Source organism: Dermacentor albipictus, chromosome 7 (assembly GCF_038994185.2).
Source record: "Dermacentor albipictus isolate Rhodes 1998 colony chromosome 7, USDA_Dalb.pri_finalv2, whole genome shotgun sequence".
Lineage (NCBI taxonomy): Eukaryota > Metazoa > Arthropoda > Arachnida > Ixodida > Ixodidae > Dermacentor > Dermacentor albipictus.
Window position 1 is genome coordinate 98,193,582 of NC_091827.1, and position 123,215 is coordinate 98,316,796.

The following is a 123,215-nucleotide window of genomic DNA, read 5'->3' on the forward strand; positions in this document are numbered from 1 at the left end:
ATCTGACATTCGAAATCACTTTGTGTAGCAAGTATGTGACGCCCACCGGACATAATCTTGGTTCGCCCGCTAAGCTCGGCGACCTGCTAAAGCTCGGCAGGCAACATTGGTCACCGCACCACAATACACACCGACGAGCACGGCTGCTCGCCGGTCAGTCATCGTTCAGCACCACCACGCTGCGGAGCGTCCGTCTAACGGAGGGTGCCACAAGACCTCCCTTGTTCACGACCCGGGTTGGATCGTGACACTGGCGACAAAGATGGTGACGAGTACCGACGGAGCGTTCAACGCTGCTGCGAGCGCCGAAACACCACCCCCCGTTGCTGTCTCCATACCGCTGTACGGAAGGCTCGAGCCGTTCGAGGGAGATGGGTCCGCCTGGCAAATTTACGAGGAGCAAGTCCACGTGTTCTTCCGGGCAAACGACACACCCGAGGTCAAACAGCGGGACATTTTCCTAGCCAGCTGCGGGACCCGCGTCTTCAGCCTCTTGCTCGACCTTCTCAAGCCAGCCACGCCACACGTTAAGACGCTGGGTGAGGTGCTTGCCATACTGCGCTCGCATTTTAACCCAGCACCATCCACACTAATGGAGCGTTTCCGCTTCAACAACCGGAGCCGCCGGGAAGGAGAGACCCTCGGACAATTCGTTGCTGTGCTACGAGGGTTAGCGAGTGCATGCGCCTTCGGGCACCAACTGGACTCGCTGCTCCGGGACCGTTTCGTCTGCGGAATCGACAACCCCGCCATGCAGACGCAACCCCTGCAGCTTCCCGACCCGTCGCTGGACGACCCCGTGAAGGTAGCGCTGGCAGCGGAAGCTGCCGCCAAAGATGCCGGCGAGATTTCCCGTGCGACTGGCTCACCGTCGGCGGAAGCGGCAGTCAACAAGTTCGCACAAAGAGCAGTACCTGCGGTCGCTGTGGTGGTGCCCACTCCCCCTCACAGTGCCAGTTTTCTCGAGCACAATGCTTTACGTGCGGGAAAACTGGGCACCTGGCACGTGTATGCCGAAGGGGGAGGACGAACAGCAAACTGCAGCAGCAGCCTGATTCAAGCCCAGGTACCAGACAAGCCCACGGCCAGGGTAGCCGTCGCAAGCGTATGCGGCGGAGGCATGTGGCAGCAAGCTCAAGTTCTTCCGCGGCCAGGCTCCACGTCGTGGCTGAGGACCCGCCGATTTTCGAAATGTGACACACAGGCATTGTACCGTCATCTGTGCCACCATACATGTTGACCATCGAAATCTGCGGGCACCCCATTCCCATGGAGCCGGGCACAGGGGCCAGCGTGTCTGTAATGGCCGGGAAGCTTTTCAAGCGTATTTTCCCCGGCGTGTCCGTCGAGGCTTCGGGCGTGATGCTGCGCAGCTACTCCGGGCAACTCTCCCAGGTCCAAGGTAAGGTCGCAGGTCAGCATTCGCTTTGGCGAAAGGGAGGCAGCCCTTCCTCTTTACTTAACGAAGGAGTCGTTGCCGACGCTGCTGGGCCGAAACTGGATTCATGCACTGGGCGTTCGTCTGCCACAGTACTAGGAAGCCAGCCTGCATGTGGTGCAAGACCTCCTCAGCCTCCTGACTCAGTTCAAGTCCCTGTTCCAGCCAGGGGTGGGCACATTTGCCGGCACGACGGCTGGCATCTACATATCTGAGGGAGCCCGGCCACGCTTCTTCAAGCCTCACCCACTGCCGTTCGCCCTGAAGGACGGGGTCCCCCAGGAGCTGCAACGGTTGCAGCGAGAGGGCATCCTGGTGCCCGTAAAGACATCTGAATGGGCCGCTCCCACTGTGCCAGTCCTCAAGCGAGATGGCAGTGTCAGGATCTGCGGGAATTTCAAAGTTACCATCAACCCCGTCGCTACCGTCGAGAAGTATCCGCTGCCCCGGATTGAAGATCTCTGGTCAGCATTGTCCGGTGGACAGAAGTTTACCAAGCTCGACCTCAGAGGTGCTTACCAGCAGCTGGTGCTCCAGGATGCCTCCCGGAAGTATGCCACCACATCGACAACTTTGGGACTGTTTCAGTACACGCGCGTACCGTTTGGCGTGGCCTCGGCCCCAGCCATATTCCAGAGGGAGATGGACAACCTCTTGAGGGTCATGAGGCACGTGGCGGTGTATTTGTACGACATGCTGGTTACTGGCAGTGACGACGGGGACCACCTGCAGAACCTGCACAACGTCTTGGCACGACTACAGGACGCTGGCCTCAAGCTCAAGCTGGAAAGTTGCGTTTCCTTAGCTCCCAGCGTTGAATACTTGGGACATGTCATTTCCCAGGCAGGCCTAGCCCCGGCTCCCCGCAAAGTTGATGCGGTGCTCAAGGCACCTAAGCCCCAGAAGAAGAAGGAGCTTCAGAGCTACCTGTGCCTCATCAACTTCTACAGCAGATTTACATACTCCGGTGGATCGTGACACTTTGCGTCGCTTTGGGCACCACCGCATATGCCCTGTGTAACCAAGAGACTGCACCGAGAGGAAGCCTCACTTCTATATTGAATAAGGACAGGATCTGCAAACACACCGACCTGGTTATTTAAAACTGGGCGAATCAATTCTCCTAACTGTACAGCATGCAACGAGACAGGAGACATTGAGCATTTTTTGGGGTCCTGCCAGCAATTCCAAGATGGAAGAGACACTCTCCTGAAGAATCTGCAAGACAAGGACCTTCTGCATGCGCGCCTGCAACACCTTATATTTCCCGAGGGATCAGTTATAGCCCGCAAAGCAACTTCACGTCTCCTCATCGAATTCTTAAGAGAGACTGGTTTGATGGACATATGGTGAAACCCTTCAGCGGTATTGTGCGAGATGCTCGGGCGGAGCAATTGCCGGCCTTGTTCGCCAAGCTAAACCCGCCTGTTACTACAATCCACCAGCACCACCACAGCACCAGTACAATTCTAGCATTTCAAATCACAGTGCCAAACGAAACATTCATTGGCCTTAATCGTGAAGAATTGTCCTGGTCCCGGCTGGCATATTCAGATTAGCCGTAACAACAATAGCCACACCACTACCAGCAGCTGGTATAGGTGGTGACAGCCGCCTGAAGCCTCCACCTGCACCGTCAATGAAGCTTGTGTAGGGAACACTGCGATACCAATTCGTGACGCCGAAGAAAAAGAAATTTAAAGTGGAAGAATAGATGCACCATGCGTGTACTGGCTGCCCAACACAACGTTGAAAGTAAGTAGAAGCAAAGCGTTACCCTTATGAAACTTTAACAGAAATTGATAGTACAAAACAAACTAAAGCAAAGAATCCTGGAGGACTTTGCCTTTTAGCTAACGGACAAGCGCACCCATTCATTTCTGTAGTACTTTCATGGAAGAGGGCTGGCTGCGTCAACTTGTTTTACGCCTCTTGCTATTAGCTTTGGTACCTATCTTTTGCGGCAACTCCACCGAATAAATAAACTGCATCGGATAAAAAAGAAAACACGGAATTGAAATAAAAATGCCTTAAGTTTTACTTAAAGCCCAATCCACCATTTTTATACTCCTTGATGCGCCGACAACGGCGGCAGCGGGGGCGCTGCTGCATGGTACCTCATACTCACCTTATATTCGTATTGCACTCACAAAACATACTACAGACAGTGTCAATAAAGAGCCCGGAAATACTGCGGGTAAAAGAATACAACTATCGTTGTGTGTTGATAAACGAAGGCAATAGATATATGGATACTTTGTAAAAAACAATAATAGCAAAATGGAAGACAAACGTGGTCATACGAAACGCAGTTCCCTATGGGGATACAATAGGTACGAAGTCCTCCGTAACATGTCGAAAAGTGCAATGGTTCCAGCACTTCCACGCTGAAATGCGGTTCTTTGCTTGAAGTCAGGGGTAGAATCAGGACTCGATGGCAACCGAAGGTCCAGGGGACGCCTCGGATTCACCGCTCACGGGAAGACTACAGATGAAGCTGTACAGGGTGAGTTGGGCTGGACAAGTTGTGAAGCCCGGGAAGCCCCGAGAAAATATATTTCGGAAAAATACTGAAGAATATGAACAAAAGTAGATTAGTTTCGAGAGCCTTCAGATATTTGTACAGGAATAACATTCAAAAACAGTGGAGGAAAAGAAGTCGGAAGCTTACCAGTAAGTATGCGACCAGTGTAGTAAAGGTCACATCACAATCTGCTGCGTCAATCTCAGGGGACAATCAGGGGACAATCAATCAGGGGACAATCTGCTGCGTCACGGCCATGGAAAACAAGACCAACTGTGAGAAACTTACCTGAGAGGTAAAAACTAAATCAGGAAAGAAACAGTTTGTAATAAGTCCGACGGAAGCTCTTTCCTTTTCAAAACGACATCAGGCTACATTAGAATGCACAGCTATAAGGTGAAGTACACCCAGCAACAAGATGCATGTGGTTGCTGCGGTAAAGCTAGGGAAACGATTAAACAAGCACGTTCTGGGGTTTTAGGTGTCAAAGCCATGATTTGATCATGAAGCAGGCCGTAGTGAGCGCAAGGGGAGAGGAGGGAGCGGATCCGAAAATTTGGACCGCCTGAGGTTCGTTAACGTGCAGCTAAATCAAAGTACTCGGCTGTTTTCGCGTTTAGCCCCATCGATGGGGCCGCCGTGGCGGAGATTCGGTCCCGCGACCTCGTGCGCAGCAGCCCAACAGTACAGTCACTCAGCAAGCATGGCAGGTATAGGCAAACGATGGAACATGTTTTATTAGAATGTGAAGATGTTTGACCAGCGGTCCATTTAGATTCGTCTGGCCCCCTTGAAGCCTTCCTGTTCGGGGATAGAAGGGGAAAAGTGAACATTCCCGCACTAGAGATTAGTAAAATGCAATTGGTGGTTTGGTGGCAGAAATGCAAGGAGACCACAAACAACGGAAGAGTACAAAAACGAAGCTCCCAATAGTGGTTGAGAAGGTTTATTTCTGGGAATTCCTTCTGTGTATATTCATTAAAGATAGGTAAGACATTATACAAAATAAGCACAAGAGCTTGATGGCGAAACCCATCACCCCCTTTTAAAGGGGAGGCTCATAACACCCATCTATCCATCCATCCCAAAGAGCAAAGCTGCTATCAAGAGTAGCTGTTCGCATCTTCGGGCGAACAGCTGTTTTCGGGCATCTTCGGGCATCTTTGATCCCGTGAACTTCGGTGATGACGCTGTCACTGAGGGTGAGCATTTGTGGACTGGATGTCAAATCGAACGAAGCAGACCGTAAGTGGAAGCTCCCAACGACGATACCGACGATGCGGTGCGAAAAATGGTAGCGGCTCTAGCGGTTCTGTGCCTAGCTGCCACGCACACATTTCACTGCTGTTCATTAAGACAGCGGGCTGACACTGGTCCTCTCGCGGCACTTGATAATTCTGGTCATGTAGGCTGGTCGACCTAGTGGCCCACTTGCCATATGTCTGGCACCAAGCACCATGGCCTCGTCCAACATGTCGGTACATCAAGGCAGGGTGCCAGGTTTTGCCGAATAAATATGTAGGGAGGCGTCAATGACATCATCGAGATAGCAGGCCTTGGCCTGCAGCCTTTCTTGATTTTCCACAGCCACTGCTCAGAGCATTCACTTGGTGTTCCTAAAACTATTTTCCAGGCAGCACTTGTAACACAAGAACTATTATGAACATTTAAGGGAGATTAGGTTAGCCAGAAAGGGGGCTTTGTAGGATAGCTTCTATACGTGTAGCGCACGCAGAACAAGACTGATATAGATTGAACATGTAGTGCCTGAAAGACGAAGTGCTGCAGCTGTGGCTCGTAAAAGGCAGTGTCGCATGTCTCGTGCGCAAAAAACAACGAAGTAGCGGACGAGTTGCATCCTGAATCGGCCACGTGCTCATGTGACGTTGACCAGTTAACATAGGCGCGGTCGTGATAGAAATTGCTGGTATGTCATGGCTGGCGCCTTTGTAAGGAGGACACGATACCCGAAGTGCGCTGGCGCTGGAGGTGACGACAGTATAACGAAAGCGGGTAATCATCTATGGAGATCTGACACGAGGGAGGTTCCTCGCTGCGAACTGCAGCAGCGATCTCCATCTCTTCCCTACGCTATTGGTCCCCTCCTTCAGACGACTTGCCGTCGAGCTACGGCGACAGCTCTGACAAGTTAGACATTGCAGGCTGTGCATAATCGTCGCAAGACACAGATAATGAAGCTGCACTGCCACCACCATGCCGCAACGCGATTCCCGGTGCCGTCTCACCCCCTTGTCGCCATCTTGACTACCTCAAAAGTACCCGACGCAATGGTGTTGCGCTACTCATTATTTGAAGTGATGTCCTTTTGTTTTTGTTTTTTATTATTCGCGCACAGACCACCTGACCGCCTTCTAAAGGCACAAAACATGCCGCCAACGACACCCTGGATGCTCCCTAACCTCTCGCTAACCCAAAACCCCCCATGCCCTTTTTGTTTTCTTTCTTTCGTTCCCTCTTGGTGTTTCTTTTTCTTTCTGTTCTTCTCTCCCCGCCTTCCCACTCTTCCGCTCTTGTCCCCTCGTCTTAGGAGCCGTGCTTACAGATTTCAGGCGACAGCGCTCATTCTTTTTGAAGTTTCTCCCTTTAAAACCAGCCACCACCGACACCACCGCACGTCACGTCACTCTACTAATCCTTTAAAACTATCATGCCGAGGATGATGAAGCTGCCTTTGACGACTTCAGGTCCTCCTATCGAAACGCTGGTCGGCCTTTCTGAGGCACCGTATCCATGTTCATAACGTTTACACCACAGTGTGCTAATCCATATGACAGCCCCTTTTTTGATTCTGGATTTACATGTGCTTAGTTATTTGCTTAAGCTTTTCGCTCAAGTAAACGAAGGCATTTTTCAGTATGCAGCGTAAGCAGTCGCTCTTGTAGCGATCCTGTGTAGTTGCTTTGTACAAGCTCAGATTTGGTGAGTCGCGCCTCCAGTGTCCATGATGGCACACATCGGCGGGGTAACTCGAGATGTTTATTTTTTAATATGATTCGCACTATATGGGCATTGTCGGTTTCCACTAAGATTTCCAATACGTCGTAATATTGATCTAAGGAAAGCGCTGTATGATTTGTACGTTTTTTTGTTTTATAGTCCTAAATACGCCACAAAGCCCAAACTTGACATTTTTGCGTACGCAGCTTCAGCTCACAAAGAATAACACCATTGTCCCTAATGCCTGGGAGTACTACAGGATACTTCGCAGGCGTGGGAGCGTTCGTGAATAGCAAATATGAATTATTCATTACGCGTGTATGCCGCTGAACCAAATTCGCAAGGCCATACGAGCAGCATATTTCCAAAATTGCGCTTGTTAACGCACTCTGCTCGCATGAAATAGGCCCCTGGTGTACCCAATAGACCTCTGGAAAGTGAAAATCGCCACCTGTACCCGTATAGTTCGTTTGCACAGTCTGAGTGCAGTACTCAGCTGATGCAAAACGTTAGTTGGACTAAAACGAACAGACAGATGAAAATTGCCATTTTTCAAGCTTAATGAAAACCCATACTGCTTCGCTGTGGCCAGCGTATATTTCTATTACCCTAGAGTTAATCACGTGGTCGATTAGTATAAGGACGCCTGATCCACGACACTTTCGGCCCTACTGTAACAAACATAGTTTTCGGGGAAAATTTTCGTATCCCTAACAGTTTCAGCACGCCAAGATTCCTATTCAAGCGTTAAAGAAAGCCAAGTCATGTGAAGGATGGCAGCGAATTCATGTGTTTTATTCCAAATACTAATTCGGTTGGCAATCAAGACAGCAAGGAGAGATTTATTCGTCGAGTTCTGTCTTCACCGCACATTACGTGGCCAAGTTATTCTTCAAAAATATACTTGACACCGTTTGGGTACCGGGAATCGTATTTTACATGCGTTTTGTTATTTTATTTTTTATTTTTTACACAACAATCTCACAATGTCTTCTATTTCATTTGAACAGTTGCCGAACAATCTTGCGATATGCGCATTTCCGATCGCTTACTTTCATTCGCATTTGACAAAACAGCTTGTGTATCTTTGAATGAAGCAAAGTTAGCAATTAATGGTTGGGGTTGGTTTTCTGTTAACGTTCCCAGGCGGTGTGCCCTTTCAATCGCAATCTCTTCGTACTTCAGACTAGAGGAACATAGTTCTAACACTTTCTTTTCTACTACATCGTACGAATTTCATCCATCTTTATCTTCAGTGCTAGAAAAAGAAGACTGTTATTGCCCTGTCTCCTACGGTTCTCAATGCCATCCACTTTTTGTTCAAATGTAGCCATGTGTCCTGAGTTTGACAATTTTTCTTCCGCTGTAACACTCTGCTTTGGATTGTGCATATATTACCTCTTGCCGATTCTAGTTTTGTTATGCCTGCAGTTAGGCTGGCTATACCAGATTTGTTTTATTTTGTATGGAATAATGGCAGTCACTTTGTTCTTTATCTCCTGCTGAGCACTTTCAAGTTCTCGTAGGACTGTCTGATCAGGGCCTACGGTTTGCTCAATGTGAATACAGAACCAGAAATTGATTTATTTCAGTCGCCGCCTATGATGGGGAAAGGAGTACACCGTCCTTGTATAGCCTCAGTGGGGATGGCAAAAATTGCTTTGGGTTAATTACCTATGAGAACTTTCCGTCATTTTTTGAAGCTTTATTTTATTGTTAAAAGCGTTATCCTCGTCACTCCGATTTCAGTTCTGCATGGCTTAGATTGCTCTCAGTAACGTTCCCAAGTACCATCAAATGACGATCGCTTCGCCTTTTGGTAACTTTATTTTTTTATTGATGGAATGCTTGACATGCGAGTTCCACCATGCGCTTTGGGTTAACGAATTTATTTCAATTACATCCATATATTTCTTTAGTTCAGTGAGCTGTTGCTTGACAAGAGCCAGTTTTCATTTGTGCTGCAAAACGAGAAGGTGTACTAAAATTCCAAAGTAAAAGATGACAGAATATATGAAATGATATCAGCATCAAGCACCGCTGAAGTGATGGCGATGCTGGCCGTCTTCGCAAGGAAGGTGATCTTCACGTTGCCATGAGCCATTAGCACTTGTGCACTAGTCCCTCTGAAATCTTGTGAACGTGCCAGTGTCAACAGGACGCTGATCATTCCTCAACGATGTCCATTGCTCAAGAAATGAAATGGCTCTGCGCCGCCGCAAATCCCACTGTGTAGTAGTTATTGTGGCTCCATATAGGTGACTCTTTTAAAGGGACTCCAGAAGGCAATAGAAGCACCGCTGATGTCAGGGCTATGAGCGGCGCTGACAGTCTGCGGAGGAAAGGCGATCGGAATCTAGCGGCGGCCAGGAACTCATGTGTACTCGTCACTTGATAGCTGTTTAGACGAGTCAGTATTAGTGTGCCGCTGATGATTGCCGGAGAGTGTCGCTGCCCGAAAAAGTGAGCAGACTTCGTAAGCATCAAGTTCGCGGCCGCAAATCACCAAGAATTGCGCTGCTGCAGAACGTAGAGATAAAACTGCATGTCCGCCACTTGAAAGACATCTGTAAGTAGGACAAGTTATTCGGAAAGCACGCACGCCAAGGAAGTCTACGCAGGCGATGATGATGATGACCCAGATCCAAGGAAGTTGCACGGTGAGTACAATACAGTAATAACGAGAACAAATGCACGTAACAACCATTCTGCCACCATAACAATCCCATATTACAATTCTTCCAAACCTTTATTCAGCACACAAGTAACTCATAGAGCCCTCAACACAAACCAAATATTTCGAATAAGTCAAGGATGTCCGCACTGGTCGGTGTAAATAGGCCGTCGTTTACGACACATAATATTATATGCCATTTGGCACCTAGGGACTTGTGCTCGAACGTGGTCACCCCACACGTGCATTTCGCAATCAGTCAACGCTGAAAAAAAGAACAAAATGTCCTCCATGCAATTTGCTTGTTTATTGTAATCCAGAATTTGTTTTATTCTGGGGCTACAAGTATCCTTAGATGTGGTTTACACCTAATATTAGGGACTTCTCACACTTGATAATGACCTATGTGCTGCTATCTATTAACCCTAATAGTTCAATGGAAAGGTTATAAGCTAAAGTTATTACCTAGACAGGCAAATTATATTTAACTTCCTTTGAATGTCACTTTCTGGCTACTGGACAAGTGAGATTTTTTGAGATATTATTTCTCGGTCTGTGAGAAAATGACGTACTGCAATTACCTTTATTCAATGAAAAACAGTGGGAATCTATCATTAGGAAAACATTTGTTTGAGAAAATGAGTATTTCGTCTGCCTAATTACTTGAGGATAAATTTGTCAAAAAAGTTATAAACAGTGTTCAAATTTACCTAAGACTGACAACATAAAAACCTTCGGCGCCTACCTTTCCACTCCTCAGGCTGATTCAAACCGTAAGGTATGTGGAACGCTGTGGAAAACGCTCCAGTGAAGATCTCGGCGTACATTATCAACTCACGAATCTTGTGATATTAACCTCCTTGTTATTTGTAACGTTTATATTGGGGATATTATGACATTAAATTTCTTTTGAAGAAAATAGCCTGTTTATTGTCCTGCCATAGTGTAAGATCGACGTACCGTTGTTCTTTGAAGAAGAACAGTATGTATGGTGCAGTACATAAGAAATGAACTGAATTGGAGCGCTTAACTATACCACAGTCCACATTAGGTGGATATCGTCTGATTATGCCCGCTGGCTTAGTAAATTATTATTAACATTTTCTAAACAGTCCTAGTGCAGCGGTCTAGTCCTGCCACCAGCCGGGGCGCTAGTTGAATTGTAACTTAAGCGACACAGTGTTTTCACAAGTGTAGGCTATGGGGCAACTCCGGGAATCGGAGAATATTCATGTGGACTTTGCGCTGATTACATATAGCGAAGCCTGGGTAACTGCGTAGGTAATACGTGCAATGTGGTGCAAGCAACTTGGGTGTTCCTGCTTCCCGTATGACCGAAAGTCCAGCATGGACAAGTAAGGCATGCTCGCCGAGTAGCCACCCTCTGTGGTGCCCTGGAATAGGGCGTCGACCCTGCGCAGATGGGGAAGAAGACCGTGAAGATGGCCGACCACGTCTGCCACCGCTAATTTCTACCCAAATAGAGCAAATAAAGTTTTTCCTCCTATTCCTCCTCGACGCTTGTCTTAAACAACGGTGTGCGATCAGTCTGGGAGGCTTCGAAATGTAAGCATGTCTTGCATAGCGCTGTCATATTGGCACGCGCTAGTTACGCTAGCTGTCGAGGAAGAAGAAGTGTGCGTGGTAGCTGCTGCGAAAACGAACTGTAAACGGCCGTTCGCTTAGAACTGACTGACTGGCTTTTCCTCTCGTGACAAACTGGTGGACGTGCTGGGTACGCATCCATCGTATGCCTACGGGTCCTCAACCAGAAGCTACCGACGCCAGTACCTCGGGGACGGCAGAAATCTATCGAAGCAGCCGTCGCCTCCAAGGTCTTCCACCGCAATACAGCCCCCTGGCAAGCTCCGTGAGGAAGATGTCAACAACTACCGCAAGCCAAACCGAGGGGATCCCAAATGCTGCCGTGCCATGCATTCTCAACGCGCCTCGCACGCCTAACCCGTTCCATGGCGACGCCTTTGAGGACGTTGAAGACTGGTTGGACCATTTCAACCGGGTCGCCGCCTTTAACGACTGGGACGATCGCCGTAAGTTGAAGAACGTCTACTTTTCCCTTTTAGACGCGGCGAGAGTATGGTACGAAAACCACGAAGCCTCGTTTACCAGCTGGCAGGAGTTTTACCGACTGCTTTGCGAAGCCTTCAGCACTCCCGAAAGGAAAGAAAGAGCCGAACAGGCACTGTCTTCGAGGTTCCAAATGCCAAACGAAACCGTCGCCATGTTCGTCGAAGACATGACGCGATTGTTCCGTCGGGCCGATCCACTAATGCCAGAAGACAAGAAGGTGCGTCTGTTAATGCGAGGCGTAAAGGAACAGCTTTTCGCGGGCCTCGTGCGCAATCCTCCTACAACAGTCTCTCAGTTCATTTGTGAGGCAACAGTCATGGAACGTATGCTTCGGCAGCGGCTCTCGCAGTATGAACGCCAGACCACCATGACTGCTGCATGCTCTCTCGTACCTGCAACTGATGACAGGGAGTCCCTTACCGAGCTAATACGACAAATCGTTCGAGAAGAACTGCAGAAGTCCTTTGCATCAGCTCCGGCACCTCCCAGTGCCGCGGTTCTTACGGATGTCATTCGGGAAGGAATCGGCAAAGTGGTTCATCCCTCGCCACCAACACGACCCGAACCTCCCACGTTCTCGTACGCGGATGCTCTTCGGGCTTCCGCGCCGTCGACGGACCGTTTTTCGCAGCCGCCTGCTGGGATTTCTCGACGCTCCCCAAGTCCGATCCACCGCACGAATCCGCAAGCACCTTTTCATCCTGGTCCGCGCAAATCTACAGTACGGCGCGCCCCCAACAACAGTCCGTTGTGCTATCACTGCGGGGAGGCTGGTCACATGTATCGCCACTGCCAGTACCGACGGATTGGTCTGCGGGGATACCATCCGGACGCCCGTTGCCCGCGCTATGGCGAACGCCCGCACGACATCGAGCAATACCTAGAAAGTAACCGGCTTCCTCCTGCCCAACAGCGAATACACTCACGGTCGCCTTCACCTCGTCGGTACGCGTCACCAAACCGTGCTCGACCCGCCTTTGATTCCGCTGGAGTCAACGGTGGAAGCCCGCGCCGGGGAAACTCAAAACGGCGACCTCCGGGGGTGAGGCCGCTGTCATGCGAACCGTCAAATATCCTCCGCCGACGCCATCCCCTCGCGACGTACCGCTGACGCCTTCATTCGAAACTGCAAAAAGAACTTCTGCTGTTATTACTGCTTCAATCGACGGTTATCCGGTAACTGCACTTGTCGATACGGGAGCTGACTACACGGTTATGAGTGCCTCACTGGCCACTCGGCTACGCAAGGTGCTGACAGCGTGGGACGGCCCACATCTGATTACGGCCGGAGGACACCTCGTGTCACCCATTGGACGATGCAACACCAGACTTGCAATTTCTACTTCGACTTTCGTAGCGTCTTTCCTTGTGCTGCCCAAGTGTTCTCGACTAGTTATACTGGGCATGGATTTTCTCCAGGAGTATGGGGCGATCATTAACCTTCGTGACTTGTTCGTGACTTTTTCTAACTACGTTTCTTCGGATTCGATTGTGGAGGATGAACATCACCGCGCGGCTTTACGCGTGGTCGATGACTGCGTGACGTTACCGCCTCGAAGTAGCATCTTCGTCCTCGTTGAATGCCCCCAAGAACAACTAGGAATAGGCATTGCCGAAGGTAACCTCGCCATATTGCTGGATCACGAAGTCGGCGTCGCACGAGGTCTCGTAGAGCTCCAACATAGGCAAACCACGATTCTAGTTACCAACTTCAGTGGCGAATACAAGCACTTTGCGAGGCATACCACCATGGCCTACTTTGAAACGGTGGCCGATTCCAACGCCTGTGCTTCGGTAACGACAATCTCGATTCCGGAACCCAGCGATGTGGACTTGACCAGTCACATCAACGTCAGCACACAGCTAGACCAAAATGAGAAGCAGAGGCTCCTCACTCTGCTATCGTCATTTAGCGACTGTTTCGCCACCACGTCGAAGGTCAAACAGACTCCTTTAATCAAACACAGAATCATCACTGAACCGACCGTCCAACCTGTTCGCCAACACGCTTATCGCGTGTCGCAAAGAGAACAGGATGCTATTCGTCATCAAGTTAAAGAAATGCTCGACGATGATGTCATTCAACCATCGACAAGTCCGTGGTCTTCACCTGCTGTATTAGTTAAAAAGAAAGATGGTTCACTACGCTTCTGCGTCGATTACCGCCAACTGAACAAGGTCACGAAAAAAGACGTTTACCCACTTCCTCGAATTGACGACTCCTTGGATCGCCTGCGACATGCCCGTTACTTTTCTTCAATGGATCTGCATAGTGGGTACTGGCAAATTGAAGTTGACGAACGGGACCAGGAAAAAACGGCGTTTATAACACCCGACGGTCTCTATCAATTTAAGGTCCTCCCTTTTGGATTGTGTTCCGCTCCGGCCACATTTCAACGCATGATGGACACAGTTTTATCTGACCTCAAGTGGAACTCGTGTTTAGTCTACTTAGACGATGTAGTTGTTTTTTCCGCCACGTTTGAACAACACATCCAGCGGCTTGAGGCGGTTCTTCAAGCTATCTGCACCGCCGGCCTCTCCCTGAAGCCCGAAAAATGTCACTTTGGCTACGAGGAGCTCAAATTTCTAGGTCATATTGCCAGCAGCACCGGCGTGCGCCCTGACCATGACAAAGCCATGGCAGTCGCTCTGTTCCCGATACCGAAGACAAAACATGATGTCCGCCGATTTTTAGGGCTTTGCGCGTATTACCGCCGTTTTGTACCCAATTTTTGTGAAATTGCCGAACCTTTGCAACGACTCATAAAGAACGACGTCACATTTGTTTGGGGCCCGGCACAATCCGACGCCTTCCACGACCTTCAGGAACGTCTACAGACACCACCGATCCTTGGTCACTTTGACACCGAGGCTGACACAGAAGTGCATGCTGATGCTAGTAACGTTGGTCTCGGAGCGACAGACAGACAGACAAAGAACTTTATTACCGACTCGTACAGTTTCAAGCTGGTGTTGAGCGCGTTATTGCGTATGCCAGCCGAACCTTGTCTGCTGCTGAAAAAAACTACTCAGCAACTGAAAAAGAATGTCTGGCAGTCATATGGTCTCTCCAGAAGTTCCGCCCATACCTGTACGGACGCCCCTTCCGTGTCGTCAGCGACCACCACTCTCTCTGCTGGCTGGCGAATCTCAAAGATCCTTCAGGCCGTCTCGCAAGATGGAGCCTTCGGTTGCAGGAATTTGATGTGACCATCGTCTATAAGTCTGGCCAGAAACACACTGACGCCGACTGTCTCTCTCGCACCCCCGTCGAACCCGCAGCACTAGATACTGACGACGATTCGGGTTTTCTTTGTACTCTTCCGTCTTTAAACCTTGCTCAACAGCAACGCCAAGATTCCGAGCTCCAGCCCTTGATTGAATACCTTGAAGGAAGCCGCCCACAACCCCCACGGCAGTTCGCGCGTCACTTGTCATCTTTCTGCCTACGTGGCGACATCCTATACAAGCGGAACTTTCACCCTACGGCAACCGCTTTCCTGCTCGTTGTTCCCGCTACTCTCCGCGACGACGTTATACGTGCATGCCACGACGAACCAACGTCTGGACATCTTGGTTTCACGCGTACTCTCGCGAGGATCAAGCAGAAGTACTATTGGCAAAACCTCACAAAAACCGTGAAGCAGTACGTCAGAAGTTGTCGAGATTGCCAGCGTCGCAAAGTTCCACCTCTGAAACCAGCCGGTCTGCTTCAGCCTGTCCGACCTCCTTGCTCACCTTTTGAACAAGTCGGGATGGATTTACTCGGCCCATTTCCCAAGTCTTCGGCTGATAACGGCTGGATCGTCGTCGCCACCGATTACCTCACTCGATACTGCGAAAGACAAGCCGTTCAGCGAGCTACTGCTTCATATGTTGCTAACTTCTTCATCAAAAATATCGTCCTTCGACATGGTGCTCCCGCTGTCGTCATCACAGACGGTGGTACGGCCTTCACTGCCCAGTTGGTCCGAAATATCCTGCAGCTGAGCGGGACAACGCACCGTACGGCAACTGCGTATCACCCGCAGACTAACGGTTTAACTGAGCGTCTCAACAAAACGATTGTGGATATGCTTTCCATGTATGTTGCCACGGACCATAAAAATTGGGACGAACTGCTCCCGTATGTGACATTCGCGTACAACACTGCCCTACAAGAAACCACGGGGTTTCCTCCTTTTCGTCTGGTCTACGGACGCGACGTCACCACTATGCTCGACGTGATGCTCCTACCAACTTCGTCGCAACATACCGCACCAGATACAGACGCCTTTGTTCAGCGTGCCGAAGCAGCGCGGCACCTTGCGCGGCAACGAATTCTATCCCGACATCGTCAAGATGCTCGTCGGTACAACATATCTCATCGAGACGTCACATACAACCCGGGAGATCTTGTATGGGTTTGGACTCCTATACGTCAAAGAGGCCGGTCAGGAAAATTATTGCGCCGATACTTTGGACCCTACATAGTTTTGCGTCGTCTAAGTCCTGTCAACTACGAAGTTATTCCAGCCGACAGTTCACACCACTCCCGTAGACCACGTTCCTCTGACATTGTTCACGTTACCAGGATGAAGCCCTACCATTCGCGCTGACTCTCATCCACAAACTTTGTGATTCGGCCCCTGTCGTCTCGTCCGTTGTCTTTCTCATTTCTTTTATTTTTTTCCTTGTGGCATTTAACATCTCCCCAACTTTATTTATTTATTTATTTATTTGTTTTTTTTTTCTTTTTTTTGGAGGGAGGGGTAATGGCGCGCGCTAGTTACGCTAGCTGTCGAGGAAGAAGAAGTGTGCGTGGTAGCTGCTGCGAAAACGAACTGGAAACGGCCGTTCGCTTAGAACTGACTGACCGGCTTTTCCTCTCGTGACAATATATATAATACCACTGGGATTTATGATTCCACTGCGGGCTTTGTAATGCAGCAGCCCGAATACCGCCTCCAAAGCCGGTGAAGAAGAACCCGACACACGAACATGTGGCGCGTTAATAGAAAACGTTGAGTCGCTCAACGGGGCGGCCGTGGAATCGGCGTTTTCCGAAATCCCGCAGCGCCATGGATAGCTGGCCTAAATAAACTGGGCACACCGCGACTACCTCTTCAGGCTGCCTCCGACATACCGATAACCGGGGCTGCCATCTTGTGTACGCGTTCACAAACCCAACGTTCGGTTTCGCCTCACGTGATTGTCCTGCCCAATCTAGTCCAATCGCCTGAGGCGAAACCGAAAATCGTTTTTTTGAGTGCGTACAAGCTCTCGGCCAAGGATAACCGAGCCCAGCCATGTCACCATCCATGCAGCGAATCTACCAAGGTGAGAATGACGTGACCTCACGTGGTCCGGCAGACGTCTCGCGGTTGTAATGTGTTCGCGAATTCCACATCGACTTGCCGGACGTCTGCTCCATCCCGCTGGACAGTCATTTCCATATCAACAAGCTTCCAGCCTCCGGCTGCGTGCAAGGCCCGGGCTGCCGCCCCTCACCACCGACCCCATCTTCTGCAAGGACTTGGGGCAGCTGTCCTTATTCACTGCGCCACTTCGAACGATCAGTAACAACAGCTATTGCCATTAGAACCGTCGCGTCATTACGCGACTTGTCGACTCACATCGCCAGCGTCCACCTGTGTGCATGGTCAGGACGCGCCGGTCCCAGCGTCAAACCTCTACTCGGTGCGTGAGACTCCTCCCCATCATAAAGGCAGCGGCGTGACCACCCTCTGCAAGGAATTCACAGGGCCAACCGCAAGCGCTTTCAGCTATCCTATGGCCCGCCAATTTCCTTTCTTGGACGTTCCCGCAAGCAATCCACTTTCCGTTCAGGGGCACCTGACTCATCACATATTCAGAGGCTCTTCCACAGGATCCACAAGGCAGAAATTTCACCCATCGAAGCCACGGCGACGCCACAAGCACAACCTTTACGACGCCTTCATTAACCACCACAACCCTGATGCTATCGGCATTCGAGATTTCGTGGGAAGCAGCAGCAGGTGAGCCTTCCGGTCTCCAGTGCCCGCACCTTTCGCGGATGCCTGACCTACCGAAGTTTTTCAGAAGAAGCTGTGCCATCCTATTTCTCAAGCTCGAGATTCGCTTCTACGACAACAAAGTCAGTGACCAACACTTGCCCTGTCTCCATGCACGTCGCCAGCTGCCAGATGGTCTTCTTTCGGAGCTCCTACTTCTACCAGGCCCATGAATCTACGAGAACATCAACGACCTGAAATCTTGGCACGCGCCAAGAACCGCTCAATACGCCTGAATTCTGCTTACCGGGTTGCACCGCAATGGGCTAGGCGATGTCTGCAACGCAAGACGAGGTTCTCAACACACAAAAATGTTAGTGGTGTTCCTGCGGCACTGTCTGTACACAGGCGCACACTTGACGCGCGTACGTGTGCGCTATTTGGGCATCCACTGTAAAATCCCGCTACATCCTTATGTCGTGCAACATAATGCATCTAACCTGTGATAGAGGCGGCTGTCTCGTTCTCAGTCATAGTGACACTTTCTCAGACAACGTCGTCCCCTGCGACAATCTTAGCCACGACCACGAGAGAGCTATCTGTACGCTTCACCGCAGCATGACTTTACGTGGACTTCTTAATGAATGCTACGAATTGCAACTCATGTATATAGGCTTGGAGTCTCTTTTATTTCTATACGCGTGCCTTTTGCACATATTTCAAACGCCCTTCGCACTAGGAGGGATGCCCCGTAGCGGGGTAACTATCATATTGCGGGAACTCCGCCATTGGCGCCAGCAGTCGAAGTGGAGGACAAAAGTGACTGGTGAGCGCGAGCAGTGGTTCTGGGCTCGGCTGGGCGCTCTTCGGCGTGGCCTGCTAGTACTGGGGCCTGCTGGCGTGGACGTAGGTACCGCAACGTTCCCACAACCTACAGAGGCCGGGAAGAAGAAGTCGGCTCACATGCATGTAGCGCGAGAGTAACGCACGCTGACGTGTGGGACATTACTGCCTTCAGTATCGGCTGCTGCCGAGATAACGCGGTACCTTGGCTGGCCGGCCTAAGTGCTGGCCATAGCGGCTACGTCCTTACGCCACCTCCCAGTGCCAAATAATTTTCCTGGCATTGTTTCTTACCGGTAATATATGCACATTTCATATTTCTTACCATCCTTTGGCAGCAAAAATACGGCGCAATGCTCTTCCGCATCCCAAAAATACAGGGTGTAGTCTGTTCCGTATCTTCCTAAGGCAAAACAGAAAACATCACGGTGAAGTCAGGAATGCTATCATTCACATGTACCAGGGGTTCTATAACGAAAGACTATTGAAATATGTTTTATACTAATCTCTGAGACGTCAAACGTGTGTAACCGCCAACGCAAGTATCGGGCATTGGCCTGCAGGGTTGTCTGAACAAACAAATACTCAAATAATCATCAAATAATCAAATCAAATAATCTCCTCGTTCATAGGAGGTGACGTTTGTTTGCTTAAAAAAACGAAAAACATTGCCTACACTGAGCGGCTTGTCTTATCTATTTGGCTGACAAGAGGGCAGGAGCCCGCTCAAGTGGAGATGGATTCGATGGGACCAAGCCAGTGCCCTGAAAATCGGTAACCGGATGAAGAGTGTGGTGCCGGCGTCTGCGATTGGTCCGCTTTCTCTTAGGTAGAGTTGGCTCGTCGAAAATCGCGGCGCACGGTAATGGAAGCTTAAGAATGACGCTAAAACGGATCCTCAGCAAAGAAGAATTAGCAGAACGAGGTCGTAAACCTGCCGAAAGTACTCAAAAACTTTACATGGCCACGCAAAAACTTTTATTACATGCAAATAAACCCATGCTCTCCGGCAGTGGCGAAAAGCCAGTGCCGAAGCGACGGCGGAAGCCGTCTTTTATTACTTTCGAAACGGGGCAGCCTGCGCTCTTCACAAGAAAATTCAGTTTTGTTCGGCATATTACCATGGATCTTTAACCCGCACACGTCAGTTTGACGGGGTAAGTTCTTGCGGTTTTGCGACCTCGCGTGAGAGGCAGGTGAAGTGGGTGCAGCCCGAAAGCTTTTGACCAATAGCAAAACGCTAATAGCAAAAAGGCGTCGAATCAGAAATAACTATTTTTCTTTTGTTCGGTACCATGATCCATAATCAGAGTGTAGACGTCATATCAGATGGGCAAGCTATCGTTGTTTTGATGAGGTCGTGTGACCGACAAGGGAAGCGGGGATGATCCAAAAAAGGTTTTTGACCAATCGCGCAGGGTTGCTTGGAGAATTGGATTAGAAAACGCAGGAATAGCTTTACGTTATAGCGCCCTAGAACTACATATTCCTGCAGATCATGACAATGCACTGAGCTGCGCCTGCCAAACAGTGAGCTAGAAAAGATGGCGCAGATGTTCGAGAGCGCCCGTCCCAGTGATTAATAAATCAACATTTGCAGGTATCTCCAAATATCTTGCGTGGTATGGTAGCACAGTGTCATCCACACATATCCACTTCTACACAGTTTTGCCCTGTTTGCTGACTGAGGATATAACAAAAAACAAACATCTTTCACAATTTTTCAACCCTCCTTCTATACTCTTAACATAAACAGTGAACAACATTGCAGACAGTGTGTATCCTTGCTTCATTCCTCAGTGAATCTGACCAACATCATCACATTTCGTGCCTTCCCATACGCTGTCTACTCGGCTGTTATTATATCTCTCACTCAGCAGCTCCACGAAATCATCATCTATACGCTCGTGCTTAAGAATGCCATATAACACTCCCCGTCTAGGTTGTCGCAAGCTCCGTTTATATGTAGAAATGGTATATATAAAGGTTGCATGCTAAGCTATCGGAATTTGTGTGCACTTATGGCAAAAATACATTCCTCTAAGGGCCTTTCTGGTATGAACTCAATTTTTAGATCCCTCGGCATATCAAAATTTTTTATTTATTCTGAAAGTATCTGTAAGGACGCTTCAACGTTCCGTGTCAGCAGCGACACGCAATGTGTCGCGTACATATATATGCATATATGTTCGATATATTTGTCTATACCACGCGTGCAATATAGGTGACACTATTCCGCCAACAAAATTGCTCAGACCAGGTTTGATTTTCTTGACAAAGTTCTTCCTCAGAATTTAAACAAATAATTGCGCAAACAAAACCATGAAACACTTGCTGAACAGTGTTACCTTTCTTGTTAGGCTATGTGCTTTTAGGAAATTTGACCGCGATGTAATTACACCAGTGCCGCACTTCACAAGCAGAGCAGGGACCCCAGTGGGTAATCACTGCATGGCTCCGACGGCTGGTTATCACCTTTAAAATTGCCAGAGATTTTGCGCGCACTGGCGTATGGTTGTAGGGCATTCCCTTGGCTAAACAGGAAAACTCAAAGTGTCCCCAAAGTTCCCTTTCAAGGGTAGCTGCATTACAATGGGGGAACAGGAGCAGGAGCGCTGCGATGCGATAGCAGAACAGGAGCATTTTAGCAACGTCATCAGTTGTGGACGGAAAAGCGGTTTGAGAAAGAAGTCACTTAATCCATATCATTTTAGTTACGTTGCGTTCCCGTCGTTTTGTTTCAGTGTGTACTGGGTAATGGCGGCTGAGAAGCGAAGGCTGCGTGGCAATCACCACAGGAACTTAAACAACCTGGTCACGTGATACACATTTGCCCCCATCGCCTGCTCTCTGTGAGCATTGAACGTTTGAATGGGCCGACAGGCATATGCACCCTCTCTGCGCTACTGATATGCTCCTCTCTGCCCGTTGCCTCCGCTCGTGTTCCGTGTATGCCATGCGCTGTATGAATACCGTCCGAGAAGTTAAGGCGTAACGCTAAGCCATGCTGACGGTGGTGGTGGTGGTAATGTTGCAGTAGGTAGAAATAGCCTGTCATAGATAGCCAGAAATTGTTGCACCTTTGCCTCCTATGTGTTAAGATCAGTAGTGTGTTACCCCTTATTTCAACCCATAGAAGGCTGCGGCTATGATTATCAGTATTTCGCCAGTCTTAGGGTAACCGCCCATTTTGTTCCATCCACATTGAGTAGTGTGATTTTGTTACTTGCATAGCAATGCTTATAACACCGATGCAACTGTTGTTGGTGTGCTTAAGCTAACCTAATCCTTATCACATTTGCCTTTACAGATCAAGTCCATCTTGCCTTCACGCAATTCAACAGAGAACTCATTGGTTTAAATCGCTTGCTCTACGGCGATAGTTAGCGATCCCTCTGCTGTAGACTTAGTTGTTTGTTTACCTATTCTAGGATGTTATGTGTTCTGGCTGCCATCGTATTAAGGACATTTTCTTCTACCTCTGTTTTTCGTAAAGGAGTTCTACGTGTAATTCTGATCTCTCGGCCTTGTTGCTGGATGGGGTTGAATCTAGACTAAGCTTTCTTTCCTGCCCAAACTATCCTACTATCCTCTAGGGTACTGCAGCATATCCTCTCTATCAAAGATATTGCGGTGAAAGCCCTTCTTAGCCGTTTGCGAACTTTTAATCGGAATATCTAGTGCTCTTACACGGTTTTAGAATCTTTTTTTGTCTACCTTTGCTTCTTTTGCGAGCATGATGTACTCCCCATTGACTTCCAGACTTATTTTTCTTACGCACTTCTACCGCGCTCTTTTTAATCCTTATACTTGTTTTGTCAGGTAATTCTTCTTAATGTCAAAACAAGTTGATAGCTTCTGTGTAATCACTAGCTGCCTGCCTGCTCTCTTCTATTGTTTGCTTATCTTCTGTTTCTGCCAATCACGTGCTGTAAACTTTACACTCCGATAAATTTTTGCTGCGTTTGTCTCATCCCCCGCTGCGGTAATTGTACCGTCCGTATAGGTACACAGATTGACAGTAGAAAGCTCCTCTATTTTCCTTTAGTGTTTTTTGAGATCTCTGTTATTTCCTTTTTTCATATATTTAAGAATTCTGCTACAAATGAGAGAGAATGCTCTTGCGACAACCCTGCTACTATTGATAATTTATAGTAAACGTTTTACTTCTACGCTTGTCATCTCTATCTAGGCTATCTCTTTATTATTGAAGGTTTTAATTTGTGCGGGTTGTTTTTACTTCGTTTTAGTGCTAAAACAAAGTCGATAGATTCCATCATTGCCACATTATCTCCACATTAAACTTATGCGACCTGTCAACTACGATCATTTTCTGTTCAGCGAAGATATCCAGTATTAAACAGCCTTGAGATCCCTATATTTGTGTAAACCCTACATGTGCGCATTCATGTCTACAGCTAATATCACCTGGCAATATTTCCTTAACTCATTACTCAGCACAATCAATCCATTCTCTGTGTTTATCTCTGGTGTCACTACCTGGACGTGGGTAAGCTATTCCCAGCCACCCGTTTTATTCCGATAGCAGTTATATGGACACTCCAGGTGCCTTTCTTCCATGGGCCATGCCCTGACGTTCCGTATAAGGGACACGGGCGATAACACCGCCGCAGCGCGCCCTGCAGTGCATGTGAGAATGAATGTGTGTGAAGGAAGCTGATGATCGTGGCTCAATTTTGCCGCGCCTCTAAAGAGACGAAAGTGAGGATAAAGCCGCCGTCTTCTGCTGTGCGCGAGGCGCCCAACGTTGCGAAGCGCCGGGGGAAAGGCAGGGAGGAGGGCGGTGTTCTACTCTGGCTGCAACTGAGCATGTGACGGCTATTCGCCGTCACGCGCGTCCGTATCTTGAGAGCGATCTGCCTTGGGGCAGTCTAGGTGTGCCGGCGGCTACTACCTTTGTGCATACTGTGTTTTGTTGAAGCGATAGGCAGCACGAGGGTCACTCGTTCGCTGCTGCTGCCGCGTGTCCTGACACCAGCGTTTTGACAGCGAGTGTCCTTGGTTCTCGAGTGTGATGCGTTCGTGTTTGCTTGTGCGCGCGTGGCAGCATTCTTGTTATTTTGTTAGTACGTCCATGTTTACAAGTTTATATGGCCGATAAAAATACTATCCTTGATTTACTTTCCAGGTGCGGCAAATTCTTAAAGGATCATTACATGCCTCTTTTACCCTTTGGTAATTCCGGTCTCGCCTAATAACATGGGTATGACTCATCGTTTCCAGGACCAAGTTATTCTTTTACGCTCTTCCCATACCAAAATGGGGATAGCAGGTGGCTGCTCCAGTGTTCGTAGATGCGTTTGCGTAAAGGCGTCTAGTATTAGCTCCATTATTTAGCTGGCTTTCAATTTCAAGCCATTTATCCTGCATGCGACGAGAACAAAGAATGTTCTTGTAAGGAATCTTACGGTCTTACTTCATTAAAGCGAAGCATTGTTTGCCTATTCCGTCCACTGTAGGACTGCTGCTGCTGTTGTCTGTTACACCGCGTCGGGGTGTGGTTCGGAGCCTGTGTATACATGTCAGGAGTGCGGCAAAGAGTAGATTGCTGCGAGAAACTCGTTTGGACCTTTGCCCCGCGTCGAATGTGCACACTGCGCTCTGGAGCTCCAGGGCATCAGCACATTAGCCCCTAGACAGCTGTAATTATCCGTCAGCCGCGCAAAAGCATGGCAGAAATTGCAGCACTTAGCTTTCTGCTTACGTGCAAATTATTTACGATTTGCTTAAGTGCAAATGGAGAGAAGCTAAATAGAATGGCAGAGAGGACGCTGGAGAGTAGGCACAGAATCGATAGAACTGGTGGAGTCACAAAAGCCGCCACAGCCATGCCACGCTTCATAGCACTTCCCATACAAGGGGGTGGGGAAGGGGGTGATCATTGTAAGGTTACGTGAAAAGGCAACAAAATGCCGCTACTATAGACATCACAGCCTTTATGGGCAAACGGTATAAATTTGGGTTTAAGGTACGGTATGGTACGTTTCTGCGATTTCTAAATTTTAAACACCAGGCATATTTGTCAATTGGACAACTTACAAATTGCGTGTGGAAGCAGAGCTGCATTAAAGCGTACCGTAGGGTCTCGGCGACAGTACGGAGGCGGTCACGCGTCAAATCAATACTTATGTGATCGCCGCGCTAGCTTTGCGGCTATGCCATTGCTTGAGGCCACGGGTTGGGTCCCGACCACGCCAGCCGAATTTCCACGGGGTGAAATAAAAAACGCTCGTACACTTAGAATTAAAGGACACGTTAAAAAGCACCACTGTGTCAGTATTATTCTGGAGGCCACCATTACGGCGTGGTTCATAATCTGATGGTGGTTTTTCTTGTAAAGCCTAATAATTCAATAATGTTTTTTTTTTACTTCTGCCCAATTTAATTGAACTTTAATATTTCTTCCCCGGTGCGATCCGCCCGGCGAGGCAATGACAATGATCAACCCTGTGAGAGGCATGTATCATAGCGAACAACAACGTCTCAAGCAAACACATCCCCCTTTGTGTTCTGTGTACTACACAAACAGCAGTGGTGCACGCAAGGTTACTGTTAACTTGAACTAAGCACTTTCATGTTGGACTAAAAGCTGAAGAAATTAAACATGCGTGGTCAACATCACCCCTAACTATCGACAATTAACGCGAACAGCACTGAAAGCTTCGCTCATATCAATTCGCACAGTGCGTGGGGTCCGAATATTGTCTTGTTTGATTTGTAGACTTCTTGTGCTTTCAATTTGCTGTTTGCCTGCGTGGTGCAGTTTTGAAAACATATTATAGCTTCCTAATTGTCCGGGGCACACCTAAAAAAGCTGGTGACTGCGCAGCACACCTGTGTTCTACCGGTGTTGCTAAACTCTCGCTAAAATAGGTCATTCTATGTACAAAGCGCTGTCGTGGCCTGCGTGATGCATTTCCAGGTTAATGTCAGTGCCTCTAACAATCATGGCCTCAGCTAGCGCCAAAAATGTATCTGTTTCTGCCAGGCACAGCCCTTTCAATTTCACATCCTTTCCTTTCTACCCCTGTCGTCATGTGCATTGCGATTTGCCCTTCCTACACTTTGTAACCACTTTAGCTATTTCCTTTTCGATGTGCCCCCGGTCTCTGTAGTATGTCAATTACTCGTCGCATTTTATCCCTCAGGATTCGTTCCGTTTATGTATTCTAGAAGTGTTGCTTGTCGTTTGCTCTCATTGCCCTCCCATGTTTACTAAGAAACTCACGTTTCTATACTTGCTCGTGCTCACGTGCATTTTACGCGGCTTATCCTCGCCTCCGGAAGCTCTACCTGAAGCCGTGATTCCCTCCTCCAAATTCTAAGCTCATCTTTTGCGTTGCTCTCAACTTCTGCAGCCGAAGTTTCAGGGGTAGTCTCTTCACGACCATCATTGGCGTGTCAGCCACTGCTTAACGGCGTGCCGGTTTCGGCTTCCTAGTGTTGTCGCATGGGAACAAGGCATATTCGTGGTGTTCGCTTCTTGGCGTCCTCCATTGTTCAGAGCAATTGCGCCCCTTACCCTCATTCCTACTTTGGCTAGCTTATCTACGACCATCGTCTGTTTCTGCTCGCTCTAGAGTACTTGTTGTAGCTTCCCGACCAGCTTCAGTAGCTTATCTTCCTCATGCTCTACATGGTCTCGTCCTAGACATCCTACAGACGCCCATCCTACACACACACATCCTAAATGAAAATCAACCCTACCTGCGTCACCTACCGACTCAAGCCGCGTTTCCTTCGCCCACCGCTTGCTTTCCGCACAATGAAAGTTTGAGTTTCTCCTACCACCCATTATTTTGTACAACAACAACCGTATAAAAATAATCCTACTTCTCCAAAACAGAATTAAATTATACATATTTCTTTCTCAGGGTAACCTTGTGTAACCAGGCAGAAATAATTATCCGTCCAGAAAAAAAGGGACGAATGATTACAATACTCCCTAATGCGAAATTTAAGCGCAGGTCGACCCGTGCTTTCATTTCGCCATACGTGGAGGCAAACGACTTTAGTCCGAAATCATCGGAGGGACTGGCAGTAAGCCAGTACCGTCGGCGCCTCCGCCGATTGAAGGCAGCATGAGAACGCTGGAATGATGCGTGGCATCAAAGCCAGCTGCCGAAAAACAGGATGACGAATTCGTGAACACTGACAGAAGTGCGTTGGCACTGCTATGCCTAGGGAAGCTGATGAGCGAGCTGTGGTAAAAGACGATGGCGCGATGACGTTCGCGCGGTTGAGCCGATGGATGCCAACACTGAAAACCACAAAGGGGCACCTGAGACCTGCGCTTCAAGAAATGTGACACACCTTATCTCACGATTACTGTCGATGATAATGAGATTAGCACTCGAGCAAAGTACACAAACGCCGTATTTCTAACGCCACGTTTGTTTAACATAAAGAGTGGTCATTGTCACACATCCATTTGTTCGCTATATGCGGCATACTTCAATTTAGTCCGACTTTGCTATGGTAAACGATTACCAAGATCACCCATGAGCGTCGCAACCTGGTGACAACGGAGTTACAACGATGTAATGGTGCCCGCGGGGCAACAAAGGTGGTTATAATTATAATGAAATTCTAATTCTTAGATAATCACGATGATACAGCGACAGCAGCGGGAAGATAACGTGAGGATGATGGTATGACAACGGATACATAATAGAGTATGTATATCGACGGTGCATTGACGACGACGCCATGACGAGTGTCGGATTTTGTAATTAAAATGTCCACAATGGAAGGGCAGCGGCAACACGATGACCATTTGACGGCGAACGCATGACAACCCACTGACGGCGCGTCTGTCACAACTGTATGAGAATGAAGGGATGTGTAACAATGGCACGAGTACAACTGTATCACGAAGTCTGTCTGAAGACGTTGGTTTGATGACGACGGGATGGAACAGTGCGATGATGAGCATGCAGTGACTATGATGGCATAACAACAGTGGTATCAGAACGGATGTATGATAGTGTGTGTCTGAAGAAGATGAAATGATGACGATGTCATGGGAACAGCGACACCATCTTCATAAGCCTATTGATTTGTCGACTGCAGGGCGAAGGTCTATGCCGGCGTTCTCCAATTAGCAGTGGATAAGCTGTTCCTTAGCAATATGTAATTAGAACTTGCGCCTGCAAACTTATTACTTCCATCACACCACCTCATTTTCTACCACCCTCGACTGCCACTTTAGTTTCGTTGGTACCAATTCTCTAATGGTCCTCCGCTTATCTGTCCTACGCTACAAGTCGTCTTTTGAGCCCCATTTTTTCCCCTCTTGATGGCTACTAGAATATTAGCTATCCCCCTCTGTCCTATGATCCTCACCGCTCTCTTTCTGTCTCTTAACGTTAAACCTAACATGTTTGTTCTATGACTCGTTGCACACTCCTGAAGTTGTTCCCGAGAATTTATTGTTACAATCCAAGTTTCTAACGTTTATGTTAGCCTACGCAGAATGCAGCAATTGTGTGCTTTTTACCGACATTGGCAAGCTCCTAGTCAATATACCCTGAAGCCAATATACCCTGAATCCCAATATACCCTGAACATCATACATTCTCTCACTGGATTGGTAGACACCACACTTCATTATCAAGCAACCTCAACAGAGACAGCGCCACGGAAACGATCGAGTCTATGAGCGACGTAATACAAACACTTCAAGCCGCTTGCCCAAACACACACATTACCGTAACTGCTGCTCCCCGCCTACAAAAAAACAACACCCACAATCCACCAAACACACTCGTGAAGCAGAATGACGAGACCAATAAACTCAACTCGTTAGTGCTCAACTTAGAGTATTTCGACAAGAACGTTGACATAATGGACCACGCAGAAATATACGAGGCGCCGCACGAAACCTAGAATGGGAACGCATCTACCTAAACCACAGGGGAATACAGCTAGTACAGAAAAACACCCGTTGAATTTACCTCGGAGACAACTCCCACTGACTCTGCCGACTGTGCAACCCCGAACACAACTGTAACAGTCACCTCGGAAAATTTGAACACAGACAGCGGAATATGCCACAGCGGAAGCCCAAGGACACACACTACTCAACCAGCAATATCAACGCAAGTGCAAACAGACACGACTGTAAAAGACAATAGGAAATCCACTACCAAAGTGTTCTCACAGACACCCACGCGCCCGCCTGCGCATGCACAGACTCAAACAGAAACCGAGCTGTAATCAAGCGAGCCATGCGGGAAGAAACCTGGCAAACAGAACCTACCCCATGCAGATCTGCCTGCAAAAAAAAAAAATGGCTGTGGCTTAGCTAAGGTTAAGCCCAGGATGCGAAGCATACTAGCCTTTATTTTAGTTGTTGAACCACTGTTTAGCCTGGCGAACTGCTGTTGCTTGGCTATATTTGGTTCGGCCAGACGAAGAAACAACTCATGCGTTACTCTGCTTCGCCTTCAAGAGTGGAACGCGACAGCGTTCCCGTCGACCCGCCAAGCGGTGTAAGACAATGGGCTACGGCGTAGCGACTACGCCCCCCGCATTGGACGCGGTGAGCGTCGAGCAACGCAGCGTTCGGCGCGGCAACGAAATGTGCGCCCTAGCAAGCGACGCACGCCTGAGCCTTAGAAGCAGCTCGTTTCTAAGACAACACCGCATTCACTAGAGGCGCTTTTGTACCGCTTTTAAGCATCGTACTCGTGGCTCAGTGGTAGCGTCTCCATCTCACACTCCGGAGACCCTGGTTCGATTCCCACCCAGCCCATCTTGCAAGAGTTGAGTCCGGCTTGCAGCTGTTGTGACGTCAGTGCCCTAGCGGTAGGAGCGGTAGTTAGGCCGCAGTAGCATCTGTGCGACCGCAGGTGAGCGCACGAGCTGAGACTCGGCTATGTAGCTATGCGGCCGCAAGCGAGCGCACGAGTTGAGCCTCCGCTTTTGTAGCTGTTATGACGTCATATGGTAGCTATGCGGCCGCTCGTGGCGCAGCAAGGAAGAGCGTGGTTGTGCGGCTAGTATGCTTCGCATATAAGCAAATGAATGCAAACATCGCAAGTTATTAACTGTTCTGTGTGGCCGAGGCGCCGAAGAAAGTATTCTTGCGTCTGTGACTTTAGAATGTGTTCGTGAGAACGTTTAAAATTACGAAGGAAGATGAAAACGGGGGCGGTGGACTAAGGTCGCAATAACAAATGGGAAGGTGGCTTGAGTAGAAGCAGCATGGGGCAGTTGTATATGGTGAAAACAGTCCTACAGTATATATATGCGTAATAATGTAGAGGAGTATAATAAACGGAGTGGTATGGGAGAGGCACAGAAAATTTGAAAATGTAGTAACAGACGAGGTTACAGATTAAGGTTAGCTGGTGGCGTTATGTTTTTTGTGCCTTGGTTGATAATATGAGAATTTGAGGTTTAAATTGAGAATTTTACCGATTCTACGTTGCCACGCACCAACATATCTCCCGTCGGGTGTAGGCATTTGAAATTGTTTGTAGGCAGCCGAACGGAAATTTGTTTTTAGTGTAGAGAGCCGTGCTTTGTCGAATGCATTACCAGGTTCATTGAAGTGGCTGGCTAGTGTTTTAGGTAAAGTGTATTTTGTATCTCCTTGAAATAGGTATTATTCTCTACCTACATAATCAGCACACCATATTATCTTGATGACAAAGGAGGAGTGATAACTAAAGGTGCAGGTTCTCTACACGTATAATGTAGCCGTTTTTTAATGAGGTTGGTTAATGCTAGGTGGGACACCATCTATTGCGTTTCGCTAAGGAAGAACTGTAAGCGAGATCGGTGCAACCAGCAAAATGTCGTTTATTTTACAATTAGGACATCGTCTCCATGATCTGCTAATTGTCAACCATTGCCTATTCCGCTGATACCGAAGGAAACGTTCACACTACCACCTATATGTCAAAGCGGACAATTTGTGACTTTTTCGGCAGCATTTTTTTATCTTCCACTAATACACAGGTGCCAATAATTGTTCATAAAAATTCAAGAACTGGAAAATTTGTGCATACCCTATATCCTTCGTGAATATTGTTCGTATATTTATGCTATTTATGAGTGAATGTTTGAGAATAAAAAATGTGGCTTACCTCTATGCTTGCTGACTCGCATTACTGGCCCTGGCCGATGTCTTCGGCCTTCTAACAATTTTGCATAATATCTATAGCTGCGCCTGAAAGATACAGTCATATTACAGTAACGTGCGAAAATTGCCTTTGTCTACAACTGAACATTTCTTTGTAAGAGCAAATTGCATCCTTCGGTAAAATAATCGTCCAGAACCTTTGTTGCAGTAAATTTCAACAGTAATACCATTCGCGTTTAGTCAATGCAGCTTGAAGATATATTTTGTCAAGTACAGTTTATTTCAAACCTGTAGTGTTTACTTTGAGGTTTTATGTACTTCACGTATATGCGGTATACAATGCCTCCGCAATTATCGGACTTTTCTATAGAACTCGTCTGCCAGGACCCCCATGAGTATGGCTGCGTGACGACAGCATACGTGGACGCAGTGACAATAGAACGACATAGAAATGACGTCGATGGAACAAAAGACGTCCTATGGCGCCGCCAGCACAAATACGATTATATGACGCTTTAGAAATCACTACGTTGCTATAACTACGACCGGAGGACGGCAAAGACATCACGAAGCTAGAACGATGCTATGACCATGACAGCCGGACGACGATGTTATAACGGACGCACAAGAGAGATGGTTTGACCAGGACGCAATGACAACCATGGCATGAATTACAGAAACTTTAGGTAAATATGTTGATGAAGACGAAATGAAGTCGATGTAATGGCGAACGTGCTATAACAACTACGGAATAAAAACAATGGAACGACGATGCCGGATTGAGTGATGGCAATCTCTATGTAACCGTGGGAAGACAAAGGTGCCATGACAACCTGATGGCGAGGCTGTAAATACGATCATGTTAATAAATCCGATGCAGAACAGCGATTTCTGAAGAAGAGTCAAAGACGATAGCATGGCAGGGGTGGTTTAATCTCGTTTGAATGAGGGCAACATGATTACAATAGAATGTTGAAGAAATAATGACGCAGATGGTATGATGAATGCGGTATGCGGACTACAGTGGGATGACAGTGGATATGACGATAGCGTGAAGGCGTCAGCTTAACTACAGTCAGCTGACTAAGTTAGAATGACACGGATGAAATGACCACGATGGAATCTGAATGGGGATTTTGCAACACAGGAGCCTATACATGATGCGAACCTATGACAAACGTGCAATAATGACGATGCCATGACAACGATCGCAGATTGATTTGGCATGATGACAAGTGATCACGACAATGGCATGACGAGGACGAGATGACGAGAGTCTGATGGTGCAGCTGAAGGGATGCTAATACAGCGACAACGAAGGCACCACTACGACTGTGTAAGTATTGCATGATAACAGTATAACAACGATAGTGTGAAGTCGATGGAATGACAACCATCGTGTCACAAAGCTTGAATGACGACAGCGCTATGACCACAACAATGTCACCACCACGACCGCACACCTAATCGCACAATCTCCAAGACAACTTGGGTCACTAGGTACGCTTAGAAGGCATGGCGATCATGGCACGACAAGAACGACATGACGAAGCTGTAAAGACGGTGCTGGAAGAACCAGGCTAGCATCAGTACCGAGAGCACACACCTCGTGGCCCGAGCTGAAGGACAACTTGGACCGCTTTGTCAGCGATAACAGATAGATAGATAGATAGATAGATAGATAGATAGATAGATAGATAGATAGATAGATAGATAGATAGATAGATAGATAGATAGATAGATAGATAGATAGATAGATTAGATTGCCGAAGTACGCTATGAGTGCTAATCCCCTTAAAATACGTATTCATTTAGCATAGTGGGAACCCGGAACCGAAGCATTTGATTCTTTACGTTTCGCGGCAAATTTGGATATTTCAGTGGTTAGAGTTACGATTGTTTAAAGAATCCTCCTAACTTCATGTTGTGCCAAGTGAAAAAAAAAAAACTTCTATTTGGTCCCTAATCTACGAAGGCGGCTCCACCTGAAATTGCACAGTGGAGCCAAACTGAGAAAACAAAGTTCCTGAAAAAGTGTTTGTGTGTAATAAAAATTTAAATATTTTTTTGCATTTGCATCAAAGACAAACTATTTAGATAATTTGCCGTTATGGTGGCGAAAATTAGTGTTCCACAGCAAGTATAAAGAAAAGATGCGCCCCCATTTCTCCCTTTTACAGTGGATTACAGTGAAGCTAGTTCGGAGGCTGGACAAGTACCACGACCGCAACTGATGTTAAACGACGTTAGGGAAGCACCAGTGCCACAAGCGACGGATGTCACGCGCGCATGTACGTGTACGCAAGTACAGCATGCATGCTCATTCTGTTACGCCGTCCGCTAAGCGCAAGTGCCTTATAGAGCTAAATAATTGTGTAAAAGTAAATTGTGTCAGCAAATGCGTCAAATATGACTTGCGCACAAGCTGTAGGCATTATAGCTTCAGGCTGTAATACGCATATTCAAAACAATTCTGTTACGCGGACAATGAAAGACAAAGCCCTTTTCCACCACCCGTTTCCAGTCCAGCCTCATTCATCCTCACTCTTGGTTCACTTGGCCTGGCGCAAATGAATTGTTGAAAAAAACTGAATATGTCAAAGCAAAATGCGTGTAAAATTCCAAAAGTACGACTTCCACACAAGCCAGAGACAAGATAGTATCGGAGTGTATGTGGAATATAAGACAAAGCGTAATTATGCCATGCGGATTCTCAAACAAGATCGCCTTTCGAGCTGTCGGGGTGGTACTGTTGTTGGAAAGCGTTTACCATAAGGTCTGTTAGGGTCGCAGCATACAGTCCGACAGATGCAATGGGCACAGCGCCTACACATCCAGAAGAAATACATTGTGTACACGTGTTCGCCATGAGCGCACGCACGTGCACGTAAGTGTAGTATGCATCCTCAATCTCGTAGACCCTTGGCGCAAGAAAAGCTCAGCATCAAAGTAGAAAGGACAGCTCGTATGAAGAATGTATGCGGTTACGGGACTTTTTTGACCTGTCTTAGGTTTTCTTAGGTTTTCACATGGGATCTAACTTCGAGGAGGCGTGCCTTTGTCTGCATGTTACGCCCTTCAATTTTTGATAAAAGTATGGTGAGATGGCCTCCCACGTTGCATAGATAATATTGATTCCCTGCAGCCAATTTGTTCGATTTTACTTCAGGGTTAGTGTTGCCACAAACTGGAGCTAAGTGCATTGAAGATTCTCAAAAGAGACTCTCCTTGTCTCTAACTATCGAGGAAGACTGCAGGACAGTTGCTGTTGGTAGGGTGGAGTGCAAGATTCTTTTCTCCTCAGCTAGTCTAGCGCATTTCTTTCGTTTCCAATCATGAACGCCATTTGTTTCCCAGCTTTAAAATTCCATGCCAAGATGAGTCAAGAGTTCTTGCAACTCCTCATCGGCTGTCGTTGTCGTTGTTCTCTTACGGTGGTACAGAGCCTGAACTGTCGATAGCAGATGGTGGACTTTGACCTGGCTCCCTTTCGGTTATAGCCAACGGCACTGTCTGCTCGGAATGCCTACAGAATAGGCGTCATCATAGTTGCGTAGCTGGCAGGATTGTCGTTTTGTCCTTTGAGGCCTCTGATATGGCACTACGCATAATCCAATCGCCTTCGAAAATTGTAAACCTTTCGGAGGAAGTAACTGCTGAGTACGCGCAGGGACTGCATAGATGCTCTTGCACAATGCGACGCTTATCGCCTAAAGGACTTTTTAGGATTTTAGTGGCGCCGTAGGAGCGCTCGCCTGTAGCTTAAAGACGAGAAATTCAAGCCTCTTCTGCACCGCCCAGAACAGTCTTCAGACGTATAAATCATTCTTCTTTCTTCAGCTTTTGTTTTCATGCTAAGGTGTCTTCAATGCATCCCAAAAACCACGCCATTGGCGAAGTTGTTCGTCGAATGTCTGCAACTGGAGAGTCGGAAACTTGATTGATTTGTACGGCGCGCCATCAGCTAGTGCCAGTGCTGAACGTGCATCTATGGATGGGGCAATCGTAGAACACTGATTTTGATGACGTTTTCAAGCGTCCTTTAGCTTCACCACCATGTTTCGCGCAGCGTCTTGATAAGTCAATACAGCTTCAAATTCTGTCGGGAATCCCTCCTCAGCAATAGCGTCCTCTATCTAGGCGTTAAGTTTGTATAAGCCCTCCTTATTTGCGTGTAGTGGCTCAATCAAAGTTGAAATGTTTGGTCTGCCAGTGCCTCTTATCACGGCTTTCGCTTCATTGGTGAGGCGCTTTTTCATATGGCATCGCGTCATTCACTCTTCTTTGCTTTTGAGGACTTTGAGGCGGTCCATCTTGTGCTTAAATAGTATGTGACCTCACACATCTTCTCACACGAACGCTGATTCGGTGTCTCATCACGGTGAAGGGCAACGACGGATGCTGTAGTCAGTGCGTCCCGCCTGGCTTTCAATGCAGGTTTCCGCTGCCCTTACGCCGTGCTCTCTTCCCCTTCAAGGTTTCCGATTAGCCCTGCAGGCGTGTAGTGTCCGCGCGACTACTACCGGCGTTTTTCGGTCATGGCATCGGCCTATGTCGGTCATTTCGTCAGATTAAACACAACTGTATTTACATTATTTACGGTAATTATTTAGAATGCAGTCCATGGCAAACGCTGTCTGTTTTTTTTTACCTTGTTCTTTTCTCCTGGAGTCCGCACTCTCGTGTGCGCGCAGTTCGCTTTTTGCTCTCCTCGAGTTCCTCCAAGAAACGGAAATATCCAATGGTGTGTGTATCTGGTGTTTCTTTCTACCAGGGTTCTCCGCCTGCCTAGGTAACTGAGTGGTACGTGGCCGAATGGGTAGCGCGCCAGGCTGCTGTGCTGCGGTAACTGGCTTCGAAAACAGCCATCGGGCTAACTTGCGTCGCTGAGTACGTGGTAATGTGAGCGAAGGTGCCTCTCTTCAAGGACGCTTTTTCACGAACTGTGGTTCGCTGTAGAGGCGGGACTGGTAGGTACCACTGTTCGAAAAAAGTTTTTGACGCCGACGTCGAGTACTTGGTATGGGCCAATTGGACTGAACGGTGTTCAATAAACCTCTTTCAAGCGAACTTATGTCACCGGGTATGTGCCGGTATGGGTGCACCGCGCTTATATATACGTCTTTGGCGCCACGCATCATTGGCTACAAGGTACGTGCCACTGGCAATGTTCCGCCTTACAATGACAAAAGAGAGATCCCCTAACATTTTGTGACGCCCAGCGAAATCGAGCCTAGGTCTCACAAGGTTTTCTCAATGAGAGTAACCCGGCGGATTAGGAGGCTGTACCATGAATGCACAGGGTGAACGCCAATTTCAATGACCCGCCGTGGTTGCTCAGTGGCTATGGTGTTAGGCTGCTGAGCACGAGGTCGCGGGATCGAATCCCGGCCACGGCGGCCGCATTTCGATGGGGGCGAAATGCGAAAACACTCGTGTACTTAGATTTAGGTGCACGTTAAAGAACCCCAGGTGGTCAAAATTTCCGGAGTCCCCCACTACGGCGTGCCTCATAATCAGAAAGTGGTTTTGGCACGTAAAACCCCATATATTATATTATATATTAATTTCAATGAACGCCTTTCTTGCCAACACGTTAGCGAGCATTACCATGAATATACTGGGCATGCGCCGCTCATCAGGGAACCTCCCGCCAATTTGTGTCACGAAGGTTGTCGCATGTAGTTTCCGGCAAACGAGGAAACCAGTCAGCGCTCGCAGACACAGCAACCCGAGTTTTTTTTTTTTTCTCGTTTCGCGCGGGTTTCTGGGCAGTTGCACTACGCCGTGTGTGCAGAAAGAAGCGTGAGAAAAGAACTCGGTTGTCGCATGACGCGTTTCTCAGCGGTCTCCTGTGCTGGCGAGCCATGTATTTTCGACGGAACGCATAGGCTTCGCAGCGGTGGCGCTAGATGACACCAAGTTCTTGGGAAAACGCTAAAAAGGAAGCCCGCAGTAGTGAACACCTCAGCGATAACTCATTTTGACGGTGGTAATAGCTTGAGTCGCAATACAGATTCAATTATAAACGCTTCACCTCCGACAATCAGCGTGTCATTGGTTCAGCGAATTTTGTTGAAGTAATTGGCTGACGAGAGGCGGAGAGTGCACAAGACAGGAAAGGGTTTCGGTGGGATCGAGATATTTCAATTAAAATGCCTAAAAGAGAGAAGGAACTGGTGCCGCTGTCTGCGACTGCCCCCTTTCTCGTTGCTGAGCGGCGGTGGTTGGTTGAATATTGGTACGGCATGGAACGGGGAGTAAAAATGCCACCTGGAACCTGCCCTCAACGAGAAATGTTGGCTGAAGAAGATGGAATACCTTCTTCTCACCTAAAAGGCTCCACAACAATTGAGTGCTGCAAGATTTCTTTATTATATAACAATAACTATATTCTCGCACGTATCCCACTACCCAGTGCAAGAGCACAATGCGTTGGTGGCTAGTTGGTGCGGATCCTTGAATACTTTGTTTAGCGCAAAACGACACACATAGGAAAGACGACAGGACAAGGCGCCGACAAGCGCCTTGCGTCGTCAAGCGCCTTGACCTGTCGTATTTCTTATGTGTGTCGTTTTGCGCCAAACAAAGTATTCATGGAGTGCAAGAGCAACCGGCGCAGATATCTTTCATTCATTCTCGAACTAGCTGTCTCGGTGAGGTACGAAAAAAAAATTTTGAGGGCATAGTAATGCGTTTTCACTTAGTACGTTTCACTGTCGTCGTGAGCTTGCGCGGACCGGGGAGGTCGCCTGACATAAAAGAGAAGTGCGTAGCAGGCCTCAAGAGTTCTTTTTTGAATAACGTAGCACTGATTGCCTAAAGATGTAGAATGGGAAATAACCTTTTTTTGGCCTATTCGTGCGTCGTCAATGTGTGCACGTCTTGTCTGACACAAACTTTCCGTAGTGTTTGTGACATCGCGTGACATACGACTCAAGTGGATGCGGCCCGACAATTTTTGACTACTGGTGGATTGGTAATGGCAGAGATTGAAACAAAAAAGATTGGAATAACTGCGCTATGTCAACATATATCTGTGATATATAGTAGAAATATTAACCTATGCCGGGTGAACTGCAAAGCAAACATGCGAATTGTAAAAAAATCATTGAGTGCAAGGAAAACAGCTCCTATGGAGTATCATCAAAACGAAAAACAGCTATACAGTATCAATGAAATAAAACGCGAAAAACAAATAAAATTTAAAATACATTTCCATGCTTAGACGCATTAGATACAGTACTCTTAAGTACAGTACTCTTAGATACTGGACTCAGAATCCTTTCAGAAAGGAAGTTCAGCTCGGATAGCGGCTGCGGAAAAAAATGCCATTGGAGGGTCTCTACTGAGTACTGCGATAAACTAGCGAGGCGTACTACAGCATATTCCTAATGCATATGAAATACAGAGTACATCTGCTCATTGGGACCACCACGAATGAATCACATGGTTATTCAGCACTCGTTTAGCTTTTTTTTCAAACAAGTTGAGTAGTCCCCAGAAGCACTCACACTACCATGAAAAGAAAGCAATCCTGGATCATGGGCCAAATCTTTGTTTAGGAACAGCATCCACGTTACGGCTATCTCCGTAACGCTATAAATACACGCATTCATAATTTTCCACATGCACATTCCTATAATTATCTAACACCAGTGAAATTCAGAGTACATCTCTACATTAAGACACACTCTAGCTAATCACCTGACCTTATAACAGTCAATAAGTTTTTTATACAAATTCAACACTTGTTAGAGAGCTGCTAACACTACCAAACGAGGAAAAAGCTCCCTTAACATGCGCCATTTCTATACTCACCAAGTTTTGCCTATCTCGTAATTTCGCATATATACGTACTCATCATGCCCTATGCTTCGTACTTCAGCATATACGCATTTGTACTCGTGTCCCTTAATGATGACTTGAAATGAACGATAACGAGTCCATATTTTCTGACCATTTGTATTTACTACCTGAAAAATAACAAACACGCGTGTGTAATGTTTAGCCGCAACCACGGAAATGGTTTGCACAGTGCTCCTTGAAACCACAGTCTAGAACCGAACTGTTGTAAAACATATTTGAATTTGAATTTTCTTCAGACTGAATCCGATCCCGTACAGATTACATTAGAACATTACTTACCAGAAGAAGAACGTTAGCCAAAAAAATAACGGCTGCGGTATTTGAATGAAGCGGTCCTAGCATTAATCCATAACAGATAATCAATCGCGTTATATTGTCACGTGCTAGTGACGGCAAAGAATACAGTAGCAAAACTATGAATGAAGAAACACTCTTATTGGGCGAACCTGTGCCCCCCCCCCCCCCCCAAAAAAAAAAAACAGGCTACTCTCAAAGCGCAACGATAGCGGCGATCACAGTCGGCGATTGTCGAAATATGAAAAGCGGGTCAAGCGCATCTACTTTTATTCATCAGTAATCGAAGCTTCCACAGTAATCGCTCGTGCCTGCGTGTCTTCCAGAAAGTTCTACATCATTCGCGTCGTGCATGCATGAAAAATATTACACAAGGTTCGATGACGACATACAGATGAAAGAACCATCGATAACACTTGAGAAACTTCCGATACAGGAAGACACGTCCCGAGCTGTGCGACATTTATAGGCTGTGGAACATGATCATCTGCGAAAGATAATCAATTGCACTTGTCTATACCCCACTCTTAACAAGCATGATCCTGCTGCTGCAAACAAACGAAACTGATAAACAAAAACACCCACAGTAGAGAAAATATAACGAAGTTCATCAGCGTGCGCAAAATGGCCTAAGACGCACCACGTGGACCACTTCAGATCGTGCGCCGTGCCATTGCGATTGCGAAAGGCCGTCTGGCACGACCGGACAGTTCAATGCGACAATGCGTCGGATAAACTCATAGGGTCCTAAATAGTGTCACAATGGTTTCTCACTGCGTCTTAGTCGGCGTATCGGAGTCCAAACATAAACATGGTCGCCGGCCTAATACTGCACGTAACATCGTCGAAGATTAAATTTAATGTCCGTTGTCGGTCCTCTGCTGGTTCTCGATGCGCAGGCGGATAAGTTGACAGGCATCTTCGCCGGTGTGGAGATAAAGCGGCGACGTCATTTTCTTCGTCGGTGGTGTGCGGCAGCATAGCATCGAGAGTCGTCATCGTGTTCCTTCCGTAAAACAGCTTGACTGGCTTGATCTGTCATATATTGCACTGACATGTTGTAAGCGAAGGTTACCTACGGCAGGACCGCATTCCACGTCTTGTGTTCGATGCCTACGTCCATTGCTAGCATGTCGGCGAGTGTCTTGTTCAGACGCTCCGCAAGACCATTTGTCAGCGGGTGGTTGCGGGTAGTAGCGGGTGGTAGGCAGTTATCCTGTGGCTTATCTGGCGGTATTGCGGAATGGCTTGGGCGACCTCTGTTGTACACGCCGTTCTTGTGTCGGCGATGAGGACTTGTGTGGCAGCATGTCGCAGCAGGATGTTCTCAACAAAGAATTTAGCCACTTCTGCTGCGTTGCCTTTCAGCAGAGCTTTCGCTTCAGCGAAGCGGGTGAGGTAGTCTGTCGCCATGACAATAAATTTGTTTCGAGATGTCAACATCGGAAAGGGTCCCAACAAATCCATCTCGATCTGCTGAAAAGGTCGGCAAGGTGGCTCGATCGGGTGTAGTAATCCCGCTGGCCTCATTGTACTGTCTTCCGTCATTGGCAGTCACGGCAAGCCTTGACGTAACTGGCGCCGCCGGAGGTCAGGCACGGCCAGCAATACTTCTCGTGTATTCTTGCAGGTGTACGGGAAAACCCGATGTGCCGTCTGTATGATCGTCACGGAGGGCGTTCACGACTTCGTACCGCAGTGTCGCAGGCATAATGACGAGGTAGTTTGCACGGGATGCGGAAAGGTTATTCACCAGGACGTCATTTCGCAAGAAGGGCGAAGTCAATCCGCGCCTAAGTTTAATCGGCAGCAAGTCGGTCTTTCCTTCTAAGTACTCAGCAAGGCTTCTTAGTTCAGGGTCCGCTCGCTTGTGCTTGCAAGGTCGCCTGTCGCCTGCACGAGACAGCCAGTCGACATTGCAGTGTTTTCGTCCGGACTTGTAAATTACAGTGATGTCATATTCTTGCAGCCCGCGTCTTCACCATGCCAGGCGTCCTGAAGTGTCCTTTAAGGTCGCTAGCGAACACAAGGCATGACGGTCGCTTCCCACTTTGAACAGTCTGCCATATAGATAAGGGCGAAATGTCGCTATAGCTCATATGATGGCGAGGCATTCCTTTTCGGTTGTAGAATAATTGTCTTCCGCTTTCGACAGCGACCGGCTAGCGTAACCTATCACCCATTGAAGTCAATTTTCCTCTGGACTAGGAAAGAACCGAGGCGTAGGCGACTGGTATCAGTGTGGATTTCCGTATCGGCGTTTTCGTCGAAGTGCGCAAGTACCGGTGGCAACTGCATCCGTTGTTTGAGTTCTTGAAATGCGTTGGCCTGCTCCGTTTTCCACTTCAACTCGACATCACTATTAGTTCGATGTGTCCGCGGCGCAGCGATGCGTGCAAAGTCTTACACAAACCGCCTGTTCTTGGTGCAGAAGCCAAGTAATCTACGCTATGCGTTCTGGTCGAAGGGCTCCTAGAAGTTTGAGATGCTAGCAATCTTCTGTGGGTCGGGGCGTACTCCAGACTTGAAGAATACAGTAGCAAAAGTGTGAATGGCGAAACAGTATTTACTGGGCAAACCTATGCCCGTAAAAACGGGCTACCCTCAGAGCACAACGATAGCGGCGAATACAGTAGGCGATCGTCAAAATCTGATCAGTAGATCAAGCGCGTCGGCTTTTACATATCAGTCATGGAGGGTTCCAGAGTAATCGCTAGTGCTCGCGTGTATTCCAGAAAGTTTTCCACCGTTCACGTCGCGCATACATGAAATCTGACTACACAGTGTTCCGTGAGAAGAGACAGAGGATTAAATTATAGGGTTTTACGTGCCAAAACCACTTTCTGATCATGAGGCACACCGTAGTGGAGGACTCCGGAAATTTCGACCACCTGGGGTTCTCTAACGTGCACCTAAATCTAAGCACACGGGTGTTTTCGCATGTCGCCCCCATCGAAATGCGGCCGCCGTGGCCGGCATTCGATCCCGTGACCTCGTGCTCAGCAGCCCAACACCATAGCCACTGAGCAAAGACAGAGGATAGAGCCATCGCAAACATTCGAGAAAATTGCGATACACGCAGGCGCGCTCTGCGTTGTGTGATAACATTTGTTAGGTGGTGAAACATTGTCACTTCAAAAAGATAAACGAGTAGACGTGCCAATACCTTATCGGTCGCCGGACACAGTTCATTTTTTTAGACTCCCACGAGGTTTCACCGAAAATATAGAATGACACGGTATATATCGATTGCTCTGATTACTTCAGTGGGATTCCTGAAGTCTGAACTGAGCACTGGCGGAAAATCTATGGCAGAAACACTGTCCTGAAATCCAACGCAAGGGCAGGTGGCGTGGGTTTATCACAGGTGGCGTGGGTTTATCACACAACGCAGGCGCGCTCTGCGTTGTGTGATAACATTTGTTAGGTGGTGAAATCCAACGCAAGGGCAGGTGGCGTTGAACCGCACCATTTACCGATCTAGTTAAGTGATTTATAACATTAAATTGATAAAAAGAAAACATTATTTACGACTATGATAAGAAAAGTTTTAAAACGTGTACTAGAACACACATTACACACTCTAAAACACACGGCCCGGTTTACTTCGTCAAGATGCATAGCCTACCATATTTTCTGTTGTCAGTAAGCATATCGCTAAGCCATCTTTCACGCGACGACCGGCACGCCTATACTTGAAGTCGTTCGTCAAGCAATGTGTTTATGTTTATTAGAACAAGCGGAATACATGTAGAGAATTGATCGAAATTATTGCGTTAACAACACAACGCATACTTATGTAAAAAACCGAGGTATATTTACTACACCTTTATATCAGGCGACAGATCTAACATCCATGACGACAGGTGTGGTAACATTGGCGAGAGCCATGTCCATCTTTCCAATACTTAAGGGGACTTCATTTTAGGTTTTCACGTAGCAGGATATGTAATAAAATGAATCCTCCACATTACGTTTGCAGAGTGGAGTTTGTAAGACCACATGAGCTCGTCCATCTCAGAATGGTGTCTCACCAAGAGGCCGCCAACTGCTTGATCGCTGCCGTTAAGAAAATATCCAGTGTGGAAGGTAACCTAGACTTTTTGTGTTAAGGCCGCTTATAAAGAGCGAAGCCCGCCACTGTTCCCCGCAAATAATTTCTCGAACACCGCTGCTCGGTGTTGCGCGCTATGGGACCATTGCGATAACGCCTGTTCTTCACTTAGACGCGCTGCACCACCGCAGGGAGTCACTGTTACCTTCTGGCGCAAGTGGTTTCTGAGCCACTCTCCTCATTTATTTATACTTTTGTTATCGCTACAGGTTGGACAAGCATAAATTATCTCTCTACTCCACAGAACATGTTAACATTCAGCTGGAGGAAGCCGTTCCAGCTCAAGAGGTCAGCGGCAACGCGGCTTCCCGTGTTCTGTCGGTTGGACAGACTTCCAGAAAAATATCTTAACCTGCCACAGGCGCTGAACTTTTCCGCAAATGTAAGCACTTTACAGCGTGTAAAATTATCTTGGACGTAAACGCACCGTTTCTATTTTACAAAAGTGTAAGGCACAATGAAACGCCATAGCTAAAATGGAAAATTTCTCTGAATCGAAGCCTCAGCGACGCTTCGATTCAAGCGAGCTTTCGATTCAAGCGCGAAAAAGGAGGCCAGCTTCGAAACTGCGTATGACCTAGCAAGAAGCGCGGAACTGGTTGCAAAAGAATCCAAAAGCTTCCGCCCAACCTCTGACAACACTTTTCTCGACGAAGGCGTCCACGTCATTCAGAAGGGTCAACAAACAGAAAAGGCGAGGACATCGGTGAGTCTTGCAGCCGGTGTGCGGAGCAACACTATGCTGGAGACTGTCCATATCAAAAGGCAAGGTGTCATTATTGCAAAATGACCGGTCATCTGGCTCGGTCATGCAGGAAAAAAACGAGAAGCGGTTAATGCATTCAACGACAACGATGAGGAAGTGGAAGAGTTACAACTTTTTCACGTTCAGCAAAATGGACCGACGACTCGACCTTGCCGAGGGCAAGTGCACATTGCAGGTAGGCCGGCGGAGATGCAGATAAACACAGGAGCCGCTGTCTCGATTATTAGCAAGAGCGTCTTTTCGTCCCTGTCTTGTTTACAGCCACCAGTCAAAACAGGACTGCAACGTAGAACATGCGGAGGCGCATATACTTGAAATTTCAGGGCAAGCGGAAGTGCTTGTTGTCTACCGAGAACAACGCAAGACGTTGCCTGTCGCGGTTGTACCTGGAAGGAAGCCGTCATTACTTGAACGTGTTTGGACCTAAAGGAAGACACCAGACCAGTTTTCTACAAGGCTCGACCGGTTCCCTTTTCCCTGCGGACAGCAGTCGAAGAAGAAATTCGACAGCTCAAATGGAACGGAGTCCTGGTTCCCGTGGCACAAAGCGACTGGGCTATACCTGTGGTCGTCGTCCCTAAGGCAGACAAGAAGTTGAGGCTGTGTGGAGACTGTAAAATTACCCTAAATCCTTGCATAATGGCGGAGCCTTATCTATTACCCTTATTAGAAGACATCTTTGCAGTAATTGCGGAAGGCAAGGCCTCCACGGTCTTAGCCTGATCACTGCGTACCAAATACAAGTGCACCATGACTCAAACGCTGTTGACGTTTAACACGCACATCGACTTATTTCAGTGCCTCCGCATGCCATAAGGAATTTCCAGTGCTGGCGCACTGGAATGTGTGGGACGCGTTTAAGCCGTCCTTACTCGGTTCCGGGAGCACGGCGTTCGGCTCAAGCAAGAGAAATGTAAGTTTTTCAAAGACTCTGTCACCTGTCTGGGGCAGATTATTAGCGCAAGTGGAATTAAGCCATGCACGGAAACGATTGAAGCTGTTAGGAATGCGCCAGCTCCAAGGAATGAATCGGAACTAAGAGCGTACCTTGGCATGCTATCTTTTTACTCCAAGCTCATCCCCAACATGTCAACACAGTTGAAACACCTATGTCAATTACTGAAGGGAACTGGGCAGTGGCAGTGGCAGTTGCCCAAAGACGCGGAAGAGTGTTTCCAGAGGAGCAAGCGTTGGTTGACGAGTGACAGTGTCCTAACCTTCTACAATCCGGAGAAGTCAATAGACCTTGTAGCCGACGCGTATGCGTATAGAGTGGAGGCGGTGCTCTTCCACGAAATCGAAGGAAATGAAAAACCGATAGCGTAAGATTCGCGAACACTCAGTAAAGCAGAGACTGGGTACTCTCAAATGGAAAAAGAAGCGCTGGCCGTGGCGTTCGCTATCAAATGATTTCATAAATATATTGATGGACGTGAGTTCACTACATACTCTGATCACCTGCCATTAAATGGCTTACTCGGACACAAGCCCATTCCAGCGCTATCTGCTGCCCGAATGCAGCGCTGGATGCTGCTACTTGCAGCCTGCATTACAAGTGGGTATATAGGAAAGGGAAGGCTCTCGCTAATGCAGACGCATTATCACGGCTTCCGCTACAGAACGAAGCTGACGTCAGTGACTTCGTGCAGTTTTTCTCGGCAACAGACGAACTGCCGTTATGAGCTATAGATATTCGGAAAGCAAGAAGGACCCAGTCCCATCAAACGTCCACTTCTTCACAATAAATGAATGGCCAGCAAAAGTTGCCGATGAAAATTTAGCACCGTACTATACTAGACGCCATGAACTATCGTTGGATCGAGACTGCGTGACCAGGGGTAATCGCGTATTGTGCCACGTGCGCTTGTTACGCCGGTTTTAAAATTGCTGCACGAAGGACATCCAGGCGCGACTAGAATGAAAATGCTCACGAGGAGATATGTGTGGTGGCCCCAGCAAACTTCGGACATAGAAGACACTGTCCAGAGCTGTGCAGTCTCTCAACTCAGGCAAAACCCGCCGTCCCAGGTAGACTTCACTCCTTGGGCCCGTGCACGCAAACGATTCGAGAGTGCCCTTGTACTTCGCTTTTGCAAACTCATGCTGGTTATTGGTCCTGATAGATGCTTATTCCAAATGGGAAGAAGTTGTGTGCATGAAAACAAATACAGCGCAAGCAACTGTGCAAGAGCTGCGAAGAATATTTTCCAGTTTCGGTCTAACAGAAATGGTCACCGCAGACAATGAACCGCAGTTCACGTCTGCTCAGTTCTCTACATTCCTTGCCTCCAATGGCATACGCCACCTCACTTCTCTGCCTTAGCAACCTGCTTCGAATGGGGCGGCGGAAAGACTTGTGCAAACGGTCAAGAAAAGCATACTAAAGCAAATTGGAGAACATAAAAAGCATGGCATATCTATGCAGAATTGCGTCGATCAGTTTTTATTCTCGTACAGGAACACGCCTTGCGCATCGATAGGCATTACGCCAGCTCAGTTGTTTTTTACACGGGCCCCAAGAACACGCCTTAGCCTCCTGCACCCGGAGCAGCGTAACCGGTTGAAGACTGAATCGCGTCAGCGCACTTTTCTCCGCTCCAAGTCAACATGGCGCGAGTGCACGGCAGGTGACGAGGTGCGAGCCCCCGGATTACCAGCCAGCCAGAAGCTTGCACTCAGTCCTACAACTTCCAGGACGGCTCAATCAAGCAGACCCCTTGGCGGTCCGAGAAATGTCAGCTCTTCCAGACCGTCCACAGGGCGACGTTCAGACACTGCAAGACTAATCTTCACATGAGCCCCCAGCATCGGGGCGCCTTGAAGATCACCAGACGACATCCGGCCCCGAGAGCTCGGAGCAGGTTCCAGTGCAGTCTACTCCTGAAACCTTAAGGCGTAGTACACGAACACGCAACCGGATAGATGGGGATGCAATTAAAAAGAAAATTAAAGTTGGCAGAAGTGTCGTGGCAGTGTCTTTCTGATTATGAGGCACGCCGTTGTGTAGGACTCCGGAAATTTCGACCACGTGGGGTTCTTTAACGTGCACCTACATCTAAGCACACGGGTGTTTTCGCATTTCGCCCCCATCGAAATGCGGCCGCCATGGCCGGGTTTCGATCCCGCGACCTCGTGCTCAGCAGCCGAACACCATAGCCACTGAGCAACCACGGCGGGTCTCTGTTTAACTAAGCGGTCTCTTTTAGTGCTTTTTGATTTTCTCATAATTACGGATTTTCTATGTCCAGAAGAATAAATCAGGGCGCACTTGAAAAGACCTTTTCGATTACCATGTCCAAATGAGGTGCGAGCCCTAACACTACAGCTCGTCTGTTTCAGGCCGCTTTGAGGCATCTTTTGGTCAATAACCTGTTCAAGTTGTTTGACAAGTCTAACGGCGCCGAGCACATGACAGCGGTCTTGACAGCTCTTCCTGCTGCCATTTCGGCACCATCTACGGGTTTTGGTATGGGAAACACAGTCTCGCCTATTCTTACAGATGATTCTTCATCAGACGAACTTTCAGGAGTGGAGCAAAATAACGTAGTTTATTTTACTGGTTTGTTAGCAGCTAAAGTTTCGGGGTCCCATTCTTGTGTCGGAACATACCAGCAATGTCTTCTGAGGATAGAAGATGCGTCATTTGCTGAGGGCATCCAAGTGCTGCTTTATTTGAGCGTAAAAAGTTCAGCAAAATCAGACTTTAGATGCCTCTCAGTTGCTTCCCCTCCGTTCGCGTCTTTTGTGCAAAGCTGCGAAAATGTTTTCAGGAAGCCATCAGTAGCTTTTTCTCTATGGAGAAAGTAGGACATACGTTATGTACGCGCCTTAATCAGAAGGTTGAAAAGAAACTCGCCGTTTGTGAAGAGGATGTGTATATAATTTTGTTCTGTCTGTTCGCCGAGTGAGGTTGCTTTGGTTTGCACGAAAAAGAAATGTTGAATTTCATTGGGCACAAGCGAAGCGTCATGTGTGCTGTGTGCTGGCGTGTTCGCGAGCTTCTTTTCCTGCGATCCTGAAACAATGGCGGAATGTTGAGTGATACTTTCAAGGTGTTGAAAAGGTGTGGCCTTGTTTTGGAAACATGTAAAATTGACAATAGTGACAGTAAAAAGAGGACCATCCTGAGAGTAAACTGAAACCGTTGTAACCTACCTGCCGGTAAAGAATTGCACGAGGGTATATATTAGTTGCAGATGCAGAAGCATATGGTAGACTTTTATGTTTGAGTCGTGGACACTGGTGACCTTCTATTACGTTTGTAAAGGCGATTTTCGAGGCATTTTCTCTTGTTTTAAAGCAGGTGCTATTGAGACGTGCTTCGAGTTATGGGCAAGGCCAATTTATCGACTGACAACGCACGTTGTGCAGACGCACATTTCGAATTTATTGCCGAGTTGGTGCTGATTGCGTATACTGTATTAAAATCGTGTTGTGAACTTCAGTGAATAGAATTGAAATGTTGACCTAGTTTTGGGCATCTGAAAGCTTGCCCATACACAAGTCCAGAAAAGTTGCTGTGTTTCTAGAGAATCGTGACCCACTCGCTACTGAACTTCGCGAACTTTCAGAAGTGCACCCCTCACGCGAAAGTTAGACTTTGCACGAGTTAACCTTCAGTGACCTCAGGAACACTGCAATTTTTCTTTACTGTTAGCAGCCCTCCTTGTAGTTCTTTACACTTGTCGCCTAGCTTGGCGCAACATTCCGTCTGTCCCAAGAAAGTGCTGTGGCGGCAGAAAACCTTCAGCGGAGACTGATAGAATGACTGACGCATCATCAAGCGTTTCACCATTACGATTAAGTTCCCGTGACTGAGAGAATGAGCCGAGGGAATGAGGTTCCAGCCAAACACGACGTCGTTCAGCCTGCTTAATAATGAAAGTAATTACTCGTATATAAACAAATACTTGCATTGCGAATCAAATGCGTTCTGATCTTTTTTTTATATATTTATGGCTTCTGTTGTCGATATGGATGAGTTCACTGGTCACATTTCAAGTCACATCAAGTGATCCGCGAGGGCCGGCGAGCAAGATAGAGCATGTGACCACTTCGACCAAGAAAAGCGAGCCAGACGTGGATCCGGGCACATGGTATTGGCAGCTGCTGTGAAACATCACATATCCTTAGACAGCACAAACAGAAAATAAAGCCTCGCTAATTCCAGGTTATGCTCAAGTCCTCAGAATGCCCCAACGCGGTGGCTCATCGGTTAGTGCACTCGGGTACACTTATACGGGAAAGCCAAGTTCCATAACGGCGGCAGCTTCCGCGTTTCAATGGGGGCAAAATGCAAGAACGCCTGTGTGCTGCGCGATGCAAGTGCAAATTGAAGAGCGCCGGGCGATTGAAACTATTCGCAGCCCCTCAAGAGCGTCTTCATGCCCAGAGGGGTTTTGCGCTGTAACATTCCATAAACCAAACCAAAGCAGTCCTGAGAAGTTTGCCACAAAACATGTATTTAACTGGGATCGTGGAACTTAACCTAGGAACCGCTCAGTTGTACGCGGAATCTGCAGAACATGCCGCAGTGAGTGAAGTGCACTTTCCCGCAATGAGGTCGCGCGGTGCTCCGGCGCTACGAGCTTGCAGAGAGGTGCTCTTCACAGCAAAGCTAGCACGGCTCCCTGTCGCGCTTTAGCCGACGACACGAAGTCCCGCCTCCAAGCTCCTCTGCGCCTGCGCCGCATAGCTGCGATGCGCGGCCGCGCCATTTGCGCCGGCGCTCCGCGGAGCACGACCATGCTACGCCATGTTCGTACTAAGAGCGGAAGTCCGTGTGCACTTTAAGACGCCTGCGTACTGCCAAATGAGTAACAACGCTATTAATATGAGTGGTACACTGCTGCTTCCTTTAGGCGAGCTGCGGAGGCTACTGCGATGGCAAAATGAAAGTTCCAAGGATAAAAGCTCCTAGTACGATTAAGGCAAATTAACTGGCAGTGTGTCTAAACACCACTGTCTAGTTATTAGTATATATTAGTTTTGTCTTTAGAGATAGAAAGCTGACATCAACTTGAAGCTAACTCTCCAAGGGCTCCCGTCGGTTGTAATCGACGCGAGTCCTTGGCTATGGAGGCGTACTCAAAGTAACCTAGAGTTAATTTTCGCGCCAGTGCCAATAGAATGACGTCACTTTATCACAGGATATTGCGTCACATGCACTTTAATTTTTGTTCGGCTGGAAGTGTGCCTTCCACGTACAGATGACGCTAAGCCTCATGAGCTGCTGATGAACCACCATATTTTGAACGTATGGGCTCGCTTGTATGGAAGCTTCTCTACCAGGTATATTTACCTTGGACATTATGTGCAGCGCAACGAAATTGTTCATGACGAGATAGCGGAGTGTTGGTTTGCTATGTGTTGCTGGCAGGGTCGTTAATAGAGCGCCCGCGAAACGAAAGAGGCGTACAAGACACCAATGAAATCCCTCCGCAAACATGGCACATGCCCAGAATAGAGGGCGCGCCGCCTGTGAGGTGTTTGGCGCAAACAACGTCGAAGGCATCCATAAGGTCAAGGCACATAATCACGAAGGAGCGATAAGGCTGCGTAGTTTGCGCAGTACGTACATCAAGGGGTCTACATGACAGCACTGCAGACGCACCAGAAGAAAAAAATTATCAAATCTCGTTGGTTGCACTACGTCATCTCACTGACTACTTCAGGTTTAGTCACAGCTTTGGCCTCAGTGTTGATGAAAAAAAAAGTGCTCTTGAAGCCAGAAAAGCAAGGAGTTATTAAGGCAGACATGACCCCCTTACCGGTTGATTAAACATTATCATCGTGAAAACTGACACAAAAAGTGCTTGCTCTTCCGTAATCAAGTATAGACGTAAGAATTAAATGGCTATCCGCAAAGCAGATTGGTTGGAGCAGTTCCGATTATTATTCACAATCAGACCCCAACCATCCGCGGCGCGCGAAAACTGCCGGCCTGGTAGAAGATTATGGTTCCATCTCACGAAGGAGGCGGCGCAAAATCCGCGCCGTGGAGCTCACGGACAACTGGCGTTAAAAAGAGCACAGCAAACTCTGTCTCAGCGCCAAAAGGTAGCACTCAGATGTATGGCGCACTGTACTTGCCTATTGAACGTCTATCGGACGAGACCAATTAAACTTTAGCGTACGAGAAGCTACAGCTTGAGTGATATGTGAAAAAAAACAATTAGGGAAAAAATGGAAGGAATAGCTTTTGTAACTTGTATGGGCCTTAACTAGCGTATGCATTATGGGGCTGTACAAAGGGATGGAGGCCAAAGACCTCATCTTATTAGGTTTTGACTGGTTACCCGCATGATCTCGCTTTGAGCTCGCAACGATGTCGAAATGAGAACGATGTTCTCATTTCGTTCTCGCCCAGTTCTCGTCCTCGTTCTTCCATTGAGTGCCCGGATAGCGGCTCTCGATTTTGGCTCAAGGTCTCTTCAAGTTTGTCAGCAACGAGGGCTGAAAGTATTTCATGCTTAAAAACTGCCAGTTTTTAAGCACGCTTAAGCTTCGTCTTTAGAAGTGGAACGCAATAGCATTGAAAGATCCCCGACTGCTTCTCACACTTCGCGGCAACTGAAGGTTATGCAACCGTAATGTTTACCACCACCAAATGCTGGCGACGAACGCTATGCACAAAGTCGAGCAATCTAGCAGAGACGCGGCCCCTTGCGTGGGGAGATCACGATGGATCAGCCGTGCCAACAAAATATATATATATTTTCAGGTTTCCCTTATTTCTTTGCGCTTTGAATAGTTAAGTCTTAGGAGATTCCACATAAAAGGGATGGGCAGTCGGGGTTTCGCTTCATGACATATGTTCTTGAGCTGTCAATCCCAAATTTTGAGGAACAAGCTTGTCAAAAATGTACGACAAGGTATGAGGAATTTTAGGCATACAATAATGCGGCAATATAACCCGCATGCACGGCATGTCGTATAGCAAAGCGCAGTATATATATATTGTAACGTGGCAATGCCCACAATATACCTAAATATATACAGAAATTTTCGCTCACGGACAACGTCGTAGATACAGACACCAGATTTTTTTGCGTCACGGGGCCCTTAACGTAAAAGGTATGCAATAAACGTTATATTTCAAGGTCACACCAAATTTTATGCTGCTTACACGTCGAGAAAGTTCGTAATTGAACACAATTCTGCTAAATAAAAAACAAATATTATAACTGTGTTCGCCACTGCTCAAAATATATTCAACTGACCACAGTGCAAGATTACCATAATAAAACACACAAAAAATAAACCCAATGTAGTAGCGTCATTTCAAATAAATTTATTCATACAGTAATATTGTCACGCGAAGGACGAGGAAGTAAGAGGAGCAACTATTTACACGTTATATTTACACCAGTGGTTGCAGCACTGACCGGTTAGATTCACAGCGCGAGCGTAGTTTGTTCTTCCTCCTCCTTTCTTGATTGATGGCGCCCGCTCGCCTCGTTAAAACAATCAAATACCACACGCATGCAGCAAAATCCCCCGGCAATAGAAGCGACGTCCAGGAGCGTCTAATGGCATCACTCGGAGGGAGATATTGCTTCAGTCGTGTAGCGTGCACGATATCACTGGACTGGGATGCAGATGGGGCGTCAAGGGCGATGTCGTAGGCGACGGGAGTCACGGCACGAAGCACTCGGTATGGGCCTGTGTAACGAGGCAGCAGTTTTTCTGAAAGGCAGACCTCACGCAACGGAGACCATAGAAGTACCAAAGAACCAGGCGGGAAGTGCACGTCTCGGTGTCGCTGGTCGTACAAAATGCCTTTGACTCTCTTGGGATTTCAGAATGCGGTCACGGGTAATTTCCCTTATTGGGCTCAGCGTGTGATGTCGTCAAGTGCATATTCGCTGGTCGGTGCCGCGTGAACAGGGAGGTTTGTGTCGAGGGGCATTGCAGCTTCTCGGCGGAACAGAAGGCAAAATGCGGAATAACCAACTGTTTCATTGCGCAAGGAATTATGAGCAAATGTGACAAATACTAGAGCGAAGTCCCAGTCAGTGTGGTCTGAAAAGACATATTTCGCGAGCATGTATGTGAGAGTGCAATTCAGATGCTCCGCGAGTCCATTTGTTTGCGGATGATATGGCGTGGATAGCTTGTGCCTCGTGGCACAGGACTGCAGGATGTCCGCGATAACTTTTGACAGGAATGTCCGGCCACGGTCAGTGAAAAGTTGTCGCGGAGCGCCATGTAATAAAATCACGGCACGTAGAAGAAAATCGGCGACATCTATGGCGCAGCTTGTAGGCAGCGTTCGGGTGATGGCGTAGCGCGTGTCGTTTTCCGTGGCCACAGCGATCCATCTGTTCCCATAGCTAGAACGAGTAAAAGGGCCAAGTATGTCCAAACCAACCGTAAAGAATGGTTCCGCGCTAATGTCGAGTGGTTGACGGTACCTAGCAAGGAGCATCGATGGTATCTCGCGTCGCTTTGCATACCTCACGCGCAGCTACATATCTTAGAACGGAGCGAGCAAGCCCTGGCCAATAGAAGTATCGGCGGATCCGGTCGTAGGTACATGACACACCCAGGTCAACGGCATTGGGGAGGTCATAGAGCTCGTAGAGAACAGCCAAGCGAAGGTGTTTAGGGATCACAAGGTTTAATGCAGGGCCGTCGGGCTGAACGTTGTGGTGGTAAAGTACATCTTGAAGTGAGATTAACCGAACGGAACTGTCGGCAAGTGACGATTCCAAGTCGTCAGTGATCACACGGAAGGATAGGTCATGGCGCTGCTCGTCGGCAACTTGGAGCAGGGGAACAACAGAGATAACACAGGCGTTGGTTTCAGTATCAGACGTAGACGTCACGTCCTCGACTGGGTAGCGAGAGAGGCAATCTGCGTCCTGGTGTTGGCATCCCGACTTGTAAGTCACTGTGTAGGGATATTGTTGTAGTCGGAGGGCTCAACGACGAAGCCGGCCAGTAAGATCCTTGAGCGACGAAAGCCAACCGAGCGCATGATAGTCTGTGATTACTGAGAATAGCTTGCCATATAAATATGGGCGGAACTTTGAAACAGCCAGATGGGAGCAAGACATTCACGCTCGGTAATCGGTTGAACAACAATAAAGAAAAAATTCCGGCAGAACCCAATAACGATGAGTGTCGACTGTAATGCGTTAGCATTCAGGCAATATAAGTACAACAAGTATTGCTGAAGACAGGTTTATTTAGAATCTGTAGTGGTCTACTTGAGATGTCCGATGCTTAGGGCGTATGCGCATGTACGTTTTTCTGGCATCGGCCCAAGTTTCAGTCGCTTGGATTTTCCAAAATTGGCAATGAGATTGATGGCATGGCCAAGAATATATGAGGACTGCGCAGTGACAGTGATTTAATGACGACGAAACCTGGATAGAAACACGAAGGTGCTATGACGATGGCTTGATAGCAATGGCATTCGTATGACTATAAGATAAGGACAATTCTGTGATGATGACGGAGCGATGACAACAGCATGAAGGGAGTTGTGCGACGAAGTTAGAATTAGGCCCGAGGCTGCAAGAATACCATCAAATCACGTGGACGCCGGGTCACGCGGGTCTGGAGGGGAACGAAAGGGCGAACGCCCTAGCTCGAGCGCTAATCAACCGAGCGGGGCAAGACCAATCGTCTCAGCAATCCCCACCTTTTACCTTCATGCCCCTGCCATCCAATTATTGCGACCGACTGGAGATCCAGCGACTCAACCGCAGGATTTATCCCCCGTCTCACAAAAAGCTCAGCACTGAAGATGCCGTAGCTCTCCGACTTATACAGACCAACACATTTCCAAACCTACACTGATACAGTAAAATGTTCCCACATACATATCGCGGCATCTGCCCCTGGTGCGGCGACACACGCCCTACTCTCTTTCATATCTCGTGGGGGTGCGAGAGCAAACCTCAACACTTAAAGACGCCTAGCACGTCATTTGAGCGGTGTGAGTTACAGCTGACCGGCGATACCCAGGCGGGACTAGAAGCTCTCGTCCAGCAAGTACGTCGAGCAGCCACGGCCAGTGGAGTCCTGGAATGAGGACCCCACCCACTCGACCTCAAGAGCAACCACCTCGATGGTCCGAATAAATGTTTTTTCTCTCCCTCTCTCTCTACAACTATGGAAGGACCACAGTGGTGTTACGGCGACGGCATGACAAGTGTATCAGGACGACGGCATGAGAACGGCACATGCGGACGAGAACATAAAAACGGTGTGAGGACAAGGAACAATGGCGCCGGTATGACAACGATTACGTGACCAGGGCTGTATGACGAGGATTCACCACGACGGCATGACGATAATGGCGAAACGGCAATTCGATGATCAAGCTCGGATGACGGCGATAGAACTACCATGACGCTATGACAACAAATGTGTGTTGGTTGTGCGACGACAATGACGCAACGGGAACGGCACGACGACAACCGGACGACGAGAGTGGGGTTACGGTGACGGAGCGCATACGACGTTATCAAGACGATGGTGTGAAAAGCTTAGCAAAATCACGACTGTATCACGCCCATGGCGTGACAGCGATGGTACGATGAAAGTCAGATAACGGAGCTTGATTGACAATGATGCAACGACGCAGACATCATCCACCACGAGCACATACCTTTTGACCCGAGCTATTCGACAACTTGGTTGACTGTGTCGTCGCGAAAGATGTGACAACTATTGCCTCACGAGACTCGGATAGCGAAGCGGCAAATGCGACAAGACCACGATGGCATCACCACGACAATATGCCAAGAAATTCATGATAACTGATTGTCGACGGTGCTTTTAGCGACCAGTGCATGGCAAGGAGCGGATGAGAGGGCGGAAATGACGACGATGTAACAATTGGGAGGGTACCACAACCACGAGCAAATACTTAGTACCCAAGCTATCACATAAGTGAAGCCACTGTGAAAGACGGATGACAACGAAGACCACATGAGCAGCATCAGATGATGAATCTGGAATGATCATAGACGGAATGACGGCATAATTAATGGTAGCCTATTTAAAATAATTGGTTCCGACTGAAGGCCTGAACACTGAGAGCGATAGAAAAGTTTTGTGCAGCGCTTGAAAACCCCGGGTGGTGTTCTAAGAGTAGCCAAGTCCGACTAACGTGGGCGCGTCATGCGCGAGTGTCTCGAAGTTTCAGGTACTCCTAAAGTCCTTAAGCAGCCGTGTACGGCCTATAATGCAATCGCACAGGTCCCACTACGTTGTCCACAAAGAACCTCGTGGGCCGCACCTATAAAATTACATCAATTTCATGTTTGTAGAATGATGGGGCTTTGCACTTTTATTAATTAGTAGGCCAATAAGATTTAGGATAAAAGTCATGTGCTGCAGCTGGTATGTTTAATTACAGACGACATCACGTTATGGGCACACAAGCACGAGTGCTCCGTGATATTGCTGTTGATTGATTTTCAATGGGTGTTTTACCACTATGCTCTGGAGATATTGAGTCGAACCCAGGACCCCCGACTCGTTCTCAGTCCTTCGCTGAACTACAGTCTTTGCCCGATGAGCCGGCGAACAGACGAAAGTCATATTTCATATTCTAAATGATCTTCAGGCTCGATCTGTGTAAGCAGCAAAAAGCCAGTCCAATATGGTCACTGGCATTAAAGCCATCAAAGAAATATTGAAATCAAAATTGGCGCCATCGAAAAAAAAAGACTAGCTGACCTGGAAGATAAAACGAACTCACTTGATCAAATTGATCACGAAATAGCCACCATTCAGACCTCAGTACAGTCGCTGTCCATCAATTCTGCTTCTTTGCAATCACGGCAGACAGAACTTGAAGATCAATCACGACGCTGCAACCTCATTTTTTATGGATTAGATGACCACCGAGAATCGTGGCCTGAGTCGGAAGAAAAAATTAAAGCAGTTTTGGCTGACGCACTTGACACTCTTCCGGATTCAGTCATTGAACGTGCTCATCGCCTAGGTCAGTCAGTATTCACCAGGAAACAACGTCCGATCATTGTAAAATTTACTAACTTTAAGATAAAAGAGATAGTCCTCTCTGCCCGAAAAATGTTGAAGGACAAAAACGTCACAGTTAATGAAGATTACTCGCCTGCTACACGTCACGCTCGAAAGAAATTAACCGAGTTTGCCAAAAGTGAATCCGACGGACGTCCGGATCAGCTCCAATATAACAAATTACTAAATAATAAGAAATAATAGATGTATGATACCAAATCTAACTGCGTGAACGAGCTTACGAAGCAGCCGCCGTCAGATCATAATCATCCTACTAACTCTGTTAAACAGCACGCGCAGAAACCGCCCTCAGCTGATAATTCGAGAAGTTCGGCTCACGGCAGTCCGTAGGGCCGCGCGAGGGGATGTGGACGTTCGTTTTCGTAGATATCCGTTCTTTTTACTAAAATCCGCCGTATCATCAGCAAACGTGATTGCCTTAAGTCCGCTATCGACACCTGCAGCGCTGATATGATAGTACTAACTGAAACCTGGTTGCATCCTGAAATTCGAGACCATGAACTTTTTCCTATTGCAAATAATTTTTCTATCTATTGCTGCGATCGCATTGGGCGACAAGGAGGAGGCGTACTGCTCGCTATCACGAAAAGTTTTGCTTCACAGTGTATCCACGCCAACACCCCTTTAGAAACTGTCTGGGCATGCGTCGCCCTAAATCATAACAAAGTTATTATTGGGGTCTGTTATCGGCCCCCTACCAATACACAGAACTTCGTAAATGAATTACACGATGTTGTTAACATCGTTTCACCCCGTTACCCAAACTGCCCATTACTTTTGCTTGGTGATTTTAATATGGCAAACATATCCTGGTCTAACACTGTCCCCACGATATACCCACCTTCCACGCTAGCTAAAGAATTTTTAGAAATGTGCTCAGCTTTTTCTCTCGAACAGCTTGTAACTGAACCGACTAGAACCACAGACTCTGCTGCTAATACCCTTGACCTCGTTCTCGCTTCATAGCCCGACCTAGTTTCCAACATCACTCACGTTCCAGGAAGGAGCGACTACTCTTTACTCTTTTTTTCACTTAAATCTCGCACAATCTAAACATGCCAAAAGAACTGTAACCATCCGTATTTACAATAAAGCAGACTTTGACGCAATTAATAGAGAATTATGTTCATTCCTTGATGTTTTCCTCCAGGATTTCGACTGCCATACAGTAGAAAGTAACACGGCAATCTTCGTAGAAAAAGTTACTTACCTAACCAACAAGTCCATTCCCAGTCGCATCGTAACTAGCAAGCCACACGCTCCCTTGTATAATGTTCATATAAGACGCTTATTAAATAAAACGAGTCGATTGTACAGGTCGGCAAAGTTTTCCTCGAGTGAAGCTCCTTGGCGTGCCTACCGATTGGCTTCAAGCGAATATGTATCAGTGCTAAGAAACGCCGGAAACAATCTTTTATGTCACATGCTGCCGTCCATTTTAACAAATGATACCAAGAAATTCTGCCGCATTATTAATCAAAAAGATGATGACACCATAACCCTTGTAGATAACTCTGGGAATGCCATACCCTGTGATCATTTCGCGTCCGTCCTCAATGAAACTTTTATCAAACCCTTTTCTGTAGCCTGCAATGTTTCCCCACCCACTGCACCTTGCTATGATTACCAGGCTATGTTTCCAATTACAATTGAACCTTGTGGCGTCAAAACCGCGATTAAATCGTTGCGTCTATCCTCGGCTCCTGGCCATGACCTAATTTCCGTGAAATTTTTGCGCAGCACTATTGTTTATTCATCTATTTTACTAGCAAAACTTTTTCAACAATCGCTTGACACAGGATACCTGCACCTTGATAGGAAAGTCGGTAAGGTGATTCCACTTTATAAATCAGATGACAAGCATTCTCCTTTCAATTATCGGCCTATTTCACTAACCAGTAAACCCTGCAAAATATTGGAATATATCGTATATTCACTGCTTCCTAACTTTCTTGAGTCAAACTCATTTTTTTTAAGTTCACAGCATCGCTTTAGAAAAACATATTCTTGTGAAACGCAGCTGGCTTCCTTCATACATAAGCTACACCTAATTCTTGATACTCGTTCGATGGCAGATTGCATTTTCCTAGACTATTCCAAAGCTTTCGATAAAGTGTGTCACAAACTGCTACTTCACAAACTACATCTCATGAACATTGACCCCAAACTTCTTGCTTGGATTGAGTGTTTCCTTAAAAACCGTTCCCAATAAGTTTCAGCTAATAATCTTAACTCTCACTCAAACCCTGTCCATTCCGGCGTCCCACAAGGCTCCGTCCTCGGGCGTCTTCTTTTTCTTATCTACATCAACAATTTGCCTTCTTCTGTTTCCTCTCATATCCATTTATTTGCGGATGACTGCGTATTCTTCAGAGAAATAACAATTAGTGACGATGTAGCCGCTCTTCAGTCTGACCTGAACGCTATTTCATTGTGGTGTAAAACATAGTTAATGGAACTTAACATCACAAAATGTAAATCTCCTCGCGTATCCAGAACTTGCAACAGTATTCCCACTTATTCCTTAGATCATGTCCTCTTACAATCGGTAGGCTCATACAAGTACCTTGGTGTACACATCACTTCCGCTCTCACTTGGTATTTACATATCACATACTTAGTTCACAATGCCAATCGTATGCTTGGTTACATCCGCCGCAACTTTTCTAAAGTGCCCTCATCCCTCAAATACATGTTGTACAAAACGTTAGTACGTCCGAAACTAGAGTACGCCGCATCCATCTGGGACCCTCATCATGAAAACCTAATACATTCACTAGAAATGGTCCAAAATAACTCGGTTCGCTTCATTCTTTCCCACTATAACAGGACCGCTAGCATATCTTCAATAAAATCAAGCCTTAATCTACCATCCCTAGCCTCACGTCGCAAGGCATTTCGTATCTGTCTGTTCCATAATATGTTTCATCATCCACACCTGCGTAGCGAATTAATCCCTCCGCCACGTCACCTATCATCGCGATTAGATCATGCCTACACGGTCGGCGTCTCATTTTGTAGAGCAAACGCTTTCTTTTGGTCATTTTTACCCCGTACAGCAACAGAGTGGAATCACCTTCCCGCACTGACAGCCGCCATCAAAGATTACAAGCTTTTCAAGAACGCCTTAGCTAATATTGCATGAGTAGACACACCTGTTAACGTTTTATTGCAATACTACTGTTCCTTGTATCACATTTCCTATTTTTTCTTGTTTTGAATGCCAGTAACCACTCCACTCTCCAATGCCAATGGCCCTGAGGGTACATGAAATAAATAAATAAATAAATAAATAAATAAATAAATAAATAAATAAATAAATAAATAAATAAATAAATAAATAAACGCCTTTCTCACTGAAGATGATTTAGAAAGTGGAACACTTTTCTGGAAAGGCAGGAATAAAATGCGAAACAGAAAAATTGGAATATGTACGAGTGAAAATCGCATACCCGAGGAGAACTGAACAACCACAATAGGTCGTTTTTGAAAAAAAAAAGTGCTACGTGTATGTCGCGTCAACCGATAGCCTGTGCGATATATCATTGAACAATGGTTCACCTGTTGCGCAGAGCGATGACGTGTTCACACCTGCTTCAAGTACGACTCGTTTGTCGTATCTATCGTCTAGGCCAAATAGTTTCTTCTAGTGAAGTTAATTTTCTCCTTTCTTATGCTCGTAGTGTTGAAAACAAGCGTGATGACCTTTCTGACCTAATTGACACCTGTAGTACTGTTGCCGTCGTACTTACGGAGACGCGGTTATCGTCCTAAGGGCGTGATACGGAAATATTTGAGTGTTTAAAACGTGTTCAAGTTTTACCGCTTTGATCGTGGCTCTTGATCAGGAGGAGGCGGTCTGATAGCTGTTTCCGATCACATTCTTTCTTACCATGTTCCCACTGAGTCACCTTTAGAAACTGCTTGCGTATACGTGCGCATTAACCACTGCGATATAATGTTTTGCGTTTGCAGTCGGCCACTCAACGCAGGGCATAACTTTTCTTCTTATTTGCATGATGCTTTCAATGTTATTATCGTTAGGTTCCTTGACGCATCCATTTTTATTTTCGCAGAGATCAACTTCCCTAACATTGATTGGTCCGGTCCATTTCCGTTCACAAAGAGTCCTCGAGTGAAAGGGTCGCCTTAGTGAAATTATGCTCTTTTTTCAACTTCACTCAATCAGTTACTACTCCAACGAGGACTATTTCGTCTGGAGCTAACATACATGATCCTATTTTAGCAACAGCTCTTGATCTGGTCCATTCACTTTATTTTTTTATGAAGACGGAGCGACCAATGTGTTATTAACTTTTCAATTAAAGCGACCCTTTAAAATGCCCCGCCAGTGAACCGAAATCGATCAGAGATGATAAGAGGGCCGATTTTTCAGTTAATAACAGTGAGCTAGGAGCCTTCTTTGAAAGCTGTATGCCCAGCTTGTATGAGCGCCCTGTCGAGTAAAACTGGTCAATGTTTAAAACATTTCACTGTCTAACAAGCAAATACACACCTCTACGGGACATCTGTCACAAGCGATGTTTACCTTGGCTTACTGTGCCCTAAAGCGTCGTCAACATCACAATAACACCTTTTCCGCAAAATGATGTTCAGGAATTCTCACAGTCATTGGTCCGCATACCAACGGATCGCCCGAAAATATGAAAAATACAATAGGTAGCACTAAGCACACTTCCTTTGGGAGTATACTCTACCTGCTTTGGTAAAGATAACCCCAAATATTTCTGGAGTGTTGTTCTGGGTGCATGCGAAAAGTATGGTCAATAAATGATGACAGTGGCATTGCCGTTTCTGGTTTGCAATGTTTTAAGTATTCAACGAAGTATTTACAAGAGCATTTTAAGATGACGGTGCTGAGTGCCCGCCAGAATTTTTTGACGCGAAGTTTCCTGCAATGGTGCATGTAGCAATTGATCACGATGGTGTCGTTGGCCTTATTAACAATTGAAATGTTTCGTGATCATGAGCCGTTGATAGCGTAAACAAAGAATTTTTGAAAGGTACGGTGGCGTACTTGTCATTTTTTGTGCGAGCTTTCCCCTAGAACTTTAAATTCTGGTGTGTTGCCTTGTTACTGGAAGGTGGGAAAAGTGGTGCATTAGTTGAAATCAGGTAATTCTCATTCAGAGCTATATGATAGGTCAATATCATTCACCAGTGTCCTTTCTAAAATCTTTGAACATTTAATTTATTCTTACACGGTTAACTTTTTTGAACATAAATATTTTTTCCCATCTCGTCAGCATGGTTTCAGGAAGACATTCTCCTGTGAAACGTAATTATTTTCATTTTCATTTTCATTTTCATTTTTATGAACTCATAGAAGCTCTAGTCTTGGAATTTTATGTCTAGTGTGTATTCTTAAATTTGTCTGAGCTTTTTGACGTTGTCGCCCATAAACTACTTTATCTTGAGCTGAGGAAACTGAATCTCGACCCTAACATTCTTGCTTGATAAAAAAAAAACTGTCAAACCGAATGCGATTTGTAACTGCTAATACCTACGATTCTTCTCTGTGTTCTGTCCTTTCATAAATGATCCAAGGTTCTGTCTTTGACCCCTTCTGTTCCTTATTTACATAAACAACTTACCTGATTGTATTAACGTTTGTATTAGATTTTTTTTAGAAGACTGCTTTGTATATCACGCGGATTTCCTGTATTACTGACACATCACCACTACAGATTGACCTTAACAATATTTCTGGTTTGTGTAGAACACGGCAAATGAACATCAAAGCGACGGACTGACAACCAATGAAAATTTCTTTCAAATTTTGAAGTAACATTTCTAAGTGTAACATGAATGGTTTCTCTCTCGAAGAAGCTACTACAAACATATAGATATGGGTAGACATGAATTCCAACCTGTCTTGGCAGTCACATATTAATTATGTAAATTACAATTATGTCAGTAATGTTAACCACATGCTTGGGTACCTGGGCCGCAATTTTTCAATGGCTCTTTCTTCCCTTAAATTCCATCTTTAGAAAACGTTCCTCCTTTCCAATCTAGAATATCCCTCAGCTGTGTGCAATCTATTTACTGAAAGCCTTGTTAGTCACCTTGAAGCTGTACAAAATCGAAGTGCACTCTTCATTTTTCCAAGGGTTTCATCTATGAAAACAGCGTTACGGCTTCCGTCCATCTGCTTACGAAGGGAAATAGCACGTCTCTCCTTTCTATAAGACATAATGCCATTACCATCGTCTCAAGCGAAAATTAATTTCCTGTCCTTCGTTCATATCATCTGGTATCGACCGATGTCATAAAGTACTTTTTTCCTCTTCGTCACACTAACCAAAACTTTCATTGTTTCATTCCTTAATTATGTAATGATTGGAACCACTAGTCTACCTTCATTGTATCTATTACGGATGCCAGTGACATTAAAATGCGCTTTAACATGTTGCCTCACTTTTGCTTTGCGTGTTTTTTTTTGTATTTATTGTTACCACTCCATTCTGTAACGCCCTATGCCCCCTGAAGTAATTCAAATAAATAAATAAATAAAAATAAATAAACCGGATATAAGCTTACTATTCTACGGCCAGCCGATCAGAGAGGTGTCCTGTATCCATATAGTAGGCATGTGGGTAAAAGACAACGGTGGGATATCGCACACGCTAGACACATTGGAACAAATCACAACTACTGTTGCCCGAATGATCAACTGTCCAAAGCAACAAACAGGCTTCAAAAAAGCACAGAAGATTATACTCATGCAATCATTTGTCCTATGGAGGGCGATATACAGCTTATACGATATACAGCTTAGACAAGATATGGCCCACCACCAACTTGGCCTAATTTTGAACGTGACAGTTATGACGACCGTTGGCCGACAGACCCTGATAGTGCAAACACCACAGGCGCGCCACTATGGAATACCTTCCGTCAATATAGTAGAAGGAGTGGCTCGCCAGCTTCAGACCGCAGCCTGACGCCCCCAACCAGTCGCCAACGCCGTTCACTGTCACCACGGCGACGTGCTGCGTCACCACCGCCATCGGGAAACTAGTTGGCGCGACCGATGGAGGTAAGGTCGCTGGACAGTCTGCGTCTCCGCGAAATACTCCTCTGCCTATTATGATGGTGAAGAACAAAGTGCGTGTGTTAATTGATAGTATACCTGCAACAGCATTAGTGGATACTGGTGCTACCGTTTCCGTCATGAGTGCGACTTTCAAGCAGAGGCTGGGTCGGAAAGTTATGTTCCCGTAGAATGGTGATGTAACGTTTCGTGGTGTCAGTGGAGAGTGCCTAGTTCCCCTTGGTATTTGTGTTGCAATTCTTTTGTTCGGAGGCGAAGATCTTAAAACAGAATTTCTCGTACTACCGCGGTGCACTCATGACGTGATTCTCGGGATTGACTTTCTTCAGGATTGTGGTGCATCTGTTAACTGTGGCACAGGCGAAATTGCTTTGAATAGCGCGCTTCTCGCCACCCTTGCGGACACATCCTTACCTGTGAAAAACTATTGTGTTGTTTCGAAAGATTTGCTGGTACCGCCTTGGTTGCTGTCACGTATCCCTGTCAATTTCGCTGCTGCCGACTTTTCATCGTTTGACGCGCAAGTCCAGCCACTTACGTCGAGCTGCGCAAAGAAAGATGTACTCGTACCACGCTCTGTCGTGAGAGTAGTGAATGGCGTCTCAAATTTGTGGGCTTTCAATTGTTCTTGCGTCCCTGCTGTTCTTCCGCGTGATATGAAGCTCGCTGAATTTGACGAGATTACTTACAGCTTCATTACAGTCCTAAGAGAGGAGGAGCAGTCTCGTACTAGCGATCCTCAGGAAAGCACTTCTGAAGAGCAGATCCTATGCATGATCAACAAGGCGCTGCCCTCACATGAGCGCCACGCTCTCGCAGAAATTTTGTGGGCACATCTTTCTGTATTCGATTTCGCACAAGGCGACAAGCAGGCTTCACTCCCTCGTTCCCGTGCTCGCCACAGAATTGACACAGAATCTGCGCACCCCATTCGGCAAAACCCTTACCGCGTTTCTGCAACAGAGAGGACAGTTATTGCTGAACAGGTGGAAGACATGCTGCCGAAAAGTGTTGTTCATGAGTCCTCTAGTCCGTGGGCAGCACCAGTAATCTTAGTAAAGAAGAAGGATGGATCGTGGCGGTTTTGCGTTGACTACAGGAAACTGAATGCAGTCACCAAAAAGGATGTGTATCCACTTCCTAGAATTGATGATGTCATCGATTGTTTACATTCCGCTGCCTACTTTTCATCACTGGATTTGCGATCAGGGTATTGGCAGATACCAATGCACCCAGACGATAAGGAGAAAACGGCCTTCGTGACACCCGATGGTCTTTATGAATTTAAAGTTATGCCGTTCGACCTTTGTAACGCGCCAGCAACATTCGAACGATTCATGGATACTATCCTCCGAGGACACAAATGGGAAACTTGTTTCTGCTACCTCGATGATGTGGTGATTTTTGGCAGCACATTGAGCAAGCATAACCGCCGTCTCAGTCTTGTTCTGGATTCTGTCAAACAAGCCGGCTTGATCCTACATTCCAAGAAATGTCATTTCGGGCAAACGGAGACATTGGTACTTGGGCATCTGGTCGACAAAAACGGTGTGAGGCCAGATCCACGGAAGATTGAGGCAGTCAGCTCCTTCGAAGCACCGAAGTCCGTGCGGGAGTTGAGAAGTTTCTTGGGCCTGTGCTCGTATTTTCGGCGCTTCGTCCCAAGATTCGCTGACGTGGTGTACCCCCTAACATGTCTTTTCCAAAAAGCCGTCCCTTTCAACTGGACATCGGCTTGCGACGACGCGTTCTGCCAGCTCAAATTTCTACTAACGTCAAGGCCCATATTGCGTCACTTCGATGCATCCGCACCTACGGAAGTGCACGCTGATGCCAGTGGCATCGGCATCGGTGCCGTACTAGTGCAACGCCATGACGGAGCTGAACACGTTGTGGCTTATGCTAGTCGCTCTTTGACTAAGGCGGAGCGCAATTACACTGTGACCGAGCAAGAATGCTTCGCAGCTGTTTTCGCTGTCCACAAATTTCGGCCCTATATCTACGGACGCCCGTTCACTATTGTTACTGACCAACACGCGTTATGCTGGTTGGTGAATCTCTGTGACCCGAGTGGACGACTGGCACGTTGGGCTCTTCGACGGCAGGAGTACGACTTCGTTATTTCCTACAAGTCCGGGGCGTCGCCACGCAGATGCGGACTGTCTCTCCCGCCTTCCTCTGACGACAACGGAGTGTGACGTAGACAATTTTGATGACTGTTTTGCTCCCATTTCTTCTACATTCCCAGACTCGACGACTTTCAAAGCAGAGCAGGAAAATGATATTTGTTTGGAACCTTTATTTGTAGCCGCATCGCGTCCTGGAGCCACCGGTCGATTTTGTGTCCGCGACGGCCTGCTTTACAAGACCAATTATTCAGCTAAAGGCGCACGCTTCCTTCTGGTGGTGCCGCAGAGTCTGCGAACGGACATACTGAGAGCCATGCACGACGATGTGACCTCTGGCCATCTAGGATTCATCAGAACGTTGAACCGGACACAGGAGCGTTTTTACTGGCCCAAAACGCGGGACACAGTCAAGCACTACGTCGCCAGTTGCGAGCAATGTCAACGCTACAACCGCCCTACGACTGCTCCGCCAGGTCTTCTCCAACCTCTGCCGCGCCGCCTCGCCTGCCATTTGAACAAGTGGGTATTGATCTTCTGGGCCCATTTCCCCGATCAACTAACGACAACCGATGGGTGATCGTATGTGTCGACCATCTGACCCGTTACGCGGAAACGGCGGCCGTACCATCTTCAACAGCTGCGTCCGTTGCAACGTTTTTGCTTCGATTCATTATTCTTCGACATGGTCCCCCCCCCCGTGTCATCATTAGCGATCGCGGTCGTCGGTTTGTTGCGGATGCCGTAGAAGAACTGCTTCGTCTCTGCAGTTCACAGTTCCGTCATTCAACGCCTTATCACACTCAGACAAATGGGCTTGTAGAACGTACGAACAGAACTCTAACTAACATGCTGGCCATGTACGTATCTTCCGATCACAAGGACTGGGATGACGTGCTCCTCTTCATCACCTATGCTTATAATACTGGAAAGCATGAGACGACTGATTACAGTCCTTTTTATCTCCTTTACGCACGTTCACCGCTAAGCTGCATTGACACTATACTACCGTTTGACTTTCACAGCGAGTACTCTGTTGCCAAGACACTTTGTCTTGCCGAAGAAGCCCGTCGTATCGCTCGCCTTCGTACTGTGGCATTGCAACACCGATCGAAAGAGCGCTATGACAGCCGACACCAGTCTGTCTCGTACGCTAAAGGAGACTTTGTGTGCTTGTGGACTCCGGAACGTAGACGTGGCTTATGCGAAAAGTTTTTACCCCAGTACACGGGCCGATTCGTCATTGTAGATCGCTTGAGTGACTTGACGTACGTGGTGACACGCTTGACGTCCGCTGGTCGTCGGTCTAGCCGGACCCAGTTAATACATGTTGCCTGTCTTAAGCGGTTTCACCCTGCGCTTTTCCAGTGATTTGGACTTGCCCAGTGAGCTTGGTCTGGCAACCGGGGATTGCTGCGGCATGAGCCGGGCGAGCAGAAGAGGAAGAAGACGTTAGCGTGTGCAGCCTCGGGACGCCATCTTGACTTCACCATCAATCTCGTCCCTTAAATAAAGCCGGTTTAACAGTTACCGTAACAATATATATATATATATATATATATATATATATATATATATATATATATATATATATATATATGCGAAGCACATGGTATTGACGTCAGGGAATATTGGCCTCGCCTGTCTACAATTGCTATCACAATAAATATAACTGCAGAAACTTCCTACTACGACTGTGACGTAGTGCATAAGCCTTTCGTCCAGTTAATGATCTCAATATTCATCAGAACAAATCTCAGTAGTCATATTTATTTTTTAGGCATTCTCATATACAACCCTATGTTAAGAACGACTCAACCTGTTTCTCCTGCGGCTTGAACACGGCATAAATTGATGATTTATATCACCCACACATTGCGCCAAATAAAGCAAGAAGTTCAAACCAGGCATTTAATAATGATGAAACAAGAAATAAAATAGGTTCCACACTTTCTGCCGATCCATGCATAGTGAAGGATGTATAAGTTTTAGGTAGCGTAAAGTTCAGTGATGATAGGTTAGTGAGGGCTAGGATTCACCTCAATATGAAGAGAGAAGGAATAAAATTGGTGACAAAACAGGCCGACCTACACGCAGCAAGGTTAAACACGACCAATTCAGGCTGGTACATGCAAATCAATATGCAGGCAGAGAGATAAAATGACACAGAGGTAATGAATGAAACCGCAACAAGTCTGGCTTCAGAAGCAGCAATTGAAGTGGGAGGTAAAGCACAAAGGCAACCAGAAGGTAAGCTCATTCAACTAACGAAAGACCTAATAAAGAAGCGACAAAGAATGAAAGTGTCCAAATCAATGGATCAGATAGAATTCACGGAACTGTCAAAAGTGATGAAAAAGGAGAAATGAAGAGATTTTCGAAAGTATAATGTGGGAGAGACAGGAAGCACTGAAAAAGGCGCGCACCACAAAATCAGGGAGAAGAAAACTTGCCCTCGGGCAAGGCAAGATGTGTGCGCGGAAGGATAAGCAGTGTAATATAATCAGCAATTTTGCAGATATAGTAACCACAGCGGAAGTTTTCTATGCTGACCTATACAGTACAAAGCGCCGCCATGATTCCACCATCCGAAGTAATGATGAACAGGTTACAGAGAGTCTTTCAATAACTAGTGATGAAGTTACAAGGGCCTTGCGAGGCATGAAACGGGCAAAAGCAGCAGAAGATGATGGAATAACTGTGTATTTAATCAAAGATGCAGGAGACATCATGCTTGAAAAGCTTGATGCCCCCTTATACGAAATATCTCATGGCGCAATGGTTCCAGAGAACTGGAAGACTACCACGATTATATTATTCCACAAAAAGGAAGACGTTAAAGAATTCAAAATCATAAGCACACTGGCTTAATCGCGGTATTATATAAAATATATACCAGAATAGTCTCCAATAGAATAAGGGCAACACTTCAGCTAAACGAGAGAGCCGGCAGTTTCAGGAAGGGGCGCTCTACAATGGATCACATGCATGTCATCAATCAGGAAATCAACAAATCTGCAGACTACAATGAATCTCTTTATATGGATTTCATAGATTATGAAAATGTATTTGATCCATTAGTGATACCTGCAATAATGGAGACATTACGTAATCAAGGAGCACAGGATGCTTTTGTAATATCTGGGAAAATATCTACCAAGATACTTTAACTACGTTGATTCTCCTCAAGTAGAAGGAAACGTGTACAGAAAGAGGTCATGCGAGGAGACACAATCTGTCCAGTGCCATTCGCTACATGCTTGGAAGAAATATTCAAGCAGTGAAACTGGAAGGCTTAGGAGTGAGGATAAGCGGCGAATATATCATCAGCCTTCGGTTTGCAGATGACATTGTCATATTCAACAACACAGCGGACCAGTTACAACAAATGATTGAGGACCTTGACGGAGAAAATGTAGGTGCGAGCTTGAGTATTAGTGTGCAGAAGAGAAATATAATGATCAGTAGTCTAGCAAGGGCACAGGATTTCAGGATCGCCAGTCAGCCTTTAGAGTCTGTGAAGGGGTAGGTTTACTTTGTTCAATTACTCACGGTAGACTCTGATCATGAGAAAAATATTACAAAACAATAAAACGCAGTTGGAGTCCATACGGTTGACATCAGATACTGACTGGCAGTTAACCACAATATATGAAAAGATAGGTGTTCAATCAATGCATTCTACCGGTGCTAGCATATGGGGCAGAAACTTGGATAAATTGGAATTAAACACTAAAAAGACAAAATACATTATTTTTCGGCCTCGTAACAAAGGTATTGATGATAGCTTAGTCTTACAATTTCGTGATGAAGTCATTATACGCTCTACGTGCCAGAGGTTCCTTGGTGTTACGTTTGAAGAAAACTTAAATTGGTCCAGTCATGTCGGCAACATTAAAACCAGCATTGCAAGATCCATCGGTGTTATTAATAAATGAAAACGTCTATTACCTTCTAGATTAAAAAAAACAATTATACTATAGCCTAGTGCATTCGCGCCTCCAATATTGTTTATCTGTGTGGTGTACCACGACGACAACTAACATCCATAGTTTACTAACCTTACAGAAACGCATGATTCGGGTAATTGAGAATGCGCCCTATAGAAGCCACTCCGCTCCTCTTTTCAAGAAGAATTGTATTTTAAGATTAGAAAACCTTATTAACAAAAAAACAGCCATTGCAATATTTAAAGAGGTAAGACTCAATGAAAGCGCCTTTTTTAAAAAATACCTTCCGAACGAACATAAATACAACACAAGGCAATTAACTTACACCAAAGGCAAGATCCGTACCAATTACGGCATGCAAAAGCAAGCATTCATAGTTGCAGATTTTTTGAATCATCACCCTGGCTTACTCACTATAATAAATGAATCACCGTCCCTAAACATTTTCAAAAAAAAGTGAACATGTATTTGCTGTCGCTTCAGGTATGACTGTGCATTCTTTTGTACACAAATCAAATTCAGTATTTCTGTTACATATTTCATGTACTTTTCAATTTTTTGTGTATGCATCCACTTTGTGTACCATGCTTACCCTGCGTGCTTGAGTGTCTTGTGCTCTGGGAATGGGTCGGGGAAGGGGACTGACACTTAGTCAGGCATTCGTGCCTTTTTGTCAGCCTCTTTGACAGAGATTATTTGTATTTTATTTCTGTCAAAATAAACATTCATTCACATTCACATTCACATGTTGATAATGAAACTCGAAAGCAATCTAAGGACATCGGAAAGAGCGACGGAACAAAGAAGGTTTGGCGTAACGTTAAGAGACAGGAAGAGATCGGTGTGGATCAGGGACTGAACGGGGACAGCCGATATTCTAGTAATGTGGGAAGTTGGTCTAGTTGGGCATAAATCATCATACCTTGCTTGTGGAGCAGCGCACTGACACGGACACCGTGAAGACACACAAGAAAAGACGACACTGCCTGCACTCGCAACTATTTATAGTTGTGAGTGCAGCGAGTGTCGTGTTTTCTTGCGTGTCTTCACGGTGTCTAGTCAGTGCGCTTCTTCCCCACCATGGTTTGATGATCCGATATTCTAATATACATCAAGAGAAAAAAAAATGGAGCTGGACAGGCCAATGTAATGCATAGGATAAGTAACTCCTAAGAAATTAGAGTTACAGAATGGGTGTTAAAAGAACGGAAGTGCAGTTGAGGATAGCAGAAGATTAGGTGTGGTGATAAAATTATGAAATTCACAGGCCCAAGAAGCAATCGTTTGGCGCAGGACAGGGGTAACTGGAGGTCGCTGGGAGAGGCCTTCGTCCTGCAGCGGACATAAAATTTGCTGATGATGATCATGCTTGGCGCATGCGCAGCCCAGTGTCTAGGCAGAATAGTGATAAGCTGCTTCATCTTTTCGCGCACACGACCACTCGAATGCATCTCAATCACGTGCACGAAACGCACAGGACACTAAAACAGTCACTTTCAGTGCAATCTTGTGTATTTATCGTAATGGAAGAATCGTTGCGCATGTAACGAAGACGACACGCGCGATCGAGCGCTTTTTACTTATGTTTTGGTTTCGTATCAGAAACGCTGTTCTGCGCAAAAGCTAACTTCCGCTGGTTTGCCGTTCGGTAGGTACAACGAGCAGACTCATAATAACGATGCCCAATGGTCTTAAAGAGCACTGTTAAGCTTTTATACCGGGTCGGCTGCGTGGGAAGGCAAGACGCAAACTATCGCGTAGCTCTCGACAACAAAACGAATAGGAACCCGAGCAAGCTTGCTGGGCAAGGACTCTTTTCTATTTAAAGTCACTATGCTATCTAATCGTTTCCAAGCACCGCAAATTCGTTGCGTGCAGAGCGAACCACGTCACACAGACAAGAACATTTTATATTTCCGTGAACGCCGATCGCATGGATTTTGCATGAGCAGCTTTCTCGTTTGCTTCTTGTTGGTGCAGTCAATGACGGCACAATGCCATTACGACAAATAACCTCTGTCTGGTCCAGTCAGAAGATGCAGTAAAAACATGCATAAGGGATACATTTCAACAGATGCAACAAAAACACGTTTAAAACACACAGAAAGTATGCGAACACACAAGGCAATACAGCCATTTACCCAATCTCCCGCAGCCTTCCTGCAGTACCCATCACAAAGCAGCACTTGGGGTAGAGGTTTATGGGGCGGCTGACACTCGCACTATGAGGATTGATAACATCTGGTCTGTACCTATCGTGTGCATAGTTGCGTGCAATAAAGACAGACAAACGGACGGACAGAAAGATTTCGGACGGATGTAGTCCTGGAGTACTTACGCATTGAAATTCACTATTTTGCCCGAACGGCGAAGCATCAAAAGCGATAGCAACATTTAGCTGTGCTGAAACTCATTCGATCACGCCTAAGGACACGCAAAAGTCATGGGTGGGTGGAATGCATCATATGAGGCGACTACTGCTTCAAAAAAGAAAAGACAAAGCACCGCAGCGGCAGCTGCCGCGCGTCTCGCGAGGCTGGCGCGATCAGGAGCGGCACCGGCTGTGTTATAGGCGTCGAAGTTAAATCGTGCTCGACTTGAGACCGAAACAAAACCACCATCGCACCATGCTTGAAGTTTACTCTCGGTAATCACTAAAAGGACGCTTCGGTGTGCCCACAGTTCTTCTGTAAGAACACGTCTCGTTGTGTGCGCAATGCTCAGGTCATGAGAAAAAGTCTCTTGCACTGCAGTACTGATTAGGCGGAGCATAGCCGTACATCCATTTGACAGAGTCGCTTTTGTCGGCAACGATTCTGCGCATATTGCAGTATTTTGCATGACAATAAACAGGCAGCGTGTAGCACAAAAGGAAGGGCACTAGGTAGAAGCGAGAAGCTATATGACTTGAAAGCCGAAGAAAGTTTTCAGTAAACATTGGAATGCGGCTACCTCACAATCGGCTAATATGAAATATCCATAATGGGCCTGACTCTTGCAGCGCATAAAACTGCATCGATTATAATGCTGGGTTACAGTAACTTTGCGAAATACAGAAATATAATAACGTGTTTAGAGTACTGAAATATATAAAATTGATGAATTTGTTCAGCACGAACATATGACTCGCAAATAAATGAGCCTGGTATCCCTGAGAACCATCGTATTGTGATAGTATGCTCAACATGAGACACTAATGCGCCTGAACCTTCTGATTCAAAAAATTATACCGGCCACGATGCTTTTATCTTACACTAAATTTTTTTGAAGGCCCCTATATAATAACGAGTTTAAAGCACTTAGGTTCGAGGAACTGTGTTATTCTATTGGGAAAAAGCTTGTAGGAATCAGATAAAAATTAATCTGCTTTCATACAGCGTTCACCGTACTGCCCTAGTATCATAATAAATGATATCCTCAATGGCACTTACGCTCCAATGCGTCAGGTTCAGGTTATATTGAATGCTACCTTGGTAAAACACTTCTAATATTTCATGTCATTTTCGCAATTTTGATAGCAAGTTTATTTACTTTCTTTTCTGTTTATTGAGCAGCGAATCTTACAACTTAACGGCAAGCAACTTTTTAGCGACAGACAACAAATTGGAGGCAATTACTCGCCTTCCTAGCTAAGAGAATTGTTTGGAGAGCTAGATTATCTTTTATTACTGACAAACTAGAAGTACACGGTTGAAGCATGCTTTACATCACGTAAGCTCTGTGCTGATGCTGAAGTAACTGCAGTCTGTTCTCCCACACGCTGCACTCTACGTTTATTTGCTCCGAAAGCAAACAGGTTTCACAATGTGCAAGAAATTCAAGTTTGTAACTGTCATTTGTAATAAATTTCACCATCATTTCTGCAATGAAACAGAAAACTAATACTACCGATAAACTGCAGAAAAACTACATGTCGAAGCGGCTAAGCTAGTTCACGAGAATCAGAATGCGCCACTTCTGATTATCGCAGCATTCGCAGAGATGGATACCGCAGGGGGCGCTTCAAAGTGACGATGAGATGGCAACACATTTTTGGACTCGCATGAATGTCAAGTTTATGCAATCGCCGTGATAATACGAGCAAATGCATGTCAACCAATTCTTCCCTTACGAGGGCCAACGAGTACATACAATTTGCACATGTAAATTGGATAAGTGCATCGTATTCTAAGACTATTAGGTTAGCTCTCCTGAACTGTGCTAAATTTGTAACGTTATTGACTGAGAGTGAACTCAAGATTTCCCTAGCTGATTGAGCGTACAGGACAATCAATACGTCTGCACCCTTCTTACTGTTTATTCCTCACCTGTATGGACAATACAGAAACACAGAACGGTTCGGTATGTGCGTTACATCATGATAGCTCATTTTATATTGCTCGCACATAGTGTAATGTCGGTCTCCAGTCTCAGTAACTATTTGAGTACCGTTGACGCTGAATTTAGCGAAGGTTAAGTCATTTTTCATTTCTGTTTGGCCAGACGCTATAAAAAGATGTTGCCAATAATTCCTCTGGCAGCCATCGTCATCTCCGCGGCCGCCTTTATTATGTAGCGCGCTGGGGCACGTGTGCTTCATGCTTCGTACTACGAGCAACGAGATAAGAATAAAAAGGGTGCGGTAAAAAAAGGCCTTGTGCTCCTGCCATCGGTCTGCACGGTTCTCAGGTCTCTCGCTCGCCGACTGACACATTGTTGTCGTGGACTTAACCTCGATGCCTGTGCTGCCGAATGCTCGCCGATTTTTATGAAAACCATTTCATCGCACAATATAACAACACAGTTTTAAAATGTTATTGTTGCGGTTCACTCGCATTTTGGGAAACTAGAGGGCAAAAATTTGGTAAGAATATGACGCGGAATTTAGGATGCTTACATTCCTCAGGTCTTGAATAGTAGCAGCTTTACCTTGGGTAGCCATAGTGGTAATTAGGATGAGCTGTACAAAACGCATTCCTCTCAATATATATGGGTGAACTTGCGTTACAGAGTACTCCTTCCCCTAGTATAACGCGCTGCACTATAGGAACAAAGGCTCAAATGTTGTTGCTATGGGGTCAGCACTTGCCTCGAAATGCACATTGGAAATCATGTCTCGGCGCATATTCCCTAACAATGGTGAAAAGCAACGCGTCTCCATTGCAGATAAAAAAAAATATTCTTTAGTGACGTGTCCAGGTGTTTTTCTTTTCTTTTCACTTAAATTATTCCGCACTAGCTGCATTGTGAAAGGATTGAATATCTCATGCTCGCAAGTGTTTATAAAAGTAGGTAGTGCGCGATCAAGTTGATAAAAACATGTGTACTTAACTTCTGCGCAACCATCGTCGCCTAGCCCAGGCTCGTGTGGCTTGTCGTGCCGATGTTCGTTTTCAAGCAAGAAGACAAGAAGTGAAGAAGACAAGTCCACTTGTCGAAACGTTGGCTCCTGCATTCACCTTGTTCACGTTTTGCTCATCGTCTTGAATTTCCATCTCCTGCATTCCCCGTGTTTTCAATGTTGCTTTTGTTACACAAGGAGCGCTTTTTCGCTAGTGTTTGGACGCTTCACCTAATGTTTTTGGAAGAAGATATGATATGTTCCCGCAATATGCAACAAAAGTAAGCCTTAAAACGAGAACTACACTGTCGGTCTCTGCCAAAAACAAATAAAAAACGAAAATGCACTACAAGGTCGCGGGCCTACCTGGACCAGGGCCTACCCGAGCTGGGCCTAACAAAGCAACATATTGCGGGCATGGTAGAGGCCCGGTCCCGATTGTGTCAGGCCTGGGCTAGAAGCTCCTAGAATTTGCCGGCATGGACCAGGCGTGGGCCAGTTCATCTAAATCACGCCTTCGAGTAAACACTGCCGCTCAGCATAGACACGACATATTCCTTGGGAAGCTCACCCAAAAAGATAAAAAACTGGCGCCAAATTACCTTTGCAAAGAACGAAATAAAGGCATTGAATTTCTTTTCCTGCGCAATCCATTTCGTGAAAGTACTTCTTTCTTCTACAAAACTACGGAAGAACACATTTCACGATTATGGTCAAGTGGAATGCGTTTATCATTAAATAAATACAACACCACAACGTAGTGCTATCGTTGAAACAAGTTATATATTAAGCGTCCACTGCAGGCAAAACTTTTGCTTCACGCTTCACAAAGAACAATCGTTAGCGCTTATTGGCGCCGCCGCGAAGCTTGCGCAAGGCCTGGGCAATGCCTCGCACGAGGCTGCATGCGAAAGCTGCGACATACACTTTGATCTTAGCCAAAAGGCCGAGAAGCGATAGCTGCGACATGAGTCAGGCTGGCTCCGCTCTCTGTAGCGCTAGGCCGGAGGGATGTTATGAGCGTTCCGAGTCTGAAAAAGCGTGCTAGATTACGGACACAGTGCGCCATCTAGCGGCGCTGGCATCCGAGACGACGATCGTAGCTCGCCGGTGCCTGCGAATGATGAAAATTCTCCCGTCGCTTGCCCAACACCCAGTGGAACATACTGGCGACAAGTGTATGGAAGACGGGTACATCATGGCGCAGCTCACTAAAGCGCTTCGGTGAACGAATTTTATTCAAGAGAGACGCATACCTGGTGCATTTGTGGCTTAGTGTGAAAAAGTGTGCAGTTTCTGTGGTTCATGAACCCGTGTAAAATGGGTTCGGTTCTGCGCAGCAGGAACCCATGTCAAAGGTTTTCTAACGGTCATTCGGCTGATCAGAATGCGACCTGGCTCCTCTGCCGCTGCACTACTGGTACTGCACGCCTGTTCTTCAATGCACATGCTGCGTCGTCTACAGGCGTCGCCACTGAGACAGTCCACATCGTCATTGCCAAGTTCACATTGCCGCATACTCAATGGCCCAAGTTGGTGAACGGCAGATGGTAACCGCGGCCTATTTTACATTGACAACTTGCGGATGAAGAAGCGGGTATGGCGATAGCGACACCAGGCAGATGGCATGATGGCGATGGTATGACAACGCCGGCATGATAGTGTGTTTGTGATGACGATAGCATGACGAAGATGGCGTGACAACGACGGAATGCTGTGATTTATTGACGACTACATGGATACAGTAAAATGATGGACAAGGAATGACGTTGATAGTTAAAAGTAATTGATATGAACAATGATATGGTTATACTGAAGTAATGATGCTGCTGAATCGAAAGCGTGATGACGACATTATGACGATGGTATGACAATAAAGGCAGGACCAGAGTCGGATGTCGAAGTTACAACGGCGACGATGTAATGACTACGACAGTATCACAATGGCGGTATATGACAACGAATCACGACGACGACATTATGACGATGACGCAATGACAATGATGGTGTGAAAACGGCATGAGGACAATGGAATAATCACGAGTGTATGATTACAATGGCGTAACGATGACTATATCGCGAAACTTGTATGACAACGTTCGTGCTTGATGGCGGCATGATGAGAGTCGGATGGTGAGCCTGATGCGACGTTGATGGCACGACCACAACAGAATAACGTAAACGGTCTCAAGGATCTCTGATAGCGACTGTTTCACGATGAGTGCACAAGGGCCACGATGTAGGATTACCACACAATGACAAAGAAAGATTGATGTCGAGAGAATGACGAAGGAGGCATGGCGACTGTGGCATGACACGAAGTTATTTACGCTACTGAAGGAAATAAAATATAGAAGTACCGCCTTACAATGATGAAATGACGAGAGCCGCATGAGAATACCGGAATGACCATGTGTCAATAACCACGGCGCCATGACGACCACAAACACATACAAGGTGGCAAAAATAAATTGACATCTTGGATCACTGGTTTGTTGTAGCTGAAACCATGACACCGTGACCAGAGTCATTGCGAATCTGGAATGACGAAGAATGAGCCACCTTGCTTGTGTCTGGTTAGCAGTGCGACAAGAAATGTATGCGGACTGTATGCCGACGATGGCGTGGCGTTAATCGGATTGCAAAGCTGAAAGGACGATGCAACGACAAAAGAAAATCTTATAGAAAAGAGCACACGAGCATAGGTAGCTTTTCCCCTGTGTAGTGGGTGGTCCCTTCAGTCCAGGTGTCCAGTGGTCATAGCTGTCCCTCGCACTCGGTTGACCAGGCACAGCAGGTCCGTCGAGTCGGAGCTGGACAGCGCTGCCTCCCATTGCATTGTGTTGGGGCTTGTTATGGATGTGAGATGTGTTGTGCTTGTGCAAGGCCACCTCATGTGGTAAAGTCTAGCGCATTGATCACAGTGTCGGCATTTATAGGAATACAGTGTGGTGTGTATGGCGGGGTAAAGACTCAAATGTGGATACGAGGTGGTTTGTAGTTTTCGCCATATTTCACATTTTTCTCGCACCAGAGCATAATGAAGCTTCGGTAATGGTCTTAACAGGTGATAGTGCTGTAAAATATCCGTGCTAATGTTATGGGCTCAGGCGTAGGCGTGTGCCTGCTGATCGCCGGGTGAGGAGTCATGCCCCGGAGCCCACACGATCTGTACGTATGGCGGGAGCTGGTGCCCTCCAATCACAATTTGATGTGAAACATTTGAAACGGTGGCGCTGGAAAAATTTCTGCATCCCGTCTGAGAATTCGTCAGAAATATAACCCACCCCCAGTGCGGTCTCGTCGTGATGGGTAATACTATCGGTAGTTCTTTTGTCTCTGCACCGCTCGCCCTGGAAAGTGAGGACGCAATTATTTTGGTCCCGTGTCTGAGAACTACGCTAAAGACAAATGCGCTGCTTCTTGCGGTGTTGGCCACGTCTACGTACAGCACCATTGTGGTGGTTTTCATACGTCTTCGCGAGCGCTTGCTCTCATTCATGCAACTGTCCGATGTGGACGTTCGGGTGTATGACACGTGCATATTTTCCTGCTCTCGTGTTCGGATTTCGTCAAAGCACTGCTCATCTGGTTTGAATACTCAATACGTTTCAGGACCCAGTCAAGACGTCACGTTCTCGTGATGCCTGTGGCAGAAAGGATGTTGCACATGCGCCGCCAAGGTATGTGAGTGGTGGTGTCGACTAACACTCCCAGGGTTCTACTAGGAAATATAAATACCCAAGAAAGTGGATGGAGAAACGGCGCCACGGTAGCTCAATTGGCAGAGCATCGCACGCGAAATGCGAAGGTTGTGGGATCGTTCCATTCCTGCAGCAATTTTGTTTTCATCCACTTTCATTTTCACAAATTTATCGTTTGTTTATTTCATTTATTAGGCACAGGTAATTTCCCCTATGTCGTCCTTGGTGTCGGTGTTTGTTAGCTTCTTATGATATTGCTACGGGGTAGTATTCCCAGTGACGAAGAGCCGACAAGGAAGAAGACGAAGACGACGTTTGGAAGCTAGCGCGGGCTGTTGCCTCTTGGTCAACTGCGGCGTATTGCCTTGTAAATATACTTGTAAATAGCTTTTCGTCGGTGTCTTCCTACGTAACATATTTGGTGGAGGTGGACGTTCCCTGTACCTCGTCACGGAGCTTCGTAGTGGACGGTACGTCGAGCCTACCTTCATGGCTCCCGGCGACGCCAACCCGACTCCACCGGCTCCGACACCTGCTGCCACGTCGACGACCTACATCACCCTCTCCGCTCCCCGTGATCCTGGCGTATTCTCGGCAAAAGATGGGGAAGACGTCGAGGACTGGATCAGCCTTTACGAACACGTCAGCCGCAATAACCGGTGGGACCCAACTATCATGCTCGCCAACGTCGTCTTTTACCTCGTTGGCACACCTCGAGTTTGGTATCGGACGCACGAAGATGAGCTGACCAGTTGGGATTGAGCAAAAGCTTCGAGACTTGTTCGGCAACCCCTACGGTCACCAACTTGCCGCGCAGAAGGCGCTTTCCGGTCGTGTGCAGACGTCAACGGAGCCCTACGTCACGTACATTCAGGACGTCTTGGCTCTATGCCGCAAAGTTGACGCACACATGACTGAGTCCGACAAGGTCTCCCACATCCTCAAAGGCATTGCCGATGACGCCTTCAACTTGCTCGTATTTAACAACGTCGCGACGGTGGATGCAGTTATAAAAGAGTGCCGCCGCCTGGAATTCGCTAAAAGCCGACGTATCGACCAACAGTTTGCCCGTCTGCCCAACACCCCAGCGACATCTTCCTGTGCCGACGCTACTCGTCCCAACAACACTGGCGATGTTACCAGGATTGTCCGGCGTGAGATCGAGGCCGCCTATCCGGCTGCGTTCGACTCCAGCCCCTCCAATGCACCTGCAGTCACTGTTTCCCTGATCCAGGCAGTTGTCCGCCAGGAGTTCGCCAACATGGGTATTCACACCATCTGCTCGGCCCATCGCCCTGATCCCCGCCCGGCATCTTCGATTCCACCCCGTCCCGCACCTTCTTACCCACCACGTTTCCGCAACCCCTCTGAATGGCGCACTGCAGACGACAAGCCAATTTGTTTTCACTGCCATCCAATTGGGCACATTTCTCGCCACTGCCGCAGTCGCTGGAGTTCCCTGAACCAGTCTACCTATACTGCCTACTCTCGCCCCCCAGGTGGCTTTTCTCGTCCCTATGCTGCCCGCTCAGATAATGCCGCCACCGATTCTCCTGCGCCGAACCGCCCCTATTCTCGTTCGCCTTCGCCCCAACGACGACAATCTCGCTCTCCCCAGCCCCGTCGTTCCTATTCGCCGACTCCCTTCGGACGCCGCTCCCAGCCGGAAAACTAGACGATGCAGCGCCTCGAGGTGACGCTGCATTGCTCCCTACGCCGCCAAATCCTCCTCTGACGTTGCCCACTCATCTGAACCTTCTTGACGTGCAAGTCGACGGTGTTCCTGTATCAGCTCTCATAGACACTGGGGCGCATTTGTCGGTAATGAGCGCGGATCTTCGTAACCGGCTGAGGAAAATAATCACGCCCGCCACGACGCCTCTTGTCTGTGTCGCCGATGGTGGAACCACCCCCGTAATTGGTATGTGTGCCGCCCGCGTCTCTTTCGCCGATCGCTCCACTACCGTGCTATTCACAGTCATCGCTCACTGTCCCCACGACATCATCCTCGGCCTCGACTTCCTCTCCGCACATTCTGCTCTCATCGATTGCTCCGCCAGTACTCTCCGCCTCGACCTGCCTGTGCTGGATCCCGCTGAACAACACCTTCCTCGCCTCAGTTCCGTCGACTTCGTTCGCTTGCCACCTTCGGCACTGACTTACGTTGACTTCGTGTCATCCCCACCAGTGCCCGACGGTCACTACATCGCGGCTCCTGTGCAAGACGTCCTCCTTACACACGGGATCACAATACCTCATAATATTTTATCTATTACGGCGAATTGCGTCTGCCTGCCAGTGGTCAATTTTGCCTTGACGACACAAGTGCTGCCTCGAGGGATGTCTCTGGCCCAACTTTGCTCATTCGAGGATCACTCTGTGGCATCGATTTCAGTAGACGACTATTCAACCGATCCTCCTCTACCGTCGCAGTCGGCAACTTGTACCATCGCCAACTTACAGAAAATGATTGCACCCGACATGCCGTCCGAGCACGCTCGTGCGCTCTACCGCGTTCTGATTTCCTACCAAGATATTTTTGACTTTAACGATCGTCCTTTGGCCCAAACAACAGCTGTTAAACATTGCATTAATACCGGAGATGCCCCTCCTATTCATCGCCGCCCGTATCGAGTATCACCGGCTGAGCGTCAAGTGATTCACACCGAAGTTCGCAAAATGCTTGCCAAGAACATTATTGAACCATCATGTAGTCCATGGGCGTCACCGGTTGTGCTGGTAAAAAAGAAGGATGGCTCATGGCGCTTTTGCGTGGATTATCGGCACCTTAACAGGGTTACCAAAAAGGACGTGTATCCCCTACCTCGGATTGATGACGCCCTTGACTGCCTCTACGGTGCTCGCTATTTCTCCTCTATTGACCTTCGCTCCGGCTATTGGCAGATTGCCGTGGACGATCTCGACCGCGAGAAGACTGCCTTTGTAACTCCCGACGGTCTTTATCAATTCAAGGTGATGCCGTTCGGCCTATGTAACGCCCCTGCCACTTTTGAACGCATGATGGACTCCCTTCTTCACGGTTTCAAATGGTACACGTGCCTGTGCTACTTGGACGACGTTATAGTATTCTCCCCAACATTCGCTACGCACCTCGAGCGCCTTTCAGCAGTCCTGGACGTTTTTCGGCGAGCTGGTCTGCAACTCAACGCATCGAAGTGCCAATTCGGCCGTCGCCAGATTACCGTCCTTGGACATCTCGTTGACGCGAACGGAGTGCAACCGGACCCAGGCAAGATCCAAGCTGTTACCCACTTCCCTGTTCCGAAGTGTGTCAAGGATGCGCGCAGCTTCATCGGCCTTTGCTCGTACTTCCGCCGTTTCGTCAAAAATTTCGCGGCCATAGCACTACCACTAACCGAGCTTTTGAAAAAAGACGCCCCTTTCCAGTGGGGCGATAACGAGGCCTCTGCATTCTCGCTTCTCATCGATCTTCTCACAACGCCTCCCGTTCTGGCCCATTTCGATCCTTCTGCGCCTACCGAAGTCCGTACTGATGCCAGCGGTCATGGAATTGGCGCAGTACTGGCACAACGCCAGCGTGGCCACGACCGTGTTCTCGCTTACGCCAGCAGGCTCCTCTCGCCCGCGGAGCGCAACTATTCCATCACTGAGCGTGAGTGTCTGGCCCTAGTTTGGGCGGTTGCAAAGTTCCGCCCATACTTACATGGCCGACGCTTTTCCGTTATCACAGACCATCACGCGCTTTGTTGGTTATGCTCGTTGAAAGACCCTTCAGGAAGACTTGGTCGCTGGGCCTTACGCCTCCAAGAATATTCGTTCTCTGTCACCTACAAATCTGGCCGACTACACAAGGACGCTGACTGCCTGTCTCGCTACCCGGTAGACGAGCCTGACGACGCCGACAGTAGTACCGCCGACGGCATTTTCTCTGTGTCTGCCTTCGCTAACATCGCCGATGAGCAGTACCGAGACCTATCGCTGCGAGTCCTCATCGAGCGTCTGCGCTCTACACCTACCGACGCATCCGTTCGCCGATATGTCCTCCAGGGCGGCATTCTGTACCGAAGGAGCTTCCTCCCTGATGGCCCTGATCTTCTTCTTGTCGTGCCAAAACATCTACGACAGACTGTGCTCTTTCAGATGCATTACGCACCCACTGCAGGACATCTTGGCGACGTACGACCGCGTCCGCCGCCGCTTCTATTGGCCTGGTCTTGCTCGCTCCGTCCGACCCTATGTTGCTGCATGTGATCCCTGCCAGCGTCGGAAAACGCCTCAGGTGCTACCTTCCGGTCATCTCCAGCCGATCACCGTCCCTGTGGAACCGTTTTTTCGTGTTGGATTAGACCTCCTCGGTCCCTTTCCCACGTCATCCTCTGAGAACAAATGGGTAGCCGTCGCAACTGATTACGCCACCCGATACGCTATCACGCGGGCTCTACCTACCAGTTGCGCCACTGACGTCGCGGACTTTCTCTTGCGTGACATTATCTTACTGCACGGCGCCCCGCGACAGCTGCTTACTGACCGTGGTCGTAACTTCCTCTCGAAAGTTATCGCCGACATTGTGCGTTCCTGCTCTACCTCATACCATCCTCAAACCAATGGCCTGACAGAGCGCTTAAACCGTACTCTTACCGACATGCTGTCCAAGTACGTTTCGAAGGACCACCACGACTGGGACGTCGCCCTTCCTTACGTCACCTTTGCTTACAATTCTTCCCGGCACGACACTGCCGGATTTTCTCCATTTTATCTACTCTACGGTCGCAAACCGACCTTGCCCCTTGACACGGTACTTCCTCCTGCTGCGACCTCAACAACCGAGTATGCGCGCGACGCCATCGCCCTCGCCGATCATGCACGCCAGCTTGCCCGTGCTCGACTGACGGACTCGCAAACCACGAAGCAGCGTCAGTACAACGCCCGCCACCGTGACGTACAGTTTTCGCCTGGTGCACTCGTGCTCCTGTGGTCGCCCTGTCGTCACGTTGGACTTTCCGAAAAGCTCCTTTCGCGATACACAGGGCCCTACCGCGTGCTGCGCCAGGTGACGCCTGTGACTTATGGAATTGCTCCTTTGAGCTCTACCTCGTCATCTACTCTGGCGTCTAGTGATGTCGTGCACGTCAGTAGGCTCAAGACACTGCTTCAGAGTCCAGCCTTTAGTCGCTCCGGGACGGCGCTTTTGCCGCCTTTTGCCGACTAATAAAAACAGTGTCCCTCACTTAACCCCCTTTCCTAGCGTTTGCCCCACCCTTCTGCGCTGTAGCTTTCCCTTCTGGTTCGCCACGCAGGCTTCTATGTTTTCCGTGCGGTGTTGTACACCCCTGCCTCCTCGAGGCGAAAAGTAGCCGTTCCAAGAAAGTCTCCGAGTGCTTCTTTATACGCCTTGGCGTATCAGCCAGTCGGCTACATCCACTTACCCACTACCCGATGCGGCTCACATTCAGAGCCTGCACTAGGTTTATGAGGTCCTCCTCCGTGAGTCCCCTCATCCTGCTTGTAATTCTTTGCATCATGCGCAAGATCTGCGTGTCATATTCTGTATGGCGTATCCTCCGTCCCTGTTTTTTTTTTATAAGTGCAAACCGAGGATACGAAGTCTGTCCTCTTGGGGATGTCTCTAGGACCTATACAAAGGCGGATGGTTGGTGTCCCGGGTTGTTGATCGTCCTCGTGAGCGCTTCCTCATTATGAGGATCTCCGACATCTCAGGTGCGCATTACAGTCTGCAAGTCTCCGCGTATCTTGCTACCACGTCCACTGCCTACTGCATTGGCTCTTCTTGTGCTCCTATGAACTCTCCTATCGTACTGTATTGTGATATCGTCTGCTTGCAGGGCATGTCTGATCCCCGGTATTTTTCCGAGTTGGACTGGGAGGTTCATCATGGCCACGTTGACTACTCTCGGAATACTTCTCCTTGGGGCGTTTCTCTATTAGGTATGTCTACTATCTGTGATCTTATATTCCCCAGACTTATTATGACTGAACAATCTGTGAGGGAACGCACTCACGTAGTTGTATGTTTTGTCGGCTGCTAATGGCGTCACTGAGATTTGCTAGTATGGGTTCGTGCCCCACGTTGTCAAAGGCACCCTTTAGTTCTAGAGCAAGAATTGCTTTTGGGCAGCACGGCGTTAGTGCATTCAGCACTTCCTCTTTGCGGCATGGAAGCATGTCTTGCAATGACAAGCTGGGGCAAAAACCAAACATCGTGTTCCGCATCATTTGATGTTCTTCCTAATGCGTGTGTAGCCTGTCTAAGATCACGCATTTCATCAGTTTACAGAGGCAAGACGTGACCAGAATCGTTCTTAGGTTCTCCAGGCAGGGCGTCTTTCTCGGCTTTGGTATCAGCGCAATCTGCATACGGTAATAAATGATTATAAAAATAATAAATCAATAAATAATAACAATAACTATTGAAATCATAATCAAGTTATCCCGTGCCCAAGATGGCATCACGACCAGGAGTACATATCTAGTGGCCCAAGCACATAGGCAACTTGCTCGACTAGGTAGGTGTAAGAGATCAGATAGATAGATAGATAGATAGATAGATAGATAGATAGATAGATAGATAGATAGATAGATAGATAGATAGATAGATAGATAGATAGATAGATAGATAGATAGATAGATAGATAGATAGATAGCCCCCGGAATCTGCGTAAAGTACTCAAAGAATACTAACGCATTAGGATTTTGGCAGAATCCATCTCACGATGACTTGCAATGTTAATGATTTTAGCATTGAATAAATGGAGAGCTTTAGCTTTTCCGGTGTTCTGGTAAACGAAAGCAGACTGGACGCTTGACCGCATGAGCGAAGGCTGCACCGCCCTAGCCTGAGCGGCTAGGGCGGTGCTACCCGCTCGTCGTGTGGAGCCTTTCCAGACAAACACATAGCTAACATTCGACTAACAAAATCTACTTACCTGCTCGTTTAAATGTTTGGCTGCGATTTATTTTGGTTATATAGCGGTACATACCCATTGTATTAAATGTCCAGCACGCTAACGCATTGGCGGGAAAGGTGTTCAACGACGCGCAGAACATATTCATCGCCTTTGTGGCGTGGCCTGTTAATGTGTCTGGTTGCGGTCTTTGAGGAGTCCTTCTAACACGGGCTCGATTCCACGCAACATCGGAGATATTGAGGAGATATTTGTTGTCATTTCAGAGTGGAACCTTACCAGTGGAATGTAGCTTTTTAAGCAAGCTGATATCAAAGAGGTTCTTCGAGGAACAACACAGGCCGAGCGGCACATATCTAATGCCTCAAGTCGGCGTCAGAAACTTTCTTTGAGCAGCATACCTGACCCAGTCCATCTGCAGTGGATCATGTCGGCGTGAAAGAGGTTCGTTGAAAAGCCGCAATTAAGCACACATTATCAAAAACATTAATCCAAGTTGGTAGATGCTGTGTCCCTATAACGTAAAAATATTCCAATCTGTTTTATTCTAATTTCTTGAGGTCCAATTTATGTAACCGCCGACTGAAACATCAGGAGGTGACCCATAGCGTTGTCTGAAGAGCTCGATCAAACGCTCTTGTCGTTTTATAGGACGTCACTTTTGTTTGCTTTCAAAAGGAATAACATTGCCTACATTGAGAACATTTTGTTACCTAATCGGCTCGCACGATGGGAGGACCACGCTCAAGTGTAAAAGGATTCGATGGGGACGAGCCAGCGCTGTGAGAATTAGAAACCCGATAAAGAAGGTATACGTACGCAAATAAATCCATGCTCTCCGGGAGGTGCGAGTAGTGAGTGCCTAAGCGATAGGCGGGCCGCCATATTCTGTTCCTTTCTGAACGGGGCGATCTCAGGCTATGCAAAGAAAAATTTAGCCATTTTTCGGCTTATAATGACGGTTCAATTACTGCATGTGATTTTGACGCAGCTAGTCTTCGCGGCTTTGGGACGTCCCATGACAGACAGGCGAAGTGGGCGCAGCCCAAACTCGTTTAACCAATAGCGGAGTGCTAACGATGAAAAGGCATTGAGTGAGAAATAATTATTTTTCTTTTGTTCAGTTTATTGATGCATAATTAGTGTCTGCACTTCATATCAGATGGGAACCTATCCCAGTTTTGTTGCCTTTGTGTCACACACATGTGAAGTGGGGGCGGCCCGAGAATTTTTTGACTGAACGTGGAGAGCTAATTGCAGAATGCGAATAGAAAAGTTTAATATCTTTAGGTTAGGGCGCCCTCAGCATAGCAGCCCGATGCGCTAACCCTTTAACCTCGTACTACCCAGTGACCCAGGTGCACGGGAGAACCGTTATATACAAACACACATGGATACAAACATGCAAGCATAGAACCCTGAAAGGGCGTAAAGTGCGGTAAGAACGCTAATGCCGCAACAACTTGGAGAAGCAACGCTTACAAGTACATCTGCGGAAGGCACAGCACTCAAGAAGAGAAACGATGTAAACACTCTGCGTGGTGTGGGCGCTTTTTTGAGCGACCAGCAAACGTTGGGTGAACGCTAAGGGAAATATAGTCACAGGACGTTGTCTTCACTGGCTTCATTTACGTGAACCCGACGAGAGTGGGTCGAGTCAGAAGTCGGGGTAACCGAGCCCGACGTAAAGAAGTTTACAGGAATCCGCTTTTGGATATTCTGGAGGACCACGGCATACAGCGGCGAGCCATCAACCAATCAACGACATCATAGCTTTAGAGCTGCGCTTTCGGTTCCTGCAACCGTCTACAACAGGGGCTGTGTAACGTAAAACTATTTCAATCCCTGACGTCAAACTTATGAAACCACCGAACCAAGCATCGGCCGGTTGCCCGCAGCATTGTTTGAAAAGCCCAATCAAAGGCGCTTCTCGTTCTCAGCATGTCACTTTTTTTCCTTTAAATGCGAATATGATTGCCTAGATTCAGCAGTGTTTCGTAACAAATTCGCTGAGAAGAGGCGAGCAGCACACTCAAATAGAGATAGTTTCATCGTGCCGAACCAGCACAAAGAAAGTACATCACCGGATGAGGAGGGTGGTGCGAACAAACTATGCACCGCTGCAGAAGCAGCACCGGCTGGTATGCGCAGAGACGAGCGCCATCAAGTTGTGTTGCAAGAAGTGCAGCAGCGCGCGCGAGCACGACCTAACTTCCCTACACATGGAAACAGCTTTCTGTAGCAGGTCGGCCAAGGCTATGGAGCCGGAACGTTTTAACGCGATAGCGTTAAGGAGCTCGTGTCGCAGAAAAGCCGGTGTCGTCGGTGTCGGCGGCGTTGGCCGTGAGCGATAAATCTAAGCAGGCCCTTCATGAATAAAAAACAACTTGCAAGATTGGCTGGGTGGGAATCGAACCAGGGTCTCCGGAGTGTGAGACGGAGGCGCTACCACTGAGCCACGAGTTTTTTTTTTTTTTTTTTTTTCTTTATTGCCGGTCGTTGGCCCGGATAAAAATTACACATTCACAAATAATCAAAAGGCACACTCACAATATGTTGAAAACAACCGCAGAACTTGTGCGGCTGCGCTTGTGCTAAAATTCCCTTATCGCCAATAATAATTCCACTCGTGGCAACCACTCTGGGATGCACTCCAGCAACTTTTGTTCCTCTACAAAGTTCCGTATGCTTTCTTTGAAATACTGGCGAGCCGCTCTTGCATCGAGATCGGCATGCCTTACCGCAATTCTACATTTCCAAATGCTATGCAGGGCCAAAAGCATGATCACATCGAATGGGGTACCATCATCACTTTCTATTGGCAAGTAGCGAATCCCATACGCATCTAGGGGGAAATCCTTTTTGATTGTGCGCTGGAGCACATCCCAGAGGAAAACGGCATCCCAACAATGCAGAAAAACATGTTCAATTGTCTCCTCCTGCCTGCAAATTGTACAATGAGTGCCCCAAGGAACAAAGAAACCTCTTTCAGCCAGCCATGGTTTGACAGTCAGCGTTCCGGAGTGCAATTGGAAAAAGAACGTCTTAGCGCCTGACGGTACTAGCATCGCCTTAACGCGCTTCAGAACATTGTGCCCATGGCTAGCTCTGTAGAGTGACCGATATAAAGGCACGGGAAGAACAACATCACACAGGTCCCTGTACAGTTTTTTCCGGTTAACGTCACTCAAATATTGAAGAGAAAAACGCGCTGACAAAAACCTGCATGAAACCACAACTTCACGTAGAAAACCATAAACACCCCCTGGCAAACTGCCCGTTGAGACAACCATTTCGGGCAAGAGCCTGCCCAGGCGAAGTTGGCAGACAGTGTATAAAAACGGGTTTTTTGCGTCCCTGAAGAAAAAAAAACGATTGACAACCTGTCTCAAAAACAAATGTGACAATCCAAGTCCTCCATTTCGAACTCGAAGAAACAAATTGGTACGACTTGATCTCTCCCAAGACGATGCCCACACAAACACTGCGAACACCCGGTGAATTTTTTGGATGTTTACCCTTGAGCAATGCAAGACTTGGAGGATGTACCAAAGTTTGCTCACTAAAAATATGTTGCAAATTGTGGCTCTGGAAAACATAAGACCAATTCCAGCCATTCCATTTGTTTACTGTGTCCCGGAGCTTATCCACTTCACTCCTCCAGTACGACTCACTGTCTTTGTAGCACTGAAGGGGAACACCCAAGTATTTCACCGGAGTCGTAACGAAACTCATGTTGGCAAAAGTGTCTGGGGTCGCCCGCCAATCCCCGTGCCAGAATCCCAGGCACTTACCCCAGTTTACCGCGCTGCCGCTCACAGCACAAAAACTTTTAACACATTTGACAGCCTGTGTTATACTGTCCAAATCAGTGCAGAACACAGCAATATCGTCTGCATAAGCCAACAGGCGGACTTCAACCTCGTGCAGTTTAAACCCGCGGACACAGTCATTCTCCATGACACTCAAACAAAACGACTCTATATACAAGCAAAACAACAGCGGCGAGAGAGGGCAGCCCTGACGCACAGACCGCTTAACTTGGATTCGCGCTCCCAACATCTTGTTGACAATGAGCCGCGTCGAGCAGTCCCGGTACGCCATGGCAACCCCCTCTCTAATTATTCTACCCAAATTCACATAATCTAGAATGCACAAAAGTATGTCATGAGGCACCCGGTCAAACGCTTTCTCGAGATCAATTTGGAGCATTGCCACATGTGCACCCATGGCATCGCAACATTCGAGGATACTGCGTGCTACGTGTATGTTTGAGAAGATAGTTCGACCTTTAATGCCACACGTTTGATGCGGCCCCACAAGCTTCGCAATGACAGTCTGCAACCTCTTTGCTAAGATTTTCATCATTATCTTATAGTCTCCGTTAGTGAGACAAATTGGGCGGTAAGAAGTTACCCTTCGCAATGCAACGGGATCTTCTGACTTGGGTATAAGAATAGTGTGGGAAGATGAGAAGGACGGGGGTAGTACTTTGAGCTGGAATGCTTCATTATAAACATCCGCTAAGGCTGGTGAGATCGCACCTTTGAAATATTTATAAAAGGCTGAGGTTAGACCATCAGGGCCAGGGGACTTTCCTGGATGCATACTTTCAATAGCACTTTTCACTTCCTCTTCCGAAATTGGTTCCTCCAATGTTTCTTTCGTACTTTCATCTAGCCTTGGCATCAACGACAAAAAGTCCTTTTTAAAACGATCAATGTCGACTGCGCAGTAAGTGAATAAACCACTATAGTGCTCGAAAAAAGCACGCTCGATATCTTCTGCTGCGTCGCTAACTTTTCCGCAATATTCGATTTCCGCTATCTGATTGCGGCGCGCATGCCACTTTTCTGAGCCTAACGCTCTTTTCGACGGTACTTCTCCCATTATCAGCCTTTCAGCCCTTGCCCGCACCACAGCACCGCGGTATCTCTCGATATCGAACTGTTCTATTTTATGTTTCAGTGCGCGAATATCGTCCATGAACATGCCGGGCATCCTACATTCCTCACTGATCAATTTTTCTAAATTCCTGCGCATCTGTTTTTCTTCTGCTCCCTTTTCTCTGCATATAGCGCTCGCACGCTCTAAAGCCTTGATTTTAACCACCTGCTTGAAGTTCTCCCATTTTTCACCAGATGTCGTGTTATCATCAGCATTCATTTCTTCAACTTGCTTCGTTACATCCGCTGTAAACATTTCGTCGCTTAGTAATTTCGAATTAAATTTCCATAGTTGCCACTCAAAGCCCTTTTTCTTTTCTTTCGTGCTTGCTACTAAAAAGCTGACCAAACAGTGATCACTGAATGAAAGTGCGCTCACGTGGTACTCCTTACAAAGGGGTATCAAATCAAGGCTCACATACACTCTGTCAAGACGGGCGTGGCTGGCTGCCTGAAAGTGGGTGTACTGCGTAGTCCTCCCACCACCGAGACACTCAGCCACGTCTTCCAAACCATCGTCCCTTATCATATCGCTTAGGGCAATGGTGCTTGCATCCTTGTACGGTCGGGCGCTAGTTTTATCACGGGCTGAAAGAACACAGTTAAAATCACCGGCAATAATGAGGAGCCTATTACACAGGGTATACTGTTTTAGCTGATCGAAAAATCTGCGTCTTTCCTCAGCGACAGTCGGCGCGTACAAACAAATAACACGCCATTCCAATGACGATAATAAAAAATCGCAGACAATAAGCCGACCTGACGGGCATGACGTCACAGCTTCTACTTTTGCTCCAAGGCTATGTCGGATGAACAAAGCGCACCCGGAAGAAGTTCCCACAGCATGGCTCACTATAACACAGTATCGAGCTAAGAATTGACGCACCATGCCCCCGGTTTCGTCGTCGCCCTCAACTTTTGTCTCCTGTACTGCTAGAATGTCCAGGTCATGTTCGGTAACTAGTCTATAGAGTTGACTTTGCTTCCTCCTTGAGGCAAGCCCACGTACGTTCAAAGTGGCCACACGAAATGACCTATCCATAGACATCATTGCGAGGCGGTGAGAACCCGGGGGCATGACGCTCACCTCACTACTGCGCTTTTTTCCTGGGTGCCTTGACACGGTGCAGACCTCAGGGAGGCAAAGGCGGCGTTTCCGCCGTCTTGCGCTCCGTCGAAGTGTTCGGCCGAAGCCGATGGGAAAGACGCCGCACGGGAGTCGTTTTCGCAGGCGGCTCATCCGTTGCGAGGGCGCTGGGCCCCTTCTCCTTTTCGCCTGCTTCGTGGGGCCGCTTTGCGGTCGCACTGGCACTGTCGCTATCGATGCCTGTCATCGGCACTGCCTCGGGAGTAGACTCTACAGCTCCGCTGGAAAAAGTGTGGCCGGTACTACTTGGAGCAGCTTTCCTACTCCGGTCCTCCACGGCTTCATGCAGAAGCCCGGCGTCGGGCTTCCCTGGAGCTTCAAGGAGGACGTCCTGTGGAGTGTTCGGGGTACCCTCTTGAGTAGTCGGGTTTTGGCACACTCCTGCTGTTTCTTCGGAGTCTGCCTCATCCATAAGGTGGTCCAATGCATCGTTTGCCTGGACTGGTCCGGTCACGCTGGCGTACGTCTTTGGGCAATCCGCGTCCTCATGGCCGAAACGGCGACAACGACTGCAGCGAGGTACTTTGCAGTCCCGACGTATGTGCCCGGTGCTCTTGCAGCGCAGACAGAGCGGAGCGCGGCCTGGAACAACGACGAGAGTCAGCTCTCCGGCTATCTTGAGCTGGTGGGGAATGTCGTCGACTTTGACGTCGCCATGCAATTGCAGTCCAACTGAGCGAGTCGTCGAGCCCTTTTCAGTGACGCCTTGCACACGCCACTTCTCCCGCGTCACCTCCAGCACTTTCCCGTAGGGTGTCAGGGCCACATGAATGTCTTCGTCGGTCACGCCGTGCAGCAACCAGTGTAGCTTTAAGCGTACCTCTCGGTTGTTTGGATCGATGAGCAAACATGGGCGATCTTTTACCTTCACGTTGACAGCGGTGAGCAATTTCTGAGCGGCGTCAGCACTCGTCATTGTTACAGCCCACACGTGGTTCATCTGATACGCCCCCAACGCCAAAACGTCGGGGAGCGCACCTAGATTGGCCAAAGTGTCCCGGTAGTCTTCGACACGGTAGGGCCGAGCTCTTGGGTCGCCGTGCATGAAAACGGTGTTCGCGACGATGCGTCCGGATGGCAGATTGGGCAGAATAACCTGATAATCTTCGGCAGTAGAAGCAAAAAACCTGTTACCGCGGCCCGCCTGGGCCGCCGAAACCGCTCCTTGGGAGCAAGCCATCCCGCGTCCGCTTCGCTTGAAAGCCGGAGGTGGAATGACTGAGCCACGAGTTCCATGCTTCAAAGCGGTACAAACGCGCCTCTAATGAATGCGGTGTTGCCTTAGAAACGAGCTCTTCTAAGGCTCAGGCGTGCGTCGCTTGCTCAGGCGCACATTTAGTTGCCGCGCCGAACGCTGCGTTGCTCGACGCTCACCGCGTCCGATGCGGGGCGCGTAGTCGCTGCGCCGAAGCCCATTGTCTCACATCCCTTGGCGGGTCGACGGGAACGCTGTCGCGTTCCACTCTTGAAGGCCAAGCATAAGCGTCCTCCAGTTTTTTCTACGCCCCAACACTCAGTCCCCCAATCAAAACATACGTAGACTATTCAGGGTAAATGAAAATTTACCAGTCACGCTTTGTTTCTTTATGCATTTTATTTGCTAATTAATCAGTATTATTGTTATGACTCACAAGTAGCAGTAACTAATAAAACGAGGCTGGATACTTTAATAGCAGGCAAACTGGAAAACGATTGTGCAGGGACCTCGTATTCTCATCTGCAATGTGCGAAATCTCCGTCTTTTTCTACTTGCCGCACATTGCATGTGGAATTTGCGTCCCTACAGAGAGAGCATCGTCCAGATGCTCACCTACCGGCCGGAATACGTGTCAGACAAGGTGTGAGCACTTCATTCCGAAAAGTTGTGCACAATGTGCACGACTTCTGGTGGACGCTGCCTCGCCCTGGAGGAAGCAGGGCTGTCAGGGATAATGTCGTAGTTGAGGTCGCTGAGGCGCCGTACAAGCTTGTGCGGACCAAAGCACCGCCTGAGTAGCTAGAGTAGACTTTGTCGTCTGACTGATATGTGATGTATCGTTGCCGTAGATTGTAGGGTCGAGCGTCGTAGTCCCCTTTTCGGCCGATTTGGACGCGGGCGTGTTGTCTCGCTTCTTCAGACCGCTTAGCGAAAGCTTGAAGGTCCGCACCTGTATGACCGCAGTCATCTGGCAACATCGCATCCAGCATTGTCTTTACTTTACGGCCATGAAGAAGGCTTTATGGGGTCCTTCGCGTTGTTTCCTGTTGAGCAGTGTTGTAAGCGAATGTGATGTAGGGTGGAATGTCATCCCAATTTTTGTGTTTCACGTGCACGCACATACTCAGCATGTCGGCGTTTTTCTTAGTGAAGCGTTCTGTTAGGGCGTTCGTTTGCGGGTGATAGGCTGCGGTCTTTCCGTGAGCCGTGCCACTGAGGCTAAGCACTGGGTTTAGGAATGTCGCCGTAAAGGCGTCCTTCTGTCTGTTGATATCACCATTTGCGCTCTATGCCCCAGAACCACGTTTTCAATAAAGAATCGTGCTGCTTCGACTGCGGTGCCACTTGGAAGGGCCTTCATTTCTGCATAGCATGCCAGGTAATCAATGCGAAATATTACGGACCTATTACCAGTATTTGAAGTCGGGAATGGTCTGAGAAGGTCCATCCCGGTTAGTGCAAATGGAGTCTTCGGCACTTGGACTGGTTGAAATAGCCCAGTGGGTTTCATATGTGGTGCTTTGCGTCGTTGACAATCGAGGCACGTGCGCACGTACTGTTTCACAAAGGTGGCACTATGGCCAGAAATAATTCTGTACCTCGGGCCAGTATTGGAGCCTACCTGAGGTGGCGATATATCGGTTCATCGTGGCAGGCTTGCAAGACCTCATGACGCTGAGACGTTGGGACGGCAAGATTGCGTTAAAAACTGCGATGGTCGTGAGCTTGTCGGGCTCAAGGCGGACCCCTTGATAACTGAAAACATGACATAAGAACTGCAGTCCCTCGAAACCAAAGTGACACTTTTCTGCTTTTAGTGTAAAGCCGGCGGACCGTATCGTTTGCAGAACCGCCAGCAGCCGTCTCAGGTGTTCCTCAGACGTTTCCGAAAAAACAATGACGTCGTCGAGGTATACCAGGCATATCTGCCACATCAGGCCTCACAGTACCATATCCATGAGTCGCTGAAAAGATGCTGGAGCTGAGCGTAAACCGAAGGGCAGAACGTTGGATTTGTAAAGCGCATCAGGCATTACGAAAGCAGTCTTTTCTCTGTCTCTCTCGTCAACCTCGATTTGCCAATAGCCACCTTTGAGGTCCATCGACGAGAAGTAGCAGGCATGCTTCAGCCTGTCGAGAGAATCGTCGATACGCGGTAATGGGTATTCGTCTTTCTCACGGTAGTCGACACAACAACGTAGACTGCCCTCTTTCTTTTTCACCATCACTACAGGCGATGCTCATGGGCTTTTTGATCGTTGCATAACGTCGTCGTCGAGCATGTTCTTCACATGCTCTTGGAATGGCTCGCGTTCTTTTGGGGCTACATGGTACGGGTTTTGTCGGATTGGTCTCGCTGTCTGCTCCGTGATAATCCGGTGTTTCGTCAGTGGCGTCTGACCAACTCTGGATGTCGATGAGAATCAATCGCGAAACTGGTGAAGCAGGTTCACAAGGCGCTGCCTTTCCGCTGGTGGTAAGCTCACGCTCACGTCCAGAACAGCTAAGGGTGCCGAAGCGCCTTGAATGAATGAATGAGGTTTTTATTCATAATAGACAAGATACAGTACACGGGAATATCACACAGGAGTAGGTCCTGAGGTCAAAGTCTGTAATTGGACCTGCTTTACAGCGTATAAGTAAAAATATAAACAGTTGCAACAAATAATGTAAAATATTAAAAATAGCAAAAGTAGTTTTGCTTTAGGTTTGGCAGTACTTATACAAATCAGCTGCAGACATGCTAGTAACAAAGTATAATAATTATTATTACAATCGACTAATCACAGAACTATAATGCCATTGCGAAAGTAAATGAGTAATGAGACATAACCAAATGAACTTTTATTTGTGTAGCGTAATCGAATGCACATTCGGAAAGAAGAAAAGGAAAACAAAAAGGCTGAACTAAGTGGTTGCAGCTGATAAAATATGGTCTTTTAGTTTTCGATGAAATTGAAGCGATATACATGACTTTATAGCAAGAGGTAGTGTGTTCCAGAGGTAGTGTGTACCAGAAGGACACGGACGAAAATGGATGCTCTTCTTACAATAATTTGTGTGTGCCTTGGGAAAATAAAATTATCTTTTAGTGCAAATCACGTAAGAGTTGTATTCATTAAACAAGATTGAGGTGTCAGACTGTTGTGGTGAGGGTTATCTAGTTGTCGGTATAAAAACGTACCAAGACTAAAGCTAATAATTTCGCCCACCGAAAGAATATTATAGTTATGTAATAACGGTTTAGATGCTAAATGATTAGAACTAAGTGTAATTATTCTAAAAGCCTGGTTTCGTAATACTTGTAATGTTTGTAAGTGGGTATGATACGTATTGTCCCAGCATGTAGTGCAATTGTTTATATGTGAGTGGATAAATGTGTAGTATAAAGAGAGTAGTGTTTTCCAGGTAAATACTACCGAGCTTTTAAAAGTGTCCTTTTTGAGTTTTTTGCCCTCTGACTGACGTTGGTTATGTGTTGATGAAATTTAGCGTTAGAAACAAGTTCTATAGCCAAGTAGTTACAGGAACTACTACGCGCGAAAAGATTATTACCAAGACAGAGCGAAGGAATGAATACGGATGAGCGTTGGTGGGACGTAAATAAAACAAATTTAGCTCTAAACGAGAATATATTGAGCTGGTTTATATTTCACCAATCTAACGCCTCTTTTAAGTCGGTATTAAGTTTCGAAACTAGGTTCTCTACACAAATCTCAGGAATAAATACAGTTGTTTCATCTCCATAAATAATTTAGTGAGAAGAAAATAGGCAATTCGGAAGGTCGTTAACATATACTAAATACAATAGTGGGCCAAGTATGGATCCCTGGGGTCACTAATGTTGGTCATCATTGATTTAAAAAGAACACCATAATTTTAACTTGTAATGTAAAGCACTAGCCGAATTCCGCTATTTCGTCGAGTAAGCAATTGCTTTGCCTTTTGCAATGTGTCGTCGTTGCTTGCTGAAGTTTGTCAGCAGTAGTTCCGTTTGCCCGTGCATTACTTCGATGAGACTTCTGGGTGTGGCAGCACCTTGAGTGAGCAAAAGCGTAATTATCTGCTCGGCAATACCTTCCCCATCGTACTCTGTGTCGCACCTGACGGAAACAAGCCGGCAAGATAACGGTGGCACGGTCACGTCGTCTATGATGCGGAAAGACTTGCGTTGTAGTTCTGCACTTTCGTCCTCAGAAAATGTTTGTATACCTTGTGGTTTGTTGATGACGGCGCCGTACTCTCTTAAGAACTCCATACCTAAGATTACGTCTTTGCAGCAGTCGGGAAGAATAAGAATGTTTCAGATGAATGATGAACCACCTATGTTGACCCCAGTAGTACACTTAGCAGTCGGTGTCAGTAGCTGGCTTCCAGCACATCGAATGTGCGGCCCTGACCATTCCATTTTCACTTTGCGAAGTATGTGCGCCAGTTTTTCAGTTACCATCGAAAAGCCCCCGCAACTGTCTACTAGCACCATCACGTCGTGGCCGACAATTGATGCAGTAACATCGGCGCTAACAATCTCGTCTGTCGTTAAATCATCCGGCTGTATCGGCTTCTCATTCGAAGGCAATGGGGGATTTTCTTCATTTCAATATGTAGCAGATATACCCCTAAAGTCACGGTATTCAGTTTCCCCAGCGTGGGCTCGGGAATCGTCCTCGGGCCACATCGGCGGAACTGCGTCTTGCAGCTGGAAAACGATGTCTGAGAGAAGGGCCACGACCAGTGATTGGGAGAATCGGCTTAACAGTTCATAGAATTCGCATCGATGTTCGCTCCGCTGCTGTCAAAAGCAGGACGAGAAGCAGTGGATGAAAATGCTTGATACCCTTCGACGCGATATGGGCAATGACGGCACATGACCTGCTTCCCCACAGTGGAAGCACAATGGCCTTTAGTCAGCTGCGTGCCAAATGTCGGTTCCACAAAGTTATTGTCCCGCGTCTGTTGTTCCCTGTGGTACCAAGGCGATGCCGGTGCTGACTGCTGGTGATACAGCTGCGTCGGCATCGAATGTGGCGGTCGACGGCTAACATCTGCGTAGCTAGGCTGCCACGTCTGAGAATGCGACTGTGGTGTGGGCATGGGAGGCGGCGTTCGATGGAAAATATGTGGGTAGCTAGGCTGCCGCGTCTGGGAATTTGGCTCGGGAGGCTCAAACGCTTGCTTTATATTTTTTGGCGCACAACTTCAGCCAGCAACGCAGCTGTGCATACATTTGGCTTGGCAGTAAGCTTCCGAATTTCTTCCTGATAATTTCGCGTACCAGCCAGTGCAAGAACCATTGTGTGTAACTGTCACTGGTGTGGCGCTTGCCGATCCAGTGCTAGTCGGGTGATCATACTGGCGGCTACGTAGGTGTAACGCGTGCTCTATGGCCATTGATTCTCTGATAAATTCATCGACGCCTGTCGGCGGGTTCCCCACAAGACCGGCAAACAGCATCTCCTTTACGCCGCGCATGAGGTGGCTGAGTTTTTTTGCCTCGGGCGTATCGGGGTCTGTACGACGACAAAGGCGAGCCATGTCCTCAGCGAACATGGCAACAGTTTCATCCAGTTCTTGAATCTGTGATTCGAGAAGACGCTGCGCGTGGTCTTGCCTCTCGGTGCTCCCAAATGTATGGATGAACTGGCGGTGGAACTTATCCCAGCTTGGCCAGATTCTCTCCTGATTTATAAGTCACGTTCCGGATCCGTCTTCAAGAGGGAAATACACATGGGATAGCTTCTGTCCAGCATGCCACTCATTATACTTGGCAACGCGCTCGTACTCCTCAAGCCAGTCTTCTGCATCCTCATAGGCGTTGCCTTGGAAGCTCACGGCAGATCAGGGTGTTAAGAGAGTCACCTGTGCAGGGCCGGGATCTGCCATGGCTTGCGCAGTCGTGGTAACAGGCAGACTTACCGGTAGGAGACGAAATTCTTGGCTTAGGCCTAGTAGGCGACGGCTGGCACAGCGGACGGGTGTTTCGACACGCAGAAAACGTCCTGGGCTTGATGTGGGGCTGTTGACAGGCGTCCAAAACATTTACCCCGCACCTCCACCAGTGTCTCGATTCACAAGTAGCAGGAACTAATAGAACAGGGCAGGACACTTTAATTGCAGGGAAACTGAAAAACGATTGCGTAGGGACCTCGTCCTCTATTATGCCATGCGCGATATCTTCGTCTTGCTCTACGTGCCGCATACGGGATGTTGGAATATGTTGTGGAGTAGAAAGAATTCCGTTTCACGCTCTTTCAGGTCTTGTGGTTTTCTGCCATTCATACCTGTTTCATATCACCTCTTATGTATTACTATTTAATACTATCTTCTAATACTATCGAAGTTATATTAAATGCAGCCGAAGAATTTTATGCTGACCTGAACAGTACACAGAGGATTCAGGAGAACTGCATTCGAAACGATAATCAGCAGGATACGGAAACTCCTCGTGTAACTAGAGATGAGGTCCGAAGGGCCTTGCAAGACACGAAACGAGTAAGATCGGCAGGAGAATATGGAATAACAGTCCATTTATTCAAAGATGGAGGAGACTTAATGATTGGAAAGCTGGCGGCACTTTATAGGAAGTGTCTATCGACTGCAAGGATCCCAGAAAACTGGAACAATGCAAACGTTGTACTAATCCAAAAAAAAGACGCAAACGTATTGAAAGATACAGGCCCATCGGCGCACTCCAAGTATTATATAAAATATTTACCAAAATAAGCTCCAATAGAATAAGGCAACTCTGCAGTTTAATCAACAAAGGGCCCACTACAATGTCTCACATCCATGTCATTGATCAGGTTATCGAGAAATCCTCAGAGTACAATAGGCTTCTTTATGTGGCTTTCATAGATTACGAAAACGCATTTGACTCAGTAGAGATACCAGCAGTCATAGAGGCATTACGTAAATAATGAGGCAGAACGCTTATGTATATACCTTCGAAAATATCTTCAGATGATTTCCAGCTACCTTAACTCTCCACAGCAAAAGCAGGAAGATACCTATAAAGAAAATAGTAAGAGAGCGAAACGCAATCTCTCCATTGCTATTCACTGTAGCTTGGAAGAAGTGCTAAAGCTATTAAACTGGGAAGGTTTAGGAGTAAGGATCGACGGCGAATACCTCAGCAGCCTTCCGTTTGCCGATGTCATTGTTCTATTCAGCAACAACGGAGACGAGTTACAACAAATGATTGAGGACCTTAACAGAGAGAGTGTAAGAGAGGGGTTGAAGATTATTATGCAGAACACAAAGGTAATTATGAATAGCCGGGGAAGGAACATGAGTTCAGGGTCGCCAGTCAGCCCCTAGACTCTGTGAGGGAGCGCGTTGACCTAGGTCAATTATTCACAGGGAACCGTGATCATGAAAAGGCAATTCATAGAAGAATAAAAATGGGTTGGATCGCATACAGCAGACATTGTCAGATCCTGACTGGAAGCTTGCCATTATCATTGAAAAGGAAGGTGTACAATCAGTGCATTTTACCAGTGCTGACATATGCGGCAGAGACTTAGAGGCTGACAAGGCAGCTTGGTTCCCTTGAGCAGTTTTTTCAAATTTTACCAAATGTGGACGACGCAAGGCAACAGGTCTGGGCTGCATGAGGAATGTTGCAACGTTTCCCACTTGAACTTTGCCAGTTTCGTATTAACCACATCAGTGACGTAGGAACGGGCAATGTTGTGAAGCAAGATGTTTCCAATGCTCAATTTTCCACGTCGTTTGTTCTTGATTGCGACACGCAGCAGATCCGACCTTTCATAATATCTGAAACGATTTAGAGTCTCGCCAGGTTTGGAAAATTCGATCAGTAGTGGCCCCTAACGATCTAAAAAGAAGTCAACACTTTTCCGACAGAAATGACGGCCTTTGTTTTTCTTGGGAGTGGTGAATTCAAATGCTTCCACTGTAAGCTTTGCCGTAGTGTTTCAGGCTAGTAGTAGCGGTACCATGAGTCATCCCCGGTCACATTTGCAGACAAAATGTCGTCACCCTCATCTGGGGTTCTTTGACGTGCACTTAAATCTAAGTACACGGGCGTTTTCGCATTTTGCCTCCATCGAAATGCAGCCGCCGTGACCGGGATACGATCCCGCGACCTCCGCGCTCAGCAGCCCAACACCATAGCCACTGCGCAACCACGGCCTTTTCAATTGTGTTGGGGATGATTGCACGGTGGCTTTGGCCCCGCCATGGATCGTCTTTGTAACTTTCATGTCCTTCTTTGAACAGTTTGCTACAATGCTTCACAGTGGCCAATGAAACGCAATGTTCAACGCATACGGCAGCCATATGGCGAATAAATTATTTTTGGGAAACATTTTTTGTCAAAAACCTCACGACACCAAGCTGTTCAACTTTTGGAGTGTCCATTATGTGACGTAACCCTGTTCAACCCAGTGTATGGGAACATTAAAGAACATTTAACCTCACCTCTGCATGTCACTTGTAAATGAGATGCGTATGTGCTACGCGCATGCCTCTAAAATAATGAACCGAACCATTATTGCGCGGGGCGGCTTGTCTCACTTTCATTTGACTCGCCTTCGTACATTAGAAATGCGAAGATACAATGGAATATACAAACGTGAAGATACAGCGTGATACAGGGCGAAAATTGGCAATGGAAACAAAGTTCACTGCGCATTTACAGAAAACCTCGCAACAAGATGTTTAAATATACGTATAAGTCTCCAATAAATCTACGTACCTAAGAAAAAGTCACTAAATATAATGCGTCAAACAAGGCAAATAAACAGGTTGCGCAACCACAGATCACAGCACCCCCCCCCCCTCCCTCCACTCCCAAAATGTATCGTGTGCGGCAGAAGGCGGCGCGCTTCCTCCCCGCTTTTCTCCCATGCGCACACAAGCGAACGCGTTGCAATCCATCGAGTCCCCGCAGTGCTGGCGGCGAACGACTACGCATTGTTTCTTTTTCTCGTCTGCTAGCCAGAAAGTTTCCAAAACTCTGCCAGGTGAAATTGCAGTAGGCCAGAGAAAAACGAACGCGCATCCATGTGTGCCACGCGGTTGTCGATGCAGCACGAGAAAAACACATGCACTCTGGCTGGATCGGCAGCCCGCGGGTTGCGAGAACCACAACAAAAACAAAAAAAAGATGAGAAAGAGGCCTAATGTATCCTCGCGAATAAAAGTCTAGGTAGAAAAATAAATAAGAACTTAGTTACAATGGTGGCTTTAGTGTCTTGACATGGATTCTTTGGCGCAGGTGGAAAAAAATTCATATTCTTTTCTGTGACCTGATGGCACAAATGAACCACCACAACGCTTTGTCTCATCGGACGCCGCTGCGTGCTTCGTCAACTTGTATCACGATGTACGACTTTAGAAAGGTCGATGCACCTTTGGCGTCAAATGTTTACAACCACAAAGTTCCGGAATCGAACATCTAAAGCACGACTTTGTAAATGTCAATGCACCTTTTGCATCAAATTGTTATGAGAACTTTATACCCACAAAGTTTCAGAATTGAAATCCAAGCGTTCCGTAGATTCCTCGGCCTCCGCGAGATGCCGAGACGAGCCCGCTCGCCATCAAAACGCCCTTGAAATTTTGTGCTCGGTGGGGCTCCTTGCGTTACGATATGCGACTCCCGATGCATGGGCATTTCCGCGAAATCCAGCCCGATTTCGCAATGTTCGCGCTAAAATGTCTTTTCGAGCGTGAATTCAGGACATTCTAGACAAAATCGAGCATGATTTCCGGCGCCGAGAGTTGTTTTTTGTCGGCGGCACATGACAGCACGAAAAAGTTCGGGGGGGGGGGGGCTCAAGCCCCATAAGCCCCCCCCCCCTGGCTACGCCCCTGTAAACAACGGCACCCTAAAGTCACAGAAACACAAATACTAGCGTCTCCGGCCGTAGCTGGCAGTGTGAAAATTGAGGGGAGAAGGCTGTAACGGCAGCATCTCCATTGCAGCTCTACGAACAAAAGCACACCGGTACTTACTAGAAATGAAATTCCGACAGCTGGAGAACTCGCTCAAGATGTGACCAGGGACACCGACATGAACGTCCCTCAAATGAGTGTGAGAGCGATGCACATGTTGGTTAGAGTTATCAGGTTTTGCTTTCGCAAATGAAAGAGGAAGCGTGCGCTTTTCTAGAGAATGGATGGCATCATGTGTAGGCGGCGAACTGCGTACCATCGGAGAACTTCGCACTGAAAAACGGTTCGTACGAAAGTAGGTCTATTTTATACGTTTTGTAGCGTGTAGATGTTTATTTAAATTGAGCCAGCAACCTAGTAGTAGTAGTATAAGGCTTTTATTGAGCCCAAAATTAGAGGCCGAGCATGTCGACCACCTGGGTGGCCAGTCGACGCTGTTCGTATTCACCTTCAGCGCCAAGCCAGTCAAGCCAGGTCGTGATGGAAAGCGAAGGGGGAGGATTGGAACTTGATTGCTGAGCAGCCGGACAGTAGAATAGGCAATGGGATAGGTCTGTATAAGTATAGGGGCACTGGGGGCAGGAGGAGTCGGAGTGATAGCGATAGAGAAAGAGACTGGAAGGGGTAAGCAGTGCATTCATTTGGATGTGCTGCAGAAGGCGAACCTCCGGCACAGTGAGTGATATACTACGAAAACATTTGTATCTAAACGCAACAGACACGGCGCTCGTTTGGCTGCAATTACGTCAAATCGTAGAGGACGCACCGCCACGTCCAGCCAAATACTCTGTGAGGACGCGCTGGTGTCCAACCTTTCAATGATGGCGATTGAAAGAAGCACAAACCTTCGAACGGGACAGCGTTATGAGCCCCGTGTCGCAGAAAATCCGGCGTTGGCGTGCGTGCAGTGCAGTGCCCGGCGCCGGACATCATTTCGGCAGATGGAATTTCGAACCACGCATACTCAACCACGCCGACCCTCCATCCGGCGCAGGGAAGTTAATGAACCAATTGAATTTTCAAGGCAAAATTCATAAAGTAATTGTAAAGTACGACTCACACACAACAGACATGAAGCGCTGGATTGCGCTTTGAATATACTAGAAAACATAAATCAGTTACGTGGAAACTTAAACACAAACCCCTTTTAACGTGATAAGGTTGTCCAGCTGCCGTTTCAGGTCTGTCTTAGTAGTAGAGGCGCGGCCCCCTCGGTTCCTTGCACACCATCCATTAAAACACCACAAGGTTCGCCTTCTTGCATAGTGTCCGGCGCCAGCGTTTTCCGGTGAACATTACGGTTACATAAGCTGCAGTTGCCGGTAAATGAGTGGGCACGGGAGAGCAGCTACCATGCGGTCGCTGCTAAGCTCTCCTTTCTGCTTTCTTGTGCAGTTTGCTGTTTTCGGCTCATCGTTGTCACCGTCTAGCACGTGTGCCACGTCTACATCCCTATCGAATTTACTGCTGGATCCACCGCCACAAGGAGCTGACAACAGCCTTGATTATCTGAGCATGGAAGACGTCATCATCTTCACGCCTGTATCAAGTGGGACACGGACACTGCCACCAGCGGCAGCACTGCAGCGCTCAGATTTAAGCAACTGGCATCAGCAAGGCGCTTCCAGTGGGCACGGGAGAGCAGCTACCATGCGGTCGCTGCTAAGCTCTCCTTTCTGCTTTCTTGTGCAGGTTAGTCAGTCCGAATCACTTTTTTGTAAACGTACAAACAATGTCGGTTTGCTGCTCTTCCCTTGCCCACAAGTGCTGGCTGCCACTCTGAGTGATTGTGTCTCTGTGGCTATGTTGCTCTTACTTTCCGGGGATGTAGAATTAAACCCTGGTCCCCATACTGAAGCTCAACATAAGCACAATGAAGTTATGGCGGCCATAGCTGCTTTGTCGTTAAAATTTGACACGCGACACGCCGAGATGATGAATGCCATAGCTGAACTAAAGGCTAACCAAGAAAACCTTACTGAGACCGTTTCAGACCTTTCCAATAGAGTGACTGCTGTGGAAGCTGCGGTTGAGTTTTTTGAAAATATGCCTTCAGGAAGTGATATTACTACCGCAGTCCATGAAGCAGTTTCAAATGAAAGCGCTTCGCTCGCGTCAAGACTAGACGTTCTGGAGGACCATTCAAGACGCGAGAACTTGATCTTCTATGGTATCTCAGACAACGTATCAGAAACGTGGGCTCAATCAGAAGCCCAGATCCATAACCTTCTTAGAAACTGTCTCAACATGACTCCTCTCGGAAGTCGCTATCCATAGGGCTCATAGGCTAGGCACATACGTTGTCGGCAAGACACGGCCTGTTATAACTAAGTTTGTGTCTTCCAAAATGAGAGACCATATACTCTTGCAAAAAGCGAAGTTTAAAGCCGATGGTATTTCAGTCGGCGAAGACTTTTGCAAAGCCACTCGTCAATCACGGAAAGCACTAAATGACTTTGGCAAGGCCAGCGGCCAGTCTTTTTCTTTGCGACATAACAAACTAATCATAGGTAAAAAACTGTTACGTTTATTGCGCAGCTGCAGATGAAGTATGCGAGATCGGACCAGCTGGGAGCGCGATTACCCCAGCAAACAACAGACCATCGGGTCCACAATCTTCACATTTGGGTGCAGCATAGCTATCTCGTGTTCCAAAGCAAGCAAACTCCTTATCACTTCTTTTTACAAATGTCCGAAGTATCGCCAACAAACGCACATCACTGTCATCACATATCGACGCATGCTCAGCTGATATAGTTGTGCTCACCGAAACATGGCTTTCAGCAAAAATTAAAGATAGTGAAATACTAGACTGTCAAAAAACATATAACTTTTACAGGTACGATCGCGATTTCCGTACGGGCGGAGGTGCACTGATTGCCGTGAGCTCTGCTGTTCCTTCCTTCACTATCCCCACTGACTCACCATTAGAAATAGTTTGCACTCGTGTTGGTTTTCCCACTGGCGACCTCATCTTTTGCGCGTGTTATAGGTCCCCATCCTCCACTACCAATTTCTGCACTGACCTTCATGACGTCCTTAACCAATTAGTTGTTCGATACCCAAAATCACATTTGTTCTTACTAGGCGATTTCAATTTTCCAAACATAGTGTGGCAAAATGGTGTTCCCTCCCTTAAGCAGTCATCTTCCGAGTGCACCCATTTTTTGGACATCTGCACTGATTTTAATCTAACCCAGCTGATTCATGAACCCACACGCACTACCAGCACTTCGTCTAATACTTTAGACCTCTTTTTTACAACAGCTGCAGATTTGGTTTCGCCTCCAACATAACTTACAGGAATAAGTGACCACTCGCTTCTCCACTTAACACTTACGAAGAACGTTCGCTCGAAGAAAACAGTTAAAACGATGTGTGATTACCATGCCGCCGATACCACATCCATTTTAAATGAGCTAGAATCATTCATTACTGACTACACAGTCAACTTTTTTGAACGTACCGTTGAAGAGAACTGGTCATTGTACAAGAACGAACTGCTAACACTAATGGATCGCTATGTACCTAAAAGAAAGATTGTTTCGAGTCCTTCCTCGCCGTTCTGCGCCGTCTGCGCAACAAAACAAAACGTATTTTCAGTCGCGCCAAAGCAACTAATCTTCCCGAACGCTGGGCAGCATATCATTGCATTCACGCAGAATATACTATCGCTATTACAAATGCAAAAAAGATTTTTTTTCGATAACACCCTCCCATCACTTTTGCAGTCTAATCCACGTAAATTCTGGAATATTCTTCGTGGCAAAGAAAGCAAAACAATCCAACTAGCCCGTTCTGACAATGCCGCGATCCCTCCGAACCAGTGCTGTTCCGTTTTGAATGATGTATTTGCTTCTGTCTTTCACAAATGTGCTCCTGCCACTCTACAGTCGGTAACTAAATGCTCCTATTTACCAATGAACTCCATTTATATAGATTGGGTGGGCATACAAAAGTTGATTGAAAACCTGAAAATATCTTCTTCATCAGGTGAAGACTCAATTAAATGTAAAATGCTTAAAATTACTGAACCATATTCTTCCATTATGCTTTCAATGCTCTTTTCCCAGTCTCTAGGTTCCTCAGTTCTTCCAAGCGATTGGAGGGTTGGCAAGGTTGTTCCAGTCCCTAAATCAAGTAACACTCATTCCCCCGATAACTATCGTCCTATATCACTGACAAGTATACCATGCAAATTATTGGAGCATATTATACATTCTCATCTGATTGATTTCCTTGAGTCTAATTCCTTCTTTTCGACTGAACAACACGGTTTCAGGAAAACATTTTCATGTGAAACGCAACTCATGTGTTTTACTAATGACCTATTTACCCATACTGATATGGGCTTCGATGGAGACTGCGTGTTTTTGGACTTTGCAAAAGCTTTCGACACTGTTTCACATGATCTTCTCATTCTTAAACTTAGCATGCTTAACATTGACCCTAATGTACTAAACTGGATTAAAAGCTTTCTGTCTAATCGAACTCAGTACGTTTCAGCTAATGAATGTTCATCCTCTCGCACTTCCGTAACATCGGGTGTACCACAGGGATCGGTACTGGGACCCCTCCTTTTCCACATTTGCATAAACGACCTTCCTAAATGCATTTCCCATTCATCTATCAGGCTTTTCGCAGATGACTGCGTCATTTATCGCAAAATAACTAACCACACTGATACCGATAAGCTTCAAAACGATCTTAGAAGCATATCCAACTGGTGCGATAAATGGCTCATGCGACTAAACGTTAATAAATGTAAAACAATGCATGTATCAAGCCGCACTAACACTGACAATACGCGTGTTTACTTACTTCACGATACTTCTCTTGAATCCGTCAACACGTGCAAATACCTAGGTGTCCATATTTTACGTAACTTATCATGGCATACACACATCGAACACGTCACTAATAACGCTAACCGGGTTCTTGGATACTTGCGTCCAAATTTCTCTGCTGCGCCTATGCCGATAAAGCTTACCCTCTACAAAACATTAGTGCGACCAAAGCTAGAATATGCATCCACCGTATGGGATCCCCATCAACTCACACTGATAAACACTCTAGAATCAATCCAGAATCGCGCAGCATGGTTCATCTTATCTAACTATTCCCGTTACGCCAGCATTACTTACATGAAAAACACACTTACATTACCGGAGCTTTCATTGCGCCGTAAATGTTTTAGACTGTGTCTTTTCCACAGGCTGTATCACCACAACCCACTATTAAATGATCATCTTATTACTCGCCCTTCACACATTTCATCCCGTTTCGATCACATGTTTAAAGTTGGTGTTCCATATTTTAGAACAAAGATGTGTCATGGTTCTTTTATTCCTAAAACCTGCGCCGACTGGAACGACCTTCCTCCCTCCATCGCTGCCATTTCTGACGTTGGCAATTTCAAAACTGCTGTATTTTCTGCCTTTTTGGTATTACCTATTATTGTAAAATTATGTACTTTTTTTCACTTACCGCTCCTTTCTGTAATGCCTTCGGGCCAGGAAAGTATCCGAAATAAATAAATAAATAAATAAAAATGTGAGAACCGCTCAGGGATCTTCGAATGCTATCATCTTCAACTCTTAAAGGCGGTGCTTAAGCATCCTCCATTTTTTTTCGCTTCTCAGCTCTGGGCATGCATTATTTCAGCGGAAGTTACAAACGCCGTTGTTTCTTCCAGCCGCATGTCGTGTGTTTGTGTGTGTCTGTGTGTGTGCGTGTGTGTGCGTGCGTGCGTGCGTGCGTGTGTGTGCGTGTGCGTGTGCGTGTGTGTGTGTGTGTGTGTGTGTGTGTGTGTGAACACTTTTATTGTAAGGAGGTCCGCAGGCTCGAATTCTCAAGCCAAGGCGGGCCGCTCCTACGTTGGCACTGTCAGGCCATGCCTTTCAGCGACATCATGGGCCCTCTGGACTGCCCTTAGTTGGTCCTGAAACAATGTTCTTTGAATCCTTTTCTCCCACTGTGTCCATTCTTCAACGAGGTCAGGGAAAGTCGCGGGACACCCCGCCTGCATATGTCTGATTCCAATGATGCCATTACAATCATTGCAGTCCATCTTAATCTCCCTCTCTGGATATATTTTATTTAGGTGTACGGTGTGGGATATGTGCCCGTTTGCAGTAAGCGCAGTGAGACTGCCTGAGCCCTGTTCAGTTTTGAATGTGGCAATGGGAATTGTCTGCGTCATAAAGAGTAATGTCTGGTAACGTCATTGTATGTTATTAAATGATCTCTTGATTACCTGGCCTGATGGTGAACGGCTCCGTTGTGACTGTCACGGTTAGCAAGTCCTCGTGCCAAGTCATGAGCAACTTTACCCGAGTCTCGTCCACTTTCCCCATATGCGCAGGAAACCACCGGTTTCAGTTGTCATAATCCCAATATTTTCAAAACGTTTAGCTGCAACTCCTGCTACGTAGCCTTTATCAAAATACTTTACAGCGGATTTCGAATCGCTGTAAATGCAGGCCCACTTATTACTCCTGATGGCTAGAGCAATTGCCGCTTGTTCCGCCACCATGGGGTCCTTAGTAAAAGTAGTGAGAGCATCTTGCACCTTCCCTTGATAATTTGATACAATGACCGTATATGCTTCTTTACCTTTCACCCAGGCAGCATCAACTGTAGCTGCCAGTTGGTTCTGCTGCTGTATTTCCTGCAAGAGTGCTTTAGCTCTTGCCTTTCTCCTTTGGACATTATATTCTGGATGCATGTTTCTGGGGAGAGGGTTGGTTCTGATCTTGTTCCAAACTTCAGTCCTTAATTCTACTTCGAGCTCTATTGGATTCCTTGATGTATTCAGTTCTGCATCTATTGCCTGTAATATGTTCCTGCCAGCTCGTGACTTTGTCAATCTTTCGTGTTGCGCTAGCTGTTGGGCCTCCGCAATTTCTTCCATTGTGTTGTGCACCCCTACACTCATGAGTTTGTCGGTAGCAGTGTTACTGAGTAGCCCTAGGGCTACTTTAACGAGCTTCCTGAGCATCACATGAAATTTGTTAAGTTCTGCCTGGTTCCATTTGGATATTCCAGCCACATAAGTGAAGTGACAGAGAGCAAAGGCACGTATTAGCCTCAAAGCCCTGTCTTCGCCTATGCCTCTGTGTCTATTGGCAATTCTCCTTAGTAACCTAGTGACTAAATCTGTTTTATTCGAGAGATGTTGCATTGTTCTATAGTTAGTATTGTTTTCGTCTATGTGATACCCAAGAACCTTGATTTTTTTCCAACTAGCCTGATTGCGGATCCTTCATGAGTGTATAAGCACACTCTTGGCTCATCTTCTGGAATGTAACCTCTTGATTTACGATCTTTTCTGCGATGTTTAATGAATAAGAGTTCTGATTTGTCTTCCGAACAGTTCAACCCCATGTCTTTCAGTGTGTTCTCTACGACGTAAAAACTATCCTGTAATCTGGTCTCTGTCTGTCCTACATTGCCCTTGGCACTCCATATGGTTATGTCGTCGGCATATATTTATTTATTTATTTATTTATTTGCATTACTGCCAGTCTCAGTTGAGACCAAAGCAGGTGGGCACAATTTTACAGAAAGAAACAAACAGCTCATGTTACATGGTACATTAAAAGAAGAAAAAAAAGGAAAAACGCTTCCTTAACTAGTGCAGAAGTCACCATTAATACAATACTTTTGGTTGGTATAACAATATGGCCATAACAATATAACAATGTAGTTAGTATAACAATAAAACAATATTGTATTACTAGAATATATATAAAAAATAGCGAATGAATGACACTTGTAAGATCAGAGAACTGAGATCAGAGATCAGCAGAAGCGGCGAGTTTGGGGTTTGAAATGCATAAATTCCACGCACAGAAATAAGTATTACAGATATGTGGGTTAAGATTAAGATACGTGGGTGTGTTAAGTGGCGTCGTCTCTGTTTGATGTCTACAGTAGGTTGATGAACGATGAAAGTGACGCAGACGAAACTATGTCTGAGTGGAGGAGATTCCATTCTCTGATCGCACGTGGGAAAAGTGAAAACTTGAACGTGTCATTGCGAATACTGTACTGGTTTAGTGTAAATGGGTGATTTGTTTCGCGGCAGGCGTGATGTAGACAAAGTAACGTACTTAGTTCGGTCTATCTTATAACTGTCGTGCATTAGTTTGTAGATGAATTTTAAGCGAGCGTGTCTGGCCCTAACAGATAGTGTTTTAAGACCTGCATCAGCTAAGAGGTTTGTAGGGGAGTCATAGGGACTGTATTTGTTAAAAATGAACCTCACAGCTTTTCTTTGCACCTTTTCTAGTTTTGATATAATAGTTGATGTGTGTGGAAACCAGATGATGTTAGCGTATTCTAAGACGGGGCGAACAAAAGTTGTATAGCCTAGTAGTCTGGTATGTTTCGGTGCAAGGCGTAAACATCGTCTAAGGAAAAAAAAGCTTGCGTAATGCGACTGAGGTAATATTATCAATATGTAAGTTCCAAGAAAGGGTAGAAGAGAATGTCAAACCTAGGTATTTGTGGTTATTTACTTTATTCAGGCAAGTGCCACCGAGGGCGTAAGAAAATTCTGAAGGCTTCTTTTTTATTGTAAAGGACATGCATACAGATTTAGTGGTGTTAATTGACATTTGCCACTGTTTACACCAATTGTACACCCAATCGAGTGCTCTGTTTAATAATAAGTTGTCTGCGTAACTGACAATTTCTTTATAAATAATACAATCGTCTGCGAAGAGCTTAATGTCACATTCAATGTTTGCAGCAATCTCGTTAATAAAGATCAAAAATAGCAATGGGCCCAGTACTGACCCTTGGGGAACACCGGAGGTGACAGCTACAGACTTGGAAGGGGTGTTATCTACAATAACATATTGTGTTCGATGTGATAAGAAGTTTTTTATCCGTGCAGTAATCTGACCACCTCCGATTGCAGCCTCCAGTTTTGCAACTAATTTTACATGGCTTACACAATCAAATGCTTTACTGAAATCGAGGAGGATCATGTCTGTCTGGCTTCGGTTGTTTTGGCTGAGCGCAAGGTCATGGACCACTTCGGTTAGTTGTGTGACCGTTGAGAGGCCACTTCTAAAGCCGTGTTGTTGAGGTATTAATATATGTTCTTGCTCGAGAAATGTAGTGATGTGTTGGAAGATAATATGTTCCAATATTTTACAAGATGTGCTGATAAGTGAGATTGGCCTGTAGTTGGAAGGTTCGTTGCTGTCGCCGGATTTATGTATTGGAATCACCTTCGCTTTTTTTCTGTCATCTGGTAGTTGTGCGGACTCGAGTGATTTGCGCTATATAATGGCAAGGTATTGGCTACACCATTCCGCATACGTTTTTAAAAATTCGTCCGGGATATCATCTGGCCCGTTAGTTTTCTTGATGTCGATATTAAGCAACAGATTAAGAATACCGGCATTCGTAATGCTTAATATTATCGATGGTTTTAGGTGGGCAGGGTAGCGAGGGAAGTAAGCCATTGTCTGAATTGAAAACCGAGAAGAAAAATTTGTTGAATGTGTTTGCTCGAGCTGTTTTCTCTTCTAGAGACCGTTCGGGTGACACACCTAAACACGGGCAAAAGTATTTCCAAAACCTGTGTGGATTGTTGGTAATGAAGTCGGGGAATGTTGTACTGAAATAGTGATGTTTTGCCTTTTTTAACTTTCCTTTGAAGTCAGCGAGAGTGGAGGTCAGATTGTCTTTCAGAGATTGATTCGGCCCTTTTCTTTTAATAGTATGTCTAAGTCTTTTTACTTTACGCTTCGCTTGAAGGACCTCACGCGATATCCATGGGTTTTTCTTTTGTGGTTTGCAACGTTTCATCGGGATGAAGTTTGTTGTGCAGTGTAGCACAACTGACTTAAATTGATGCCACAGGGTGTTGACGTCACAACACGTTTCTGAAGCTGCTTGGAGAAAAGCATCAAACTCGTGTGCCAGGTGAGTGACAATACAGTTATGAGCTGCTCTGCGAAAATCAAGTACAGCACGCTCCAGGTTTAGCTTCTTTATGTTGCCTTCAAGCGAGAGCTTACATTTAGGTATGTCGTGGTCCGATATACCACCGACTATTGTCATCTCAATTGCGTGAAGTGGGAACTGGTTACTTATGAGTATGAGATCAAGTATGCTATTCGTAGAGCCTTGTGAGCGAGTTGGCTGGTCGACTACCTGGTTGAGGTTGAACTTTAGCATTAAATCGGTAAGTGCTGCGGATGTGGCTGAAGTGTAGTGCATGGTACTCCAGTTCAGATCAGGTAAATGTATACCCTCAATTCTCTCCAGATTTCTTGCAACGTTGGACATTGCTAAATTGAATAGCATGGGTGAGAGCACAGCCCCTTGTCGAGCGCCCATATTTCCCAAATTCTTAGCTTCTGATTTAAGCTCACCCAGCATGAGTTGTGCAGTTCTATTTCTAAGAAAGTCCTTAATCATGTTAAAAAGTCTCTTACCTAAACCCATCTCCAAGAAAACGTCAAGTATTGCCTTATGCTTTATACGATCAAAAGCTTTTTCCACATCCAATCCCAAAAGAGCTTTCGTATGCGCTCAGCTGGCCCGTATAAGCACTTTGATGCTTTTAGGTAAAGGCATACCTTGATGACTTTAGGTAGCATACGTGGGTTTACTAGCCACATGCCTGCTCCCTTCAGTTCATGTGTTACGCGACACCATCGTTGGTAGTGCATCACGTGTGTACTGCAAAGGTTGTGGCTTGTCACAACCAAAGACAAGGTCTTTTTGTCTGCGTTCATTACTTTTTGAACATTTTCTACATGTCAATTTCAGCCACAGCTGATTACGTCAATATTTTTCTTGGCCTAATTGCCTGCGACCTTTATTTAGTAAGCGAAAATGAGGTAACAAGAAAATGGAAAGAAATATATGCAGGACAGGGTCATCGGTGTTCAAGTAAGCACTTTGCTTTTGGTATCTTTAACCAGCATGTGCACCCAGAAGGTAACTTCTCTGCCTGGACACCAAATGACAACGCAGCAGATGCAGCTGGAGCCCACACTCAAATACACGAACAGCATACCAATGTATGTCCTCCGAAGGTAGTGAAGAGCACAAGTGCCTGTAGAGTTGCGTGCCACGGTTCTTCTTGCCAACCCTTTCCATGGGTTGGCAAGAGGAACCGTGGCACGAGGAACAGAGGAACTGCGGAACTATGGCAAGAGGAACCGTGGTATGTGGCAATACATAAGTGCTGATGTAGAGGTTGCCACTTCAAGCAGTGTTAAGGCAGTCATCCATAATCCAGCACCTAGCATCCAATGTATTGTAGGTATTCAGGCAGCTTCAGTCCTGGAAAAAAAATAAAGTGATCAGTTCTAACCAAAATGTTGAGATGTAGGCACTTTGGCGGATCGATCTTAACATGTTTGAAGTTTCTGGGATGCCAGTGATAATTTTCTTAAGCATTACATAGGCCACTCATACAGGCATGGAAGCAGTCAAAGAAGTTTTGGAGCAGCTCTGGGAGCAGCAAATTTTATACATTAACGCATGAATTGTCCATTTTGGAGCAGCTTGATAAAGGTCAATGAGTGAAATACAGGCATGTGAAGGAAAGTATTCCTTATTTTACTTTGCAGAGCACTATTTGATTATGACAGACCCGTTCTGCGGAAGCCTGCAAGGCAATTAAAATTCATTGCAGGAAAAATTGTCACCCACCCCTGTTTAGCATGAAGCTACGATGGAAACCTGTACATGTTTCTTGAAAACCACCAGTAATTTACATATCGGATGTGCCAACTAACTGTGGCAAGAAAAAAAAAATAAATGAGTGCTTTCCCTGAAAACCGCCCCTTCTAAGTTAATAAGCTTACGTTAGCGCTACTCAAGTTTTTTTTCATTGTGAACTAGCAAGTCATATGTAATTGTAGTGAATGTTTATTACCTATTTATTCAATACGATGCCAATGCAAAGGTTGTGGAATGCACCGAGAAATGACCGATAACAGCATATACAATGACCTAGGTGAAGTGTGATCTCTTTTTCCGACAAAAAAAAAAGAGAATACGAAACATGCGAAATTGTCTTTAAAAACTTACGTGAAACTGTGCCCCCGCAAAAAATTATATAAGTGGTCTCAGACGGCAACATTGTCATCCGCGCGCTGCGTATATTACGAATTTGCAAACCTGGGGCACGGTCTTGTAAAAGTTCACAAAGTGGACTGCTACCAAGATCGCGCTACTTCACGTTTGGTAGGGACTGTACATGCAGGACAAAAACTGCTGACCATGTCCAGACAGAACCGCAGCCACTCATTCCTGGTTCTCCCATTTGACAAAGTTTGCATAAAGATTGATGAAATATTTGGTGGGCAGAAGCATTGTCACGCTCAGGGCAGTTTATTTTCACTTCTTATCTATTTTATGGCATTTCTTTATCGTTAAGCAAAAGTCTTCACAAATCCTAGGCTGTTTTAAATGCTGTTATCAGTCATTTGTAACTTTCATACAAAAGTTTTTCAGTGACATCTCATTGATTAGATAAATTAAAAAAAATTGAGCTAATGAAACATATTCTTGCACAATCAATCAGAAATATTCGTGGTGGCTACCACGAACAACACTCATCAAGGTACAGTGAACACCATTCGAGTAGTGCCCTCAGGCACCTTTTATTTCTTGACAACCTACAGTTGAGATATCAGAATATCGCAGAAAAAAAATGGCTGTGGCTTAGCTAAGGTTAAGCCCAGGATGCGAAGCATACTAGCCTTTATTTTTAGTTGTTGAACCACTGTTTAGCCTGGTGAACTGCTGTTGCTTGGCTATTTTTGGTTCGGCTAGACGAAGAAACAACTCATACGTTACTCTGCTTCGCCTTCAAGAGTGGAACGCGACAGCGTTCCCGTCGACCCGCCAAGGGGTGTAAGACAGTGGGCTACGGCGCAGCGACTACGCGCCCCGCATTGGACGCGGTGAGCGTCGAGCAACGCAGCGTTCGGCGCGGCAACGAAATGTGCGCCTGAGCAAGCGACGCATGCCTGAGCCTTAGAAACAGCTCGTTTCTAAGGCAACACCGCATTCACTAGAGGCGCTTTTGTACTGCTTTGAAGCATCGTACTCGTGGCTCAGTGGTAGCGTCTCCGTCTCACACACCGGAGACCCTGGTTCGATTCCCACCCAGCCCATCTAGCAAGAGTTGAGCCAAAGCCACCTAGAAACAAGCGCAGCTGCTTATATACCGCCGCGACGCCGCGAGCGACGGCGCGAGTTGGAGCCCCGTTTCTCCTGTCGTGACGTCACGGTGTCACGTGGTATTGAAGGCGACACCGCCGCGCCTGAGGAGCTGGGTTGAGCTCTCGTAATATGCTCGCATAAAATGTGAAGTGATGTATTGGTCATTGCATGTTTGCCAGTACTTTACATCTTTTTTGAGGCACTGGTTGGAAAAAAGACGAACGGGCATGTTGATTGCACATGAGCGTTGGTATACAAGGTTCCCTCGTCGTGCAATGGCGTCTACATTAGACAGACGGGAATGGGTATCAATGATAGCTTGGGCGAGCATAGTTACAACCTTCATAAACGTTAATGAAGTGCAAATGAAGTGCGTTAATGAAGTGGGTTCCTTGCCATGCATTGCCAGACTTGTGGATGCAAACTAGTTGTTTTAAAGAATGTCTTATCACAGGATGCAGTCACAATCAACTGATGCACGTGATTATTGAGGCTAATGCCATTACCTATTGCATTACCTACACTCTCCTTATCTTTATCAGCCAAGGAACTTTACTTTCTAAATTGGTTGGCACGTATTCAGTGAACTGCAGTCATGTGCTACTTGTAAGGTTGTCGCTTCAATTGTTTTTGTCATGTGTGCTATGAGCGGCCCATATAATTAATGAGCAGTAGGGTCATGGAATAAAACCAGTAGGAAGTTAGCGCTCATCTTGTCACCTGTCCTTTTTCTTTCATACTCAAACTGAGTTATGCTAAAGCAAGACAAGAATCCATTCAGTCAATTTGCGCCTTCTAACCATGTAGTGGCAGCAGCAGCGGCGACGCACGAGAGATGATGTAGACGCTCGCGTCTACCAGAGGCACGAGCGGCTGGCACGCTCCGGCGCGGGCTAGCGTTCCGAAGGCGATCATTAAAAAAATGGCTGTAGCTTAGCTAAGGTTAAGCCCAGGATGCGAAGCATACTAGCCTTTATTTTAGTTGTTGAACCACTGTTTAGCCTGGTGAACTGCTGTTGCTTGGCTATATTTGGTTCGGCTAGACGAAGAAACAACTCATGCGTTACTCTCTCGACAGCGTTCCCGTTGACCCGCCAAAAGGTGTAAGACAATGGGCTACGGCGCAGCGACTACGCGCCCCGCATTGGACGCGGTGAGCGTGGAGCAACGCAGCGTTCGGCGCGGCAACGAAATGCGCGCCTGAGCAAGCGACGTACGCCTGAGCCTTAGAAACAGCTCGTTTCTAAGGCAACACCGCATTTACTAGAGGCGCTTTTGTACCGCTTTGAACCATCGTACTCGTGGCTCAGTGGTAGCGTCTCCGTCTCACACTACGGAGACCCTGGTTTGATTCCCACCCAGCCCATCTTGCAAGAGTTGAGCCAAAGCCACCTAGAAACAAGCGCAGCTGCTTATATACCACCGCGACGCCGCGAGCGACGGCGCGAGTTGGAGCCCCGTTCTACTCTGTCGTGACATCACGGTGTCACGTGGTCAGCCTTGAAGGCGACGGCGCGAGTTGGAGCCCCGTTTCTCCTCTGTCGTGACGTCTCGGTGTCACGTGGTATGGCATGGGGTCAAAGGTCATTGAAGGCGACACCGCCGCGCCTGAGGAGCTGGGTTGAGCTCTAGCAATATGCTTCGCATAAAAGAATGCTACTCTAAGAGATCGAGTGTCGGTTCTTCCTCTCCTGCGAGAACCCGAGGCTTTACCGGTCTAGGTGTTCGCTCGTCGCCACAGTTTGGTGACTCCGGACGTGATACTGCCGTACGCTCCTGTGGTAGAGACGACCATGGACCAGACCAACGCTACGAGAGCTCCAGGCCAGAACGCTTCTGACGAACGCGGTGAGCCCTCCTGTTCCGCCATCGCTGTCCGCCTCCCACAGTACTGGGACCAGCATCCTTCGGCGTGGTTTCTTCAGGACGAAGCGCTATTTCAAGTCGCTGGTATCCGCTCTCAACCTCGAAGTTCCATTAGGCCGTCGCAGCGCTCTCACCCGCCGCCATTGACGAGGTTGCAGATTTGTTGAACTCCCTATTGTCTGCCGCTGCCTATGACGATCTCAAAGCAGCACTGCTACAGCGCACAGCAGCTTCACAGCGTTCTCGCATCCAGCAGCTTCTGTCCGCTGAAGAACTCGGCGACCGACGCCCTAGTCAACTTCTTCACCGAATGAGCCAGCTGCTCGGAAACAACGCGAAATCCATCGACGACACGCTGTTGCGCGAATTTTTTTGCAACGACTCCTGGCTAACGTGCAGATGGTCCTGGCGACAGCCTCTACCATGGACCTTACCGGGCTTGCCGCTTTGGCCGACAAAGTAATGAAAGGAGCCACCCCAACCATCGCAGCCACGGCACCGTCTCCGGGTGACAATACAACCGCTCTGCAAACTCTTCCCTGCTCTTCCGCAGTGCAATATCCGCTCGAATCCTTGTGTGAGCGCCTTCAATGCATCATCTGTGGAGCGGAACATCGCCACACATCTCGTCGCCCACGCAGCCGTAGTTCCAGTAGATCAAGACGAACGGGCACCCGCAATGAAGCCTCAACTACAACGCCTGGCTTTTGCTACTTCCACCGCCGTTTTGGAAACGACGCTCGTCACTGTCGGCGTCCCTGCACTTGGCAGAGAAACAGGCCGGCTGACCTCTAACGGTGGCGAGTGGTCCGGTCCAGCACACAAGTCGCCTTTTCTACGTGGCGGACAGAGTTACGAGACAACGATTTTTAGTCGACACAGGTGCTGACATCAGCATTCCTCCCGCAAAGCACTCCGACCGAAAAGGGAAACCTGTCTCGTTTTTGCAAGTCGTCAACGGCACCAGGATTCCAGTTTTCTCGTCACGCTCCGTCATGCTAAACCTTGGCCTTCGACGAGCGTTCCGCTGGATTTTCCTGGTTGCAGACGTCCGTCATGCAGTCATTGGAGCAGACTTCTTGCATAACTACGGACTTCTTGTGGACATCCAACGACGCTGTCTCATCGAGTCCGTCACTCAGCTATCCGTTCCCTGCGTCCCATCATCAGGCAGATCGCCCATACCGCCTATTTTCTGCCATGTTGGACGAACCTTTCGCCGCGCTCCTACGCGAGTTTCCCACTTTGACATGCCTGCCGGACTAGACGCAACCGCTGCAACATGACGTGTGCCATCACATCGTCACCTCCAGCCCACCGGTCTATTTCCGACCCCGGCATTTGTCCCCGGAGAAACTCAAGATCGCTCACGCGGAGTTCGAACAGATGCTGCAACTTGGCATCATCCGCCCTTCCGTTAGTAACTGGGCATCACCACTTCACATGGTGCCTAAGAAGGTGGGAGGCTGGCGCCCATGCTGCGATTACCGGGCACTCAACAACGTCACAGTTCCTTATCGCTACCCTCTACCGAACATTCAGGACTTCACGGTAGCGTTGCATGGTGCGGCCATCTTTTCTAAGCACGATCTCGTTTGCGCCTACCACCAACTACCGGTCGCTGAAGAAGACATTCCCAAGACCGCCATCACCACACCCTTCAGCGTTTTCGAATTTCTCCGCATGCCCTTTGGTTTACGGAACGCGGGCCAATCCTTTCAGCGTTTCATCGTCCATCACGCGAGGTTTGCTTTCGTTTTTGTATACATTGACGACCTTCTCGTCGCAAGCTCTTCGGCAGCAGAACATCACCACTTGCGGTTGTTGTTTTCACGCCTTGCCAGTAAAGGAATTGTCATCATAGCCGCCAAGAGTGAATTCGGTCAACCCGAACTCGAGTTCCTTGGTCATATCGTCGACGCTAACGGCATTCGACCACTGCCGTCCAAGATTCGCGTCATCGAAAACCTCCCCCACCATCCACACTCATCAAGCTTCACCAATTTCCCGGATTCGTCAATTTATACCGCCGACTGATTCCCGAGTGCGCACGACTTATGGCTCCGCTAGACGCTTTCCTGATAAACAAACGCAAACAAGTGCTTCAGTGGACTGAAGAGGCCACCGACGCTTTTACAAGAGTCACGTCTGCCCTCGCCGATGCCACGCTGCTTAGACACCCAAAGCCAGACGCACCCACTGCCATCATTACCGACGCTTCAAACACTGCTGTAGGTGCCGTTCTGCAGCAATTCATCGACAATGCATGGCGTCCACTCGCTTTTTTCTCCAAGAAACTGAAGCCTGCGCAGTCTTGCTACAGCGTGTTCGGCCGTGACTTACTCGCTGTTTACATGGCTATCAAACATTTTCGCCATTTCCTCGAAGGCCGTGCATTCACTTTAATGACTGACCACAAGCCCCTTGTGCACGCACTGAATCGTTCGGCGTACTGTTACTCGCCCTGCGAGATTCGACACCTTTCCTACATCTCCGAGTTTACAACAACGTTCCGCCACATCAAGGGCACCGACAACGTTCCAGCTGACGTTCTGAGTCTTGTCAATGTTATTTCCACGTTGACATCGGAACCTTTCATCATCGAGGCCGACTTACTCACCAGTCAACAGCGTGACGACACGGAACTTTGTACACTCCGGAATTCTTCAACGTTCCTGGAATTGGAAGACGTCGTTGTGACCCCAGATTGTACGTCCGTCGTCTGCGACACTTCTAACGACACACCTAGACCATACATTCCGGCATCCCTTCGCAGATGTGTATTCGATACCGTGCACAACCTCTCGCACCCTGGCATACGGGCGACACAGAAGCTTTTTTCCAGTCGTTTCGTTTGGCCTCGGCTAAACGCGCAAGTTCGCGATTGGGTTCGCTGCTGTTTGTCGTGTCAACGTTCGAAGACCCAGCGTCACCCCATTCCGCCTGCCAAGTCTTTTCTTCCACCGGATGCTCGTTTTGACACCGTACACCTGGACCTCGTCGGCCCTCTGTCACCTTCGAAAGGTTACTGCTACATACTGACATGCATCGACGGTTATACACGGTGGCCAGAAGCTACACCTATATCTGACATCTCAGAACCCACAGTTTCAGCAGCTGTCATGTCTACGTGGATCGCAAGGTTCAGCTACCTATCCACAATAATCACAGATCGCGGTCGGCAGTTTGACTAAGTCCTTTCATCGAGCTACTCAAACTACTTTTGCTGTCAAATCAATGAATATACTTCAAAGCATTGTCGAGTTGTCGTGACAGCGTAGAATAAGATACTGCCAACGTGAATTCAAAGCGCTAAATCTTTATTGGTACAAAAGCACAACATAATGGCGAGCATGGTGTGTCAAGAGCAGCACATGATTCGTCAAAGGTCGTAACGCAATCACTGGTGCTACATATAATATACACATACCCTCAGCAAAGTACAACACTGTTTGAATCTTGCCTAGATTGATATCTTTCACTTGTTAGTAGGTTAAATGCAATCCACAGAAAAAGGATAAACAAGTATGCATATGTGTCAGTATAATCACATAGTATAAGGCTGGGCATAAACCAAGCTGTTTCTTAATATCCGCAACTGTTTGTATACATGGTATTTTAGGAAGGAGCATAAAAGATTGCAGATTCGTTTTCTATATGCATAGTTGGTATATAATTGTAAATCAGCAACACACTAGAAAAACGTTTTCTTCTAGCCTAACACTGAAGCGTACAGAGCTCAAAATTTATTGTGCGCACCTGGGCCTCACTTCACATATTTAAGAAGTAAATCATTTTCTTCTGTGTCCATGTTCATTGGGCTAGCTCCCACATCAGATTATACGTCATAAATCTGCCCAGTTGGCAGAATAAGAGTTCACAAGACAAATTTTACACAGTTCTTTGTTTAGATTTTTCTACATTTCTGTATGCAAGATATTACACTACAACTTTCGCTGAAGACACTGTGCTTGTTGTGCAGGCCATATTAAAATGCTAACAGATGGCACGTCTAAAATCATGTAAGTTTTTTGTGAATATATTGGCACAATAGCACCTTCTCTTATTTCGTATGAATATTCCTGACCAGCAACACATTCAAGCAGAGGTATCTTGTGCAGTAGGCGAGACAAGAGGCCACTTAGGTTTGCCAGCTCTAGATGGGCACACCGCACCTAGTCATTCCTCACATCACTTTAACATTTACATTTCACTAATGGGTAAAATACATTGTTGGATTCCGTAAAATATCCAATTTCAAATGCACTATGCATGGCCGACTCTTGAAAAAACAATGAAGTGATGCCTGGAAACCTTTGCGCCAACTTTATTTCCATATTAGTTTGTAATGCCTTACAACGTGTCTTATTATTCCTTCATTTGATGCACCTAAATTTAGTGCAAGACTATAGATGAGTGCAGTAGTTTGACTTTACCTGGGGTGGCAAATTGCCTCACAAAACTGTTGCATCAAAGTCCACGTCTTTGTGTCCGCAAAAACTTTCTTAAATGTGTGTCTACAACGGAATCAAAGAAGGATTAGGGGCTGGCCTGGGCTACTGCACGGCTTGTTCTCCCACACATTTCATGAGCACTTAATTAATATCACTTGCATCATATCTGACCAGGCAGCTGTGCAGTAAGAAAGTTACCTCTTTTCCTGCCATTTGGTTCCCATCAATTCAGATCATTCGAATGCTCCTGGCTCCCTTTATTTTATTTATTTATTTATGTATTGGGTAGCTGCTTCGCGATTCAGGCATTACAGCACGGAGAGAACAACTCATATCAAGAAACACCCACAATTACATTCCTAAAGCACGGAAGAAATCATCATTTCAACATATACAGACAGTGTCAGGTGTTAGAGTATTCCAATCTGTTTTAGTACGAAGAAAGAAAGAGTAGCGGAAAGCGTTGCTTTTAAAAGAAATCTCACGTATTTTTAATTTGTGATCTCGCCTTTTAGATACATATGTGAGCGGGATAAAATACAATTACCTAGCTATCCGCGTTTTTGAATGGCATATATTATGAAGAAATTGTAATGTGAGATTTCGACGACGGTGTTCTAGAAGATGCCAATTTAATGCTTTTTTCTTTCTGTCATGCTAAGCATCCTGTAATAATTGCTCAGGACAAACCCAACTGCCATGTTCTG

General features: G+C 47.0%; 1 long non-coding RNA gene across 2 annotated transcripts; it reads right to left on the reverse strand.

Annotated features, from left to right (window-relative positions):
- Positions 1-9,650: 9,650 nt before the first annotated feature.
- On the reverse strand, positions 9,651-74,922 carry LOC135916860 (uncharacterized). Of its 2 annotated transcripts, XR_010569093.1 has the most exons (5): positions 74,718-74,922; positions 38,440-38,594; positions 30,623-30,705; positions 18,832-18,909; positions 9,651-9,859 (listed from the first exon to the last, which is right to left on the reverse strand). It is a non-coding gene; the product is annotated as an uncharacterized lncRNA (long non-coding RNA). The 2 variants fall into 2 exon arrangements; XR_010569094.1 differs by lacking the exon at positions 38,440-38,594.
- Between the last annotated feature and the right edge of the window lie 48,293 nt (positions 74,923-123,215).